Source organism: Eleutherodactylus coqui, chromosome 11 (assembly GCF_035609145.1).
Source record: "Eleutherodactylus coqui strain aEleCoq1 chromosome 11, aEleCoq1.hap1, whole genome shotgun sequence".
Lineage (NCBI taxonomy): Eukaryota > Metazoa > Chordata > Amphibia > Anura > Eleutherodactylidae > Eleutherodactylus > Eleutherodactylus coqui.
The window spans coordinates 118,481,359-118,625,537 of NC_089847.1; the positions used below are offsets into that span (position 1 = coordinate 118,481,359).

The 144,179-nt window shown below is 45.3% G+C and overlaps 4 protein-coding genes across 5 annotated transcripts; 1 reads left to right on the forward strand and 3 right to left on the reverse strand.

The window, feature by feature from the left end:
- Positions 1-22,379: 22,379 nt before the first annotated feature.
- On the reverse strand, positions 22,380-23,488 carry LOC136581681 (protein kinase C delta type-like). The gene is made up of 2 exons (XM_066582307.1): positions 23,214-23,488; positions 22,380-23,114 (listed from the first exon to the last, which is right to left on the reverse strand). Exons 1-2 carry the CDS (start codon positions 23,466-23,468, stop codon positions 23,016-23,018), a joined length of 354 nt encoding a protein of 117 aa, XP_066438404.1. The 5' UTR covers positions 23,469-23,488; the 3' UTR covers positions 22,380-23,015.
- A 518-nt stretch (positions 23,489-24,006) lies between these two features.
- On the reverse strand, positions 24,007-26,826 carry LOC136581780 (uncharacterized). The gene is made up of 6 exons (XM_066582401.1): positions 26,755-26,826; positions 25,303-25,470; positions 25,118-25,222; positions 24,918-25,028; positions 24,330-24,471; positions 24,007-24,236 (listed from the first exon to the last, which is right to left on the reverse strand). Exons 1-6 carry the CDS (start codon positions 26,824-26,826, stop codon positions 24,007-24,009), a joined length of 828 nt encoding a protein of 275 aa, XP_066438498.1.
- A 14,634-nt stretch (positions 26,827-41,460) lies between these two features.
- Positions 41,461-112,317, forward strand: CHRM4 (cholinergic receptor muscarinic 4). The gene is made up of 2 exons (XM_066583396.1): positions 41,461-41,583; positions 109,281-112,317. The coding sequence occupies exons 1-2, from the start codon at positions 41,544-41,546 to the stop codon at positions 110,777-110,779; spliced, it is 1,539 nt and encodes a 512-aa protein (XP_066439493.1). The 5' UTR covers positions 41,461-41,543; the 3' UTR covers positions 110,780-112,317.
- A 14,270-nt stretch (positions 112,318-126,587) lies between these two features.
- On the reverse strand, positions 126,588-142,834 carry MDK (midkine). Of its 2 annotated transcripts, none has more exons than XM_066583398.1 (5): positions 142,651-142,834; positions 131,309-131,388; positions 130,199-130,360; positions 128,455-128,610; positions 126,588-127,022 (listed from the first exon to the last, which is right to left on the reverse strand). In XM_066583398.1, exons 2-5 carry the CDS (start codon positions 131,385-131,387, stop codon positions 126,997-126,999), a joined length of 423 nt encoding a protein of 140 aa, XP_066439495.1. In that variant the 5' UTR covers position 131,388; positions 142,651-142,834; the 3' UTR covers positions 126,588-126,996. The 2 variants fall into 2 exon arrangements, with proteins under 2 accessions (XP_066439495.1, XP_066439494.1); XM_066583397.1 differs by having other exon boundaries at positions 130,199-130,363; positions 142,651-142,832.
- Positions 142,835-144,179: the final 1,345 nt, after the last annotated feature.

Consider the following 144,179-nt stretch of genomic DNA (forward strand, 5'->3'; position numbering starts at 1 on the left):
ATTAGTAGAGTTGAGCGAACGTCCTCTGTCGAGCTTGATGCTCGTTCGAGCATTGACGTACTCGATGGTGCTCGTTACTCGAACGAGCATCAAATCATGTTTGACCCCGCCCCAGCTTTTGGCTCCTCCCCGCTGTGACGTGCTCGTTTTGGGCCCTCCCCACCGCGACGCAGCGAGCGTCATTTGAAAATCTTTTGGTCTGGCAGGAAGGGGAAGGAGAAGAGGGAGAGAGAAAGGGAGAGGGAGAGGGAGAGGGAGAGAGAGAGGGAGAGAGAGAGACGAACCAAGAAAAAAAAAAAAGCTCAGGACCTGGCGTTCCACATACAAAAATGCTCGAGTCTCCCATTGTAGTCAATGGGGTTTGTTACTTGAGTGGAGCTCTCGAATTTTATGAAAAGCTCGACTCGAATAATGCGGACCCAAACATTTGGGTGCTCGCTTATTTCTAATCCTTAGTTCTTTCCTCTTATTTCAGAAGATGTGCTGCTGACATACTTATTTTAGATACAAAGGTGTCTTTAGAGTCGGTGAACAAAATCAAGTTTAATGGATCAGCTCACCGATCACCAGATCAAATCCATGAATGCTACACCCAAGGAGGTGCAAGGAATCTCCCTTAGCCAGAGCATTATAGGGGTATTTCCATTTTCGGAATAGTGCAGCTTCCATTGTTTGTCCTGAAACAGTCCTATCTATCTGATAATCTCGGGGTATTATTGATCAGCAGATGAGATCTTAGGTATTAGAGGAGGTATTAGGCCACATGCTGCTAAGAGGAAGCCAGATTGTTTATCTTGAACACTATCACTGCAGAATTCCTATAAAACTTAACTTTTAATTAATTCAATAAAACTTACTAAGATGAGACAAACACATCAGAGTTTTTTTCTATAACGAAATCCTGAATAGGTATGAGATATACTCACGAAGGGGTTAGTGTTTGTATATTTTCATATCCCATTCAGTATTGACCTCAAATAGGAGAAATAAATCTTTGAACATGGGTGGGAAAAGGGTGTCTGGGATGTTTAGACACTCGAACCCACTAGACAAGTTCAATTTGATCTAGAGGTGCTAAAAAGATGATGTCAACAAAATTATAGTTGGCACTACTTCAACCTAAGGACGGAAATCCCTTAGGTATAGCTCCTTGTTGGCTCATAACTCAAGCTCGGAGGTCTCAAGTCAAACAGTGTCTGAGGTCAGTTGGCACTGCATCAACTCAGAGGCATAAATTACTTGGGTATGGTTCATAATTAGCTCATAGTTCGGGCTCAATACATTTCTGCCGTACACACAGCTCATAAGTAGCACTAGTGAGCAAAAATGATGGTCTATCCCTGCGTAAACTATTGAAGCAGGTTTAGGTTGATGCTGAGTCAGCCAAAGAAAAAATGCTCTAAAATGAAGGCTGAGTATCAACAGACTTATCATATACTCTATGTGTCCACATTGTTCCTGATTTCTCTATAAATAACTGGGAAGATGGGGGAAGAGTACAACGCCTTGGTGAAAAAGCACTGCCCACCGTCCACTAGGGACTATTTTCCCATTATTTTGTAGGGATATTCCTCATAGAATGAACCTAGTAAGGAATCGCCCTCCCCTTACCGTTCATTAAACCACGGTTGTAAGCGATCCTCTAAGGGTCCTAGCTAATGGATTACTCTCTTTTCGATGTATCCGGGAGCAGCAATTACCCAGATATTAGCAACAGCCCCTACCTATCTCCTAATACTCATGCAATAAAATGCCCTGCAGACACCTCCAGTCTACCATCAAGGCTGGAGGCTATACTCTTGTTTCTACTTTTTTATTTTGGTAACTCTTACCATCATTTTCATTACTCTGCAGGTACTCTGATTCCTTACTAGGTTCATACACTCATGATGAGAGAGAGAGAGGAACCGCCAAGCAGCGCTCAGTGCTTTCTTCTTCCAATGTGAGTGTTGACCAGTAGAGTGTAGAGAAAAGTGAGCAGGAACAGAACCCTGCAGATAACTTTGGACTGTGGATTCTTCTGTGATCCTGTTAATTTCTCCCTGTTGCACCACTTTGTGATATGCACCATTCCCTGCTGGCATGTGTATCTACTGTTTTCTTAAGTAAATGAGCACTGCCGACCGTTTCCAGCTTTGCTCCTTAAACGTTTCCCTGTGTGTCGACCACTTATTTCACCATCTGGATTAACCGCGGAGGAAGGAACAGCGGCGTCACGAGTGACAGGACTTCTAAGGTAATCTACGTATTGGGTAACCCCAGTGATGGTTCTCACAGTGGTAACTTGGACGGGTCCCATGTAGTGATGAGCGAGCATACTCGCTAAGGGCAATTGCTCGAGCGAGCATTGCCCTTAGCGAGTACCTGCCCACTCGAGAGAAAAGGTTCGGGTGCCGGCGGTGGGCAGGGAGCTGCGGGGGAGAGCGTGGAGGAACGGAGGGGAGATCTCTCTCTCCCTCTCTCCCCCCTGCTGACTGCTGCAACTCACCGCTCCCCTGCGGAGATCTCCCCTCCGTTCCTCCCCGCTCTCCCCCGCAGCTCCCTGCCCACCGCCGGCACCCGAACCTTTTCTCTCGAGCGGGCAGGTACTCGCTAAGGGCAATGCTCGCTCGAGCAATTGCCCTTAGCGAGTATGCTCGCTCATCTCTAGTCCCATGCTACCCCCAGGGGAGGAGATGGTAGAGCCCCGTGACAAAGCCCAAATCTATCCCGCTATCTCCTCGCTGTGGGCCCGCTCCTCAGACGCTGCAAAAGGATGAGCACTTACTTATCTAATCACCTCTATGCTGTTAAAACTCTCAGATGCTGCGGTCATCAATAAAATATTTTTACAGAAAAAATATCCTGAAAGTTTTTTTTCCCCTTATGCGATGCCTTAACTATTGCAAAAAAATAAAACGAACAAATAAACCTTTATAAAACTGGTATCAACACACCCAATACAATCTGCGCTACAAAATATTACATTATTTATCAAAAAATGATACGTACCTCAAAATGCTGCCAATCAAAACTACAAGTCATCCTGCAAAAACAAAGCTGTCATACAACTCTCTCCATAGAAAAATAAAACTGCCAAGGTCTTGGAATCATTGTTTATATTGTGTAAAAGTAGTAAAAGATAATAAAACCTCTCGGAATTTTAGTGCCATCATAAGACCGGCTTCACACAGCCGTGACGGGCTCCGCCGCGGTGCCCCCCAGAGACCCCAATACTTACCTCCGGATCCGACGTCCTACGTCCCACAAGACGCTTCGGCGCACATGCGCAATAGAGCGCAGGCGGTGAAGCGGTTTCACACTACCTTCTGCTGTGCTACAGCAGAAGATAGCGTGACGGACAGCTTCCATTGACTGCAATGGAAGCCATCCGTGCTTACACCCGCGGCAAATAGAGCATGCCGCGGGTGAGGACGGGAGATTTTACGGTGTGGAATTCCGCGGTGGACTTCCGCACCGTAAGAATTGTGCTATTAGGTTCAATAGAACCTAATAGCTGCGGGCAACGGAGCGGATTTCCGCCGCGTATTACGCGGTGGAAATCCGTCCGTGGGACGGAGCCTTTATTGTAATGACCTGTAGAATAAACATAACATTGTATTCATGCCACATGGTGAATGCCATAAAAAAGAAATCCCCCAAAACAACGGTGAAATAGCTTTTTCTTTATTGTCAACAAGCAAAAAAAAATTAATAAAAATTGTGCGCCATATTTATTCACCTGAGACATAAATTCAAAATCTGCAATTACAAAAAATTACATTTGCAGAAGAGTTTTTCCAATTTCAGTGTGACTGTTGGGGGTGTTAAATCACTAACACAACTATTGGAGAAATGATCCACAGAGTCAACTATTTCCCTACATTTACTCTACCAGCATGCCCTAGCCTTCTCCAATTCGCAGCCGAAAATAGCACATGTACATGTTGGGGCTTCTGAATATCAGGCAGCACACAGACAGGATGTCTATGTGCTGTCTAATGTGTGTGCCCGAGAAGATCAGGCGCAACTTTACATTCATCCATATGCAAGTAGCCTTAAGCTTAATGCATCTTGCTAGCATCCACGGTATTCCTCCATAAGGCCTGCTCAGATGTAGGCAATCATGTGGTTACATCCTCCAGCGATCATTGAGATTCTCTTGCTCTTATTTCGATACTATTTTCTCTGCTTCTCTCCGAGTTCTTCCCTAGTGATAAAAAGTGTCAGGGTTTTGGAGCAAGTCACCACTGCGGGAAGTGATCATCATCTTAAACCACGATACATTAGTATTCCTCCTCTTGTATATATAAAGTCAAAGTTTGTATTGCCAACTCATTCATTTTAGCCAAACCAAGCTGTAGGACTTGAAGAAAGAAGCAGAAGATCTGTCAGTCAACTCGCTGTTTGTTGAAGTCGTTCATGTAGGGAATAAGTGATTATCATATAACAGGATTTATATTTCCTGCACCCTCTGGAAATAAGTTAACCCCATTTCTACATTGCATTATTGAAATGCAAGTCTTCAGATTTTTTTTCCCCTTTTCTCACCATATCCCTTAGCGAGGAAAGCAAAAAAGAGAGAATTGACTTTATACCACAGAGATTTAGAAGGAACCAGGTGGCCCTTTGCACATGGAAACCTTAACATCTTCCCATACCACCCAATGCGTCCTTCTGTGTAGACCCTCCGGATGCAAAGCTAGGTATTTAGTGGGAAGATTAAAGGGATCCTGGACATCCTTCTGCCCAGAGCTTTGCCGCTGCCGGGAAGAGAGAGAGGATGGCTGACGCCCATCATTAGAGGCATGAAGAATGTCAGCAAATTAAAAGGAAAATAAGGCAGGATTTGGGAAACACTGAAATCCCATAGCATACTTCACTGACCTCATTAGTCAAAAACACAAGATTCTTCAATGTAAGATTAGTTTCCCTGGAGAAGGGATGCGATACTCATAGGCTTCCTAATGGTTGATACGGTTAAAACTCACACCACCTTTGACTTGAAATGTGAATTTAGATGAGAAGAAGACCCAATTTCTCCCATAACGCAGGCTTACACAGCGACGGCTCAGGAGACTCTGCACATTGTCATAGGGGCTGGACAATAGAGTCTAACAGCCTCCTTATAGAGCGCACTTTACATGCAAGTCATTGACCTGAATACCCTGCAAGATGTCTGCTGCCGCCGCTGCACTGATTTTTGCACTCAGTCCTGGGTGGCAAATCTACTGTAGAAAAATCAACATTCATCCCTGAAATGTAATGAGATCGGTTATTCTGACCCACTTTTGGAAGGTTCTCCTAGGAGGCTCACACTATTTTGATTCACGATAATAACAATAAGGCCAAGTCGTACAGCATTACATGTTTTTGTCCTACTTACCACCGTGAACAATGAGAATAATTACACACAATGCTCATTTTAAATCTGGAGGAAGATGTGATGAATAATGGATGAGGAGGAGAAATGTGCACTTTTTGGGGATTTCTTTTTTAGTCCATCGCGTGATGTAAAGGGGCGTAACGGTAGGGGGTGTAGAAGTTGCTGTTTCATCTGGGTTCCTCAGACGTATAAAATAACAATTAGTACTAAAAATAACGATTGGTAGGTGGGGGGGCCCCTGTGAAAGATTATGCAGCGGGGCCAGAAGATTTGCGATATGTCTCGTTTGATGTAGGGTTGATCAAAGAGGGAATTGAACAAGAGCCCTTAAGTGGGCCATAGACTTGAGATATTGATCCGCAGATCCGTGGCAGATCCAGCTTATTTTAGTATCATCTGATGTGTATGACCGCTGCAGACACCAGAGTGTTAGCTAAAGTCACCAAATGCTTCCCGATCTGCCAATTGTCTACAGATAAATATCTCATGTCTATGGCCAACTTTAAAATGGATTCTCCAAGACTTAAACGGGTTTCCAGTTGTAAACCATTGATGGCTTATTCTTAGGTTAGACCATCCATAGTAAATCGGTAGGGGTCTACCTCCCAGGAAACTCAACGATCAGCTGCTAGCTGGACTTATGTGATTGTGTACTGAGCTGATTTCTAGAGGAATCAGAATAGCTATGTTCCCACTGCAGTGGCCAAGTTTGGTATTGCAGGTCAAATTTACATTCAGAGAAATAGCAGCTCTGCCTGTAATACCAAGTTTTTCCACTGCAGTGAAAACAGAGCTCTCTACTTCAGCTCAGACCATGAATGCATCAGCCCAGTGATCCCTGGTAACAGACCCCTGCCAATCTATTATTGATGACCTATCGTAAGGGTACACCATTAATAGTTTGCAACTGGACAACCCCTTTAAGTCTTCTGTAAACCTTAGATAACTACCAGCTGGTCAGGCAGGCAAATGTGGAACCACCTTGCCCCATACCAGTTTAACTTTGGGCTATTGTGGAGAAAGCACCTGAGGTACACCCGTTTTTATTCTTGACCCCTCCAAGTGGGATACGGTCTTTGCTGGGGCTCCCCAAACCATTTCACACACAGTCTCGATAAGGTGGCTGCTGACACTGCATCTGGCCAAGGTGTGGTGCCTGAAGATGTGAACAGAAATGTAGTAAAGAAGCAGGCTTAAGTCAGGGCTAACGTCTCAGCTGCAATAACAAGGTCCAAGCTGAAGGACAGAGTTCAGAGTACAGAGCTGAGGTCAGGGAGCACAGAAGTCAGAATAGTCAAAGTCAGGCAAGAGTCAGAACCAAAACAAACACAACCAGGTGCTATATCACAAATGACAGTATAAGACCAATTTGCTTAGGCATCCATCCTTGGATGTAAATGTCTAATATTGCAGATGCTATGTGTCGCGGCTTGTTGGTCGCGACAGCATCGTGGCATGGTGGCCTTAACACAGGCCAAGACCTGTCACCTTGTTATGCAGGACAAGGGTTAATGCACCATGTGCAGAGACTGCTGGTTCTGTCTGTCTTTGCTGCATGGATGCATGATGGTCTAGTCATGCCTGGGAGTAGGGTAGAGGTGTGGTTTTCTATTCACTCTGCCAGTTCCGTGTGCGAAGTGGCTATATATTCTCACCGCTCCCTTTACTCAGTGCTGCTTATTTCATTCCATAGTGGAGAACTTGGAGTTTGGAGCTTTGCTGGGTATGTTGCTACTTGCAGATTAGTTGCTGTGGGTTCTTTTTTTGTTGTATTTCTGCTTTTCATTTCTGTTTTGCTTTGCTGTTTGGTTCATTCCTCCAGGGGTCCCTATAGGGACAATCAGGGCCCAGGATGAAGACCGTGGGTGTGTCTCTATCTAGAGGATTACTCTGCTTCTAGGCAGGGACCCTTCACCTCCCCTGCTAAGTTAGGGCAAGTCTTCCTTCTCCCTGGAGTGGTGCTACTGTTCAGCATAGCATGGTGTGCGGCTGTTTCCTACTGTGTGTCCGTTCCCTGTCGCCGTGCTGAGTGTTGTACTCTGCTTATCACAGAGACGGGAAGTCTATATGTAAATTTTTCTTAAAAGCCCTTCACAGGTATAGACTAAAAGAATATAGTTTATTGTACTCTGGTGTCGCATGGGCCTCACATCTGGGTTACGTACTTAAGTTGTGGTGCGCACTGTTCTTCCGTGCATAAGTCTATCAGCTACTGTAGTGGTGATTCACCCTGCGTCCGTGCTCAGCGAGGTGCTTGTGTGTTGCATGGACGTGACACTGTGACAGGAAAGGAGGGGGACAGGTTTAAGGAGCGCACACGTGGCTTTAAGAAAGTAGGCAGGAGCATGTGTGCGCCATATGGGAGCAAACAGGGGAGAAGGAAGAAGATGGAGGCTGGACCTTATGTACTGGAGAGTGAGAATGGTGGCGACTACCTATGGGTGCAGTGGTGGGTGAGCCATGGCAGAAGCTCACCATGACACAGAGGAACAGACATTCCTTTCAACCACCCTATAGGCATGCATACTCCTGGCAGTGGCTTGTCTCCCGTCAGATCAAAGAATCCGGAATGTTGAAATCTAATATACCTGGTATTTTTTTTACCCGACATCTACCATTGGGGAAAAGTTTAGATGTATAAAAAAAAAGGAAAAACCCCAGCACTCCAGTGAGCAGAGAACTCCCAACAGAAATATGTGGGACTTTACAGGTGTGCCTCAGATGAGTGCACCCCTGGTCCAAGTCAGTGGATAGTGGAAGAAACGGGTGAAAAGTTAGGACACCCCGAAACACATCAGATGACCAGCTGGTCTTATTAATATTAGCAGGTTCAGACAATGTTCATCTAATCTTTATGGGCATCTTGAAGGTTCCATATTCAGATGAAACCACCAATTTTGGTGGGGTCAGCCTACTATTTAAAGTATATGGGGATGTCCCAATCCTACAGCAATGGCAGATGTCAGTGGAAAGAAGAATCAGGCATGGTGGATTTCCTTCACTTCTGTGGAAGACTACCCACTGGCTGGACACCTCTCATTATTGAAAACCCATTGAGGAGAGTTGGTGAAAATTAAGCAGGAACATAAACAAGCATACAGCTGGCAGCTATTATATATGTGTAGGGTGCTTTAAACATCGCTGACCTATCATTAGGACCTTTGTGACCCAAAACCTCTGGCACTCCTCCGACCAGTGGCTGTACCTAGTTCTGCAGCTCAGTCCACTTCAGTTCTATTCAAGTGAATGGATGCACTGCAGTATGAGGTGCAGTTGCCTGTAAGGGCAAACCGCTGTGTGAACAATGAAGAAGACGTCTTATTATTCTGATCAGTGGGTGGTTGCAGAGGTTGTACCCTCACGGATGAAACATTGATGGTGGCTGATAGGCCATCAATGTCTTTAAACATTTAAGGAGTCCATTATGCAAGGAACTGCCTCGGAATAGTAAGATATATTACTAGATTATAATAATTATTTCGCTTGATGATATTGTAATTATCATTTGAAAAAGTAATTACTCTCAATATATAATTAATGCTTCAGTTCGGTTGATCTACATTTGCCTGTACAGTCATTTACAATTTTGATCAGGTTATAATAAGATCAACTAAACTAACACACAAACTTGGGATATAGCAGAGCCACATTTTTAGCAGGGCTGAGTCCGTCATTGGTCGCCACTTATTCGGATATCATTATTGTTAACTATAGGTATAGAGGGGTATTACATACCTCCGGTAGGATTGAAGTGTTCTTATAGTGTGTAAGACAATCCTGTTATAATATGTTGTAACTGTTCCTTTAAGTTTTATTTACCCTTAGGATGTAGGGTTTTGGTGGTGTGAAGTGCAGAGTCAACTCATGCCACACTAGGAGGAGGTAAAAAGAGCACCATACATAGAGCATGTGAGGCCTCTGAGTGTCTGCCTGCGCGGTAAAAATGGGCTGCGACTGTAAAGACGAAGGAAAGAATTTGGCGAATCTGGGCAAGTACTTAGCTGAAAGTTGTATGCTGTATGACAGGGATCCCCAACTCCAGTCCTCGGGGACCACTGACAGGTCATGTTTTCCGGATATCCTATAGGGAGAACACTGCTGAATGGTAAAGGCAAGTACCATGATCACTGTCCGAACCTGCAACCACAGGAAGTGAGAGTTGAGTTCCGCATAAAGACCCTGAACTTCTAATTGCCGAAGAGATCCAGAACGGGGTGACATGAAGCTTGCTGGCCAATAAAGGTTTTGCAGTTAGACCAATATGTTTTGTCGCAGCACATTCCAGGGACCCTTAGAGTGGGAGTTTTATGTTGAAAGAGGGCAGACCCTTGAAGCCACCCCAATGCATGGCCAACCACCGACTGAGTAAAGGCAAGTTTAGGCGGGGTTCCCACAGGGCGTAATCCCACCAGAAATCTCCCGGTTTGGCTGCAGCAGAAAACCGCGAGACTTACGCCTGGAAAGCGCTGCTTCAAAACCCGTGGTACTTAGCCGCAGGTTTTTGAGCGGCTTTTCTGTTGCGGCTGCCACTCCCATAGGGGAAAGCGTGGCCGCAATGGGAAAAAAAAAATTACATGCTGCGGCCGGGGAATCCGCGCCACAGCACCAGATTCTGCTGGCTTTGCCGCAAAGGATTGGTCGTCCTGTGTGGACAAGATTTTTGACAAATCTCGTCCACATGGCTGATTAACCCCGGGATTAGCGGCCTCAGGCGGATTTGCCGCAGCGAAATTCCAGACGGAATTTCCGCGGCAAATCCGCCCTCTGTGAACCCAGCCTTAGAGTGTTTTAGACGCCTTCACATGAGCGTATGCGCATTTGCACATGTCGCAGTGCAACTTTTTTGCATACTGAACAAGGCTTTTTTTGAGTGTGTGTCGGCCTATTTTACTGTGCTTTTTCCGGCGCCAGGCAATTGACGCACCAATTGAAATGGCTAATTTGTCTAACGAGTTCCAGATGTGTTCTTTTTCCAGCGGAATTACGCAACGTATTACACATCTCCTTGCGTACTGCGCGCACATTTGCGCACTCCCCACATTGACTTCCGTGGGGACCTTTGGTGTGCACATGCACATGTGAACAAACTCATTGAAATCAATGGGTTCTATTCTCTTCATATTGCGAGTGCAAATTACGCATGCGCAAATACGCCCGTGTGATGGGGTCCTTATACTAGTATATTCGTTATCCAGGAGAAAAGGACATTCGGTAGCTGCTGTATCTCAGCAATGCTGATTAGCTAAGACTAGCTTATATCCAGGTCTCACAGGGCTCCTCCCAATTGTCTTTTTGAGAAGAATGCAAGGCACTATATAATACCAGACACACTTTCTTGGCCTGTTGTATATTTTTATGTAAGTTGTTACTGGTTTTCTTTTATCTAAACTGTTTGGAAACCAATGTACCAAAACAATCTGTTGCATTAGCTGTTTCTGTTCCGGTTTTAAAATCCTAAATCAGTCTGATTTGATCCTATCGAAATAAATGGATTTTAATAGCAACTGATACCGTTTACATTTTGTAGAAATTAATGCAGTCTGTTAAAAGGCTCTTTCCATTATGTTTGTCCTCATAGATAGACAGTATAAATGAGTGAATCGGTTATAAATTGCTTCACCAGCCTTGAACAAATGGGCAAATTTCCTATTCCAGAGCCATAAATGCCCTATAAAAAGTAATGAGGCTGAAATACAAATCCATATTTCAACAACCATTAACTTAAAGGGGTATTCCCATCTTGGACATAATGACATATCCAAAAGGATATGCCATGAATGTCTGATAGATGTGGGTCTCACCTCTGGGATCTGAACCTATTTCTAGAACGGGGGTCCCCTTATCCAGACCCAAGACACCACTTCAGCCACTGGCAGCTGGGATTACAGCAACAGTTGAAGTGGTTGTTCCACACCGTTTCTGTAAATCCCATAAAAGTTGATGAGAGTTACGGAAACGATGCAGCACGATAAAAGATGCTATTTCTGCAACTTGGGAGTTACTGATTCAGCAAAGTTTGCTGTGCTATGCTGTTTCTGAAAATGCAGTGCACTTTCAAAGCTACCTCTACATGGGACAACATCGTCCAAATAATTGCTCGAAAGAGCGAGTGCAAACAATAGTGGATCCATAATTTGCTCACCAGTAGAGATGGGCGAGTATACTCGCTAAGGCACATTACTCGAGCGAGCAGTGCCTTAGCCGAGTATCTCCCCACTCGTCTCTAAAGATTCGGGGGCCGGCGCGGGTAACAGGTGAGTTGCGGCGGGGAGGAACGGAGAGGAGATTCTATCAGTAGAATTGATTGTGACTTCTTAGCATACCATGTGTCCTAAACCATAGATGCAGACCTTTGGAGGTTTCAGCCATAGCTTGGTTTGCTTTGTTCCACTCAACTTGCCTTGATCCAAGGAACCTACAGAGTTTTCATAGGGTATCATTGTTGGTTGTCACATTAATGGACATCGGTTTGTGAAATTTCCGCTAAAACCCAGGTTGCCAGGTCAACTGTGAGACAACAAGATGGAGAAGAGAGGGACATACCATGCGTAAACCAAGAGTCAGACAACCCAAAATATCAACCAAAAGGGACAAAGGACAACTGAGAGGGATTCGCAGAACTCACTTTTCCACTAACCAGGAACAGTCTGAGGATCTGCAAGCGGATGGAAACCAACTTAGTGTCATCATCGTATGACGGGAACTTCACGCCGTTGGATATACGGCGTATGCTGCAGCACACAAGCCGTCCATAACAAAGTCATCATGATTCTTGCTTAGGGGCCATAAATGGTTGGTAAGACAGTGTAGATGAAAGTCATCCAAAATGGCCAATTTCAACCATTTCAGCACAGCACGGAAATACAGCTTTCAATGTATTGTCGAATGATAGATAGATAGATAGATAGATAGATAGATAGATAGATAGGATTGCTCAAATGTCTTGAGCAATTAGATCCTTGAACCTGTTCTTAGGAAAGAGATGGTTGCACATGCATTGGAGCGGTGGTAACACACAGACGGGTGAACACAGAGATCTGCTTGCTCATGTGGATTTCTGCTGTCTGGGACTTTCTGCCAAGTCTGATTGAAATATTATAAGATGCTATCATGGGAGCCCTTTAAGTAAATGTTGCATTCAAATGCATCCAAAAATCTAATTTCCTTGTCTACGATACTGAAATCCTATAACATTTGAGAAACATATTATAATACTCACCAGGAGGTCTGTAAATGTCACAGAGAACATTTGGCCTGAAACAAAACTCCAAAGGAAGAAGAACAAAGCAATGAGTTACATCATGAACCCTTGCTAAATATGGAGTATAAACAGGACAACCCCCGCCAGACACGACAGCCCGTTATTGCTCTGTCCAAAATATAGTATTTGCCATTTACATCATATGTAGGCAGAGTATTAGGCGGTTTTCACATCGACGTCAGAGGCTCCATTGCAGATTCTGTCGTTTTTTATGAGGATAATAGCGCTGCATGCACTACTATTTTACCCGAGCCAATAGGGTCTGCTGGGTGCCACTTATGTCCATCTTGTGATGGACCCAACACTACAAACCCAAAAGAAAAAAGTCTTAAAGGAGTTGTCCGGTTATCGAACAACATCGCTTCAATAGGGCTGACTGTAGTAAAATAACGAACTGAGCAATACTTACCCATCTGTCACCGATGGGATCCAGCGCTGAAGTCCTGCCGTTGTTTGTTGAGACAACTGATGTCTTTGTAAGTCAGTTCACTGCTGCAGTCAATCAGAGGCTGCAGCGTCACATTCCCAAACTCCTGGCATCATGGTGTTCAGTATGTGAGTGCCGATGCCAGAAGAGGCTGCAGCCATCACATGACATCCATGATGTCAGCTGGCACAACATACACTGGGACTACAACGGGGCTGCAATGTTGGATCCCAAGAGAAGGGTAAGTATTGCTCAGTTTGTTATTTTAGTATAGTGAGCACTATTGAAGGGATGTTGTCACTTTTGTCCTGGACTGCTCACAAAACCATGGGTGATTTAGTACTGGTCAGGACAGGTTTATATGCCTGCTATTTAGATGGCTGGATGCAGGAGCAGACAGTACCAAGGGCTAACGATCAGAGGTGGGCACTCTGAACCCGTCGGACAGAACTTGCCTCGAAGCGCAGCACCCGCCCTGAAAGGGACAACCCCACTAGTTGCACGAAGCCAGGTCCGCAGTCAGAAGGGAACCAGAGTATAAAAACCAGGGTAAAACAGTAACTGACAACAAATAAAAGACGAGAATACACAGAATATCAAACAGGAATATAGGGAACTAACCAGAAGACAGGAGCTAGACAATGGACAGGTAAAATGAGCAAGCTGACTTGACCAGAGAAACTGAAATATAACCAGCACTTCCAGCCAGGAAGAGCAGGATTACATAGGAAAAGGGGAGAAGCTGATTGGCCGTCAGAGCTGTGAATCACCAGCCACTACCTCAGCTAAGAGAAGGACTAATTAACCTTAACCAGTCAGGACAGGAGATATTAACCCTAGCAATTCAGGATAGAAACAACTGTAGTAAAGGTGTGCTGGCAGTGATGTGACAGATGTTGTCCGGTGACCAGAAAACCCCTTTAATAACTATGGCAGGTAAGTGGTTACTAAGATCAAACTGGGCTCCCTTTTATGCTGCCAGGTATTGCCACACAGGATCGAAGGGCCCGATGTTTGTTTCCCCTTCATTTCGTGACCTTTGGGCCAATTTCCCACCATTTACTAACGATGCGGTGTTTCTGGAGAGGGAGGTCATACGCAGGTACTCAGCATTTAATAGCAAATGTGTTGAGACTGAAGACCAACCAGGTTTGGGCCCCTTCTCTACAAAGGCCCATAGCAACCACTTGAGCTGCCTCTATAGTACATACAACGTTGCGGAAGAGGAGTGCAGCTAAATCCAATCTGTTGTCTCCTAGAATTGGTTGGGTACAGGCAGACTAAAAACTGACAGAGACTAGAGACAGACAAACTGGCACACAAGAGTTCCGAATTTTGGCGCAAGCCCGGCTTGTGCAACAAAAAATTGTGAACTTTTTGCAATATACTCCAGCCCGCATCACTTTTCAGAAAAGGGAATGTGGCTGCCCTGCCTGACAGATTTATGTATAATTGATGTCAGAAGATGTCGTAAATAAGAAATCTACTCCAGCTCATAGCCAGTGTAGATTGCCTTTTAGGTGAATGGGCAGCCCCGAGATGTGCCCGAGGCGTATGCCTCTTCAAACATTAGGCACATTATGCCCCGGCAGGTATTATATTAAGATTGGCATACAAAACGCCTAATCTGAAAGGGATTTTCCTGGATTATGATATTTATGACCTATCCTCAGAATCGGTTATCAATATCAGATCGGTGGGTGGTTGCTGCTCAGGATCCCTGCTGATCAGCTGTCTGAAGTGACCACAGTGCTTGGGTTAGTGCTACGGCCACTTCACTCTATACCAGGCATAGCGCTGTACATTTTATAGCAGCTGTGCCAGATAGAACAGCTCAATCCCATACAGTTGAATGGGGTATAGCTGCTCTTAAACCATGTGACAGATGAATATGACATCACAGGCTTAAAAAGAGGCTGCAGCGCTCACCCAATCAGCTGATTTGCAGGTGTATGGGACCAAAGACAGCGGTTTTGGGGATTTCCTGGTTTTCCGGGTGGATGTGAGCCTGATGGATATAGGGCGTAGGAGTCACTATTGCTGAACAAACAACGCTTTATTAACTGTGGAACTTGTGATCCGGTAATCAGGGGGATCTGAGTCTGTCAATAACGTTCAAGAGTCAGTATGAATGGTTGTTAATCAGTCCTAGATTGGTAGACCGGGATCAGCAATAGCCGCTAATTGTCTCAGTAAACAGCCTTTAGGTCCGTGGGATATTTGTAACAACTCTATGACCCAGGGCTGACTCTCTTCCAGGCCCGCTAACGTGGGTTCAGTGTCGTCGGAGGGGAGGAAACAGAGGAACCACTTGGCATTGACTTCACTATTTAGCACTCCTTTCTCTGTTCTCTAAAGGAAAACAGCCCATGGGACAATTGCTACAGTCCTGTAACATAAACTAAGAGAGACATCCTTCTTCCTCTGCATGCTCTGCAAACTTCTCAATGGCTGTATCTCTGGAACCATCCTTAGGACTGTATCTGCAACACTTCAGTTCACCAGGAGAGACTCCTGCTTCAACCTCTATCCTGCACCAAACTCCAGTACTTCCTGTCTCTTCTTCCTGCTCATCTCTGTTCTTGCCCCCTCTTAAAGAGACAGTACTATGACAAGGAAAACAACATCATAATTTCATTAAACAGCAATAAACCAACCCCCCCTTACACAGGAGTCCTGGACAGCGGATGTTCAATAATCTCTTATTGATGAGCTATCCTGAGGAAAGTTCATTATCTTAGCTCCATAAAACCTAATTAAAAATTACCCCCTTTGTTCTTCAACAGGACTGGAGATATCTTCCACTGGACAGTCAGCACAATGAAGGGGCCGTGGCTCCTGGAGGTCAGACTATGGTGTCCCAAAGGGCCACTCATGACGCAAGGCCCACACTGAGGAACTGGGAGAGTAGACTTTCCACTTGTCATGGTGGTTCTTACCACACTTCTTCCCAGAGGGATGCATGCCACCTCAGCCCAAGTACCAGTAGGCCTCTTCCGGACACCCCTGGAACAGGGATAGTGCGGTGAACTGTAGAAATGTAATGGGTGATGCCACCATTCCTTACTCACCGGAATGAACCTCGGCAGAGAAATGAAGGAAGTTCACACACACAGTAACTTTTTAGTACCTCAGTCCCTGGAAATGGTTAGGGGCAGACAAAAATTTACTTGTAGCTTTGACAGTATACAGTGGAAAACACACCAGTGCAGGTAATACAGAAGACTTGAGGTCAGGGAGGAAACTCAGGATATCGGTCATGCAGTGCAAGTTATCTGTCAGGTACCGCTCCTGGAAGAGGAAACTCTCCAGAGGAGGATTGGGGTAGTGTCACTCCACAGAAACTCACTTGATAAGGACTTGAATCTCTGCACAGTGGACTCGTCACTTCTCTCTCTCTCACGTGCCCTCTCTCACAAATGGTTCCTGGAATTGAGGACCTCGGATACCACTCTTTCTCCTCCATCACTCTTCACCACATGATGGTTGAAGGCACCCCCATGTGGGCAGCACTCCACCCCACTCTCTACCATTGATGATAATGAAGACTCTCTGACTCCGACCACACCTTGCTTTCAAACACAAATTTTTATAGTGTCTAACATACCATGTGACAGGACATAAATTGATATTTTTGCAGACATATCCCAGCCACATCCAGACGTTAACCTCTCACACGCTGCAACTGTGCAATACACATAACAAGAGACTAGACAGTTTGCACAGTGCATCTACACAAAAGACATGACATGTATGAGATTTATGGAGGGGCCAGAAATAGGTGTTTAGGGCCACTACAAGACTGCCATGAATCCCAAGGATTGGCCATCAATATTAAAGTCCTGGATAGACCTTTTAATAGAGGTGTCTGACCTTTGACAACACTGTTTCAAGACTGTCAAGAAATTATAGAACACAATTGAATATAATAGAAGAGATAGATAGATAGATAGATAGATATGAGATAGATAGATAGATAGATAGATAGATAGATAGATAGATAGATAGATATGAGAGAGATATGAGAGAGATATTAGATAGATAGATAGATAGATAGATAGATATGAGATAGATAGATAGATAGATAGATAGATAGATAGATAGATAGATAGATATGAGAGAGATATTAGATAGATAGATATGAGAGAGATATTAGATAGATAGATATTAGATAGATAGATATGAGAGAGATATGAGATAGATAGATAGGAGATAGATAGGAGATAGATAGGAGATAGATAGATAGATAGATATGAGATAGATAGATAGATATGAGATAGATAGATATGAGATAGATAGATAGATAGATAGATAGATAGATAGGATATAGATAGGAGATAGATAGGAGATAGATAGATAGATAGATAGATAGATAGATAGATAGATATGAGAGAGATATGAGAGAGATATTAGATAGATAGATAGATAGATAGATAGATAGATATGAGATAGATAGATAGATAGATAGATAGATATGAGAGAGATATTAGATAGATAGATATGAGAGAGATATTAGATAGATAGATATTAGATAGATAGATATGAGAGAGATATGAGATAGATAGATAGGAGATAGATAGGAGATAGATAGGAGATAGATAGATAGATAGATAGGAGATAGATAGATAGATATGAGATAGATAGATATGAGATAGATAGATAGATAGATAGATAGATAGATAGGATATAGATAGGAGATAGATAGGAGATAGATAGATAGATAGATAGATAGATAGATAGATAGATAGATAGATATGAGATAGATAGATAGATAGATAGATATGAGATAGATATGAGATAGATAAATAGATTTCAAAACTTCACACTCTAGAATGTTTACATATTTGCAGCAGGAACAGCCATAAAAACATATAAATGGTAATTTCACATTTTTGCATATGCTAACATCTAGGTGCAACAGTAAAAATTTTCCATGCTAGAATATGAAGACGCCTTGTGCAAGCCTGGCCTTATAGGAAGATATACATTGGGCGGGTGTAAAAACCGGGCATATAAAACATCGGAGAGCACAGCGGTGCACTGTTCTTGGAACACTCGGACAACACACGGACAGATTTATGCCCATGTGATTAAGGCCTAAGGCCAGCTTCACATGAGCGTATACGTATTTTTGCACGCATGAGCGCTGCGTTTTTCGCAGAATGGAGGTTCCTTTTTTGCTCATAAATGGAAATATGATTTAAGCCTTATTCAGTCGCCATTACTCGCCATAAAATCGCATGAATGAATAATTGCTGCGATCGAGTTCTGAAATTAGCCGCGCATTTTCAGCCATACAAATGGGTGGCTGCTGCGTATCGGCAAAGAAATACGCTGCAGCGTGGCGCTCCATTGATCAGCTGAAACCCTCAGAATCACTGCTAATGCTTAAATACAGCCAGCTGTCTTCTCTTCTCAGCGTTGGACGCAGCTAAATCCCCCCCCCACACACACCTTTTTTGCAACTTCCATGGGAGCTCCCTGTGTATTTTGATTACAGATAGGGCAAGACCTATCTTTTGATGCGCGGTATAAAATTGACGATCGAAAACAGTCGCCGATGTGCTATTTTTTCCCGATGCAATTTTTTTACATACCCAAAAATTGGTCATGTGAATGAATATATTGAAATCCAATGCTTCACGTGGTTGCGGTTTTTGGTGGGGTTTTTTTTTACACCGCTAAATAGCAGCGTATATACGGTCGGGTGAATAAAGCTTTAATTTCATCAATCCAATACAGGTCACAGCATCAATAAAGACAAACAGATTGGGGTTGTCCATTGTTGGAGTTGTGTTATCATCAGAGACTCTGTCGCCATCTTTGTTCAGCCCCCACTGAGAGCAGCATAAGGTAGCGCCTGTCACACTGATAGCAGTGATATGTCTGCTGAGTAGATCTCTGCGCTACCTTTTCTGCTATGGCTTTGCTGCAGTATTTCCCCAATGTGTGAACGCACCCTAAATGGGGTTATCTAGGGTTAGAAAAACATGGCTGCTTTCTTCCATACACAGCGCTACCCTTGTCCGTGGGTTGTGTCTGGTATTGCAGCTCGGCTCCCACCTATTGCAATTGAGCTCAATACCTCACACAACACTATGGACAAGAGTGGCTTTGTGTTTAGAAGAAAACAGCCATGTTTTTCTAACTCTAGACAACCCCTTTAAATAAAAACTCTTTGTGACCCTAGAAGTTGTCGCTTTGCTGTATAACCCATCCTGCAGTTCCATCTCAGGCAGATCTGTAAATGATGAGAGCTGTGGTGATTAGATGGACGGTCTTGTCACCTGAGACCCTAAAACTGGTTCCCCCCTTTTGGCCTATAAGAGGCTCTCGGAGGCTCCTTGTGTGTAGTGACCTCTTCTTCCCCTTGTGTAGAGCTTGTTGACCGCTAGATGCCTCTACAACGCAGAGAAGAGATTTCACCCTGTTACCAGAGTCTGAGGGGGAGTATTATTGGGATGTGAGAAGGTGGATGGTCGTATTTATGAATTGTACCCCACCGGTCATTCTGACCAGACTGTTAGGAGGTGTTGGGACCAGTGGATGGGGGGCACACAAGGTGACCGGGCTCAGGACGCCCCCTACAGACCACCAGTAAAGAGGTTCGTCTGACCAGACTGTTAGGAGGTGTTGGAACCAGTGGGTGTGTGAGGGCACACAAGGTGACCGGGCTCAGGATGCCCCCTACAGACCACTAGTAGAGAGGAGTGTCTAACCAGACTGTTAGGAGATGTTGTGACCACTGGATGTGTGAGGGCACACAAGGTGATCGGGCTCAGGACGGCCCTACAGACCACCAGTAGAGAGGAGCATCTGACAAGACTGTTAGGAGGTGTTGGGAGCAGTGGATGTGTGAGGGCACACAAGGTGACCGGGCTCAGGACGCCCCCGACAGACCACCAGTAGAGAGGACCATCTGACCAGACTGTTAAGGGGTGTTGGGACCAGTGGATGTGTGAGGGCACACAAGGTGACCGGGCTCAGGACCCCCTACAGACCACCAGTAGAGAGGAGCGTCTGACCAGACTGTTAGGAGGTGTTGGGACCAGTGGATGTGTGAGGGCACACAAGGTGACCGGGCTCAGGACGCCCCCGACAGAAAACCAGTAGAGAGGAGTGTCTGATTATCTGAAAAGCACCAGCAGCTCCAACTGTTTTGTTGTCTTCCATCCAGAGACAGGTGGCGCCATTATTACACACCTGTGTCTATCAGAACCCTTTCCAGTCGCTTAGCTGAAGGACATTTGGTCTCAAGACACACATTACATATATGGCCTCTGACACTCAGGGTACTAGATCCTCCATGCATGCCCAGATCACATCTTGTATCCAGGCTACTGGCGGTAAAACAGGGTACTAGAGCCTCCATGCCCGCGGCGTCCTCACTTGTCTCTGTATGCGGATGGGATGCAGGATGAAGCGCTTGCGGAGAACATAACTGCCCCTTTAATTACCCTTCTGATATGGTTACATTTTGGTTTATAAAGGGTCCATTAAAATATGATGCCATTAATCAGGGTTGTCGGGCTGCACTGGGTCTACAGAGTTACATCCCAGCAGCATAAATAGTCCTTGTAGACAACCTCCGCACCGTTAATGAGAACTCTAAAATCTCCTCCACATTCATTGTAGTGTAAACACTGCGGAATCCGCTGCGGCGGCTCCACGACACGCCGGATTCACACGATTGTACTTGTACGCACAATACGCAGTGAATAGAACCCACTGATTGCGATGGGTTCGTTCCCATAAGCGTATTTTGCTCATGCATTTTGTTTGCAGAAAACAGTACGCGGCGCGCTCTATTGTCCTGCGCATGCGCTCATGGGAAGAGCGCATATTAAACTAATTCACTAATTGCTCATTTCAATGAATGGGAGCAAAAAGTACAGTAAAATACAGCGATGTGCACAGAAATATGTAATGCGCATTCTGCAAAAACGTGCGCAAATATGCTTACGCTAATATGAATCCAGCCTGAGGGCGCATTCACACGGACATAATTACATGTGTATTTGCTCACTACACATGGCTTCCCACGGTCGTATTTGCGCACAATATGCAGAGTATAGAGCCCATCGATTCCAATGGGTTCGTTCACATTCGCGTATTTTGCATGCAAATTCAGTGTGTAAAACGATACGCAGCACGCTCTATTTTCCAGCGCATTTGAGCAGAGAAAGAGAACATATGAGACTCATTACACCGGGTCCCGTATTAGAATACTCAGCCGCCTCCCTCGCTCTCCGCAGCATCTCAGATCCACTGCTGTTACCAATCTGGCCAGGTTCCTGCGGAACAACGCAGGCGGTGCAATGACATCACTGTGCCGCCTGCATTATGGAAGAGCTGCCAGGCGGGGGAGCAGGAAAGCGTCTTGTAGCACCACTGCCATAGGCCATTAGTATCGGCATCTTAAGGCCTCATTCACACGAGCAATGCGTTCTCGGCCAACCGCACTGCGGCCAAAAAACACATAAATGAGGAAAAGCCTCAACCAAGTCGCAGCTAGATCTCGCCGATTCACATGGCCGGTATGCGGCGTATAGATGCAGCAGCACGGAATTCCTTCGGCCGGCATAAAGACTTCTGATGGCTCAATAGAGCCAGCTGATATGGTGCAGCTCCAATAGAAGCCTGGGGAAGCCGACAGCTGACTGAAAGATAGGACAAGACCTAACTTTACCGGCTGCGTCAAAACATCGGCCGGGGTATTCGGCCGCAATGTTCTATTATCACGGCTGCGATGTTTTGATGCGGCTTAAAAGCGTCCATCTGAATGAATGCGTTGGGATCCGATGCTGCAGACGGTCGCGGGTTTTGGTCAACGTTTTATCGCGGCAATACAGCCGCAATACGTCTGTGTGAAAGAGGTCTAAAGGAAACCCGTCAGGTCCTAGGAGCACCTTATACTAAGAGTCTGGTCTCATAGGAGAGGGGCGCTGAGTCTGCGAGTCTTACATACTTCACTGTCCCCCCATTCCCTCACTGATGCCCCCCTGAGTCTGCTGCTCTGTATTACATGTACTTCTAGTCCAATCACATTCTCAGTATTACATTGCTGAGTACATGCAACGAGACCAGAAAACCCAAATAATACAAGCAGCAGGAGAAGGATACGATGGAAATAAAACCAGACACACAATGATATTGGGGTGAAAACAGAGAATTTTATTGATTTACAATTTTATTAATGAGGATGATTTGCTAAATATTTTAAATAAGTGAAGGATATGTTAGATCCATTGACGTTCACTGATTCAGGGGAAGGCGAAAAAAACCCTGAAAGGGGGAAAACTCCTTCCCGACTCCACTGAGGGCAGTCAGACAAGTTCCCTGGATCAGTGATTGTAAGAACCTAATCCAGGGGAAGGCGAAAAAACCTCATTGAGCGTCTGCTAATTCAGCTTCAGATGAGGAAAAACTCCTTCCCGACTCCGCGCACGGCAGCCAGAACCGTCCCCGAATCAAGGTCTGATTAGTTTGTCCCAAGAAGGTGACCAAATGTTTGGGAAGTGGCCGAATTGAATGGGGCAGGGAGGGGGGTGGCGGGGGGCAGTAGTATTGATCCAGAGGAAGGAAAGAAAAAACCCCTCTAAGACATCTGCCAATTTGTTCTGACATAAGGGGAAAAACATTCCTTCTTGACTCGGAAATTAGTCCCTGGATCAAATGCCCATACAGATACTCACCTCATCTCCATCCGATGGCGCAGTTGGTGAGTTCTTGACTGTAGAATGGACAATCACTGGGGTCTTGGAGAGATTCTGGTCTTGAAGAATCGCCAAGTTCTTGAAGTCGTCCCAAAAGTCCAAAGATTCAGAGCCTAGAGATTAATGTAGTGTTAAGATGATACTCACGGCACTGAGAGACGCTGTCCAGAGCAAGCGGACGTCCGGCTGTACGCAGGCGGTGGGCACAGGAGGCACGGGCTGCAGGGTAGAAGGCGCAGGTTCATCCTACTGTGTCCAACTAGGTGCTAGAAATGTGAAGTCAGACACAGGGTAAAGAGCTGGTGCATCTTCTGGCAAATCCAGATGGTTGATACCTATAGCGTGCTGCAAGAGAAAGAAATAAACAGATATAAAGTATATAATATATTCTCCTCTTCTGGACACTTGACATGGAAATATAACATTCAGTAAGTCTTCACTTACGGGAAAAGGTTTAAATGGTGGTACTATTCTCCTCTGCTCCAGTTCCTCCCAGCGCATGTCTCCAAAAAACGGGTGGCTCCTGATGTTTCCGGTCAGTCCCAGGCGCCTCTCCGGATCCTTCTGTAGCAGCTTCTTGATTAGATGTCTCAGGTCGGGATCCAGCCACGGTGGAAAGCTTGGCTTGTCGGTGGTGATCGAGTCCTGGACCATCTGTACCTGTTGGCCATCAAAAAATGGTGAATGCCCAGTTGCCATTCTGGACACAACGATGCCCATACTCCACCAGTCCATTGCTACGTTGTAGGCTTGCTTCAGGATCATCTCAGGGGCCATGTAGCGGAATGTTCCTTCCCGTCCGCGGATCTTGCTGGATGCGGTCAGACCGTCTTGTGCCAGACCCATGTCGATAATTTGGATGTGCCCATCTCTATCCAGCATGATGTTGTCTGGCTTGATGTCTCTGCAATGAAAAGAAAATCCTTTTTAGAAACAGCGCCTCTCCTGTCCGTGGCTGTATCTGGTATTGCTGCTCAGCCCCATTCAAGTGCATAAAGCTAAGCCGCAGAACCTGACAGCTCATGGAAAACAATGCCAAAATCCATCCTGTTCCTCTTACCGATGCACGATGCCACGCCGGTGGAGAAACTGGAGGCCGCAGATCAGCTCCCCTGTGAGGAACCTGATGAAGAGAGGAAAGTGTTTAGTATCAATGGTGATCATTCTGGATAACTGCTGCACAATGTCCTCTTACCTCTAACAACTGATCCGCCCGCCGAACCCCAGAACTGGTTACTCACTGTGTAGTGGGGCGGTTCAGTTTACCCGACACATTAATCAGGGTCTGCAGGCTGCCGCCGGACAGGTACTCCATGACGAAGTAGACGTGACCCTGTAATACAAAGCACAATACTGTAAGAGCCCCGCACATCACACCGGACACGAAAGGAGCGTCTATTTCCTGTGCGATGGGAGTCGCGTCCAAGAATGTTGGATGCGACTCGCGCTCATCCGTGTGAATCCGCCCTAAGGAACACATTTTCTGATCCGCCACCTATTATGGAATAGGTGACCGGAGCGGGGAGACCCCCGTATATATCTCAGACTGTATTGTGGCACTGAGATGATACAGGAACGGGCAATCTCTGGCCGCCAGGAGAACTCGTCTCTCGTGCTGAAGTTCTTCGGTGTTGTCCTCCTCCTTGTTGAAGATCTTGATGGCCTTGAAGATGCTTCGGCGACGGACAGATGCCAGGACGACCTAAGGGAAAAAATGCAAAATAAGTATGACAATAGGAACGTACTGAATATCTGCACTGTAACACTACGGCTGATGGAGATAAAATAGAGGTGTAACACTTACCTTGCCGAAGCTGCCCTTACCCAGTACCTGATGGAACCTGAACCCGCTGATGGTAAGTATAGTTTACCCCACCAAATTTAGCTTTTATGACTGCAACGATGATGTTTACATATACCCACATGACCGATTCAACCAAGTTACTAGCGTCAGTAGTGTATGGCACAAGATAGCCAGAGTGGCAAGTGCAACCCAATGGCAATCATACTTTTTCCTAATTTAACACATTACCTGCTCTTGAAAGAAAAAAAAAAACATTTCCAACAACCTCTTCTCCTGCAGCTATGCCCAATTTGTTTTGTTGCTATTGTGCACTTGCTATTGGCCAATGACTTAGGGTAGCTTACCTTCTGGAATGCCTCCATGCTTGCCAATCTTTCCTTCCAGTTGTCACTGTCCAGCAGTTGCATGCAAGTTGCAGGAAAAACTGCTGCTGCCTTCTCTTCACAGGCCTCAGGCTACAAGAACAGGGATGACTTAAACAATGCCACAGGACCACCACCACGGCCTCACTTCACTAGTTATATAAAGCCTTCATGATACTTACAGAGAGTTCTTGTTCAAACACCTCTTTCACATCTGCTGCCTTCTTTCCCTTAGCAGCTCCACCTCCAGCTGCGGGAGCTTTACCCTTCTTCACAGGACCTCCACTCTATAAAGAGCAATAAAGTTGTTACAAAGTCATAACCCGTCAGTTATGGAGATCGGTCAGTGCTTTGTGACTTAACATACCTTGGAAGGTGCTGGTTTTTTAGGTGCCATTCCAGGTTTAGCAGCTTCCTTTGAATCCTTCTCATTGGCGGCACTAGGAGCTGCAGTCATTGCTTTAGCTTCTTTCTTCTCTCCAGATCCTACCTTCTTGCCAGTGGCAAGTTCGACCTTGTCAGCACATTCTTTGATCTGTGTATGAGGGAGAGAGATTCCTTAAAAACTCTTAGCCTTTAGATTCCCGGATACCGGGAACTAGGCCATATGGCCTAACAGGAGGCACCTGGCTAACAATCCCCACTGCTGGCATATATAAGGCCCTGTTTCCAGCATATAGGTTAGACTATCATATTCTAGCATGGAAAATTTGGTCTTTGTATTAGTAGAGCGCTGCTGTAGGTGTTTATTTAACATAATAGTAAAAAAACGTGCTAAAACAAACAAGACGCAACGAGAAATAATTAAATGTAGTCACCCGGTAAGTAATATCGTTTGATCTGTTAACTACAAATTAAATACCGTATAACCGTTGTTATCGCCCCCCACTCCTAGATTAACAATTCGGGTCTATAGCCCTATTACTTTACACAAAAATGTCAATCTTTACCTAGTACAACTATGGAGGAAATTACATGTTACATCTGGGACAAATGAGCTCTTACCTCCTCTCTGTTGTCACATTGAGGGATAACGTTTTGTCATAATTAGACAAATTATCCAATATTAAAGCCTTAAAATGTGCACGGGCCCGGCCCCGGAGACCGTACATTACAAGGTGATTAGGGCAGACAGGAACCATATTAGAACCTGAGATGCTTCTTCTCCCCAGGGAAAGCTGAATATAGGTAGGAAAGCTCGATCTGTTAGAGGCTAAAATATGGTGTTAATGTATTACAACGGAGTGTCGAGGCGGGGGCCGCCAAGATGAGGCGGTTACGCTTACTATCTGCGACTTTAAACAAACGTGAATGTTCCATAAATCCACATTAAAAATAAAAGTCGACGAGAGAGGCGCGTACGGCGCCCGTAAAAACATATTAGTGCTGGTTGTTTATTGTCGTCGCCGCTCGCTCCTGTGCTTTGTTTCCCATTTTTAAAATTAAAAAGTGAGTTATTACAGGCAAAAGCAACAAAGTGGAAGAAGCTTCTGAAATGTAAAGCAGAACAATTCGTCCCGGGAGAATGAAATGGCCATAGCACTTGTTGTAGGACGTGCGCTAGTCCTCTCTTACCCTATGAAAACTGTTAGAAAATGATGTGTGTATACAATGTATGTATAGATAGCCGTCATTATAAGACCATACAGGCCAAGTTAATATTGCCATGCCCACATAATACCGCCATATAGTCACCAAATAATGTGCAATATGCCTATAATACTCCCTTAGGGCTCATGCCCACGGCCGTGACGGACTCTGCCAGCTGAATATCGCAGCGGAGTCCGCCACAGTGCCCCCCGAAAACCCCCATACTTACCACTCCGTACGGAGGGCTGGCGCGCATGCGCAGAACAGTCTTGACAAAGACCCATGTAAGGGGTCGAAACATCGCATTCCTATTGTGATATTCAGGGAATAAAGAAACATCCTGATGGATGCGTGAACTTTACCCCATACTCTGCTGTCGTGATTTCATCTTTATTCTATGATGCGCCGGTAGTGTCAGATGACACAGTTGACAGGGCGGCGTATTCACGCGATACTTCCGCTGTGCTACAGCAGAAGTAAAGCACGACGGACGGCTTCTTTTGACTACAATGGAAGCCGGCCGCGAGTATTCCCGCGGCATTTAGAACATGCCGCAGTTTATTTCACGCTGCGGAATTCCACAGCGCAAACATTGAGCTATTAGGTTCAATAGCTGCAGGGCAATGCCGCGGATTTCTGTCGCGTACAACGCGGCAGAAATCCGTCTGTGAGCATTAGCCCTAAAGGTGGCGTCACACGAACGCTACGTATTTGCGCAGAGAATGAGGGTGATGAGATTGACTTGTGCGCATAGTTCTGTGTTTTTTTTTGCACACACAGGGCCAGTTCACACACATGCATGACACCCCTTCCATGGATTAAAAGGCTATTTTGCTAAATGAAGTCAAGTTGTGTTTTTTCTCTGAATTGCGCAGCTTATTGAGTATTTGCGTGCATATTGCATGGGTGATGTCTGCTACAGAACAGTGTCAAATTCTGCAGGGAAATCCACACCAATGGTGCAGATTCTGCTGCAGAAGAGTGTCGAATTCCAGTGTGGTGTGAATTTTCATGTGGTTTTGCTGCTGATTTTCCACACCAATTATGCTACTTTAGTACCGCTACATGGTTCCAAGATAATACTACACTTCAATACCCAAATGATATAACCATACATATACCTTTAAATAAAATGGGATGTCTTCAGTCTGCCATGGAGTTCAACACTTCAGCCCCTCTAGGAAATGGCCACGGCTCTTCAACCTTGTGTCATCTAGTAGGAGACTGTCCTCTGTCTTCTTTTTTAATATGTGTTGCAGAGTCCCTGTGAGATCTTTGGGACTGCTACTTCTTCTGAGATGTGTGCTGGAAGGACACATATCCAGAATTTTGAAGGATGATTTGTAAAGAACAGAAAGAAGAATCTGATTGGTTCACTTTTATAGAAATATTTTTGGCTTCTGCAGTACAGCGCAGTTGATAGCTGTGACAAGTTGTGTTTTATCCAGGATTCTCTGTTCTCATTCCAAATACCTAGTTTTAGTCTAGTCTTGTCTAGTCTGCCCAGTAAGTGTGTCTTGCTCCTTGGTTTTTGATGGACATTCTGCCATTTAATACTTGAAAGACATAGATCGCCTGCACACATCATATAAGAAAACAAGGATGATTCCCCTCATGTGACCATACAGCAGTAATTCATCTTGTGTCTATTCCTGCTGGAGTATTTGCCACCTCTATCTATCTTCTCCATTGGTAAAGGTGCTGCCATTTAAAGGAGCCCCCTCTTGTGAATATAAATAAGCTTATTTGTATATGTCGGCCTTGTAAGTGACAGAGAAAGGAAGGATATTCATAGAATTTCTCAGCAGATGCTTTGGTGCCAGTTTTCCTTCTGAGATGGGGGGAGCGGCACTAACGACGGTGGTCACAGCTTCTGGGATTATACTTGGCAAAAAAAAATAAATTATAATTTTGTCATTTTTCATTTCAGAGGAATGTTGTATTTCTCACATGCTTCTGTGTAATCCTTGGAGGGCTGAGCGTGCTGGAAATGTGTTTAACTCTTTATGTAGTGTTCAATTATAAGAAATCCCTGAGGTAGCTTAAGAAAGTTAATTAGCAGGAGGACGTTTCATGCATTAATAGTCTTGTTACAAATAATGCTGTAGGTTTACTTCAAACCCCTGATAAAGATAATGAGTTTTGCCAAATATGAGTCATGACAAATACAGCTCTGCTACACCCGATAACCTCAGCTTTACTTTAAAACATGAAACTGCTATTGGACCCTGCAAGAGGGTTGCAAAAATAAGGGCTAGTTCACACTAGTGTTTTCCGTTTTCCTGCTCTTTTCGGAACCTCTGTCTCTGATTTCTGCTGTGCTATTCCGTCTTGAAAAATCCTGGTATTTATTACGGTATCTAGATTTCCATCTTGAAGAGTCCTGGACGGCCGAACGGAAACCAAACAGACCCCAGTATAGTTAATGGGGAGCATTCGGTGTTGTTTTGTTCCAAAATCTCCTCTTTTTACCCCTCTTTTTTTATTAAGGGAAAGGTAGGGTAAAGTATTATTAGGCCTCATTCTGTTTAATATATTTATCAACCCCTGATAGAGGGGCTGCACAGCAAAATATCAAGGTTTGCAGACGATATGAAATTATATAAGATAATTAATACAACGGAGGACAATGTACGGCTACAAACGGACCTAGATAAGCTGGGGGCTTGGGTGGAAAAATGGCAAATGAAGTTCCACATCGATAAATGTAAGGTTCTGCACATGGGCAAGAGAAACAGATAACACCAATATACACCAAACGGGGTACTGCTAGGGAAAAGTGATATAGAAAAAGACCTGGGGATACTAGTGGATTGTAGATTTAACTGGAGCAATCAATGCCAGTCAGCTGCTGCAAAAGCAAATAAAGTCTTGGGGTGTATTAAAAGAGGTATAGGGGCGAGAACATTATTCTCCCACTATATAAGGCACTTGTTAGGCCTCACATGGAATACTGTGTACAGTTCTGGTCACCGGTGCTCAGGAAAGATGTTACAGGGCTGGAGGGGGTACAAAGAAAGGCAACTAAATTAATAAATGGAATGGGAGGACTGGAATACCCAGAGAGGCTATCCAAATTGGGATTATTCACCCTGGTGATTAATCAGTAAATTAATAAAACGGCAAAAGGGCAACCAAATAACTATATATAAATACATGAGGGGACAATACAAGGATCTCTCCCATGATCTGTTTATACCCAGGATAACAAGAGGGCATCCTCTACGGTTAGAGGAAAGAAGGTTTCGTCACCAACATAGAAGGGAGTTCTTTACTATAAGAGCAGTGAGATTATGCAACTTTCTGCCTGAGGGCTCTTTCACGTGAGTGTATATCAGCCCACCGTTTTCACGGTTGGGCGATATACACTACGATCTGATGCTTTGGATTCCAATGCCGTATTCCCACAATGTGCAAGCGGCTGGCTGGCCAATATAGCACCAGGCGCTTTTAAGACTGGCCCAAAAGATAGTCCTGGAACTATCTTTCGGGCCGGAATACGTCGGCTGCTGCATGGGCTCCTACGGGAGCCAATGACAGTGAGCAGAGAAGGGAGGTGAAAGGCAGTTTAGCTGCAAGACTGCTAAACTCCCTCCTAGAGATGAGCGAGCACCAAAATGCTCGGGTGCTCGTTACTCGGGATGAAAATTTTGCGATGCTCGAGGGTTCGTTTCGAATAACGAACCCCATTGAAGTCAATGGGCGACCCGAGCATTTTTATATATCGCCGATGCTCGCTAAGGTTTCCATTTGTGAAAATCTGGGCAATTCAAGAAAGTGATGGGAACGACACAGCAACGGATAGGGCAGGCGAGGGGCCACATGTTGGGCTGCATCTCAAGTTCCCAGGTCCCACTATTAAGCCACAGTAGCTGCAAGAGTGGGCCCCCCTCCCTCCCAACAATTTTTACTTCTGAAAAGCCCTCATTAGCAATGCATACCTTAGCTAAGCACCACACTACCTCCAACAAAGCACAATAACTGCCTGCATGACACTCCGCTGCCAGTTCTCCTGGGTTACATGCTGCCCAACCCCCCCCCCCCCCCCCGCACGACCCAGTGTCCACAGCACACACCAAAGTGTCCCTGCGCAGCCTTCAGCTGCCCTCATGCCAGACCACCCTCATGTCTATTTATAAGTGCATATGCCATGAGGAGGAACCGCAGGCACACACTGCAGAGGGTTGGCACGGCTAGGCAGCGACCCTCTTTAAAAGGGGCGGGGCGATAGCCCACAATGCTGTACAGAAGCAATGAGAAATATAATCGTGTGCCACCGCCATCAGGAGCTGCACAAGTGGGCATAGCAATGGGGATCCTATGTGCCACACACTATTCATTCTGTCAAGGTGTCTGCATGCCCCAGTCAGACCGCGTTTTTTTATAAATAGTCACAGGCAGGTACAACTCCGCAATGGGAATTCCGTGTGCACCCACAGCATGGGTGGCTCCCTGGAACCCACCCGCTGTACATAAATGTATCCCATTGCAGTGCCCTGGACAGCAGAGCTAACGTCAGATTAAATGCAGGTGGGCTTCGGCCCACACTGCATGCCCCAACCTGACCGGGGTTTTTAATTCATAGACACAGGCAGGTACAACTCCCTATTGTGAAGTCTCTGTGGACCGACAGCATGGGTGGGTGCCAGGAAGCCACCGGCGGCACATAAATATATCCCATTGCATTGCCCATCACAGCTGAGGTAATGTCATGTTTAATGCAGGTGGGCTCCGGCCCACACTGCATGCCCCAGTCAGACTGGGGTTCTTTGGAAGTGGACACATGCAGTTACAACTCCGTGTGGACTGACAGCATGGGTGGCTTCCTGGAACCCACCGGCGGTACATAAATATATCCCATTGCAGTGCCCATCACAGCTGAGGTAATGTCAGGTTTAATGCAGGTGGGCTTCGGCCCACACTGCATGCCCCAGTCAGACTGGGGTTCTTTAGAAGTGGACACATGCAGTTACAACTCCGTGTGGACCGACAGCATGGGTGGGTACCAGGAAGCCACCGGCGGTACATAAATATATCCCATTGCAGTGCCCAGCACAGCTGATGTAACGTCAGCTTTAATGCAGGTGGGCAAAAAATTTATTGGATTACACTGTAGGCGAGGGCCCCAAAAAATTGGTGTACCAACAGTACTAATGTACCTCAGAAAAATTGCCCATGCCCAACCAAGAGGGCAGGTGAAACCCATTAATCGCTTTGGTTAATGTGGCTTAATTTGTAACTAGGCCTGGAGGCAGCCCAGTTAAAATAAAAATTGGTTCAGGTGCAAGTTTCAACGCTTTCATGAGCATTGAAACGTATAAAAATTGTTTACAAAAATTATATGACTGAGCCTTGTGGCCCTAAGAAAAATTGCCCGTTCGGCGTGATTACGTGAGGTTTCAGGAGGAGGAGCAGGAGGATGAATAGAATACACAGATTGATGAAGCAAAAAGGTCCCCGTTTTTGATAGTGATAGAGAACGATGCTTCCATCCGCGGGTGCAGCCTACCTATTGTTTAGGTATCGCTGCTGTCCGCTGGTGGAGAAGAGAAGTCTGGGGAAATCCAGGCTTTGTTCATCTTGATGAGTGTTAGCCTGTCGGCACTGTCGGTTGACAGGTGGGTACGCTTATCCGTGATGATTCCCCCAGCCGCACTAAACACCCTCTCTGACAAGACGCTAGCCGCAGGACAAGCAAGCACCTCCAGGGCATACAGCGCGAGTTCGGGCCATGTGTCCAGCTTTGACACCCAGTAGTTGTAGGGGGCAGAGGCGTCACCGAGGACGGTCGTGCGATTGGCTACGTACTCCCTCACCATCCTTTTACAGTGCTCCCGCCAACTCAGCCTTGACTGGGGACCGGTGACACAGTCTTGCTGGGGAGCCATAAAGCTGGCAAAGGCCTTGGAGAATGTTCCCCTGCCTGCGCTGTACATGCTGCCTGATCTCTGCGCCTCCCCTGCTACCTGGCCCTCGGAACTGCGCCTTCTGCCACTAGCGCTGTCGGATGGGAATGTTACCATCAGTTTGTCCGCCAGGGTCCTGTGGTATAGCATCACTCTCGAACCCCTTTCCTCTTCGGGTATGAGAGTGGAAAGGTTCTCCTTATACCGTGGGTCGAGCAGTGTGTACACCCAGTAATCCGTAGTGGCCAGAATGAGTGTAACGCGAGGGTCTGGAGAAAGGCATCCTAACATGAAGTCAGCCATGTGTGCCAGGGTACCTGTACGCAACACATGGCTGTCCTCACTAGGAAGATCACTTTCAGGATCCTCCTCCTCCTCCTCCTCCTCAGGCCATACACGCTGAAAGGATGACAGGCAAGCAGCATGGGTACCCTCAGCAGTGGGCCAAGCTGTCTCTTCCCCCTCCTCCTCCTCAATGCGCTGAGATATAGACATGAGGGTGCTCTGACTATCCAGCGACATACTGTCTTCCCCCGCCTCCGTTTCCGAGTGCAAAGCGTCTGCCTTTATGCTTTGCAGGGAACTTCTCAAGAGGCATAGCAGAGGAATGGTGACGCTAATGATTGCAGCATCCCCGCTCACCATCTGGGTAGACTCCTCAAAGTTTCCAAGGACCTGGCAGATGGCTACCAACCAGGCCCACTCTTCTGTAAAGAATTGAGGAGGCTGACTCCCACTACGCCGCCCATGTTGGAGTTGGTATTCCACTATAGCTCTACGCTGCTCATAGAGTCTGGCCAACATGTGGAGCGTAGAGTTCCACCGTGTGGGCACGTCGCACAGCAGTCGGTGCACTGGCAGATTAAACCGATGTTGCAGGGTCCGCAGGGTGGCAGCGTCCGTCTTGGACTTGCGGAAATGTGCGCTGACCCGGCGCACCTTTCTGAGCAGGTATGACAAGCATGGGTAGCTTTTCAGAAAGCGCTGAACCACCAAATTAAAGACATGGGCCAGGCATGGCACGTGCGTGAGGCTGCCGAGCTGCCGAGCCGCCACCAGGTTACGGCCGTTGTCACACACGACCATGCCCGGTTGGAGGCTCAGCGGCGAAAGCCAGCGGTCGGTCTGCTCTGTCAGACCCTGCAGCAGTTCGTGGGCTGTGTGCCTCTTCTCTCCTAAGCTGAGTAGTTTCAGCACGGCCTGCTGACGCTTGCCCACCGCTGTGCTGCCACGCCGCGCGACACCGACTGCTGGCGACGTGCTGCTGCTGCTGACACATCTTGATTGCGAGACAGAGGTTGCGTTGGAGGAGGAGGAGGAGGAGGGTGGTTTAGTGGAGGAAGCATACACCGCCGCAGATACCAGCACCGAGCTGGGGCCCGCAATTCTGGGGGTGGGTAGGACGTGAGCGGTCCCAGGCTCTGACTCGGTCCCAGCCTCCACTAAATTCACCCAATGTGCCGTCAGGGAGATATAGTGGCCCTGCCCGCCTGTGCTTGTCCACGTGTCCGTTGTTAAGTGGACCTTGGCAGTAACCGCGTTGGTGAGGGCGCGTACAATGTTGCGGGAGACGTGGTCGTGCAGGGTTGGGACGGCACATCGGGAAAAGTAGTGGCAACTGGGAACCGAGTAGCGCGGGGCCGCCGCCGCCATCATGCTTTTGAAAGCCTCCGTTTCCACAAGCCTATACGGCAGCATCTCCAGGCTGATCAATTTGGCTATGTGCACGTTTAACGCTTGAGCGTGCGGGTGCGTGGCGGCGTACTTGCGCTTGCGCTCAGTTGCGCTAGCGACGGCTGGACGGTGCGCTGAGAGACATTGCTGGATGGGGCCGAGGACAGCGGAGGTGAGGGTGTGGGTGCAGGCCAGGAGACGGTAGTGCCTGTGTCCTCAGAGGGGGGTTGGATCTCAGTGGCAGGTTGGGGCACAGGGGGAGAGGCAGTGGTGCAAACCGGAGGCGGTGAACGGCCTTCGTCCCACCTTGTGGGGTGCTTGGCCATCATATGTCTGCGCATGCTGGTGGTGGTGAGGCTGGTGGTGGTGGCTCCCCAGCTGATCTTGGCGCGACAAAGGTTGCACACCACTGTTCGTCGGTCGTCAGGCGTCTCTGTGAAAAACTGCCACACCGTAGAGCACCTTGGCCTCTGCAGGGTGGCATGGCGCGAGGGGGCGCTTTGGGAAACAGTTGGTGGATTATTCGGTCTGGCCCTGCCTCTATCCCTGGACACCGCACTGGCTCGGCCTGTGCCCACACCCTGACTTGGGCCTCCGCGTCCTCGCCCGCGTCCACGTCCTCTAGGCCTACCCCTACCCCTCAGCATGCTGTATTACCAGTAGTGCAGAAACAGAACGCTGTAATTAAATGTGCCGCTTATTGGCCTGTGGTTGGAGGCTGACTTCGCTTACGGAACGCACAGCAGAGCCAGGAAAGAATTTTGCGCAAGCCTGCTGTAACACTTAGCTGGCTGCGTATGAATTAGGACAACTACCCCCAGCAGAGACCCAGTACACTGAGGACGGTCACAGGCAGCCCAAATAGATTTTTTTTCCCAAATGTTTTTGGAAAGGCCCACTGCCTATATACACTAAATATGTCTTCTGTCCCTGCCTCACCACTACTGGCCCTGGACTATGTAAAATTACTGCAGGACGCAATGCTCTGCACGGCCGATATACAAAAAAAAAAAAAAAGTGCAACACTGCAAAAAGCAGCCTCCACACTACTGCACACGGTTAGATGTGGCCCTAAGAAGGACCGTTGGGGTTCTTGAAGCCTACAATAACTCCTAACACTCTCCCTATAGCAACTCCAGCAAGACAGCACTTTCCCTGATCTCTGTCAGAACGCATCTGTGGCGAGCCACGGGAGGGGCCGATTTATATACTCGGGTGACACCTGATCTCGCCAGCCACTCACTGCAGGGGGGTGGTATAGGGCTTGAACGTCGCAGGGGGAAGTTGTAATGCCTTCCCTGTCTTTCTATTGGCCAGAAAAGCGCGCTAACGTCTCAGAGATGAAAGTGAAAGTAACTCGAACATCGCGTGGTGCTCGTTACAAATAACGAGCATCTCGAACACGCTAATACTCGAACAAGCATCAAGCTCGGACGAGTACGTTCACTCATCTCTACTCCCTCCCCCTTCTCTCCTCTCCTCTGGCTGATTACAATGGGATGGGGCAGGATGGGTGCAGAGGTTAGTGCCTCCCCCCTATTCCGCCTCCTCTCATTGCTGGCTGCGGACAAGGAACAGGAGCTTAGCTCTGCCCCGCTCCCTCCCATTGCAAACAGCCAGAGGGGAGGAGAGAGGAGGTGAGCCGGTGGGAGGGGGACAGAAGGGGCAATGGCATGGCGGCCTTGGCATATATGCACCGGGGCCCATGCTGTCTGAATGTGTTTAGAGTGCTATTACAGGATATAAACATTAAATAACCAGCGGGGTTGTTGATCCGGGTCTTGGAGTCACTAGGAACTATCAAACGTTGATCCAGGGATTATTCTGACAGCCATTATAGAGTCGGGAAGGAATTTTCCCCCACAATGGGCTAAGTTGGCTTTTGCCTCATTGCGGGTTTTTTTGCCTTCCTATGGATCAAGGGGTGGGGGTGGGGGGTGGAAACAGGCTGAACTGGATGGAAATTGTCTTCTTTCAGCGTAACATACTATGTTACTAAGTAGGGTTAGGTTCCTTTGTGGGGTCGCCCTTTTCGGGGTGGTTACTATGCTTTTCCATCTCTAGGTTAGTGTTTGGGATGGCTTAGGTGCAATTAGGCTTTTTAAAATAATTAATAATAAAAGTTATATATTAATGTAAAAAACAGTACACTTCTCTGAACTCTAGTTGTTTTTGTGGCTGTGGTTGAAATTTTTGACGTAAGGGACTTATATTCCTGGTAATTCTGTGGGACAATTCTCTAGGGTGCAACTTGCATTATGGCTAGTGAACACCTAGCCTAAGGCTAGGCTACATGGCAATTTTGGCTACAATGGGTGTCATGCTACCGAAACCGCTCCAACATCGTATTGCCATTGAATTCAGTAGAGTTGCGCTGCAATCCCCAACCTGCACTGAGACTCCACTGAGTTCAATGACAGTGTGAAGTCACTGTATTACACCATTGTTTTGGTCGCAAAAAAACCCATCGCAGCAAACATTGCAATGTAACCATAGCCTTATAGAGGGGTGATACTATTCCCTCTGCGATGTGCAGCTGGACATGATCAGGAAAGGTTCTCAACCTCTCCATTCACTGACAGCAGAGATCTTGAAATTGTGAGAAACTGAAGCACAAAATATATTAGAAAGTTGCAAAACTCTTTATAGGAGAATACCTACAGAAACCCCCTTAAAGGGATTCTGTCATCAGAATATCCGCTAATATGGTGCCACAAATGTTTCTAATAAAGAGCAGAATATTTGTTTCAGCATAAACTTACCTTCATATTCTCCCACGCTATACGCTAATTAGCCCGCGTCGAGTCACGGAGGCGGGCCACCTGAGCCCTGATTCACAGCTTCCAGTAATTATGCACTCCACTGTCACACCCCTGCTACTGATATCAGTGCAAGCCATGGTGAAATCCCACATTTGCGCCAAGCGGACTCGACTTTAGTGGCGCATGTCCGATTCCAGCTGGGATACAGCGCCACACGGTGCAAGCATGGGATTTCACAATAGCTTGTGCTTAACCCTTTGCAATCCAATTTTGCATTCAGGGTTTCCTAGGGGTTTTTCTCTTTCTGACATTATACAATGGTGCCACCTGCTGGCTAGAGCCAGTAATATGGTATTGGACATGCTGGAGAGGCCCCCGACAACAGAGCGGCCAGTAATATACAGTAAGAATACCCTGCCGGATATCTTCCGACATGGGAAGTTGTACAGCGTTCAATCAGAATGTCTTTAGACGTCAGACAGTGGATTGGAAAGGGTTAAATCAGCAGCAGGGGTACTGTTACGTGTGCTGCTGGGATCTGTAGTGCTAAGCTTCCTAGCAGCACAGCCCTCGCAGGGTTAATTGATTGAGCTGGCTGGGTGTGGTACTTCCTGCTAGCCAATCACCTGGGTCTGTGCTCACATATAAACCCAGCTCCTGGTCAGTCTTTGTCTGGTGTTCAGGGTGAGCAGTCATGAATCCTTGTCTGTTGAAGTTTGCTGTGTGAGCTGTGTCTTGCTGGTTCATGTCTGTTTATTTTCTGTCAGTTTTGTGTTAGCTTGCTGTATGACCTGCTATCTGTGTCCTTTCCTGTTGCGGCGGTCTGTGTGAACGATGTCTGGTTCTGCTGGACTCCTGGTTAGTGTAGGGACTAGCAGTATAACCAGGAGCCGTGAAGTGGCCTGCTAGCTTTCATGTTTTGTACAAAATGTCAACTAATGCCTGGTATTTATATTCAGCTTCCTATCTGTTACTAGTGGTTACATTTTGGCTGTTGTATGCTGTGTATTCTGGCTCTGTGTGTCCTGTTGTTCAGTCCCTGTCATGTGGCATGTGACTGCGTCCTGTTCTGGTGTGTGGCTCCTAGGATCAGCTAGGGCCCAGATCCGAAGACCGCTGGGCTGCCCTTATTGGGGCAATGTCCCCGCTTAGGTAGGGCCATGCCATTCCTCCCCTGTAGCACAGGGTCAGTTTGCCAGAAACCCGTGTGCGTACCCAGTCCGCTTTGGTCACGATCGCAACAGGTACGCGAGGTATTGGAGGGGGAGTGCTTAATTACTGGATGCTGTGAGTTGGGACTCATGCGGTCCGCTGCTGTGATTTGAGTAGTACTTTTCTGCTGAAACACGTTTTTTTTTATTAGAAACATATGTCCAGGTTCGGTTAGAGCTCGTCCACACAAGAGTACTCGCACAGCGTATCACGCATGCAAAATTACCAGTGAATAGAACCCATTGATTTCAATGGGTTCATTCATATGAGCGCATTTTTTCACACCATGTGCGATTGTGTGGAAAAATACGTGACATGCCTTATCTTGTGCCCATTTGGTACGCAATGGGCTTGTGTAAATGTGCAGGACATGCGCAGAAAAACTGCGTATTTGCTGTTCATATACGCACAAAATCAATGAGAGTGTATTTTCTTGTGCACGAAAAAACATGGTGCATTTTCGAAAGCAGGCAAACATGGAAAGTATTTGCACAGCCAAATATGCTTACGCCCGTGTGAGCCCCGGCTTTACATGTGGCAGATAGTGCTATGGTTGCACTTTATTAGCGGACATTCTGATGACCAAATCCCTTTAAACGCACCTGTTGATATCCTGCTCTATATTTGCTTTGCGACTTTTATAGTACCTGGAAGTGAATGAATTGGTCTCTCTATTATAGTTTTTGGAAGTTGTGAAACATTCAGCTGTTTCCTTAACTCTCATAAAATACAATGGAGAGAGCCGCAGCTTTGTATCACCCCTCCCACTCCTCCTCTCTGGAGGAAGGAGCCAGGGACCCCCAGAAGTGGAATCCCCCATATCTGACCCTTATGGCGTATACTGTCTATATGTCTCAGATGGTAATACTCCTTTCAGGTTCCTTCACATTGTTATTCTATGACTTTCTTGCTGAAAAAAACAAAAACATTTCCAATCGCCCGCGTTGTTTTTGTAATCTTTTATGGTATTTCTGACGTCGTTAGTGTTTTTGTGTTACGTTTTTGCTAAATACCTGCTTTTGTACTTGCGTTTTTTATTTTTACAGGCGCCTTTCACATTAAAAAAGATTTATTTTGAACATCATGTATTCTTTTTTGAATCACATGATTTTCAATTTGGAAAAACTCCAGAAAAAAAGTCACCAAAAAAATGCAAAACCTGCAAAACGCATGCAAAAGAAAAAACAATAGATGAAACGCCAGAATCTGGCTGAAAAAAACGGCACGAAAACCGCGCCACTGTGCACTATGTTCAACGGGATATTCCCATCTCAGATGTTAATAGCATATCTGCAGGATATGTCATAAGAGTCTGATAGATGCGAGTCCCACTTATGGGACCGGCACCTGCTTGAGGAACTGACTTTGACTATCCCTGGCCCCGCTGTATGAGGTGGCTGGGAGTTGCGGTAATACCTATGCCCGGCGTTCCAGTGGAAAGGGGAATCCCTGCGCCCTAACGGCTCTGTCTCAGGATGGCGCCGAACTGATCCCACTGACTATAATGGCGTCCGTTCGGCTTCTGCTTAGCTGCCCGGCTTTTTCTTGGTCCGGATTTGCATTGGAACCGGACGGAGGTTCCAGCGCAGATGTAAAACCACCATAAGGCTGGGTTCACATGGGGAGGATTCCCGGCGGAATTCTCGCGGTTTGGCGGCACCAAAGAAAATGCGAGAATTCCACAGGAGAGCCGCAGCTTCAAAACCCACCGTATTTCACCATGGGTTTTGGAGCGGTTTGGCCGCCGGCATTACGCTGCGGCTTTCTCTCCCCATAGAGAGGAGTGAGGCCGCAGCAGCGAAAAAAAAAGAATTGACATGCTGTGGCTGTCAATTCTACACTGCTGGATCCGCCCGGCTTTGCCGCAACGGATTGGCCGTCCCATGTGGACAAGATTTTGGACAAATCTCGTCCACATGGCGGGCTAAACCCGGGATTACCGGTCGCAAAAAAATATGCCGCAGAGAAATTCCGCGGCAAATCCGCCCTGTGTGAACCCAGCCTAAGAGCGGTTTTAGATGGCCGTATGCGCAACTACGCTTGCCGCTATGGAGCATAGTTGCGCATGCACAGGATTTTTTTTCTCCGGCTGTTCAAACTCCGCACCATAGCGCAGGACGTTTTACAAAACATGCGAAGATAGGTCCCACCCGTCGTATTAACGACGTGTGGGAAAGATAGGGCAAGTCCTAGGTTTTTTAGGGGTTAGCGCTCACACTCGAGAAAAGAGCTAGTGAAATCAATGGTTTCGTTTTGCCCCGTTATGCGGACGCGATTTTCACGGGCCTAAAACCCGCTCATCTGTTTAAGCCCTAACTCCTACTGAAGTGAATAGGGATGATGGAAACACCACAGCGGTCTCCATAATCCGAGCCCTCATGGCCACTGCGTACAAAGGGGGCTTATTGCTATATCAGCTCTCATTGGCCAAAATCCCTTATTGACTGAAAGAAAAATGGCCGGGTCCAAACGCCTAAAAATGTGGTGTTTCGACACAAAACGTTATTTATTTATTAGAGTGATGCAATCTTACAATATGGCTCTGGGACCAAACATGAGTTATGGTCTACACCGACGTGCCAAAAGTCATGGGATAGCGGTATGGAAATTTATTATGAAGCGGTGATGGCTTGGGAATGCCAGCGTAGTCATGGCGATGTGAATTATCGAGGCACGATAGTGGGTCCGAAGCTGTGCGATCTTCGTTGATCCACATGTGCCATAGAAGGCATGACCACCCCACAGCACAATAGCCGCCCACGGGTGCTTAATGGTCACGACTGCTGGCTAGAATTGTCAAACACCACAGAGCTGCGGGCGCCATCCAGACGGCTCCACGCCCCTGTGGACATCTTCCCTCCACCAGTTGTGGGGGTCCCACATGATATTAGTTCCGGTCCCATGACTTTTGACATGTTAGTGTAAAACCGTGAGGTAAAATGTGCAGACATGTTGTACATATACAACTATAGGGTGTACTGGGCGTGTGTGAGGGGCTCATTCTTCACATAGAAGTGTTCTGTGTCTTCACAGCAGCCATTGCTCCCCTCATAAAAGTATGCAGGAGCCTCTTGAGCTGCCAACATTCCTCCACAGCCTCTTCCCTCCTCTCTCCTTCCCCCGGGTACTCCCACACCTATATATGATACAGCCTGGCACCGGCTCCTCACTATACACCCCGGTGCTAACAGTCTTATTAACAGTCCGGCAGTGAAAGGGTGTCCCTTCCCGCCAGATGCAGCCAGGTGGATGCTGAGTCGGGGACCGCGCGCTGATTGGTGGGCTGGCCGTGACGTCACGGATGCTTAGCGCCGGCCGGCCGCGGGTGGGGGGCAGTCGGTGAGCGGAGCTCGGGGGGAGCGGGCGGGAACCGTGAGTTCTCCGAGCACGATGTGGGATGTCCGGACTGAGGAAGAGTAAGGAGGGGGGCTGCACTGCGTTCCCACTGAACTAAGAGAGGCACCATGAGCTCCGAGGGAGGGGCCGTCCCCTGGGAGGACACAGGTAAGTGCCTTATTAGCGCTCTATACAGGTAGAGGGGCCCCTGAGGACCCATTAAAAGCTATGCAAAAATTTGGCAGGGACTTTAATATTTTTTTTTTACTTGTTTTTTTCTTTTTTTTTCAATGTTAAATCATTAGAATTGTTGCAAAAAGTCCGAACATTGCAATAATTGCATCCCCCCCTCCCCCCACCCAATGCAAAAATCATTGCATGAGGCTTGTATAAAGTTTGCAAAAAAAAGCAGATATTAGTACAACTGCAAATTAATGATAGCAATATTTATATAATCCATCTGATAACCGCCATCATGTGCAAAAAATCCGACCGGTTTGCAAAAAAAAAAAAATAGAATATATATATATATATATATATATATGTGGGGAAATAAGAAACTCAGACGGGCGTTAAAAAACCCCAAAAAAACGTAATTCTAGTAGGTGAAGAACGGGAATCCCGATCTTATCAGCTGGTCGTCAGCCCTGGCATGGAGGGGTGTTAATAGTTCACCCTGCAAGGTGCCAGGCATGAAATGGTTAATAGTACCCGTCTTCTGGGACATGCTAGAAAGTCATACCTAGAGTCGAAGTCAATGGGCGCCGTGCAGATAGCCCGCTGCCACAGTAGCTGGGGTATTATTCCGCAGGGGAGCTGCGTGCTAAAATTAGCCGTACCCCAGAGCGGAGATTATAATTATACTAATTAATAAGATACCACCGAGGACCGGAATAGACAGACGCCTCGTCTGTACAGCAAGGGAAAAGCTAAGCATGTGCCCTGTGCTTGGCATCCGTGGGTAGCTGCAAGTAGGCATCAACGTCTCCGTTAACCCCGGGCAAATGGAATTAACATTCACCGAATGATAGGATTGCAGTTTACAGGGTGAATGAATGGACTTCCAAGATGTAATTGTTATGGCAAGGGGTCGGGGTGACATTTGCGCCAAGTGTTGGTACCGTGCCAACGTGCCGTGTATTTAGATGCATGGCTAGGGTAGAAAACTGAAGGAATGCCTAGCTACTGTAGGGGTGGGGCAAGTATAAGATATAGCAGAGCTGAGTTTGTCAGTTGGGCAATAGCACGATGATCTGTTCAGGGGACCGTAATGTAAATCTGTAGGACTAACCACAGAGCTGTATTTTTAACATCCATTTTCAGAAACGCAGCTTGCCCCTTTTTTTGCAGGTTTGCCCCCGTTTTTGTATTCTTCTCTATTGAGCAAATACGGATCAGCATTTGCCCGACAGAACATAATGAAAATACGGCTCAGAAATTGCCGATATGCAGATGTCATTTCTTTCGAACGCGTCCAGATCCGTATTACAGACGTGATTTTCTAGCGCTTTGGGTAAAACTGCAGCTTTATTCGGGTTGTCACAATATGGAAATGGTGCAAAGAGTTCATTGACAAAGTCAGCTCTGCTGCGTCAGGTGAGATGCTGGATTAAAGGCTGCACTGCATTCACTTGAAATCTTGAGTTTTGGGGATTTGTAGCATCAGGGGCGGCGGAGGAGCACAGATGTAAGTGAAGAACTTGGGAACATTGATGTGTAGAGGTTAGTAAGGTGAGAAGTCTGCGGGGACTTCAGAATTTAACTCCATGGGGGTCAAATATCAAAAGTTCGGACGGAACTTTCAGCTTCGATACAGTGTGGCCGGAGAATGGAAGCCAAAGGGACGGAAAGTTGCGTGAGATTTAGTGCGTATTCCGCCTTGTTATTTGTAGATATACAAGAAATAAATGTTCCGTGGCAAGTCATGTGACCTACCGATGTAGCAGAGCTGAACATGATGAGCAGCGCTGGGTTTGTCACTTGGTGTGATGTCTATAATCAAACAAAAGACTTTCAGTTATTGCAATGTACAAAAAGGACGACCCCAACGTAGATTAAGGGCTTCTGGCGTTCTCGCATGCGCAAATCACTCGCACACTAGCTTCCTTTACATTCAGCGTTTTTGCGCATGCCTTCCTGTCGACGCTTTGTGAGATGCTCTATTTTCGTGCGCACCCAACGCACCGTAGGAGTCTGTAGCAGTTTGCAAATGTGCAACCTATCTGCATGTAACTGCGTGATTTCGGGGTAGTAATTAATAACATCTGGGATTCATTAGGCTGCCCATACGGTTCAAGAATGGCGCAGTTGCACCCCGCGCCGATGTGAACGGGCCCGGCAGCGCATAAAAGTACAGTAAAAGCTCAATCTCGTCATGCTCTCGCGAGCGTATTTACGCATACGCTCGTGTGCAGGAGCCCTTAAGTAGACATTGAGCTCTGCTCTGTCTGTGCGTCGCAGCGTGAGGGATGTGTCGGTGCGGAGTAACGAGGTGTCCCTGCGAGGGACCGTTTCACACGGGACGGAATTGTCTGCAGGACGCGGTGCAGATGCAAATTTCGTCAATCGGTGCGGATTGTGTTGCGTTTTTAACTGCAGAATGTGTTCTGCGGAACGTCTCGCGGAATTCCTTCCGTTTGCTTCCGCAGACATGGTCATATGTGTGCGCGAAACACCCCTGCCCTGATATAAAAGGCTATTTAAAAGGTCCAGATATGCCCTTTTATGCACAGTTTTGGACAGCGTATTGCTAATTTTCCTGTGCGTTTGCGCAGCTCCCATAGTCTTCCATTGGAGTCTTTGCTGAAAGGAAAGTAGAGCAGGTTCTATTTTTTTTTTTTTGTGCACATGCGGAATGCACGCGTGAAAAACGTTAATAAGAATGAACCCATTGGCATCAGTTCGTTCTATTTTATGCACAAATATGGATGTCTGAAGAAGCCCTCTAATTGCTGAATTATATCTGCTGTATGTTAAAAATCAGCAATAACAATTCCACAAAACGCCCTCAATTCCGTAACAGAAAGCTTTTCCATTGCGGAATTTAATCGTGCGGTTTTGCAGTAAAGATGTGCGGATTTTAACAGATGCAATTTAAGCCCTATATGGATAACCTCGTGACTCAGAAATGTCCGCGTGGACTAATTCTGTCCCTTCTATGAAAGATCCCATACAGAGCAATGTCTATAGATCGGAGCAGGTGAAGCGGGGCAGAGAAATGACACCATACACTGATCATCGGGCACTATTGGAGAGGAAGCAGTAATAGATACATTATGTGTGATGATCACAGCCAGAACAATGCAGAGGAATGTGAGACATGGATAGGAAGATGCCGGAGAATAGTATGTATAGTGAGGATGCTGGAGAATATCTTATGGAGTAGTAAGGTCTTTGTAGCTACTGAAGGATTACATATAAGGTCTGAGAAGAGACTGGGACATTAAATCATATACAATGAGATGGATGATTTTGAAACATTGTATCACACATAGGTCTGAAAAGATGACGTTGGTAGAAAAGCCTTAGATGTTGGAGATCTGTACTATACATTGTAAATAGAGATGAGCGAGCATACTCGCTAAGGACAATTGCTCGCATTGTCCTTAGCGAGTACCTGCCCGCTCGGAAGAAAAGGTTTGGGTGCCGGCAGGGGGCGGGGAGCGGCGGGGGAGAGTGGGGAGGAACAGAGGGGAGATCTCTCTCTCCCTCTCTCCCCCCCACTCCTGCTTGTTCACTCCCGCAACTCACCGCTCCCCCGCGCCGGCACCCGAACCTTTTCTCTCGAGCAGGCAGGTACTCGCTAAGGATAATGCTCGCTCGAGCAATTGTCCTTAGCGAGTATGCTCGCTCATCTCTAATTGTAAAGCCTGAAAAGGTTTAGGAAGATGTAAATGTTATATATAACTAGGTCTGGAAAAATGTTGGAGAACTGTTTCATATATTGTACTGGGTAGATAAAGGAACATTGTCTCATATATAATAAGGTCTGAATACGGGAACATTGTTTCATATATGAAGTGATCAATGAGTGGAACAGGTGTCCATGGGAGGTGGTGAGTTCTCCTTCAATGGAAGTCTTCAAACAGAGACTGGACAGACATCTGTCTGGGATGATTTAGTGATTCTGTATTGAGCAGGGCGTCGGACCCTTCCAACTCTACCTTTCTATGATTCTGTATAGTTAGGTCTGAGAAGATGCTGAGATATTGTATCACATGTTGTAAGGTCTGACTACAGGAACATTGTATCATATATAGTAAGGTCTGACTACAGGAACATTGCATCATATATAGTAAGGTCTGACTACAGGAACATTGTATCATATATAGTAAGGTCTGACTACAGGAACATTGTATCATATATAGTAAGGTCTGACTACAGGAACATTGTATCATATATAGTAAGGTCTGACTACAGGAACATTGTATCATATATAGTAAGGTCTGAGAAGATGTTGGAACATTGTATCACATATACCGTAGTAAGGTTTCAGAGGATGCTGGAGAATTAGGAGTCCTAACGTAGTAGTTAGCTCTTGAGAAGACATTTCAGAATTATATATTTCAAAAGGAACCTGTCGAAATTCGGGTGGTTTCACACCAACACTCGGGGTTCAGTTTTCCTGCTGCATTCAGGGAGCAAGAAAGAGGAATCACCGTGGCCGAATGGTTCTGTCTCAGGACGGAACTGAACAGCGCCGAACAGTCACCATTGACTATAATGGTGTCCATTCGGTTTCCGCTCTAGCTGCCCAGCTTTTGGACAGAAGGAAAAGCTCTGTATGTGGCATTTTAAGCCGGATTTGCAATGGAACCTTCAACCGGAGGTTCCATCGCAGATATGAAACTGGCCCTAATTTATGGTGCTCTTAGGATCAGCACTGGCCAATCAGAGAGCAATGCATTCAGTAGATAGGAAATTGCTGCATGTCCGAAAGCAGGTAATACACCCACCTGTCCCTCCTGTCACTTTTAAGGCCTAAGAAGGTATTGGAGAATTGTGTTGTATAGTAGGGTCTGAAAAGATGCTGAATCATAGTGTCCCGAGATGTTAGGAATTGTAGGAACCTGTCAGTATGCTTGAGCCCCATAAGCTATGTTATGGGGTTCAAAGGTGAGGGTCCGGGGAGTTGTGTCTCCTACTCACCAGGTCTCCCATTCCTGCGCTGTACTGGCAGGTTCCCTTTAAATGTAGTGAGCGCTTAAAAAAGTTTTCGGAATTTCGGTATATATTGTAAGAACTGATAAAGTGTTGGAGAATTGTGTTACATATCAGTGAAAAAGGTGTTAGAGATAGTAAGGTCTAAGAAGACGCCGGGGAATGTTATACCTGTATATGGTGAGATGTTGGGGTGTTAGATATGATAAGTTGTGAGACAATGCTGGAAACTCTTGTTATATAAAGAAAGGTTTTGGATGAATTGCAGAGGAATTGGGTTCTGTCTAGTAAGATGTGAGAAGATTTGGGGGAATTGCATACATATAGTAGATCTGGAGGGGATTGGATTAAACTTGTGCAGGAATGAGAAGATGAAGTAGAATTGGATCATATATGGACACGTCTTAGAAGATGTAGTAGATCTGGGATTTGAGCTTGTTCATATCATGCAGTTTTGGCATGCAATTAATTAACCAACTTCATAACTGCACTCTTTGAAGAAGGACTTATAAGTGAACATTATATAAGGTGTCGTGGAAAAGGAATAAGGATGGCAAAGCGTCTTTGGAGGGTCATGGGTAGAAAGGTAAGTACAGGCATGCAGCGCACCTTTATAGGGGTGTGAGTATAGGTGCTGCCGGCCTAGTTACACTAATCAACCAGACATGGAGAGACTGACTGTAAAAGGCGTGGAACCTGGATCAAGCCGTTGGCAATGGAATGGCGCTTGTGGAGAGACCAGTGGAATAAAAAGAAATCTCTGGTTCTCAACAAAGATTTTTATGTGTTCTACATACTGGTGTCTCCGCTAGCGCCAATAGATCGCACCAGGTTTATAACCTCATACTGCAGGCTGTTATAGGTGGACAGTTCTGAGAAAATGGAGAAGAATTGCATTTATACGGACAAGTCTTGGAAGATGTGCTACAATTACATTACTTATGGAAACATTTAAATGAGATTTTCCTATTACTTTAAACTATTTCGCAGCCACTCTGTACCTCCTGGTTGCTGCTGACCACTGCTGAAGATGTCGTAGAGGTGCATTAAGTATAGACAATCCTGAGAAGATGCAGTAGAGGTGCATTACATATAGACAGTCCTGAGAAGATGTAGTAGAGGTGCATTACGTATAGACAGTCCTGAGAAGATGTAGTAGAGGTGCATTACATATAGACAGTCCTGAGAAGATGTAGTAGAGGTGCATTACGTATAGACAGTCCTGAGAAGATGTAGTAGAGCTGCATTACATATAGACAGTCCTGAGAAGATGTAGTAGAGGTGTATTACATATAGACAGTCCTGAGAAGATGTAGTAGAGGTGCATTACGGATAGACAGTCCTGAGAAGATGTAGTAGAGGTGCATTACGTATAGACAGTCCTGAGAAGATGTAGTAGAGGTGCATTACATATAGACAGTCCTGAGAAGATGTAGTAGAGGTGCATTACGTATAGACAGTCCCGAGAAGATGTAGTAGAGGTGCATTACGTATAGACAGTCCTGAGAAGATGCAGTAGAGGTGTATTACATATAGACAGTCCTGAGAAGATATAGTAGAGGTGTATTACATATAGACAGTCCTGAGAAGATGTAGTAGAGGTGCATTACATATAGACAGTCCTGAGAAGATGCAGTAGAGGTGCATTACATATAGACAGTCCTGAGAAGATGTAGTAGAGGTGCATTACATATAGACAGTCCTGAGAAGATGTAGTAGAGGTGTATTACATATAGACAGTCCTGAGAAGATGTAGTAGAGGTGTATTACATATAGACAGTCCTGAGAAGATGTAGTACAGGTGCATTACATATAGACAGTCCTGAGAAGATGTAGTAGAGGTGCATTACGTATAGACAGTCCCGAGAAGATGCAGTAGAGGTGCATTACGTATAGACAGTCCTGAGAAGATGTAGTAGAGGTGCATTACATATAGACAGTCCTGAGAAGATGTAGTAGAGGTGCATTACATATAGACAGTCCTGAGAAGATGTAGTAGAGGTGCATTACGTATAGACAGTCCTGAGAAGATGTCGTAGAGGTGCATTACATATAGACAGTCCTGAGAAGATGTAGTAGAGGTGCATTACATATAGACAGTCCTGAGAAGATGTAGTAGAGGTGCATTACATATAGACAGTCCTGAGAAGATGTCGTAGAGGTGCATTACATATAGACAGTCCTGAGAAGATGTAGTAGAGGTGCATTACGTATAGACAGTCCTGAGAAGATGCAGTAGAGGTGCATTACGTATAGACAGTCCTGAGAAGATGCAGTAGAGGTGCATTACATATAGACAGTCCTGAGAAGATGTAGTAGAGGTGCATTACATATAGACAGTCCTGAGAAGATGTAGTAGAGGTGCATTACATATAGACAGTCCTGAGAAGATGTAGTAGAGCTGTATTACATATAGACAGTCCTGAGAAGATGTAGTAGAGGTGCATTACGTATAGACAGTCCTGAGAAGATGTAGTAGAGCTGTATTACATATAGACAGTCCTCAGAAGGTGTATTTATATGACAAGGCCTTGGAATATAGCGTAGAATTACATAACCTATGGAAAAGTTTGAAAACGTTTTAAAGGGGTCGTCCCGCGAAAGCAAGTGGGGGTATACACTTCTGTATGGCCATATTAATGCACTTTGTAATGTACATCGTGCATTAAATATTGGCCATACAGAAGTTATACACTTACCCCCTCCGGTGTTGGCGTCCCCGTCTCCATGGTGCCGACTGAAGCCTTCTTCTGCCTGGATTAGACGCGCATGCGCAGAAGACCTCTGCGGCGTGAGGACGCCGGAGCCGGACAGAAGAGGGCAGACTGCGCAAGCGCGTATAATCTAGGCAGAAGAAGGCTTTGGTCGGCACCATGGAGACGAGGACGCCAGCACCAGAGGGGGTAAGTGTATAACTTCTGTATGGCCAATATTTAATGCACGATGTATATTACAAAGTGCATTAATATGGCCATACAGAAGTGTATAACCCCACTTGCTTTCGCGGGACAACCCCTTTAAATATATGACCACTATGTATCGACAGGTTTGAGAAAGATGTAGAGTTGCATTACTTATAGATAGTCCTGAGAAGTTGTCGTAGATATAGTCAGGTCTGACAGGCTGTAGTAGAGGTGTTTGTGGGCAGCCCTGAGAAGAAGGTGTAATATTTCAGTATATTGACATAGCGCCATTAAATGCGGTCAGATGTAATCGTACTGGCAGTAAACAATGCAAGATACCTGTCTTATACATGGGAGACCTTTTTTTATGGGCCGGTCTGAGACCGTGTAGCATAATGTGTTAACGTATGTTAAAAGTTCTGAAATGTCATTATATGTGAACACATCTGAGATGGTGCAACAGAATTGCATTATATGTGGGCTGACTGAGAGAATCCAGAATAATTGCATTACATTTGCACAGACCTTACATGAAGTGCAGGGGAATTGCATTATACGTCTCCCGACAGAGCAGTGTGCATGACAATTGCATTATTTGTGGCAATCTGCAAGTGAAGATGGATTACATTACTATGTGGTCAGTCTGGGAGGGTGCATGCAAAGTCATTTGGATAAGAGAGGCTCGGAGGCTGCTCAGAAAAATTAAGGTAACACTTAAAGGGATTTTCCGAAATTTCATATGAAAATCCAGCTCCCCCTGCCATAAAACAAGAAATAGTCATATGCTGCTCCGCATCTCCCCTCTGACGTTACATTTACAGGCTGCCCCAGCCTGCTTGCGGGACTTCACAGGTGCTGCAGCCAATGACAGAGCTCAACGACTGAGTGCTGATATCTGTCATTGGCTGCAGCACATGAGACATTCCATAAACCAGGTGGGATGGCAGCTTGTACACAAACACTGGGAGCAGGACTGAGCAGTGGCACGGGAGATGCGGGGAGAGGTGCGTATATGACTATCTCTTGTTTTATGGCAGGGAGTACTGGATTATATATAAAGCAAAGATCTCTGAAAACCCTGTAGCGTCCCAACGGCAACCAAGACACGGGGCCCATACTGAGGAGGTGGCATGGTAGGGGTAGCACTTGTCACGGTGGCTCTACCAGATTCCTCCCCGGAAGGGCGCATGGAACCTCGGCCAAGGCAACGTTGAGACAGCAGTTGCCTGTATAAGTGTAGTGGACGTAAAGTTGTCACATGTGACGCCACCGGTCCTTTCTCACCGTAGATTGTCCCGCCGATGAATAAAGAGAGCCCACACACTGACAGCTTGCAAACCTCAGTCACTGGGAAGCGGCGGTGACTGGAAACTTTACTGTATAAGATTCAGGAGAATACAGCTTATTCGCACATGCAGGAAAAGACAACTTGCCTGTGTTAGGTCAGGGAGGGCCTACAGTCTCAGCTATCTATAGTGCTCCACTCCAGGACAGGGAACACTCCGGAGGAGAACGGGGGGAAGGAACAGTCCACTGACACTTACTCTGAATTCTCTACATGGCAGATTCACTTTTTTCTCTGCTCAGAGGTGGTTCCTGGCATAGAAGGCCTCAGGAAACCTTTCCTCCTCTTCCATCACTTCACCACATGAGGTTGAAGGTACCCCCATGTGGCCGGCACTCCACTCTACTCCCAACTGTAGAAGATGATGAAAGACCACGCCTTGCTCTCAAACACTCATACTTATAGAGTACAGACATCATGTGACTAGACAGATATTGATACATTTCCAGACATACCCCAGCCACATCCAGGCATTAACTTCTTGCATGCTGCAGCTGTGCAATACACATAACAAGAGACTAGACACTTTGCACAGTGCATCCACATAGAATACATGACATGTATGACATTTATGGAGGGGCCAGAAATAGGTGTTTCGGGCCACTACAACCCCTTTAAGCATCACAGATTGTGAATCATTTTTAACTGCTTTGGTGCAGCAAGACCCCCCAAAAAGGGAAGGGAAACAATTCCTCTCTCCTCAAGGTATCTTTAAATGAGGTAATTATCATCCAAATATTTGCTAGAAACAGTGAATTTGGGCAATAGTCATCTTGTGTACACGTGGCCGCCGACAGGGCACCTAAAAAATAGTCCTTGGTTTATCAAAAGTCTATGGTGTAAAGTCTTGAACTGGAGACCCCCTCTTTAAACATTATCACAGCAAACAACTACTGAAGAACCATTGCTTTGGGTAAAGCAAGCAGATGATTATCGTTCGTATGCGTTAACGACTGTTTTGAGTGACTATTTGTGCGATAGTCGCCCCATATAAAAGTGCTTTAACCCTTCCTGACTGATTCTACTCTAGTTTTGCGTTTTACTAGTGTAGTTGTCACTACTGCAGCCCCATCAGATTGTACAAGTAGTCCTGCTTCTTCTGGATGATACATCCATACGTGCCGTCACAAGAAGGTTTGCTGGGTCTCCCAGCACAGTCTCAGGAGCATGGAGAGGATACCAGGACATGGCCGTTACACGAGGAGAACTGGACAGGAGTGTAGAAGGGCATCAACCCAACATCAGGACTGGAAGAACAGGAGGAGCCCTGCCAGAGCCCTACAGAATGATCTCCAGATCCAGAATGATCTCCAGATTATACAGAGACTCCATGAGGGTGGCATGAGGACCCGATGTCCTGTAGTGGGACGTGTGCTCACAGTCCAGCACCGTGCAACTTGATTAGCATTTGCCAGAGAACACCAGAATTGGCAGGTCTACCATTGGTGCCCCGTTCTCTTCACATATGAGAGCAGGTTCTCACTGAGCACATGTGACTGACATGGGACATGAAAGAGTCTGGAAATGATGGAGATCCTCAAGAGCCAATGTGTGATTCAAATGTTCCCTAAATTTTGTGTTTAGCAAAGTATTCCCTTAATTTTTTTGAGCAGTGTACATAATAGACAGAAGCCTATGGAGCCGCCGGCAAAGGGAGGGGAAAGGACTTTAGCAGCGGCTAGCGCCGCTAAACTATGTCAGCTTTCTCTTGAGCTAGTTGAAGCACTTATGCTGGCCGAAAGAATTCCGGGCTGCGTGTGAATGGGCGAGAAAACGCGAGACTTGCTAGTGGCTTTTTCTCGTTTGTTGTGATTTTCGTCCGCCGGGAAGGGGGACCACAACGCTCATATGAAAGAGGTCTAATACTAATCGCTAGTGACCCCTTCATAGTAATAATATATCTTTAAATAAGTCAGTTACCAGCTCTTCTTATTGATGTTGATAAAAGTGTAGTTACCTCCAGTGATCACAAGTGGCGTCATCACTGATTAGTGTCGTTCTCTCTCCCTTTTCTTCTCTATCCGAGGCCAGACTTCCACGATGACTCCTCCCAGCCAAAACTTGTCTCTGGAGAATTTGATCCACAGAAATCTATGGGGCTTCCTAATAAAGTGTCATTTATCATTAATATGAAGGTTTTATCTACTCTTAGATCAATTGCATTAGCTCTAGACAACAAGTCAGCAAAGTGTCCATCAGGCTTTTAGGCTCTTGCCTTACTGCAAAGCACATAACTTACTTCCTCCATACTGAATTACATCAGGAGTTGTCTGGTTTGGAGAGCCCCCTCTTGTAAAATAGTTGGTTATTGCTTCTGGGTTCACACCAAGACCCTCTGTTGCCTTACTGTCCCTGTAACATTACATATACCCATGTAAGCATTAGGTCACCTATGTAATTCAAAAACATAGCACAACCTCCAGCGAGTGGGGTATTTTTTTCAGCAGCTGTCTGATGAGACTGCTAGGGGGTCCCAAACGGTCATCAATAGCAAATCAATAGGGATCTGACTAACCCCATGATCAACTGAATGATAGCAACACTGTGTCCTGGAAAAGATAGCACATACGCTGCCAATTCGGCTGTCCAGGGGACATGGCTGCAATGCCGAGCACAGCCACTAGTAAAAGTGCAGAATTACGCAGTACAGAGTGATATAAACAATGAACAGGTCGCAGGCCCTTCAAATAGATGATCACCAGGAGTGCCCAGAGTGCTAATATGAATGACTTATCCTAAACACCTGGATAACCCCTTTAAGGGATTTTAAAGGGAATGTGTCAGATGGTTCCTAATCCCAGTTCTTTGCTTCATATAAATGTCAGAAACGTGATCCCTACAGTAGTACACTCAATGGCCCCTTATTAGAGACCCTGATCCTTTTATGATTGGTGCTTCCCAGTACGGAAATTAGAGCTGTGACTCCAGAGTGCAGCATAAAATCACATGACAAGTTTTCCGTTGATCAGTTTCAATGTGGATCCACATTAGATGGGAAAATCCAGCAATCTGGGTGATTCCAATGAGGCCGGGTCATCGGTGCTAGACTAGCCGGGGCCAGGATTTCACTGCCAACCGCATGGGAATCTCTTGTGTAACGGTGTGTAGAGTATACCAAGAATGGCATGATCGAGGAAAACATCCAGCAAAAGGGGACCCTGTGGATGTAAATAACTAATCATCCAAAGGGGTCAGAGGAGGGTGTCAGGAATTATTCTGTTGAACACACACTGCATAAAAGAGAAGTTGGATAATACATCCTACCGTCCCGCCATCTTTTCTGGAGAGGTGCGCCAATCCACCAGTCTTTCCTTTCTACAGCTCTTCACACAAATGCAGAACTCATCGTTCCTTCACACGGATGACCTTCAACAGCAGACATAATACACGCATTAAAAGAAGGCATGTCTGAATGGCCCAATGTAAATCAATGGGCGTTTAGGACTGCGTATCATTCATGTGAAAGATACATATATAATACAAATCCCCCATACCCTTGTGTGAGTGAACCCTAAAATTAATGAGGCTTTGGAAGAACCAGGTCTCTTCTTGCTTCTCTCCGACGAGGCCTCTCTAAGGCCAACTAGCTTGTCAAAACCTGTTGTTCAACATGAATGACTGAATTAATCCCAGCAACGAGAAAATAACTGGTAAATTGGCCTCAGAATGATGTGCGCTCGTGAAAATGGGTAATTTTGGGAGCTATGGTTCATGAAGTTTGCAGTAGTAGAAAATATAATTACAGATAATGATTAGTTATCAGGCAGCCCTCATTTTATACATTATGTCAACACCATAAATACAAACAAACTGCAGCTACAAATTGAATTCATCCGAGCGTATCCTGATTAGCATCACATTGTGCGGCTTCGGCTTCTTAAAGGGACATTACACCTAAGTGCAAAACATACCCGTCCATGTAACATCTATTTGCATTGCTTGGCAAAACTTAAAGGGGAAGTTTGATTTTAAGAACTCAGGGCCATTAAACGTGTTGAATTTTTTTTGCAATCGTTGCAAGACTTTGCGGTAGGGAAATCTAAAAAATTGCATCTCGATTGCAGACTCACTAGATGGGCCAGGGCATTCTGGACCGGCCGCTGTAACCTGAAGGGGGTACGAATCACCTGGTACAGGCATAGCAAAATCGTACTTATAACGGCTGGTACCTCGTGGGGTGAGATGAAATGGCGCAGGAGAAAGCACATAGTGCTACATGATGCTCAAGCAGTTCCTTTACAAAAGTAAAAATAGCTAATAGTAACATTAAATAGTTGCAGGTCTGTCAGAAACAGCAGTACGGCTTACTGGCTTGGCGTTACTCTGATCATACATGACTTCAGCAATCTTTTCACTCCCCGGGCGTTCGCTCATCCGGCGGACTAGTGGAGCACCCCAGGCAACGGCTCGGCTCTCATCAGGGTAATACTCCACAATGCTGGTTACATCTGTTCACTCGCTCTACTGCTCAACTCTGCTGCTCCGGCCAGCTTCAGCTTCTCCGCGACATGTAGCGCAGCGCAACCGTCCTCGTTTCTCAGTCACATGTCATCAGCCACTCCTCTACATGGGAACCGAGCTTCTATAGCACATCCACCATATGGACCACGCCACTTACCACCATTACAAAGTGCAATATCGTATACATTAAAAATAACTTTGGCCTAAAGAGTCCACGAATGAAACATTTTTTTTTTTTAACTTTGATGATTGCGGAGGGCTCAACACCTTTATCTTATACGGTTATCATGTGATCTCTAACACGTCTGTATTACGGATCCGTATTAAGAAAAAAGTTTGGAAACCAAGTCATCTTGTAGATATGGTAACTTTTAATGGCTAACAAAAATACATGTTGTTATTGCGAGCTGTCGAACCTCTCAGGATTCTTCCTCAGGCATAGCCATTGAAAGGTATCATATCCACAAGATTATTTGGATATGTATTACGAGCGTGTTACAATAAGATCGTCTTTAATCGGGCTGAGTGTGTTGAGCCAACAGGTAAGTACGGCGGAGGTTCCGTTATGATCTGGGGATGTTTTACGTGGCATGGTCTAGGTCCGTTGGTTGTAGTGACAAGAACTATGATCACGGAGGAGTACCATGGCATTCTAGACAATAATGTGTTGCTGACAATGTGGTAAGACTCTGGGAATGGTCGGCCATACTTCCAACACGTGCCTTGTTACACATCCAACGCTGTTTAATGTTGGTTTGAGGATAAAATGGTGATACCCAGAAGTAGAGGAAGGTTTTTGCTGTAGTGAAGAAGTCTTGCATGCTATACCCGAGGTATCCATACATCAACATCCGGAGATCCAGCCCAGTCCTGGGAGAAAGACCCCTGTCTGAGTGAATAAGGGTTTGCTTCAGGCATATTGTGGACGCCTCCGCTGAATCTGAGGCAACGGGGGAGAGAAGTGGGGTAACCCTGCACCTTCCCTGCCAGTTCCCGATGTCGGTGAACCGCAGACCGGTGATGAATGGAGAGATAGCAACCCCAGTGGTCATGATATGTCGACCAGTGGTCTTGTTGGGAAAAACCTTGTCAGTGCCCCATTATAGCCGCTCTTATTGAGTGGCTTCCAGTTCTTGGTCCTAGGAGAATGTCCAAAATGGGTTACCCCACCCTGTGACATTCATATGCCCAATCCAACATACACAGACAGGATTCATATGCCCATACGCATGTGTTCTTGACACAATCCCTTTAATGAATAATTGTAAACCGGTAAGCAATGCCGTATCTGCAGCACCAATTTCTGAGGCCTCATGGAGGAGTGCTGTAATTTCCTTAATCCCTGGACATAACTGAGCGCATTATCAATAAATGTCACATATTATTAAGTCTGCGAATCACACTAATGATGTTGTGGGTTTTCTCACGGCCGATAATGGTGTGCAGAATGTGGAGATCTAATGAGATTTACCTTCTCTTACAAGGAAGAGGACGAATTAAGAAAGCTGACATAGAGGGGATAAGGCTTGACGGAGATACACAGTATGGACATTTAATGGAAACCACAGGTAAAACCCCTGATGGCAAGCTGTAATTCCTTCCCGTGCCCTCCTAGGATCCTTCCATTGCACGCAGTATACTCTGCAGACGCTCTCTGCCAATATAATGACTCTCTTCTGCTAATTAACGCTGTTAGACTTCCCCTGTGCAGTGCAGCATACATTGCATTGGAAAGAAGGCATCTTACTCATAAAGCCGTCTTATCTGTGGTGGCCCGTTGAAAAGACAAGTATGTCAATGATGGAGTCAAAGAAAGCTGGGCTCAGACAGCAATCACACAACAACCCTAATCAGTATACAGGCTGACACCGCTGTGACATATCCTTCTATTAGGCAAATACCAAATTAAACCCAGATGCTTGTCTCCTGGGGTAGGGGAGGAGGGAGGAGAAGGCTTCAGAACAGGATAAATAGACACGTCTTCTTATATGAGGGGGAAAGGAAACTTGATTTATGAAGACAGGAGTAATATGCTCACTCATTCTGACACAGGGAAATGCTGAGGTTGGAACGGTGACAGTGATGGAAAGAGACAGGGACCACTTACTGGAATTACCAAAAAAGGGGGCAGCTAAAGCAGAAACTGCTATTTTGGGATCCTCGTCTGCATGTTGTAGACATTAATCAGCAAAGAACAGATCAGTAGGAGCGATAGGACTCCTTAACTTGTTATCAGTTAGGTAAACAGATCCATAAAAGATATCCACGAGGACGGAAATCTCTGCATAAGAATGAAAATAGTGTTTTTGCCCAGAGATGGACCATTTTTTCCACTCCTCAAAACTTCACTTACATGTGAACTTGTGGAGAGGCTGTCGAGGATAGCAGGGGTCTTTCTACCACAGAACAGTTGCTGCTTAAAGAAATGCTTCCTCGATAGGAGTATTTCTATAAATCAAGAATGGGAGTTCGGGGTCGTTAATGTTTCTCCACGAGAATATAGGGAGTCTTATATGCCTCCGCAAAGTGATAGCTGCCCCCCTTGTAATCATATGCAGCAAACGTTGATCCTACAGTAATAGTGCCCCTATTAGTGCCTTCACAAAGTAGTAGTACCCACTTTGAGCCCCCTGACAAGGTAATAGTGCCAGTTAAAATAATAGTGATTCCTCTCTAAGCTCTTACATAGTAATGGAGGCCCCAAGTGTATTCCCTCCCACACATACACACAAACCAATGGTGGCCCTCTACATTTCTTTCGCCCCTAAATTAATTGTGGTCCTCTGTATGTACCCCTACCAAACACAAGCAAGGCAATGGTGGTCCCCTTTGTATTACTCCCTCCCACAAGGTAATGGTGGTTCTCTATATTTCTCCCCAACACACAGGATAAAAGTGGTCCCCTTTGTATTTATCCCATTTCCCCTGAAGATATTGGAGGTCCCCTGTGCACCCTGTTTGTTTTGTACCTTCAGATATTTACCTTTGTTATTCATACAGTGCGCCTCAGCCGCTGGTGCATGGCATTGCGCACAGCCTGTATCTTCCATCCCTTATTCCTCCTCAGAGATCTACTAGTGTAACGTAAGGGAAGGAGGGTGCAGGCTGCACACAAGGCCATGCTGAGGCGCACTCTATGAAGAATAAGGGTAAACATCTAAAAGGTACCAGGGTTAGTGCAATCGGGCTTAGGGGCCCGGTTGCATTTGCGACTCCTGCATCCCTTATAGCTATGCCACTTCCTATTACTCAATATTTGACCTTTTGGCCTATATAAGACTCCCTACACCCTTGTGATGCTCAATTCCTCAGACTTACAACAAGGGCTTCTCATCATCCAGAAAACTCATGAGGAGCAAGTACCTCAAAACAGCTGTGTGTTAGGTATTCTGGTTTGCTTTACACCCCTAGCCATGTTGCAAGGCCTGTTAACAGGTCACTTTTTGACTCATATCTGAAGAATATAAGAATGAGCCTTTTCATTAAGAAAGGTAAAGAAGTGGTAGACTTCTCCTTATTCAACTGCAACGTTGATTAAGAGTCTGTTGGGCATGATGTGAATTATTGTTACTCTACAGCTCACGGGCGTAACTATAGGGAATACAGAGGTAGCATTATCACCTGGACCATGTTGCCTGAGGACACTCAGTAGCCCCTCTGCCGCATAGTAAAATATTGGAAAGGTAATTTTGCATTGGGGCCTATTGCTATTCAAAGCATTTAACCCCTTGCAATACTGATGACCTATCTTCATCGGTGGGGTCCGCTGCGCGGGATCCCCGGAAATCCCCCAGCTGATCTTTTCGTACTCACTGCAGTGGGCTGGATTTTGTTAGCTCCGTCTGCATTGGTGTCTAAGTGTAGTAGAAGGTATATCTTCTATTGATTTCAATGGGAGCAAAGACTTCTATTACACTTCTAGCTTTGAGCCCAATGCGGCTGTCTGTCCCCACTGCAGTGAGTGTGGGCGCTGAGGTCAGCTGATCGCTGTGAGTCCTATGCGGTGTACCGCCGCCGATGAACTATTGATAAACTATCCTGAGACTAGGTCACCAATACTACAAGTGGCTTAATGCCCGGGATACTCCTTTAAGTTACACATTGAGTTGAAGAGCCACAGGTTGAAGACCACTGACTTGACACATGTAGGATTGTAGACTACCAATGTCTGTGTAGTGATGACTTGGCAAAACTGGCTAACCTATGGATGATAGAAGTTGGCACAGCTTAAGGTACTTTTATAAGGACCGACAGCCACTTGAGTAATTGCTTAAAAGAGCAATTATGGGTGACTGTCATTCCATGTAAACACGGACCCAACAGGACAAGTGAGCGAAAACCACTCACTTTTCACAGTTGCTTAAGCACCCGACAGTCTACCCATGTAAAAGTACCCTTAGACAATAATAGGATAAGAAAACTGCACAAGTTGTCACCAGAAATTCAAGCAAAATACCATACCTTCACAACTGACAGATATTGATCAAGCACAGTCACAATGACTGGGTTAAGTTCCAGTGCAAGAAGAACAGATTTGTCAGTAACCAGGCTTTGTGTGCCTTTACTTAATGGCTAAAGCGCCTGTGAAACTCACAGTTTCAATCTCAGCTTCTTAACACATTTTGCCAGTTAAGTCCTGAAGAAGTCATTACCGCACAAGTTCACTTACTTTTTCTCCCTGCACTGTGGATGTTTACTCGGTGTACTCAAGGGTTCACTTAGTTTTTTGAAAATGTACGTCAACTAGTGACTTTCGTTGCCCATAATAATGGCACTAGTTAAGTGTTTTAATAAAACATTAGCATTTTTGTCATTAGAAGTTAAGCTTTACTTGGTGTGACATTTTCAGTCACATTGGTAAGGGAGTGTGTGCCGATTCATTGCTCTATTAGTAGTCAGTGATAAGTCTTTCTATTAATTCAGAATATCTTAATAGTAAAACCCTTTTAAGTGTAGAAACATAACTTACAAGAGACCCTGGCTGCTTTATTAATGAGCGTACATCTCATCTCTTGTTTTCCCTATTAGCCTGACGAGTTACTGTGTAAATCGCGTATCTCTTGTTATAGGGGTGAGCCCTAGCCGGGATGATGTGGATTCAAAGAAAGTAATTACTGCAATTTAAATACTTCAACAGGTTTATTACACTGTAAAATAAGAATATAAATGTACCATGTACACTTATAAAATATATATATCCAGCCAAGGAGGTTAATGGCTACATTGCTAAAATGTAATGAACATAAGCGGAGAATGGGCTGTTTTCATCTCTGCCCATCAGTGGAGAAATGTAGCGCATGGAAAGTTAAGGGGCTCACACACATTAGATGAATGTCTACTGAGCCTAACGATTTTGGTGGACCAGGTGACCATCTAATGTATATTGGGGACGCGGAGTACATAGAACTAATGGGGCCCCATGGTAAAACAGCATATCTATAACGTGGTGGGCTTAGATACAGAATGTAAATAATGTAGGCATCATATACGGCAGTAGTCAGAAAGCAGCTATAGTAATTACAGTGCTGATTGGTGGTGCCCATTTTTGTTTTTCTTCTTTATCTGGCCCAGACTGCCATAAAGACTTCTTCCAGTTAAAACTTGGCTCTGCATACATTCTGCTGCTACCCTCAATGTTCCTCTAAGAGATCCCCATACCACAAGTGCCCTCTTTGTGCCCCACAAAATAATAGTGCCCTCTCTGTAACCCCATAAAGTTACAGTGCACCATCTGTGGCCCTCAAGATTGTGTCCATTCTGTGTCTCCACGTTCCCGAATATACAACCAGCAGCACAAGTCTTCCTGTAACCCACATGCTGCTACTATACAGAGAGCAGGAGAGCATGAATGGGGTCTGTAAATTACAAAGAGAGTTGTACTGCTGGCTGGCCCTTTGGTGAGGACAGGGACCAGAGCCCCCTGTCCCGGGAGCCCCATAGCAGTCACATGGTCTGCCTCTATTGCCAGCATGCCATTGTATGAAGGTGTCCCTACTTTCTCCCAGATGACAGGGAAAGTAGTATTGGGCATGTTGGATGTTTATACCCTCACTGTAAATAAATTGTTGTCAGTGGTGTCCGACAGTGATTTATTTTCTCTCTCCATTGAAAGCACATGTTGGCTCGCCATCCCGGGAATGCGAGGTGTTTTCATCTGAAAACAGCCTCACATCACTTCGGGAGGCAGGGATCCTCCATCGCCGCTGACACAGTCGCGGTAGAGGGTCGCGGAGTTTCTCCCATTGCTGCCGGCCCCCTTGAAAACAATTGGCGCTGCGATTCGAGTGCACGCAGGATGATAGAACGATTTGTTTCCCACATAGCATCGTTCATGGGGTTCATATTTGTGCACCTTGTAACGCACAAATCTTGCGCAATTTTATCGCCTATGTGAAGCCGGCCTAAGGCTGCTTTCACATCTGTGGTGGCGGGAAAGGGGAATCCTCTGGCTGAACGGGTCCGACGTATGATGGAACCGAACAGTGCCAAAAGGACCCCGGAACTGCATGGACTCTGTGTGCCGGCGTACGAGGTCTGGGCACACAGCTTTGCTGTATATATAAGTCCTCAGTATATACTATAATTGGCATGAAATCAGAACCGACTTTAAAGAAACATAGCTTTGTACGTAGAATTCGTGTTTGGAAGATACGGGTATGTATAGAGGCTATTGTTCCAGAATGAGGACATGGATACAATCCCAACAGGTTATTACAGCACTTTAATTACTGAATGGATCTATTAGCGCAGGTGCCAGTTCTCTCTTCGGACCCCATAAATATAGAACTTCCTCGTCTAGAACCTGACAATAAAATGCTTATAATGTAGACTCGCCTTCAGCAAATGATGAGTTCAGAACCTGGCCTATTTTCTGAAGGTAGGTCATCGCTACATTGTATCTTGTCAAGGTGAAGGTGTTTCATTTCTATGGAGAAAGTAGCAAAAGGAAAATGTGAATTGCAAAATACCCTTGGCTGCACCGATATATTCCTGGGTCCTGTCACTTGGTTGAGAGACAGGTCATTTGCATAAGAACTGTAAAACGAGTTCAATATTCTATGCAAGAACAGGAAGATTACGCTCTTGACCCTTGAATTAAACCCTATTGCAGATTGCTACACAATGAGGAACATTTATAAAAAATTTACGGAAGCAGTTTTTTCGCAGCTGATCTCGGAGCGAAGCCTGTGGAAGGCCCCGAGGAAACGTCTTGTGAGGGCATGACTTTATATTTAGGATGGAAGTAAATAGAAAATAATGCTGGTACAATATTTCACTAATACTGAGGAAATAATACCGCCATATAATGCCAAACAACAATGATTATGTAACTTTGCCATATAATGTAAATGCAGTATAATAGTAGTGCTCTAACAATGATGCTAAGTTAAACAAGTTTGTGCAATGGTATAAGGCAGTGATTCACAACCAGGGCACCGTGTGTGCCGGGAGAACGCGCCAAGGGGGCTGCAGCTCTCAGGCTGGGAATAAATCAGGCACCATTAAGATTTGCCCTCTTCCCCTCCTCCATCTCAACGCCAACGGGCAGACCACGATGGGTGGAAGTTCTGCCCATAGCTGGTTTAGCTCAAATGGCAGCAGAAGATGCCTGCTGCCCTCCAATGATAGCGGAATCTGTGGAAGGCGCCTGGGGGACACATTGAGAAAGGCTGCAGGTTCATATTCCTAGGACCAGCCCCACCAAGTGGCCATGAGGAATATTATGTCGGGAGGTAATTAATTGACTGACTCGTAGTCTGTACAGGAGGTCACAGATATGGATAACCTCCGGTGGCGGCCCTGGGGCGTGCCGGTCTTAGGTTAGATAGCACCGTGTGCAGAATTTTCTCCCCTCCCCCCCCCCATCTCCCTCATCATAAGAAAAAAAAAAAATATATATATATATATATTGTACTATGACTAAGCTTATGACATAAATGCATCACCATAACCAACCTTATAGCATAACTACAGCCCCAGAACCAAGTTCATGTGATAACTACAGCCCCAGAACCAAGCCCAATATATAAATACAGCCCCAGAACCAAGGTCAGTACATAAATGCAGCCCCAGAACCAAGCACATAACAAATACAGTAGCAAAAGAAAGGCCTCCTGTCCACGGGCGATTCTTCATTACGTTATCCGTGGCGATAATCCGCACGCGGGTAACGCATGAAACGCTTTCCATAAGATACCGGTAATTATGGAAAGCACAGACCGATGTACACGATCTTCTGTGATTTTCCGCGATGAACCTATCATAATGATAGGTACATCGCGGAAAATCGCGATGACTTTAAGTGTTCTCCCGCGGCAGAAATCCGCTTGCGTTAAAACGCAACGCTCGTGGACAGGCGGCCTACGTGATCATGTTGCAGGGGCACAGAACATCAGAAGGGAGGAGACAGAGCCAGGAGCAAAATGATTTATGTAATTCTGTAAGACACTGTCACATGGAGGAAGATCACTTGTCGACCTATGGGGGGGGCCAGCACCCCAGCCCACACCCCTTAATATCTAGTGGCCAGCGCCCTGTGCAACTGCATGGGTCGCACTAGCTAAGGCTGGCCATAGCCCTGGGCAGAGATTTGACAAAGAATGCTACCATGACCCTCCTGCACACTGCAGAGCCGGATTCCACATGCGGAACCCAGCAGTAAAATCTGCCCCTGGGAGCAGCGTCGTCCACGCATACCTGGTTGCTTTCGATATCATCTGTACTGCAGATGGTCCGCATGGCGAGCCGTCGGACATGCGCATTACAGATTTTTTTGTAAACTACTGCTTTTCCTGCGTCATCGCTGGGCGATGACGCGGAATCCACGACCTTTCCGCAGTGTCATTGCAGAAGGGCTGCGGATTGGACAGCTTCTATTGACTTCAATGGAAGCCGTCCGCGCGGATTCCGCAAAAATATGGAGCATGATGCGATTTTCCTCCGCTTGCAAAAACTGCAATTGTTTTCCGCAAGTGTGCAGGAAGAATCGATTTCCCATAGTATGCTACCGGCAGTATTTGCTGCGGATCGCACTGTGGACGCCCACCGCGGATTCCGCAGCAAATATCCGCCCGTGGGCAGGAGGCTGTAAACTCAGGTTTCATTATTGAGATTTGCCCGTGTGCTACATGCTACGCTGTATATTTCACATCTACATGATATGCATGTCCAGATGAACAGTCAAGTGATAAACACGATGAATGTCATTTCAGAAATAAAGGACAACTACTTAGAGCCTTGGGCCGTGTCCTAAGTATTGGGCCTCTCCAAATAATGCAAGCCAGCTATAAATGTCTTTTAAATGTGACAGAAATCATATGTTTTTGGAGTCTTTTTCTTTTTTGGTAGCACTCTGAAACAAGCATTGTCTGTCCCAATTCTGCTGCCTTCTTTAAGCATGCAGTCTCAGACACAGAGAAAAAACTGACTGCAGCTGCATCCCCCTCCTCCCCATCCCATGTTTACTGTTCTTAGCAAGGAAATACTAGCTAGCTAGCTCTTGCTGCTGCTTCATTTAAAGACAACCTGTCACCTGTCTGAAGCACCATAAACTAACTTTTCTCATACTCACCCGCTTCATGGTGCCCGCTGATGAACTCTGTGCAGCGGACGAAAATCGGACTCTTCAGAGTCCTCTGCGCATTCTTTCCCATAGACTTGTATAGGAGAGTGTGCGCACGGGACTCTGAAAAGGGTGATTATAAAAAATACCGCACCCGGCTCCCTGTCACCTGACCTAACAGCACCATAAGTTAGTTTATGGTTTAGGCAGGTGACAGGTTCCCTTAAGGATCAGAAGGGGAACCTCCAGATCAGTAAGTTGCAGCATGTTTTATGCCAAAATTCGAATAAGGTTATAAAATCCCTTTAGGAGTTATTACTAGAGATGAGCGAGCATACTCACTAAGGCAAACTACTCGAGCGAGTAGTGCCTTATGCGAGTACCTGCCCGCTCGTCTCTAAAGATTCGGGTGCTGGCGGGGGTGAGCGGTGAGTTGCGGCGGTGAGCAGGGGGGAGAGAGGGAGACAGAGATCTCCCCTCCGTTCCTCCCCGCCGCTCCCCGAATCTTTAGAGACAAGCGGGCAGGTACTCGAATAAGGCACTACTCGCTCGAGTAGTTTGCCTTAGCGAGTATGCTCGCTCATCTCTAGTTATGAACATAAGTGAAAACTGCCCCCCGATACAAATCTCTACTTTTGCTGTAAGGTTTGTGAATTCAGCTCGGCAAACACATTGAACACAAATGTCATTGGAGTGAAAATATTTAATCATAATCAGTATAGAGTCACACTTTCACCATATGTATCCTTCTTTGGCACCAGACTTCTCCTTAATGTATAGAAAACTATTTTGCAGTGTTTCTCCCGCTCGCTTTAATGAGGTTGCATCCATCTGTTTGCCCTGTATATTCTATTACTTGACATTAACCCCGTAGTGAAGGGCCCATTTTATGCCCTAACGGCTGATTTTCAGTTTATTTTAGTTGTCACATTATTTTATTAATTTTTTCCTTTGACGTGTCTGAATGAGGGCTTGGTTTTCGCAAGACAAGAGTTATTTTTAATGGTATTATTTTTGGGTGCATAGAACATATTGTAAAACTTTACAATATATATTAGAGGAAAAAAAAGTTTTCTTAATTCCATTTTTACTGCGTTCAGCATGCAGAATAAATCATGTGATCACATTCTCTAGGTCAGCACAATGCTGGCGATACCAAGTTAATAGAGTTGTTTATGTTTAGCTATTTTTTTACATTTCCTTTTGTGTCGCTGCACTCCAAGAGCCATAACATCTTTATTTTGCCATCGACGGAGCTTTTCGAGGGCTTATTTTTTTAACATACTTTTTATTGAGAATAAAATATTTTAATAGTAAAGTAGTAAAAGCACTCGGTGGAGTCTGGAGTTGTGATACACAAACAACTCAAATGCGGTACGTACGATTTTACAGCAATACAGCAATTGAATGCAAGACTAACAAGGATATATTAAATGCTTTATATCTGAATCAAAGCAAAAAACGCAATTGGAATATTTAAACACAACCTTCTGGGTTCGGTAACACGAGGACAATTACATTTACTGAAATCCAGCGGTGATAGACTTTTAGTTTCGAGAATTTTGGGGGGTTAACGAAAGTAAATATATAGGCTAGTTTGCCTGATAAATCCCCACGCAGGGGGTGCAATATGACAAAAGGAAAGAAAATGGAACCAACATAAGAATACAATTAGATAAGAGAATACAGGCGACCAGAAAACTGTTGTCTCCTGACCACATGTTGAGTTGGCATTGGTGGGAAAAACTGTTGGAAGGTGGTTCTCCCATTGGAGACAAGTCGGCGTCCCCCTAGTATCAAATACTCAGTGAGTAAGCCAACCCTTGGGATGTCCAGATACGTGCACCAAGGTGCCCAAGTCTTAAAGGGGTTTTGTCATTACAAAATAAAAAATTCTATACTCACGTATTCTTTTCCAGGCAGACTCCTTAAGGCATCTTCTCCTCACTGATCTTGTCCATTCACCCGGGTCACCTCACCTTCAGCCGGCCGACTGGCTTGTTATTAAGCCTGCATTCTCCACATTCTTCTTCCTGCAGGTCAGTGAAAGTCACCACGAACGTGACCCGAAAGCACGGGTTTAGGGACAACTGGCCCTATACTGCTGGGAGGATGACATGGCCCTACCTAACAAAGCAGAGCGATCGCCTCTATAAAAGCGGCCCCACGTTGGAACTTCGGCCCTGCTCTGTTACCATGCAGGGCGGCGCTGGGTCCCGCGGCCGGCGCGCGCCGCTTCGAGCTCGGCTTCGGCGTCCCGGAGCTGTGCTGTCAGGGATCTCCCGGCGGCGTGGAGCAGCCAGCGTGCTGCGGCGTGGGCGTGTCCGCCCGTAGGGTGCCGCCCGCTCTCATCCACCTCCCTTATGCAACAGTGGGAGAGTCGGCTCCTCCCACTCTCCGCCCCGGGGCGGAGGCTTTTAGTTAAAAGGCTGGCAGTGACCTGAACTCACTGCCAGTTATTGGTTCTGCTAGCCTCTAGTCAGGTCTATTCTAGTCTGTCCTAGTTGCTTGTCAGTTTCCTTTCGTTTGCCTGTGAGCTACACCTCCAGCCTTGATTCACCCAGTAGTTTTGTTGGTCTGTTACACCTGCCTCTTCTGTCGGCACTCTGTCCCCTGTTGTAGTTCCATCTAGGTAGTCGCCAGGTCCCTAGCCAGCGCAGGGACTGCCGCCCAGTTGTCCGCCTGGGGTTAGCCAGGGCCGAGGCAAGTAGGCAGGGACAGTGGGGTGCAGGAGATCAGGGCACCCCAACTGGCGCTCGGGGGGCAGAGTGCCGTAACATAATAACTGGCCCTTTAAAACCGTTTTGTCATGGAGGCGATCAGTTCCCTCACGAACCAGCTGCAGGCCCTGGTGCCTGTGATCCAGGATTTATCCGCCCGCATGGTGGCCCAGGAGCAGCGGGGGGTGGCGCAGGGGTCGGACGCCTCAACCAGCCCCGAACCCAAGTGCCCTCTCCCCGAGGTGTTTTTTGGGGAGAGGAACAAATTTTTTGTTTTCCGACAGGCGTGTCGCCTGTTTTTTCGCATGCATCCCCGTTCTTCCGGCTCGGAGGCTCAGAGGGTCGGGCTGATAATGTCCCTGCTGCGGGGCTCGGCACAGACATGGGCTTTCTCCATCCCCGAGGGCTCCTCCTGCCTGCAGTCCGTGGACTCCTTTTTTCAGGAACTCGGGGGTATCTTCGACGAACCGGACCGAGCGGGGTTGGCGGTTTCACGGTTGTTGGCGCTGCGGCAGGGGTTGTCGTGTGTGGAGGATTATTGCTCCAACTTCAGACGCTATGCGGGGGATACGACATGGAACGATAGCGCGCTGAAGGACGTTTTTCTGCAGGGCCTCTCGGACGCAGTTAAAGACCTGTTAATTTCCCATCCCATTCCCGGGTCCTTAAGGGAGGCTATGGAGCTAGCGGTGAGGGCAGATAGGAGGCTCAGGTCTAGGAAGCAGGACAGGCAGAACCGTAGAGTCAGGGGGGTCAGTGGCCCTGGTCCCTCCTCCTCCTTACCAGTCTCTGCGCCCGAACCGATGGAGGTGGACCCGCTGGACCCCAAAGAGCGACGCCGGATCCGTTTGTTGCATCGTCTCTGCCTCTACTGCGGGAAAGCTGGACATCGGGTGATAACCTGCCCACTGAGGTCTCAACGCCCGCAGCCGGAACCGGCGGAAAACTCCGAGTCCTAGGCGATTGCAGGGAGGATCGCCTAGGACTTCAGGTACTTCCTAAACTTTTGGTACCGTGTCATGTTAGATTCGGGGATTTTTCCCGATCAGGGCGGGCGTTTATTGATTCCGGAGCAGCCGCTAACTTGATAAGTCTGGGTTTTGTCCGTTCTCTGAGGGCGGAATTTGTGGCGTTGAAGACGCCAATTCATTTTACCAGCATTGATGCTACCCCTCTCTCTACAGGCTTGGTACGATGGAGGACCCCAAGATTACAGTTCACGGTGGGGGTCCTCCACTCGGAAGAACTGTCTTTCTTGGTTATGGAAAAAATGTCGGTTGATGTGGTGCTTGGTATGACCTGGTTGGCACTGCACAACCCCCAATTTGATTGGTCCACCCGGGAATTGACTCATTGGGGGTCATCGTGTCACAATCACCTGTCTACCATAGCTGTGTGCTGCGCAGATACGGTGCTCATTCCGGAGTATTTGTCAGACTTTCAGGATGTATTCTCCAAACGACTGTCTAAGGCTCTGCCTCCTCATAGGGAGTGGGACTGTGGTATCGACCTGATTCCCGACGGTCCCATCCCTAAGGGAGCCATTTTCAATCTGTCAGGTCGTGAGCATGAAGCCCTCAAGTCCTATGTCTCGGAGGCTCTGGCCAACCGACATATCCGGCCGTCCAGGTCCCCTGCCGGGGCAGGTCTCTTCTTTGTAGAGAAGAAGGACGGGACACTAAGGCCTTGTGTGGATTATCGGGCCTTGAATAAAATCACTGTGAAGAACCAGTGCTCCTTGCCCCTAATTCCTGACTTGCTGAATCAGGTGGTAGGGGCTCACTGGTTCTCCAAACTGGACTTAAGGGGGGCTTACAATTTAATTCGCATCAGAGAGGGAGATGAATGGAAGACAGCGTTCAACACCCCGTTAGGACATTTTGAATGTCTGGTCATGCCTTTTGGACTCTGTAATGCCCCCGCTGTGTTTCAGGGTTTTATGAACGCAGTCTTCCACGACTTCCTGGGGGTATTTCTGGTCATCTATCTGGACGACATCCTGGTGTACTCACCTGACTGGGATTCACATGTGCGGCACCTGAGGTTGGTCCTGACCCGTTTGCGCGAGTATCAACTTTTTGTCAAATTAGAGAAATGTACATTTGGCTCTAAACAAGTATCCTTCCTTGGTTATGTAATTTCCCCCACAGAGATTCAGATGGAGTCTGATAAAGTAGCAGCAATCTCCCAATGGGTCAGACCCGACAACCTCAAGGCTCTCCAGCGGTTCTTAGGTTTTGCAAATTTCTACTGCAAATTCATTAGAAATTACTCAGTTATTGCTCAACCTCTGACCGACCTGACTAAGAATGGGGCTGACTTGGGTAAGTGGTCGCCTGCAGCCCTTGAGGCCTTTAGCCGTCTAAAAAAGGCATTCACGACTGCCCCGGTGCTAATACAGCCGGACGCACGACTACCCTTTTTTATTGAGGTAGACGCGTCGGAAGTGGGGACAGGAGCAGTATTGTCGCAGGAAGTCAGTGGGAGGTCTGGCTATAGCCCATGTGCGTTCTTTTCGCGAAAGTTCAATTCAGCAGAGCGCCACTACGACGTGGGTAACCGTGAATTGTTGGCTATCAAATGGGCTCTGGAAGAGTGGCGACACCATCTTGAGGGTGCTAGACACCCAATTACCGTATATACTGATCACAAGAATCTGGTATATCTCGCCAATGCGAAAAGACTCACTGCTCGTCAAGCCAGGTGGGCGTTGTTCTTCGCCAGGTTTAACTTCGTCGTGACATATATCCCCGGAGAGAAGAACGTGAAGGCGGATGCCCTGTCACGGAGTTTCGGGGTACCAGACAGTGGGACCATGACTCCCGAGAATATCTTAGCCCCCGGCGTGGTGGTGGCAGTGTTAGAGTCTAACTTCGTCCCTCAACTACAGGATGCTCAGCAGGACGCTCCGTCAGGGGTGCCGGAGGGCAGATGGTTTGTGCCAGAGACCCTACGCCCTAGAGTCATGGACGAGTCCCACTCGTCGGCTCTCGCCGGGCATCCAGGATTCCAGGGGACCCTGGAGCTTTGCTCCCGATACTTCTGGTGGCCAGGCATGTCTCAGGAGATCCGCAACTTTGTGAGGGGTTGCTCGGTCTGTGCTCGCAATAAGAGTCGGCGACGTCCTCCGGAGGGTCCTCTGAGACCACTACCGGTTCCTTCCAGTCCCTGGTCTCACTTATCAGTAGATTTCATCACTGACCTACCAGAATCCCAGAAGTGCACCTCTATCTTAGTGGTGGTCGACCGGTTCTCAAAGATGGCACATTTTGTGGCGTTAAAAAAGCTACCCTCGGCAAAAGAATTTGCCACGATTTTTGTAAAGGAAATAATTCGCCTACATGGGGTTCCCCAAAATATTGTATCTGATCGCGGGGTTCAGTTTGTGTCGCAGTTTTGGCGTGCCTTCTGCAGAAACCTGGGAACGTCGCTTTCCTTCTCGTCAGCGTTCCACCCGCAGACTAATGGTCAGACTGAGCGGAAGAACCAAGACTTAGTGCAATATTTACGGTTGTTTGCCAGCGAAAAGGCTTACCAGTGGGCAGAGTTCCTGCCGTTGGCAGAGTTTGCACTAAACAACCGCCTTTGTTCTTCTACTGGGGTGTCTCCATTTTTTAGTGTATACGGTCAGCATCCTCGCTTCCTTACAGCAATCCCTACTCCGTCGCTCTGTCCGGCAGCTGATGACGCCACAGATACGCTTCGGGGAGTATGGAAAGAGGTGCAGAGAAACTTGGAGGCAGCGGGGGCCCGTATGCAGTTGCGCAGTGGGAAGAGTTTGTCTGTGTCTGAACCTTACAGGGTGGGACAGAAGGTATACCTGTCTTCTAAAAATCTCAAATTGCGGGTCCCGTCCTTGAAGCTGGCGCCACGTTACGTGGGGCCGTTTGCCATCACACGTGTGGTGAACCCACTCGCCTACGAGCTGGGGTTGCCAGCCACATGGAGGGTTCACAGGGTATTCCATAAGTCGCTGCTGAAACCTTTTGTCCCTTCGGTGATACCCACCTCCGGTCCCCCTCCGCCCACCCTGGTCCGGGATGAAGTCGAATACGAGGTCCAGGAGATACTGGACTCTCGTCGGTGTCGAGGAATCCTACAATACTTGGTGGCCTGGAAGGGTTTTCCACCAGAAGATCATTCCTGGGTGGCCGCATGTGATGTTCATGCTCCCGTGTTGGTACGGCGGTTCCACCGTCGTTTTCCAGATAAGCCTGGTCGAGTTTCCGGGGGCCCGGAGGTCCCCCGTCAGAGGGGGGGTAATGTTACCATGCAGGGCGGCGCTGGGTCCCGCGGCCGGCGCGCGCCGCTTCGAGCTCGGCTTCGGCGTCCCGGAGCTGTGCTGTCAGGGATCTCCCGGCGGCGTGGAGCAGCCAGCGTGCTGCGGCGTGGGCGTGTCCGCCCGTAGGGTGCCGCCCGCTCTCATCCTCCTCCCTTATGCAACAGTGGGAGAGTCGGCTCCTCCCACTCTCCGCCCCGGGGCGGAGGCTTTTAGTTAAAAGGCTGGCAGTGACCTGAACTCACTGCCAGTTATTGGTTCTGCTAGCCTCTAGTCAGGTCTATTCTAGTCTGTCCTAGTTGCTTGTCAGTTTCCTTTCGTTTGCCTGTGAGCTACACCTCCAGCCTTGATTCACCCAGTAGTTTTGTTGGTCTGTTACACCTGCCTCTTCTGTCGGCACTCTGTCCCCTGTTGTAGTTCCATCTAGGTAGTCGCCAGGTCCCTAGCCAGCGCAGGGACTGCCGCCCAGTTGTCCGCCTGGGGTTAGCCAGGGCCGAGGCAAGTAGGCAGGGACAGTGGGGTGCAGGAGATCAGGGCACCCCAACTGGCGCTCGGGGGGCAGAGTGCCGTAACATCCTCTCCCTGAAAGCGTGACACTCAACCAGGCGGAACTGACAAATTGCATAAACTCACCACACCAACCTCGCACACTACAGCAGATGGAAAAGCTGAATAAAAAAGAGAGGAATTAGTTTGTGCATTGGCCAATGAACTTAAGCTGCAAGTCTACGGCAAGGCTCCTTGTGTCTTGCAGTCTCTACCTTAGAAAAACACTTAAACACACATGGACATGACACTGTAGACACACACACTGTACACAGAACAGGACTGCTCACACCACATGTCTAACCACTTGCACAGACATACAAAACAAGTCACTGTTCACACCAGACTACAACAGGTAGTGCATACAACACGGATTTCCCCCCAGAGCTCACATGTACACATGAAACTCCACAGCAAGTCTAAAGTGTTCTCTTACCAGGGGGAAAGACAGTCAGCCACTGTGCTGACATAGGGAACTGAGTCAGACATCACCCGTCTGACACACAAATGAGACATAAGACGTTTGGAGACCGCACCTGACAGGGGAAGGGAAGAGGGGGTCTGCAAATGATATAGACAAGGACTACAGGTGTCCAAACCATCTTTGGGAAGCAGAGAGACACTAACAGACCTACATGCAAACACAGCTTTGAGTGGGCACAAGACAGATGATATCCAAGCAGTACAAAGACCAGCATCAACTACTGAGAGATGCTGGTGTTTATATGCTGCAGAGTAAAGGGAATTGGCTGCTAGAGAATACCACACCCAGCCAGCTCAATTAACCCCTACCAGTGAAGGAGTGCTCCTGGAACCAAGTAGTACAACAGATCCTAGCAGCACAACCTGACACTAGGAAGGAATGCTGATCTATAGCAGAGACAGCACGCATGAGCAGTCTCTGTAATAGCTCGGCACTTCGTACATAGCAGGAAGTAGACTGCCTGTGAATGTACATAATGTCACAGGAAGCTGAAGAATCAGCCAGCTAGAGGTAAGCCGACCCCCCTGGGACTGCAGGAGGAGACAAGAGAAGATCAGCGGGGAGAAATAGGTAAGTAGAGATTTTTTATTTTTTTAATGACAGAACCCCTTTAAGGAGCACCTCCATTTTATCCTCTTTCAAAGCAGAAAGGTTTTTATATATCATCATTCTGGAGACACTTACAATTACCATCTGGATGGAGAGGTTTGGTGAAAGTGACTGGGAAGCTCTTGATTATTTAACCCAAGCGTTTAATCTGCCAGAAGTGTGTTAGAAGTCCTACACAACACACTCGAGACCAAATTGGCAATCGGCCTCCAGAATGATCTGATCTTGTGGCATATCCAGAAAATGTGAAGCATGGTGCTTCTTCTTCCTGATAGCCTCTAAAATTAAAAGGAGATACCTCAGGTGAGAACCTATGAATCCTATCAGGAACCAGATAAGTTCTATGTACAATTCAGATTGAAATTTCGACCAAAGGTTACTTGATGGCTGCCTTTCGAAAGAAAGGTACAACATTGCTACCATCTTGGTATTGAAAGATTGGTGTTCAAGTTATGTTTAAGACTAGTTTTCGGAGTCCCCACCCAACAAAACGGTTGGGGTCAAGACTCGGAGGAAATGCTCTGTTGGGGATCTGGCAGACTTTTAAAGAGAAATACTTTACCCAAGTGATATACTAGACAGAAATACTAAAAAAATAACATATTTATAACAACAGAGAACATAAATGCCTGGCTCTTACACTTGTACAAATAGGGGCACCATTTACAAAACACTGTAGTGAATTAATGGGGATAAGGAGAATCAAGATGCCCAAATCTCACCATCAAACCTGTAGCATGTAGCCCTTTTTAGTTAAATTGCAAAGCAAGATTTCCAAGTTATGGTGTCTCCCCTGCTGAAATGCAACTGCCCCTTCCATAGTACAATTATAATCAATGGTAGGGAGAATCTGTGACCTCCAACCACAACAAATGTATGAAAAATAAAAGTTCTATCAGAGGCTGGTAGTTCCTCTAAAGCCAAGGTTGAGCGGGCAAAGAGCTGGTGACCAAAGCACTCGGTGCTCTAAGAGACTTGTTAGAAAGCACCAAACAGCTTTCCAGAAAAAGCCAATTTAGCATTCAAAGACTCATAACATAGTTTTTTTTTTCATCCACGATGCTGTTTGAGGTTTTTTTTTTGGGGGGGGGGGGGGGGGAAATTGTACTTTTTCTTGGTACCTTTTGGTTATCCATATAACCTTTTGATCACTTTCTATTCCGTTTTTTTGTGAGGTGAGTTACACATATTTAGCTATTTTTGCCATGTTTTGTTATCGTTTTGGTCACAGCATGCATTGTGTGGGTTAAATAATGTACTGACTTTTTCCGTGGGTCATTGCGAATGTGATGATACCAAATTTGTGCTGATTTAAAAAAAAAAAAAAAAAAAAAATATATATATATATTTTTTTTTTTACATTTTTTATATTTGTCCCATCATTGAACGTCAGTGTTACTAAGGGCTTAAACACACGGACGTGATTTCCTCATCGGCTGCAAAACATGACGAAACAAATCCATGGATTTCAATGACTTTGTTTTGACTAGCAGGAGTAGTATAACTGTGCGAGAAAAGATAGGACTTGCCTTATCTTTTTCGCACAGATTTTTTTTTTACCTGCGTGCAATAGATTAAAATTTGAATGGTAAAAAAAAATGAAGAATTTTGACTGGTTCATGTGCTAATACGCTCCATAGCGTCAAGCATTTTAGCCCTAAGTCTAATTGTTGGTATAATACACTGCTATACTTTAGTATAGCAGTGTATTATATTGGTCTGTAAGGCTCATAGGCCACCGTTGATGGCATATCTGGAGGCTATCTTTAAGCCTCCAGGTACTGTAGTAACCCATCGGGACCCTGTGATCACATCATCATTGCACTCGCAAACCTGCAATTAGTTTCTGCAATTGCGATGCGTTTTGTGAGAAAAACACATCGCATCACTGTACTTGCGATTTTCACGTGCCTTTCTCACGCGCGTGAAAACTGCATGTTGTTCCAATTGTAAAAAAAAAGGAAATTGTGCTTGCATGAAAATTGCATTTAAATGCAAATGTGATGCATCTTTTTTTCCCCCCAAAAGAAATAGTCAATTCTGTACAGTCGTCCAAAAATAGGATGAGCTGCGATCTATTGGTATAGGTAAAAAAAGGCTCCTGTAAGTTAACCCATTGAAATGAATGGGTAATTTGCATATTGCAATCGTACGGAACTTGGACAGGAATATCATTAACCCTCTTAGGTCTCATTCACACGAGTGTATGCATTTTCACGCTGGCCGCACGTGCTGTAAGATCGCATCAGTGAAGAATAGCTGCGATTGGGTCCTGAGATTAATTAGCATTTTCACGTCCATTCACACAGGCGTATCGCGTAAAAAACACGCTGCAGCGTGGAATTACGCCTATCGGCAGAATTCCTCAGGATGGCTTTAATGCTTAAATAGAGCCAGCGGTCTTAATTCTCTGGCACGCAGGTAAACTCCCTCCTCCTCCCTTTTTTCAGCTCCCACAGAAGTTTATAGGAACTTCTAGTGTTTTTCGTCAAAAGATAGGTCAAGGTCCTGTTGATTCCGTACATCGGTTCGAGGAGAGCCAAAAACTTTTTTGGAAAACTTAGTTACACTTTAACCCTTCCTCTATATTTTGGAGATGTGCCTGTCTAATGGTCAATGCACTTATAGGGGGTTTATCACCAGGTTCATGCTGCCCGACAATATGCATGCCTGTCTCGGGTTCCCGCTATAATTCAGGCAGCATGAATCTAGTGACGGGTTTCCTTTAAATATAATTCTCCACCGATTTTCTTCAGTACTGTATTTTTTGCACACATTAACTTGTACCTTTTAACAGCCCCTTTTGTTCATACATTTTATGTTCTGTGGAGATTACTCAGGGCCTTCAGAAAACCGTCGAAAATCCAACTCCCACTCGCCTGCCACTCAGCTACTTGTCAATCCGTAATAATTCTTCAATTTATGTCTAGTTTAGTATAGAATTGAATCACTTTGACAGCAAACCTCACTATAGATGCAAATTATGCATCAGAATACACTGAACGTCTCGTTCTTGTATACTTAATTGATGTTATTTCCCCCTAAAATAACATTAAAAAAACCATCAGGTAACGTCTTTGAGTCATCTGCTGTATATCTGTACTGACAAAGCTGTAGGGTCACCACTACAGCTCGGAGAGAGCTGCACTACCAAACTGGGCCACTGCGCTACAGACAACATCTTGACAGTTCCGACCGCCCCAGCATCTTCTAATCAGCTGATCGTCTTGAGTCCGTAGTGGTGGACACCTACTACCAATCTTCTACTGGTCACCTTTCTTGAGGATAGAGAAAGATGTGACAGCATATGCAGTGCAGAAAGTACGAAAAAGTATTTATTGTTTCATACAAAACAGCAACGTTTCGGATAAGCAGCCTTTGTCAATATTGCAGCCACAAATGCATCATTGTGCCCTTTTACAATGACACGCATGGCAGCTGTTCCCTGTCTAGGACCAAAAGCAATGCTCATCCAGTGCTTCCTGGTTCATAACTATAGTACCAGAACTCAGGATTGTGCATAGAGGCAAAGCTGTTCCATTGCAAAGATACATATGTGACCCCACTTTCTGGTGCTGGGTCAGACCATTGTTCCTTTATATACTGTATCCCAGTGCTTGTTTGATCCCATCACCTTCTCTACCTGCAGTCTCCCTGCAGAGAATGAAGCCAAAAAGGGTTCAGTTCCCTCTCAACCACTGTATAGGCTGCCTCAGTGGTACATGGGATCTCAGCAGAACTACATGCCTTTTATTAAGCACATTGACTAAATCTCCAGGTAGAAAAAATGAAGTGGACCTCTGTGTTAATGCTGTCTACATGATCTAATTGGCAAAACATGTTTCAGTTAGGCCTCAGTCAGACTGGCGTTTTTTCACGCAATTTGCGCATGCGACCCGCGCATATATACACCCAATGCTTCGCAATGGGATCAGTCACATGTCCGCTTTTTATGCGGATGTGCGATAAATTATAGGACACAACGATTCGCAGAACGCGCCTATCTGCGTTCTGCGATTCGTTGTGTTCTATATATGCGCTCAATGGGGCCAGCGGCAGCAGCGCTGACCCGATTGAGAGCATATACTATAAAGATCGTTCTCCTCTGCCACAGCTGTAACAGCTGTGGCAGAGAAGAACGATGTTCTTGAATGACAGCTGAGTGCTGCCCTCTGATTGGTCCCTGCGCTCAGCCAATCAGAGGCAGCACTCACTCACCCATTCATGAATTCATGAATGGGTGAGTGAGAGCTGCCTTTGATTGGTGAGGGCTGTGACTAATCAGAGGCAGCCCATTCAGCAGGCCGGGATTTTAAATCCCCGCCTGCTGAATACTACACAGAGCAGTGCAGGAGAACTGCCGGCCGGCCGGCCGCGGCTGAGCTCCGGCTGCGGGAAAAAGGTGAGTATACTTTTTTTTTTTTTACACATTTTAGGATGGTTTATATTTTTAAGCCCTTCCCGAAAATTCATCCAGCGCTCGCCGGCAGCCCATTGCTTTCAATGGATCCGGCTGTATTGCCGGCTCCATTGAATTCAATGGGCGAACATCGTTCTCCTCTGCCACAGCTGTGCTATAGCTGTGGCAGAGGATAGTGGGCAACGCTGGGCCGTTTCACTGAAAACGCTGCTAGCTGCAGATTTTTCGGCGGATCGTCGGCCCCGGTCACGCGATTTGCGGATGCGCATCCGTCATGCGATCCGCAAATCACGCGAAAAAACGCCCGTGTGACCGAGGCCTTAATGAGATCTTGGAAGTGCAGGTGTTACAAATGCTTTGTCCATTAAACAAAGGCAAGCAAAGCCCGGTTACTGACAGATTGAATAGCATGACCTGTTAATCAGGCCCCATTTTGTTAGTAATCCATGCAGGAACCCAGATGATTACAAACGGTTTGCTTACTCTTTCTCGCAGCTTTACCTTCCATGGTCTGTAGAAAGACAGGTGATGGCCCCTATGGGCATTGTAATGGCCGGCATCATTGGTTACAACATTTGGAAATCCAACACCTTTCAGAGCAAGATGAAGCATACACACACACACACATATATATATATATATATATATATATATATATATATATATATATATATATATATATATCATAGGTTTATTTGAATCCACAAAAATTGCCAGCATAGAGTCTTTTTTTCTTACACTCAGCACACTTCCTCCTCTACAATCTGATTAAGCATACTACAGTCCATGCAAATTATCTAAAGGGCTTTTCCCGTTTACGTAAGTAAAGCTTAAAAAAGCACTGCACTTTGAGCAGACTTGTGCTGATATGACGGTCAGTGCGATAACTAGCAAAAGTGCAAATGACTTGCTAACCAAAACTGATGTTTCTGAGCTGAAGTATGACTGTAAAGTCCTGGCCACTAGGCATCTCCCTTTCTTGTAATTTGCTGTCTACTGCCTTTTGTCATGTGAAGCCCATCTGTAGTAACAGACACCGAGATGGTCTTTACCTTCTGCTGTCTCATGCTACCTGTAGAAGTTTACGGAGAGGACAGAGGGGAGGAGTAGTGAGCCATAGGAGGAAGACAGGAGCAAATAGTAAGTGTTTACTGTCTCACAGGTGCTGAAATGACATCTATACTGCTCAATACCACTACCGTGTTTCCCCAAAAATAAGACCTACCCCAATAATACGTCCTACCCTGATTTTCAGGGAGGGCTTGTAATATAAGCCCTACCCCATAAGTAAGCCTTAGCTACACTGCATGTGCAGCGTCTGAGCAGCAGGCCCACAGCCAAGGAGACAGCGGGGTAGAGACAGACCTTGTCAAGGGGCTCTACCATCTCCTTCACTGGGGGTTGCTTGGGACCCAATAAAGTTACTGCTAGAGAGATCAAGGGGGTGGTAACCGAGAATTACCTTAAGTCCAATTGTCACTTGTGACGCCACCATTCTGTCCGCTGCGGTGGATCTTCCAGACAAAATAAAGTAGTCCACACACAGGGCAACTTTCTGGAGAACTGGGAACGGTCGGTTCTGTCCTTTTACTGTAACCTTGGGAAAAACTCCAAGTCAATAAACACTCTTAGTAGAAAAATAGCAGAACTTGAGTTGTGCAACAGGGAGGATCCTTGGAGTCCTCAGAAATTCCACAGTCCCAGTTATCTGTGTGATCCCACTCCCGGCAACTCTCTCTCTCCACAGAAGCCTGCCGGAGCGCCGCAGTTCAGCAGGAGGGACCTGAACGTCGCCTGCTAGGTGAGTATAAGACACCCCCCGAAAATAAGACCCTGTGCCTCTTTTGGGGCAAAAATTAATATAAAACAAGGTCTTATTTTTGCTGAAACACAGTATATGACATTCTCCATGATGCTATTACTCATGAGATGGTGTGCAACAGAGATCTAGAGAAGAAGAGATTCTGCACTTTTGTGTGTGCAGTGCATGGAGACGTCATAGCAGCAGTATATACCCACCAGCTGAGAGAGATAGTGAAGATCCTGCTCTTCTGTGTGTGCATTGTATGGCGGCATCATAATAGTAGTCTATACATACCAGCTCAGAGACATAGAAAATAGATCCCGCTCCCCTCTGTGTGCAGTGTATGGAGACATCATAGCAGCAGTCTACACCCACCAGCTCAGAGTGATAAAGAAGAGATCCTGCCTTTGCTTATGTCCCCCTGGATCACTAGGGTAATGCTGAAGAATTGGGGGAGAGTATGTGGTCCCTGCATTCCCTATCGGAAAAAAACTTTAAAGATACACTGATTAGGTTACTGATGTATCTTTCTATTGGTCAAAGCCTTGTTTTTTAGATACAGAGTTCCAGGTTCCCTGTATAGACATAGGGAGATACTCATATCATATGCTGGTGTTCATCTGAAGCCTGCTGGAGGAATATGCAGCAAATGCATTAAAAGACGCACTCCTTTTAATACATTAGCACATCTTGTGCTATCCATGTGCTACAAACTAAAATCTATGCCAGCTAGAGCTGGCATAGATTTCCGCTGAAACGTACTGCCCTCGGCTTCATACGCAGATGCGCCAATGCCACTGACCTGTAAGTTATAGCTTCTTCTTCTGGCTAATAGGGAAATGGCCAATTTTCACAGAGGTATCTCTAGGAAACCAGACTAGCTACATAATGGCAAGCTAAGTGCCACTATTGTCACCATCACCCATGCCGGGCACTGACCATAGTAAAGTTCTGCTGTATGTCCTGTGCCGCCTCCTGGAGTGTTGTCCTGTGTCAGGATTAAGGGCCACACACAAGAACTGGCCCTCTTATAAGTGTCATCTGTTTAGTGTATTATAGCAGTTTTAACATCTTTGCAGAAGTTCCCTCCACTATAGTAACTCAATGAATGAAGTCCCTTTTCTTCTATTTGTCTTGGCTGTTGTACACTGGTTCTTCTAATTGCCCTGGCAAGTTTCCATCACCAGACAAATAATCTCTTATTTAATATGACAATTGTGTTCATTGTCTTGCATAGGTAGGAACAAGGAAACTGACAATTACCAATTGTCCCTTATGTCCTAGGAAATGTTTATACTTGGAAATACCAATTCCATTAATACCCCGCCGCATGAGAGAATATATGTAGGCGTCATAAAATGCATCACTCATACACACTGAACATACTGTTACAGTATATGCTCCACCAAGCGACTAACAGGCTATCTTCAAATCGCTGCGCACCTCTGAACACCATTTTCTTTATGTTGTGTGATAATTAATTTTTTTAAATACATCTTTAAAGCTTTTTTTTGCTACCGAACTCTCAGTCCCCTATATAGGCAGATCAAAGTTTTTTGGGGGGGGGAATTTACTATTGATGATCTATCCATAGGATAGGTCATCAATAGTTGATTGACGAGGGTCCACTCCACAGCGGAGCAGGGCGTCCGCACTGCGGTTGGAGCCGGAAGTGTAATAGAAGGCATCACTCCCATTAATCCCTGAGGACAGGTCATCAATAGTAAATTCCTGACAAACCTTTTTAAGATATAGTAAGCACATTTGTCACACGCTTTCCTTTACTAGATCCAGGAGGGCACCAAGAAGTCACTTCCTCCTGCCCAGGAGACCAATAAAACCTGTACTCCAGTGGTCTCCAAGAAGTGGCCTCCAACCAGAAGCCACATGTGGATCTGAATTTCCAGCATCGTGGCTCTCCAAAGGATCCCTCTGTTATGGCCTTATGTTTGGGTTACAATACGACATCCACCCTGACAATTTTGCAGATATAATCTAACCCTTAAACAGTACTACTCAAATCTATGAGGCTGACGGAGATAGCCGAGTGCTATATCAAATATCTCAATAGACGGGGAATGGAGCATTGCTCGTACATGTGCACCGCTGCTCCATTCACCTGGCAGACTTGGGATGCATTCCTCTCATGATCTCAGGGGTCTCAGCTGTAACACCCCTTAGAAATCAATCATTTATCAACTATCTGTGGATAGGTGATAAATTATATAAGATAATATGTCCTGAATCTGTTTCTTTTTTAATTGGCTACTAACCACCATTCAAACTACTGTTCTACAGAGTGTCTAAATAGTGCTGGGTGAAGAATAAAGCACCTCTGCACCCCCTACAGCTGCACCCCTTCCCAGATGGCCTGTGATAAAGAATTACATTAATATTTATCACCTGTCCACAGGATAGGTGACAAAAGTCTGATTAGTGGAGGTCTCACCACTGAGACCCCCACCAATCCCAAGAATGGGGGTTCTATGTCTCCCTCTTCTCATCACACCCTTCGCAGTGAGGAGGAGATTCAGTGGAGCGTCGGTCACACATGTGCTGTGCCGCTGCATTCATCTTCAGTGTAACTGCCAGAGATAGGTGGGCACATGTGCTCAACTATTTCTGTCAGCCCTCTTGAAATGAATGGCGTGCCACCAGATGTGAGCGCTGCGCCATTCGATCTCCGTGTCACTGCTCAGTGGGGAGAAAAGGTGGACATGGAACCTCCTTCCTCAAAAATTGTGGAGGTCTTAGCGGTGAGACCCCCACCGATCAGATGTTTATCATCTATTGCAGGGGTGCACAACTTTTTCTGGCCTGAGGGACAAATTGCCATACTGAACCACGTCCAAGGGACGCAAGAGTATTTCTGTCTGAGACATTTAAAGTGTATCCTGAGTATATGCCATTATAAACTGAAGTAAGTTCCACTTCCAGGACTCCCACCTATTGGGCGCATGGGGGTCACCTTCCCCCCCAATCAGCACTCCAGAGAGGAGGAGACAATACTTTCTCCATTGTAGATAATGGATGTCGAGGTAAAGGCCCGGCATTTCATGGAGAGAACTGCATACATATATGATGCCTCTAACTCATATACTCCTCTCTGGAGTGACAGACTGGTCAACAGACTTTATTCTCCTAAAATGGCTACACAGTGCACCCTTAATACTTGTCCTAATATATAGGACCCAGACAGGACTACACAGTGCACCCCTAGTACTTGTCCTAATATATAGGACCCAGACAGGACTACACAGTGCACCCCTAGTACTTGTCCTAATATATAGGACCCAGACAGGACTACACAGTGCACCCTTAATACTTGTCCTAATATATAGGACCCAGACATGGCTACACAGTGCACCCTTAGTACTTGTCCTAATATATAGGACCCAGACATGACTACACAGTGCACCCTTAGTACTTGTCCTAATATATAGGACCCAGACATGACTACACAGTACACCCCTAGTACTTGTCCTAATATATAGGACCCAAACAGGACTGCCCAGTGCACCCTTAATACTTGTCCTAATATATAGGGGACACAGACATGACTACACAGTGCAACCTTAATACTTGTCCTAATATATAGGGACCAAGACATGGCTACACAGTGCACCCTTAGTTCTCATCCTAATATATAGGGACGCAGACATGACTACACAGTGCACCCCTAGTACGTGTCCTAATATATGGGACCCAGACAGGACTACACAGTGCACCCTTAATACTTGTCCTAATATATAGTTGGACCCAGACATGGCTACACAGTGCACCCTTAGTATTTCTCCTAATATATAGGGTACCCAGATACTGATGTGACTCAGTCAGAGACGGAACACACAATGACACTGAGTGACTCACAGGTGACGCCTTTTGGACTCCTTCTTCTTCTCTGTCTGTTCCAAACCTTCATGACGTCTCCAGGCAATCCTTGCTTCTGAAAAGTTTGCGGCCCATACGTTTTTGGTTCCTCTGAAAATAATAGCATCATACACTTGGTCACCTAAAAATAGTGCCACATACTGTGCCCCCAGAAACAAATTTCATTTCTGGGGCACAGTATATTTATATAGTGTCCTCGGTAATGATCTTTTCTTCTCAACCTGGGCCAAGGCTGTTATAAAGACTTCTTTCAGTCACAACTCGTCTCTACACAATGTCGCCATCCTGCTGCCACCTTCATTGCCCCCCACAAAATAAAAATGCCCCCTTTGTCACTCCACACTAATTAGGTCCCCCCTGTCTGCCATGTGGCCCCCCACAATAATGAGGCTTACCCCCAACAGAAACAAGACATCTCCACATTGCCCCCACAGTAATGAAACATCTCTCATGTGGCCCCTACATTAATAAGACATTTCTCATGTGGCCCCACAGTAAAGAAGTGACCCCCCCCCCGTGGCTGACATATTAATTAGATGTCCTCATGCGCCCCCTGAGTAATTACATGTCCCCCATTCAGGCGCCAGTGCAGTAAAATTAAAATAAATTACTGTACTCACCTCTCCGCTCCCCTTCTCGGCCGCTCCCGCCACCATCCCACCAATCTGTGCCATCCTCCCGGCAGCCGGTCATATGGTCAGATCATGTGACTGCAGTTCCAGGATGCAACGGAGAACAGTGGGGGCAGCGACTGAAGACGGAAAGAGATGCGAGTATAGCAATTTATTATTTTTTTGACAAATGACTGGAAGTAGGCTAGGAAACTAGGTGACTGGAGGAGGGTACCAAGGGACCAGGAGAGGGGGCCCTAAATCCGGGTGTCCCCCGGGAAAGCCAAGTGACTTGAGAGCTCTGGTTTTACTGTTCTGAAAAGCTGGATCATTTGTCTCCTTTATGTTAATGGTAAAGTCCCTGGTGGTCCAGGGCAGTAAATCTTTACATTTTCCACTCCCATGTTGCTCCTACGGGGTCCAGTAGGCTGTGGTCAGTTGCCTGATTTACCACCCCCTAAAACCAGCTCTGCCCGAGTCCCATAGCAGCCAAGGGTTTCTTGTAATCCCGGCCACCTCAGGCGGGAGGAGGGGAGCCGAGATGGGGTTGGGGGGGCTTGTTCTTTCAATCGGTGCGGATCTCAGACATTGGACCCACATCTATCAGACATTTACGGCACACCTTGTGGATATGCAATAAATGTCTTGAGATGGGAATAGCGCGGCGATTGCTATCAGCAACAAATATACGAGGCCGGAGTGTCCTGATGTGCTTAGCACTTCTGCAAGACATGCAAATCTTAGTGTGACTTTTCTTATCCCTTTCTCCCCAGACACCAAAAATAGATTTTAAGCTTGGCTGGGCAGCATGCCTCGACAGTCCTATGAACATCGCCGCTTTGTATGAGTATAATGACAATAATAACACCTCACCCTTATCCGAAAAACATTTATGCCAAAGCTGCAAAATCCCGTGAGGAGCAAAGAAAAGTAAACACAAAATGTGTCGCTCGCAAAAGGAATACATTAGTCAAATAGAAGTCATCTTAATAAATACATAAACGGTTTTAAAATAGTGCAGAGTGTTCGCCAAACCCTTGCGGTAATTACCGGTTTTAGCGCATCGCTCCACCCTCCTCTGCTGTGTAATTGTGCATTAAAATATATGCTATATCTGCCTGGATATGACCTTTTAACTAACTCCTTGCCACCTTCGTTGATCAGGCACCTCGTAGAACACCCACACAACGCGTTTCGAATGTTGACTTCACTACTCCATCATTACCGAGTGCCGTTGGTTTACCCATCCATTTCCCCCTGCTGTTACTCGCCGGAGATGGCATTAATCAATGCGGCACCTCCCGGAATCCCCCAGACTCTTGGCAGTCAGGTGGCGTCGTTGCTCATAGCATAAAACTAATTAGGCAGTTTTGTGTTATCTCTTCTTTTTGCAATTTCAATGCTTCCATGGCAACTGCAAGGTTTGATGTGTTGTTCAATCTGTGGTCCTTCTTTTATGAGAACGCTGTCTTCTTGGAATTGACAGGTGTGTTTTTGTGTCTGCCTCCATGAAGAAGAGTACCTATTCAGTTGGCCGGTAATGAGCAAGAGAAGGGACGGCGAGGTCGCTGTGGGATGTGCCGACCTGCCATAATATACTCTTGCTATACTCATTATTAACTGACCTCCTCGGCTTCCTAATGTCTTGTTGGAAAGTGCAGTGCCGGAAGTTTTTTTTCCCCCTGTGACAGCAATGCCAGTCCTAAGTATCACTTATAAAACTAATGCAAAAGGTCCCTATATGATGCGCTATCTTGTAGGGATCTCTTGTAGTGTTCATGGAGTTTTTTTGATTACGAATAGAATGCTACACTAGATGGACCTTGTTCATGTTTTTTGACCCAAAGTTCCAATTTGTCCAAAAGATGTCCAGTAGGGTTCAGGTCGGGACTCTGTCCAGCCAGTCCAATCGTGGGACATCCATATCCTCAAACAAATGTAAAATAGCGTTGGATTTTTGACAAGGCGCGTTGTCTTGTTGGAAGTATGGCCGACCATTCCGAGAGTATTGCCACGTTGTTGGTAGCACATTGTTGTCTAGAATGTCAGGGTTACTGCCGTGTTCATGGTTCTTGTGATTGCAACCAAATGACCAAGACCATGCCACGTAACCCTGCCCCTAGACCATAACGGAACCTCTGCCGTACTTAAATGTTGGCACAATACACTCAGGTAAAAGGTGTTCCCCAGGATCCTCCACACCCAGGTACCTTCATCTGATTTGACAATGGAGTTACGCGATTTCTGACTCCATAGAACATTCTTCCATTGCTCAACTATCCAATTATGACACTTCTTGCACTATTGTAGATGGGCCAATGCATTGCACTTCTTAGTGAATGGCTTGTGTGCAGCTGCATAACCCATATATCCAGTATGCTGTTTTCATTGTAAACTATGGCTGACACCTACAAGGGTCGGCATCATATGTAGCGTGGTTTAGAGCTAATAAGACACAATCCATTCTATTGATAGGGTGGTCCAAATACTTTTGTCATGATAGTGTAGAACTACTGTGAGGACGGACACTGGTACAAGCAGGCCACTGGCGTAACTATAGGGGATGTGGTTGCACCCGGGCCCAGCAGCCTTAGGGGGCCCATAAGCGTCTTCTCCATATAGGGAGCCTAGTTCTATGAATAAAGCATTATAGTTGGAGGCCCTGTTGCAAGTTTTGTATTGGGGCCCAGGAGCTTCAAGTTACGCCTCTGCGTTAAGTGCTTAAGAAAAGTTGGGAGGCTCCAAAATAAACGTTTGCACCCGGGCCCATAGCTAGAGTCTTTAGCTATGCCCTTGCAATAGGCAATGGTGGTGTAAGATTCTTCCGGTCCAACATGATGAAATTTGCGATGAAGTGAAATTTCAATATTTGCAGATGATACTAAGCTCAGGGTAATCAACACAAAGGAGGAGAAATGGGAGGATTTGGGGAAGCCAGAGGCTTGGGCAGAGAAGTGGTAAATAAAGGCCTTCGGCACACTAGTCGTGAGTACAAGTTGCATCCAAGAGGTTTGTGTGCAACATGCATCAGACAGCACATGGAGTTCAGTGTGTGTTGACATGTATTGGCATGTCCTATTACTGTTTGTAAAAAGGACAGGAATAGAATGTGCCACGGGTTTCTTTAACAGGGACCACCGTCAGTGTGCATAGCCTCATAGGCTGTAATGGGGCCGTGTGCTATCCTTGGATTAACAAGGGCAACACACGGTCCAAATATGATAGTATGCAGAAAGCCCAAGTTGATTATAGATGTATGTAAGGTTATGCACTTGGGATGAGATAACAAATGTAATGATACACGCTGAACAGTAAATTGTGTAAGGCTATTTGGGTGGATTGCAGTACCCAAAAGATTCAAAATTACAATTGCTACGCACAAACATGGACAGCTCAGAGATCCATCTAATGATCTTTTCATGCCTAGGCTGGATGAAGAATCACCATCATCATAGGGAGGGATTCTTTACTGTAAGAACAACAAAGACTATGGAGCTGTCTGAGGATTTTGTGATGGCTAATTTAATTGAAAGCGTTTAAAGTCTCCCCAACCGTGTAAAATAAAAAGACGTCATATTGTCACAAAGGAAGAATGGAATGAGTTTGGCAGTAGAGCCCGGTCGATACCCGGCGGGTGTTTTCAACAGCTGACAGCTATCAGCAATGTCGTTGATCAGAGATGCTGCGGTTAGCGCTGATGACGGCATTTAAGCAGTTAGTGGAGGAAGTGCGCCTTTCATCACCCCATCGACCCCCTCTGCAACATGATCGTAGGATGTCAATGGATTGGCATGGACCCAAGTGAAAGCTACCAGGGCTGCGATGCCTGGATGCCTATTAAGCCCTAAAAGTTCAAGTTGCCAACTGGGACTTTAAAAAAATAGTGAAAGAAGGTGTAATAAGATTTTTTTTTAAATTTAAACAATAAAGAAAAAACATAGTTGGTATCGTCTTGTCCGAACTATTAAAACATGCTGTTTAAGGGCTAATGCCCATGGCCGGATTTCTGCTGCGTTATTCATGCTGCTGAATTCTACAGCGTGAAAGAAACCGCGGCGTGCTCTAATTGCAGTGGGAATACGCGCGGCTGGCTTCCATTGTAGTCAATGGAAGCCGGCCGTCACGCTTAATTTCCACTGTAGCACAGCGGAAGTATCGCGTGATTACGCATTCCCGCCCACTGCCGGCTGCGTCATTCTGCACTGCTGGCGTGCCACACACTGTAGTACTGGGGTCTTTGGGGGGAGCCGTGATGGACTCTGCTGCGATATTCCACTGGTGGAGTCCGTCACGACGTGGGCATGAGGCCTATCTCACGAAATTGTGTTTTGAACACCTTGTGTCTTAAAAAAATTGAATTAAAAGTGATCAAAAAAGGTCATATATCCCCCAAAATGGTAGCAATGAAACCAACAGTTTTTCCCCATCAATTTTCCCCGTCTTCATACCAACCATCAATGGACAAAAGCTATTTTTTTTAACAAACATTTTGTATTTGAAAGTAGTATAGCATAAAAAATGTAAATAAATTTGTCATCGAAGTAATCCTACTGACCCGCAGTGAATGTGTCATTTTTGGTGTAAAAACAATCCCCCCAAAATGGCGCAATTTTGGGTTTTATTCTTGCACCCCATTTAAAAATTTTTTTTACGTTTTTCAGTACATTATATGGAACATTCAACGGGGCCATTAAAACAAATACAACTCGCCTGCAAAAAAACAGAACTCATCCAGCTATATTGACTGAAAAGTAAGGTTTTGACTCTTGGAAGGCGGGGATGAAAAAATGAACAGAAAGAAAAACAAAAAAAATCTCTGGACTCAAAAGGGTTAAAGAGAACCTGTCACGCCCCTCAGCACCATAAACTTAGTTATAGCGCTGAGGTATTTTTTTATACTCATCAACTCCCCCAATCCAGCAGTTTCCCCCTCTGAATTCGGCATGCACCTTGATAATTTGACTCTTCCCATAGACTTGTATAGAAGAGCGCCCACTTGGGACTCTGAGAAGAGTTAGATTTTAGAGTTGCGTGCCGACTTTAAAGGGGGACAGCGCTGGATCGCAGGAGCCAGTAAATGTTAAAAAAAATACATTACCCCGCTCTCTATCGTGCCCCCCTAACAGCAACATAACTTAGTGGTGTTTGTCTGGATACCACCTATTTGGAATCGTGAATTATACTTTTTCCTCCTAAAATAAGGGAATGGGCAACTGCTTCCTGAGGGATTTTTGCTTTCCTCTGGATCAACACTGATCCGGATAAACATCTCCGAGTCTTGCATTCAGGGTCATTAATATTTATACTGGAAATGCTGTTTAACTGCAAAGTTATATTTTCAGCTGCATAATTTAACCCCATTTCTGAACTATGCCATCCACTTCGGCACAATGATGAGCATTAAAGGGAACCTATCATCATCTCGAGGCACCATAAACTGAGTCTATAGGTTAGGCGATGCAGAGTCCCAGGAGCCTCTTTTCATACTCTACCAGTCCCATTTCCCTGTGGTGCGGTCCCATTTCCCTGTGGTGTGGTCCCATTTTCCAGTGGTGCGGTCCCATTTTCCAGTGGTGCAGGCGCTCTGGTGAGTATGACCAGAGACTCCCTGGACTCCACATCACTTAAACTATATGCAGCATAAGGGCGGCTTCAGACGAACATGCATGTCTCCCCCTATGCGACCATGATAATCACAGCCGTATAACAGGACAAAAGGAAACCACTGATTTCAATTGATTTCAGTGCTTTCGTTTTTACTAGCTCTTTTCTCGGCCATTAATTGAATGGCCAAGAAAAGATAGGACCTGCCCAATCTTTCCCACGTCTAGCAAATACTACGTGCGGGAAGGATCAGGCAGCACCGATCTTCCTGCGTTTTTTTTAAACTTCTGTGCTATGGCACGGAGTTTGAACGGGCAAAAAAAACCTCATTCAGGTCCAACAACACTCCATACCAGCGAACGTAGTTGGTCCTACAGCCGTCAGAAACTTTCCTAACTTTGTTTATGGTGCTTATAGTTCATCACAGGTTCCATTTAAATAGTCTCACTAACTGCAGCTTCCCCATTCTGAAAACAGGAGCCCCCTCTGCTCAGTCTTTTAAAATAGTTCTCGTTATTTAAAAAGCATATAAACTAGATTTTTCTATTTTTCTTTGGTCCACCCCTGTAGATGCTATGGGGATGATGAGTGAGTGTGGGGCATAGTGTGTAGTTACATAATGCATACACAAGTGCCTTAGACTAATGATTTATTCTAATACACAGTGTATGTCACATAGACCAAGTGCACACGGGCAGATTTTTGCTGTGGAATCCATGGTGAGTGTCTGCCCACGGGTTCCGAAGCCATGTCCGTCCATAGCATGCAATGTAAAAGTGATTCTTCCACGCACACCAGTCAATGGAATGAAAGCCGTTCAACCCGCAGCCTTTCCGGAATGTCAATTCCGGAAAGGTCGCGGGACACACGTCACACGTCAGTGTGAGGAAATCTGTTCTGCGCATGTTCGCCAGCATGACGGCCAGCCCATCCGCAGTACAGTGATAGAAGGGATAGAAGTCTGCAACAAAAGTTTTCCTGAATTTAATCTTGCAGGTTTGAAGTAAAGAATTGCGTATTTTAACAGGTGTGAAAGTCAAGCCCCATAGGGATAACATTGTGGCGCAGAAGTGTCCGCAGGGACTAATTCCGGCCCGTGTGAAAGGTCCGTTAAAATGACAGTGACCCTTTGACCGCGCAACGTTCTCTTTCAATTCCTCATTTTCTGTCAATTCTAATTTTCCATTGAGCATAAACTTCTAACAATACAATAACAGGCATGAAAGGTTTAAATTTGCATCAGTACAAACACTATAGCGGTCCTGTAAACATTAATAAATCATATCAGTCATCTGGAAACTCCATTAAAATGATGTATTATTCATGGGTCTGGTGGTAACATGTAATTCCACATAGTGACATTTTATACCGTATTGACAGACGGACAGATGTTGGACTTAGGAAATGTTAAGTTTGTCATTGCTATTTTATGATCAATTCAAGTTCAGTAATGAATAGATGAAGCCCAACAATGAAGTAATCACACTGGTATAAATGACTAAGGAGGAGAACCAAAACTGGAAGAAGTGTAAAAGGTGCCACCTAGTTGAAGAAGGCTTCGGATGGACCGGAGGTCTGTCAGTCAAAGTATGAAGAGGACTTCCAGAAGATACTCCAAAGGACGGGAAAGTGGAACCATGCGAAACATTGCAGCTCTTGTGTAACTTATCATATACGCTCAAGGCCCCTGTGGTATCTGGGATAATGTCCCAGGCGATACAATCTTCCCAGGTGAGCAGTAAAGGCCCAAATCTTTCTATATTTTGGAGTATGTTCCTCCAATCAGGCGTGGTAGGTTTCACTGGAAAGTAGGACAAAGGGGGCCACATTTTGCAGTTAACAGTCCGCTTTACTTTGGAGTATTCAACATACACTATTGAGGAACAAACAACTAAATTCACTTGGGCCTGGTATAATAGTGTGCCGGGTCACGGGTTAGGTGCCCGAGTAATAGGTTACGTGATGGCGAAGCAGATGACAAATGGTGACAGAGGCTGGATTTTTTTTTCGAACACAATAAACTTTACTAAAACATATTTAGTTTTGCTTCACTCCATCGAAGGGGATGAGCTACTTAAGCGTTACGGGTTTTTAGCCAGAATTCACACTTACAAAAATATATTTAAAAATCAGAATGACAAGACATTTCATATATCGGACTTCACTTGTAACTTACCATCTCCATCACTGGCCTTACTATACTCTCGAAGTACCACAGCATCACACGGCTGGTGAAAACTACATCACATGTCTGCACTTCACCACTTCCTTTTAGGCATAATGCCGATACCAATTGCCTTGTTACCCCCGGACAATATCTACACATAACATACCTTCGCTTTCAAACTCCATTAACCAGCTTACTGACTAAATTTCACATGCCATCATTTACTAACACAGTCACTATAAACATTGCACCAACATCCCTGTATAACTACAAATACTGTCCCAGTCCACATTTGCCCGTCTTTGTCTCTCTTGTGTGCCCACACTAAAACATCGGAGATGGCCCCATGTGCCTAGAAGCTTGATCTGTATTCAGGTCCAAGGCACCATCAGCTTCTTTCAAGACCGTGTCCCATGTGGTGAGGGAGTTTCTCTCTCCTTCTACGAGGTGCAGAGTCATCTTCATTATCTTCGAACCCCTGTTCATCAGGACCCTCCTGGTAGTGGTCACTTGGCCATTTCTTGGCATGGGGCCTGCTGCACTGCCCCTTCAGAACAGACTCCACCACTCCAACAATCTCTGCTATACCACACACAGTTACTTCATAGCTGCTTTGAACTGTGGCACAGCTCCTTTTCTTTATATATGGCCCAAGATGGCTGTCGGCTGCATTACACAGGAGTGTCCAAGGGTGGGACTTAGTGGTCCACGTGCTATGCCCTTTTGAGGAGGCTGATATTCCCAGTGGTGATGCAATAGCTGCATCACCGCTAACATCACCAAGGGAGCGGATCCTCCTTTGTTGCACCTCCGGCACTCTGGGTTTACCATATGCCTGTTTTCTGGCGCATAGCTGGGCTCTACTCATTACACTTTCCCGCCCGGACTTTCTGCTGGAAGGGGTCAGAAATTACTGTGGCCGAAACAGCCACTAGTCAGAGTGGCTATGAGCCGCTGTATTAGAAGGGAGCAGGGCACCACTCTTATAAAGGCAGCTGAAGTCCTGTGGATGACCATACCTCTGCACTCTCTTGCCCGAAGCAATTCCCTGTGGCGAGTCTTCTAGACATCGCTCTCCTGTCATAGGATAAAACCACCATATGCCAGACTTGTCTGAGCACTTCTTCACTCGCTACACACTCACAGACACCTCTTGCTGCCAGCTCTCACACCCGCGGGAACAGGGCATAAATACCCGCTTCTCCATAGGACCCGCCTACCTCCAACGTCACTATAAGTCTGGTCATACTCCACTCGATCGTCTGTTTCGCCATTACAGCGCCATGTAGAAAGTTTTATCAGCAAATAAGAAGAATAAAGTACTGAAAACAGAATGTCAGTGAAACACTTGAACACCTCTACATAGGGATAGCAAGTTGAGGAGGAAATCCATGTTGAGTTTCCTTATACTCTGTCATTTGAAAGAACAAATTCAAATGGCAATCGTTCCATGTTAACATGGCCACCAATGGGGAACAAGCGATAATTCACTCACTGGTCACTAATCATTGAGTTTCAGCTCACCTAAAAAATAATCGCTCATTGATCAAAAGTCGTCTGGTGTAAAGTCACAGTCGTACTTGAATGACTTGCGAATAAATTTGCATGAAGAACCCTCCTACGAATATCTTGGCAAACAACCAATGAACAATAAGCACTCTGTGTAAATGTTTCCAAACATTTGTCGCCCTCATTCTTTCTTGGCTTTTCTGAACAATATTATGTATTATCTGAATGATAATTGCTCAGTGTAAAGGTACCCTTCACGTTCTAGTTCGTTTATGAATTAAGGACCATGCCATGCCCATAGGTCACTGATCTGGCAAACAGTCAGACAACTCCATCTGGACTCCTTCTGAGAGAAGTTCTAGTGACTACTTAACCAGTAAGCTATCCTGTGCCCTCAAGACGCAATTCCACTCTTTTCTCTTTTTTAGATAATTCCCATACCTTCTGGTTCACATCCAGGAAGGAACAGCTAAAATGAATCACAGAGTTCACAGTATCACCAGTATTATGAATAGAGGGGGCAGAACAGGAAGTATGTAAGATGCAACTTCAGCCAGTAGCTGCAGAGCAGGAAGTGATGTCAGAGAAGGTGGCTACCTTTTGGTGGCTTTTTCTGCACAGTACAGTTATACGCTTCTGTTTGATTAGTTTTTAAGGATCTATAGTGTACAGAGCACCTTGGAAACCTGCATTTCAGGAGGTATAGTGCAAAAATACACTATCCTACCAAAGGTAATTGAACACCTGAGCTGAAAATCAAAAGTAGTATTTATTGTCTAGAATGTCATAGTACACCTCCATGTTCATGGTTCTTGTCACCACAACCATCGGACCCAGACCATGCCACGTAAAACATCCCCAGACCTCAGTTCGCAAAACACATTTGGGCAAAAGGCATTCCCCAGGCATCCTCCACACCCAGGTACATCCATCTAATTTCAAGATGGACTACCGTGATTCGTCACTCCATAGAACAATCTTCCATTGCTCAGCTGTCCAATGATGGTGCTCCGTGCACCATTGTAGATAGGCCCATGAGTGGCTCTTAGTGATGGACACTTTGTGTGAAGCTGCATAACTTATATATCCAATAGTGTGCCGCTCCCATTACAACGTATGGCTGACACCTCCAAGGGTCTGCATCTTATGTAGCATGGTTTAGGTCACCTGATATGCTAGTAAGTCCCGATCCATTCTACTGATAGGTGTATCCACATACTTTTGGTAGGATAGTGGCCTGGTATATTACATGACTTGAACAGATTTATTCTACTAATCATGAACCTTTATTAAAATGTTTTTGAAAGAGTTTTTGAAAAGATTTGAACAACTTCTTGCAGCTAGCGGGTTCTGCTAAGACCAGCTGATAACTTCAAAAACATCCTGCTCTTTTTGTTCATAACTAGAACGCCGCAGACAGCACTTTATTGGATCAGGATACAGTTAGCCGGAGAAAAACATCATGGAAATATGACGGCAGATTATGGTTTAGACACGTAATAAATTTCGCAGTTGCCAAAAGAATTAGATCTGGATGGAATAAAAGTTTGTGTTTAAGCTACATTATCCCTCTAAGAAACTTTGCTACCGAGGAATCTTTGCAACTTGCAAATAATTCATGACCCGTGTTAATATTTTTTTCGATTTATTATGGAGATAGAATCTTCCCCGAATGTGTTCCCGGTGTTATTTCAGAGCTTCTAGCGTGTGATTACAGGCTGTTCTGTCTCCGGTTGGTAGAACCTCTATGGTTGATGTCTGTGATGTCCCCAGAGTCTGTCACCAGCTAAAATAACCTCAATGTCACTGACTTAGAATTGGTTTTGGGGCATCAGAGAGGCTGCTTAAAAGCTTTATGCAATCAGCAGATTAAAGTTTTATTTCACTTACATAGACAAAACACTTCAACAAATCTGCATGTATTTTCATCCTCGCCGTATCATTACCGCTTTAATGATGAAGAGCTTCCAGAATCAGAACAGCCCCCCTTTTTAAAAGAGTTTATTTATAACACAGCAACACAATCTTCACATGTCAAGGCGATACCGCAAACAAAGGCACCTGACTTCATAGTTCCAAATAGTACTGCGGCTCATGGAAAGAAAAATGGCGCAAAGCTGACTTTTTTTTATTGTTAGTCGTAGAGGGACATCTGGGATCTTTATAAATAATAATGCCATACAGTTCCCAGTGTAAGTGTAGGAGAAAGCTTCCCTCGGATTTAAAGGGAATGTGTCGGCTCAAACATGTTGTCCAAACTGCAGGCATCACGTTATAGAGAATGAGGAGCCGAGCAGATTGATATATAGTTTTATGGGGAAAGACTCAGTATATGTTGTGTTTTATTAATTTAAACCCCTTCACATTTTGATCTGAAGGGTCCAATGGGCGGAGTGATCAGTGATTGACAGCTGTCGAACACTGATAGGACCGCCCATTGGACTGTACAGATCAGAATGTTCAGAGGGTTAAATGTATAAAATGTAAGTTACACTGAATCTTTCTCCATAGATCTATATATCAATCTGCTCGGCTCCTCCTGCTCTATAACATGATGCGTACGCTTTAGACAGCATGTTCTAGCTGACAGACTCCCTTGAAGGGGACAGCGGCTTCAAGACTGAAGTGTTGTGGTTCTAATGTATATTTGGAACTAATGATCACGTATTGAGTTGCAGGGATTGTGAGTTGAATGGCCCAACGTATTGTCACTTTGTGCCTGAGATCTCTTCCAGGGTGATGGAGCTGAAGAAGAGGAGCATTGTTTGCTTTCATTGATGCAGCTATCTTTTTAAGGGCTCCTATCTCCTATCTCTTTTTGGCTCGCTAAAAAGCTGATACAAAAAAATCCCGTGTAAAGGAGCCCTTACAGGAGAGTAACTGCTCGTTCGTTGTAAGTAGCATTCTGGGAGTCTCCAGATGTGTTGGTCATAACTAGAGATGAGTGAGCCTACTTGGTAAGGCAGTTACTCGAGCGAGCATCTCTCTTCTCGAGTAACTGCTTAGTGATCCGAGCAGGCTCGGGTGACTGCGGGGGTGAGCAGGGGGGAGTGGAGCGGGGGGAAGAGAGAGAGATCTCTCTCACTCTTCCTCCCGCTCTGCTGCCCCCCGCAGCCCACCCGAGCCTGCTTGGATCACTAAGCAGTTACTCGAGAAGAGCGATGCTCGCTCGAGTAACTGCCTTACCGAGTAGGCTCGCTCATCTCTAGTCATAACACCTTGCTGTCGCCTGAGGCCTCTCAACTGTTGTGGTTTATTTATGGGATACAGGATCTTTCGTCCACATATGGTTTAGGGCCCGTTTACACTGGACGATTATCGCTAAAAATTCGCTATTCGGCGATCGTTTTAGCGATAATCGGTGCGTGTAAATGGGCACAGGGCGCCCGCATTTCGGGCTCTTTTAGCTGATCCTTAAAATCAAGCTCACCTAAAAATCATCCCTCACTTTTATCATTACTTCTCCACGGGGAGTGCTGATAGCATTGTTTCCCCGTGGAGCACAAAGGATCTGAACACAGATAATAGCCTGGGGCTATTAGCTGTGTTCTGTGAAGGCTTCATTTGCATACATAATTGGCATTTAGGTAGCTGAGTAGCTACTTAAATACCAATTATTTTTTATGCAAAATAATCGCTCAAAGCTGTCACTCAAACTGTCGTCTGAGCGATCTTTGAGCGGTCATCTGCTGGTGTAAATGGGCCTTTAGTTGTGTATGATTGTATATTTGGGTTACATCTATCTACCTGCTCTTTTTCCTGTGCCATCCAAAAAGAACCTGCGACCTGTTAACCATTCTGGTCCCCGAGGGCCCCCGACCTGCTTTGCATCTATAACAGTACTACTATATATTTGCATGATTGTGCTATAAAATTGTGCTACAAAACAATGCTATGTAGTGCTTACATAATACCACCATACTATGCCATATAATAATACCACCATACAGAGCCTAGAATGACCATGCAATAGTGCCATAAAGTAAGTTATCAAATTTGCACCACAATTTTGGTATTGAAAAGTCACAAAGTTTTGTGTACGCCATATTTATGCAAAAATGTAAGCCTCTCACCACATTTTATGAGGGGCGGGGTTTAGCCGGATGGACAGGGCCTGCAGCGGCCCAACAGATTTACTACAAATTGTGCCCGAAAAATAGAAGAATGCAGTAGATTCCATAAATGGCCACGGGAAATACAGAAATTGGCCCCAAAAAGACTATTTTCATCTCCATTCACCCCTCTCATGTCCACTAAGTCGGAGGGAAACAATCCTCACAGAGAATGGGACCCCCTCCGATCAGCATGATCACGTCAAGAAGCTTTCAAAGTGTTAACATTTTGACAGCGGTGTGAACAGAACCGAAGCGGCTGCTTTTTTCATAAATTCTCATTTTACATCAATGGGAAAAGATGAACGTTTCTAAAAATCACTAGCGATAAATATATTTCTTCGTGTCGGGTTATAACCAGCATCTCCTAGGTGAGATCTGTGCGCCGCACCGAATGTGGATGAGTCACAGACGGTTCTAAGGAGAATCTTCTACCCAACGCTGAACATTCATCTTTATTTTAGATCGTTGTTTAGATCTATGAGCGTGCCTATGTAACAAGAGCCAGATATAACAGCATTCATGGAAAAGCTTCACACAAGTTCGTTTGACCCCTTTAGGACCAGACACTTTTTAGGGATTTTACTAGAGATGAGCGAACACCAAAATGCTCGGGTCCTCGTTATTCGAGTCGAGCTTTTTGTAAAATTCGAGAGCTCTACTCGAGTAACAAACCCCATTGACTTCAATGGGAGACTCGAGCATTTTTGTATGGGACCCGCAGGTTGCCGAGCCATTCTCGCTCTCTCTCTCTCTCTCTCTCTCTCACTCTCTCTCGCCAGCCACAAACTTCCGTTGTCTGTTGTCTTTTTCTTTTAATTGCACATTTTTCCACTGTAACTGGTGCATCAATAGGAGCCGCATCCATTGGAGCCCCAGTTACAGGGGAGAACATCCCCCTTTAGTAACAGTAGTCACTAACAGAGCTGATCTGGGTCTGCTAGGACTCTGTAGCTCTGACGGTGTAGGAGGCACCCAGCAGTCATGTGATCGTTGGGTCAAATAGGGGAAGTGACACTTCCGCTTTCTCTGTTCACTACATAACGCTCACTGAGCACTATGTATCCTGCGAGAGAGAAGGCAGAAGTAGTTGAAAACCGCTTCTGCCTTCTCCTCTGGGTCCTTGGCTGTGACTGACAGCCAAGGATTTGACTTGCTCCTGCTACATTGCAGAAGCAGGATCTTTAAATTTACAGTGCTAGATCCTTACGGGGTTAAATAAGCAAGACTTTACCAGGTATCACATAAATAAAGCTACGGCAGTAACATACAGTAGTATTATTTGGACACAATGTAAGGCTACTAATGATAAATTAACACTATAACTCCGCACCCTATTAATGAGATACAATTAATGCTTTGCCCACACTGTTGGAATGGCAGAAACAGAAAAAGGAAAGGTGGAGAAAAACCTGTGTAAAGAATTGGCATCCATTGGGCAAGAGGGGCCATATAGTAACGGCTATGTATAAGATAAGTGGAGGTGCTACCAACCAGATGGACTCTCCAACACTGGGGGTAAGTTTTATGGAAGTGGAGAGATAGGGACTCTGATTCATGGCGCAACCATCCAAAATACGGAATTTGTAAAATCCAGCTCCACGTTATTTGTGAATTAGGTAAATAACCAGCAATACAAATGTGTTTCGATGTGAGGGACCCCTTCATCAGTTTAGCTGGAAAAATGTAGGTTAGGGACTTACTGAGGATAGGTAATAAAAGTCTGATCGGTGCATGCCTTACCATTGAGACCCTCACCGATCCAGAGAACGGAGGTCCTGTATCCCCCTCACCTTCTTACTGCGGCCTCACTGCACCCACCAAAGTGTGAAGAATGAATGCAGCGGCAGTCATGCATACGCAGCACTGCTGTATTCATATAACTGAGCTCCTGTACTCAGCTATATCTGTGAGCCCCACTGAAAGGAATGGAGCATCGCCGCAGAAGGGCAACTACCACAGTGGTGAGAAAAGGGGGACACAGGACCACAGACGGGGTGATAAAAGTTGTTTTTGTACAACCCATTAAAGATAAGGCTTTATTCATACCCGTATCGGAGCCTCCATTGCAGATCCTTTCCAAAATTGTGGACAACGTTTTACTGTACGCTGTGCTATTTTATCTCATGAAATGCCCGGGGGTTTGATGCAAACCGAACAGACCCCACTATAGTCAGCTAGGTCCGCTGGGCACTTTTGTGATTTTCACTGTTTGGCTCCTATGATGCAGCTGAACAACGGCAATCCAAGCACGGATGTGAACAGGCCTGTCTCCCCATCATACAAAGCAAACCAAAAGTAAATAAAATTCTGCTTTCCTGTAGCTATCACTAGGTGGCGCTCACTGCACACAGATGTATACAGCTCCCGAAAACTTGAAGATGAGTTTTCATGTCCTCACAATAGCAGGGCCGGCAGCATAGCTTTGTAGTTGCAACCCCGCTGACTCAAGTGATGTCTGCCTTTCTTTTTTCATATTACCCCTGTTCCTCTGTATGGGCTTTTCTTAGATTCAGCTCCTGGTACAGTGAATGTGTCAAGTGGGTGGTCCTCAATGCTTACTGTCAATGGAGAACATAAGACTCAACTGACAGTGAGCAGTGTTGACCTCCCGCTTGATACATTCAGAGTATCGAGAGCTGAAACTAAGAAGAGCTCATACAAAGGAACAGGGAGAATCTGGAAAAAGAAAGGCAGCCATCATTAGAGTCAGGGGGGTTGCACCTACAAAGCTATACAGCCGGCCGTGCCGACATGACAGGTCCTCTTTACAGCTGTATAATGGTGGCTGCAGTCAGGGTACCACTAAGGCCGGTGTCACACGGACATTGGCGTATCTTACTGAACGCTTCCCGCGTACAAAGCATGTGCGGCAAAAAAATATGCATCGATTGAAGCGGCTAATTAGTCTAATGAGTTCCAGATGTGTTATTTTTCCTGCACAATTAAGCAGTGTTGCACACATCTCCTAGCGTATTTTGTACGCATTTGCTCACCCCCATTGACTTCTGTGGGCAATTTGGGTGCGCAAATGCGCAGGAAAATAGAGCAACTCGAAATGCGCAGGAATATATACACACATGTGAACGAACCCATTGAAATCAATGGGTTCTTATTCGCTGCATATTGCCACGCATATTTTGCTTCCGCAAATACGCCCATGTGACTTTCGTCTTAATGGGGTTTTCCAGGTAATTATTATTGATGACCTATTCTCAGGATAGCCATGCACGCAGCTGCTGTTAGCAGCAAAACACACAGTGTTTCAGAGCAGAAGCGCATCGCTGCCGACCCCTGTGTAGTGGTCAGTGCTGGTAATTGCAGGCGCAGCTCCCATTAAAATCACTTACAGCTACGCCTGCAATTACCAGCCATTACACAGGGGTCGGAGCGATCTACTTCTACTCCGTATCCTGTATATTGCGGCGCTAAAAGCAGCCGCGGTCCTGAGCCTGAGGATAGGTTATCAATAACAACTGCTTGGAAACCCCCTTTAAGCCTCTGGAGTGAAGCTTTATGCCAGTGAAAGGGCACTCTGACCCTAATAATGATATATCAGCAAATTACCCGGTACATCATTTTCCAGTTGACCAGCTAATATCAGATCAGACTTGGCATACTTTGCAAAAGGGTCTTTTTAAAGTGTACGGCATGATGACATTGTAAAGATTCCACACGCTTGATGTATTTCGCTCTGACAGCTCTGTGTGCCGGAGATGTCGGATTTGCAGGAACATTTATTTGATGCTTTCTCCTTTACTGCTGCCCTGTATTACAATGCCTTCTGGCAGATTTACTGCAAGATGTAGTACTTGCATCAAACTCCCGTACACCCGCTGCATGTCAGAATATAGAAACTCAGCTAATAACTATGTGTGTGCTGTGCCTCTCTAGAAGAATTAGAAGCTAGGTGTTACTGATCCGGGGTCAATAGAGTGTGGGTACAGAATCTAGCACTGCCAGGGCTGATTAGTGTCAGACTGTATAGGAACATATCCCATTGAATAGTAACACCCAGTGATATGATTTATTTCCAGGAGGAATAACAGAGGAATGCAGAGTTTTTGAGCATTATATTATGGTGTCTTTACTAAAACCCATATGTCAGGAGCTTCTTTAATATATGGAGACAGAAGGTGGCACGGCGTGTTGGTGGAAGCTATCAGCCGTCGCTGACATAAAGCACAGCTACACTGACTGCCCCTGAGTGGGATGAACACTATATCTGTGCCTGAGTGTCTTAGAACTGCTGGTTGCCACAATTATCTTTTGAGGTTTCCGAACCATATAATCTTTCTTAAAGTTCACGGAGCGTCATCAAGTATCACAGCAGACAGGCAGGCTGCAGTTACTGGCGCGCGTGGGGGAATTAACTCTTTATCCTCTGCATCGTGTAAACTTTAACGTTGCGATCAAAATTATTCAACCCCCGTTGCAAATTATTTTTGTTTGCTAACTTCGCAAACTTTCAGCTGTTCACCAAAAGAAAAAATAGCCAAACAATGGAAATAGCTCAACACAACTAATAAAACAAATGGGTTCTCTGTGCTGCACACATGCTGTAATGCTATTTTTAATGACTACTGCAGTCTCAGAATTATTCATCCTCCCCACCCTCCTGAATAGAATCCCTCATTAGAGCACATTTGCAGATCAGGTGTTGTCTCAAGCACACCTGATGTAACTAAACAAGGGCTTCATTAGTTGCATCAGGTGTGTTTGTTATAGAACACATCAAATACCTAAACTGACTAGGGCTTTGTTGACTTTGACATTTGATCGCATGTTAGAAATGTGACTAAGTCAAGAGAGTGGTGCAAAAAGTTAGGAGAAGAGATCATTGCCTGGTACAAAGAAGGAGAAGGATATAGAAAGATAGGCACTGGCCGTACATAGAAATACAGTTGGAAGTACTTCACAAGTTCAGAGTTAAAGGAACACTGATTACGCTACCTGGACGTGGCCGAAGGAGGAAGCTGTCACCGGCTGTCGCCAGATTTGCTGGCAGCAGGCACTGAGGCTTCCTTTTGCAGAGTAAGGGCTCTTTAAAACAAGTGTATGTGTTTTTGCATTCTCTCGGCCGCGCCATAAAATTGCATGAATGGCTATTTTTCCGCGATCACGGCCAGTGTTTTCTTGCTCATTCACACGACTGGGAGTGACGTTTTTAGCAAAAAAATACGCTGCACCCCAGAAAATCCTCGCTCTGCAAAAATCCTCGGGATGCCTTCTGATGCCTATGTAGAGACACCTGTAAGGTTTTCGCAGTGTTGGACGCTGCCAAAATACCTCTCCCACCCTTTTATTTTCCAGCCCCCATAGGAGTCTATGAGAGCCACCGTTGTATATCGGTCAAAAGATACAACCAGAACTATCCTTTTAGCCACCGTATGTACGTCGGCCGTATTTTGGTCATGTATGTTCCATTTTTGACAGTCCGAACGTATAGCTTGGTTGCACCTTCCAACAGGACAGCGATCCCAATCATACTTCAAAGCTTGGTATCAGAAGAAGTCCTGGAAGATTCTGGAGCGGCCATCAGTCACCTGACTTGAACCCCATAAGAAAAACTTTGGTGGGATGTGAAGAAGGAGGTTGCAGCAAAGAAACAACATTAATTAACTGGAGGCCATTGCCCATATTGCTTGTGTTGAGCTATTTATATTGTTCTTGTTTTAGGTTTTTTTTGTTTTTTTTTTGACTACTGAAATTTTGTAAATTTAGCAATTTTGGCCGTTGCGAACCCCACCAGAGGGAAAAGAAAAAGGTTAAATAGAAAAATACTAATTTACTGGCCCCACCTGGTATAGCAGCTCAGTCCCATTCACTATAATAGAACTGAGCTTCTCTTAGACCGTGTGACTGATGAACTGCACTGCTCATGCGGTCTCCTCGTCCTCTTCAAACAGCTGATCCATGGAGGACCAGAGCTGCGGACCTCCACCGATCAGGTATTGATGACCTACCCCAAAGTCCTGAAAAAAAGCCCTTTAAAATCATCTTGCTCATGCAGTACCACTTTTGACCACTGCTATTAGCAACTCCTTTTCATAGACAATAATGCAACAGCGCCCCCAAGACTGATCTACAGTAGCTGCCCACTGATTCTAGCAACAATGATTCTTTGAAAATGAGCAATTTAGGTGTAAAATATCTTCCCCACATGTCCAGCCTGTGTCTGTAATCAGCAAAACGATTACCGCTCAGTAGAAATATCTGTTTTTTTAAATGAAGTGCAAAGTTTTATACCCCTGAAAACCCTGAATTGGAATTTTTTCCTCAACTGCCTTTAACTATTATATGTAATTGTAACATAATTCTATTATCCGTCCCACTATGTAATGTGCATATACATAAGAAGCTGCCCAACACAGCGTTGCATCGATTCCAATGCAATGAATGATACCACAATGGGCAGCAACTGACTCCACCGGAGATATGATACCACGTCTACTAGAGAATATGGCTAAAACTTACTTTTTGGCCCCTCATCTATCACCTGGAGTTACCTATATTATACATTATAAACATGCTGGGTCTGATCAAATTTGTCGCTGTCACTTTAAATGCATGTTGCAAAATCTTGAGACATCTGATACATTACAGAGTAAATAGGAGTGGCACACTCCTTGAATCCCTGAAAAAGGAAATGTTACGGTTTCGTCTAACAAGTCTAGTGTTAGAAGCGATGTCACATAGAAAACGGAGTGTTAAATACCGGTGTTGTAGGGATGGTGTTATGCTGCTATCTGCTGGTGAGTTAGTAAACTGCACTTTATATATACTGAACATAGGTGATTGAATTCCATAACTACTAAAACATCGGTGTATTTAAAAATGTCACAAAATGGTTTATGCACAATTGCAAGAACATAAAGGCCATCAAATGGATGTAGATGAAAGGCACAACTTATGCTTTGTAGCATAGAGCTTCCCAGCGGCTTGGTGCTTTCAGAAATATACCCCAACCAGTTGAAGGCCGGTCCCAGGATGATGAGTGAGTGTGAGGCATAGTGTGTAGTTACATAATGCATACACATGGGGGCAGAGTTATTTTGATAACAAACCATATCTCATTAGGCTAGGATATATTAATATATATATATATATATATATACACTAATATACCCGGTTTCACCCAAGTTAATTTGGTACAGGTGTTTACGTGTTGTTCGCACAGAGAGTTTTATGGAGTCGTGGTTACTTCAGAGGAACCACGTATACACATAGAGGAGCGTTAGATTCTCCTCAGACTGCATGTACTGATGCCCCTCTGCAGAATGTGCCACTCCTGCCGCGCTCCTCACTTTTTACCCTTAAAGGTAACACCCCTTTTTATTCAGGGTGTTGCAGCCCCTTCTTAGCCTTAAAGGCATGCTCCATCACTGCAGTCCATGGCTGCTTCCTTATGTACTTTACAGCCTTACAATATATCCACACAGAGATCAGTTGGATTGTCAGAGGTCAGTTATATTCCCTTCAGTATATACCGTGCTTCCCTGATAATAAGACCTACCCCGATTTTTAGGTTAGCTTGAAATATAACCTCCTCCCAAAAATAAGCCCTAGCTAGACTACATGAAAAAGAAGAGCAATACTCACTTAGTAGTTGGCGTTCGGGTTCCTCGCACTGGGCTGTGGTGCTGCTGCAGGCTGCCGTGTTCTCCTGAACGCCAACAGAGCATTTCTTCCTCATAGCGGGGCTTGAATACCCCGCCTCCAGCTAGTGATTGCTTTGATTGGTTAATCGAGCGCCGTCAGCCACTCAGAGACAGCGCTCGATTAACCAATCACAGCAATTCATTAAATGAAATCATTGAATGGCTGTGATTGGTTAATCGAGCGCCGGCTCTGATTGACTTATGCGGCACTCGATTACCCAATCAGAGCATTTGCTTGCTGGAGGCAGAGTATTCAAGCCCAATAACCAGAAAGAATTGCTCTGTTGGCGTTCAGGAGAACACGGCAGCCAGTTTTTCACGCTTAGAATTTTGAAGTTGCGACCCCTTTACTTTTCCCATTAAGGATGTAAAGAATGGTCATGGCAAATTTCACGTGACAACAGCAGTGCTGTATATGGAGGCTCAGTTAGGGCTCATTCACATGTGCGCTAAGAGGTACTGCTTTCCTGCCTCGTTATGTGAGTAAGAGAACAGTACCCAGTGATTGAATGGATCTACCTTGTGATGGAACCGAATGACGCTGAACAGACCCCATTGACTATAATGGGGTGCACTCTGTTTCCACCCAACTGACCTGTATTCTAACAGAATTCAGTGATGGAGGTTCCAACCTGATGTGAACAGAACCTTACTCCGCCGAACATTTCAATAAGGCTATATTAACAGGGGCGATTTTCACGTTTTGTCCAAGTCTGAGATGGGCAGAAGTCACATGAAAAAAAGATCCATTAATTCGAATGGGTTAAATAAGGCCGCCTGCACACGAGCGTTCCGGATTCCACTCGCGGATTTTCACGCGCGTATAGTACCTAAATGTGCTTGCGGATAGGTGCGGATGCGTGAAAAATCACGCGCGGATATACGCGGATGTGTTGCGGAAAAAAACGCGCAGAAAAATCCGGAAGACACCCTTATTGTAAACCCAACCCCTAGAGAACTGCCCATTCCCTGGAAAACAGCTTAAAAACCAACACCCAGACTCCGTTTTGTCCCTCTTGCTTGTGTGAGCACCGTTAAATTATTCTGGCAACATGCTTTCACCCGGTGAGCAGATGTCTTTGTGGGCATGGTTGATCCATGTAACTTTTTTCGGACGTACTGCGGTAACGGAGGAGGAAGAGCCCCCCAGGAAAAAAAGGAGGTACTGGGTGCACCCTGGCTGGTGTCTGCTGGCTGCTCTCTGGTAGATGAGGGGACTGAAAGGACAGATCTGCAGTTGAAATTTGCCTGTGAAGCTCTGTGCTGTGTGTTGGGACGCCTCCTACCATGCCTACTTCCTGTAGTCATAGCAACCAGTGACTCCATCCGCAGCTGCACTCCGGATGTACTGCGTGAAAAAACGCACCCATTCACTTGTATTGGAGGCTTCACGCGCATGATCCGACCAAAATTAGAACAGGTCGCAGATTTTTTCACTCGCGTGAAAAAACGCGATACACATCCGTCCGTCTGGGGACAACTGCGGATCCTCATAGGAGTATATTGGCTGCGGTCTGGGGCAGATAATGTGCCTAAAATCACGCGCTTGAAATTCTGTTCGTGTGCAGGCACCCTAAGGCCTCATGTCCACGGGGAAAATCAGATCCGCTGCAGATTCTACATGTAGAATCTGCAGCGGGTCCCTTCTGCCCCGCGGACATGAGCGCCGAAAATAGCAATTTAAAAGTATTTACCTATCCGGCGCGGGCGGGGAATGTCAGCTGTTCCTCACGGCCGGATCTTCATTTTCGGCCGGCGGATGAATTCCTGACGCCGGCGGCACGTCGCCGGCACGTCGTCGACGTGCCGCGCGCATGCGCCGGGCACATCCGCCGAGCCGAAGCAAGGAAGATGCGGCCGTGAGGAACAGCTGACATTCCGCGCCCGCGCCGGATAGGTAAATACTTTAAATTCCTATTTTAGGTCTCCCGCGGATCCGGACGGCTTCCATAGGCTTCAATAGAAGCCCGCGGGAGCCGTCCCCGCGGGAGACCCGCATGAAAATGGAGCATGGTCCAGATTTTTTCATGCTCCATTTTTTTTTAAATCACTTTAATTGACGATCCGCGGGTATTTATGTACCCGCGGGTGGTCAATGCATCCCTATGGGGTGCGGATCCGCGCGCGGGAGATCCGCTGCGGATTTTAAATGTCATTTTGCCCGTGGACATGAGCCCTAAACAAGTGATTTTTCACGCAGACCAACAGTCCGAGTTTGAAGAATCTCTGCATGTTCTAGTTTTTTTTACAATTCTTTTTATTACTCATTATTTTTGCCCATTATCATCTATGGGGTCGTTCAAGAAACGGATCGCAATCGCATGCCATGCGAGTACAATCTGTTTTTAACGCATGTCATTATGGGGACTATCTGAGAAAAAGTACCAGGAAATGCAGAGCAATTAAAAACAGATGTTAAGTGGATGCAAATCGAGTGTGAAAGTTGCAAAAGCGCATCGCAAATGCATGAAAGTTGCACAGAAAACGTTTTTCCACTGACCAAAAATCGCACTCACCAATGTGAATACAGCCTTAGGCTTTATTCCCACGAGTGTATATCGGCGCCCTTTTTCACGGTGGGCGATATACGCTACGATCTGGGGAGTAAAAACTCTTTTGTGCGCCCGTTCAGACGGCATGGGCCGCAGCGCATATACGCTGAGGCCACCATGCCGTGGCCCCTTCCCTCCCCCTCGCCAGCTCACCTCCTCTCTCCTTACCTGTATCTGCTTGCAATGGGAGGGGGCATGACAGGGGCGGAGCTTAGTGCTGCACTGTCCCGCCTCCTCCCATTGCTGGCTGTGGACAAGGGGCAGGAGCTTAGCTCTGCCCCCGTCCTGCCCCCTCCTATTGCAATCAGCCGGATGAGAGAAGACGGAGGGAGTTTAGCAGTCAGGCTGCTAAACTCCCTCCCACCTCCCATCTCCAGCCACTGTCATTCACTCTCATAGGAGCCCATGCAGCGGCTGACGTATTCCGGACCAAAAGATAGTTCCAGGACTATCTTTTGGGCCCGACATAAAAACGCCCGGCGCTATATTGGTCGTCCGGGCGCTCAGGAATACGGCCAAGTGATCTGATGCATTGGAATCGAGTGCATCAGATCATAGCGTATATCCACCGACCGTGAAAACTGCGGACTGATATACGCTCGTGTGAAAGAGCCCTTAGAAGAGGGAAATGAGCTACTTGCAGGAATCTCTAGCAGCAACTTACCTCCTGCAGGAACAATATATTCGGCATGTTGAAATCTAACATATTGATCCTTCTAACCCAACATTTGCTGTCCATGAACATTTGGGAGTCCCACGACAAAGTTGGGTGATCCCAGACATAACAGCAGGTTGAGCCAACTTTTCTCTAATGTGTATGCTAGGTTAAGACGATACCAGATTAAGTCCTTGCGGTAGCATTGGTTGTTTAGTGTCATCTCACTGTCGCGTCAATTCAGATTCCTCCAGGTGGCGCTATTATGTGCAGATGCAGTTTGGTGCATTCTCATTCAATAGTCTGAGCACATGACTGTAGGCACTATATAAGGCGGCATTGAACCATCACCAAGACATTTGTCTATGTAGCCTTCAGTTTATGATAAGATTCATGACTTAGTGTTAAATAGCTTTTGCTATAAGGAACGATTGTAAGAACGCGTTAAACCGCTAGCGAGTTTAGAAACCTTCATAAGTTTAAAGCCCGTTTGATCGAAGCTTTCCCAGCATTCCCTACTCGCAGCCACTTTGTACAAAAATAGCTCTGCTTCTGCGGTTTGGGACTGAAGTTGCTGTCATGCTCATTAAAAACGACACACTAATTAACTAATAACAATGACCCAAGACGCTCATTCCCAACATCTTTGAAAGCCATTATATAAAGACCATGGTACATGTCGGACCTTCTCAACCACATCCTAATTGAGTTTGCCGACAGTGCGCTCCGTTGTGTCTTTGAGTAGAATTCTCTTGGTAACAATATTTATGACAATTTATTATAACTTTTCTCTTTTTTTCCTTTCTGCAGAGATTTTCTACAACTTATCCACCCCTGGTTGGCCAGTCACAATGGAAAACAACACCTGGGAGAATTCGACAAGCCTTCCCACCCAACCTTCCAATCACACTCAAATGGGCAAGTATCAAACAATGGAGATGGTCTTCATTGCCACAGTGACGGGTTCTCTCAGCCTGGTCACGGTGGTGGGTAACATCTTGGTGATGCTCTCTATCAAGGTCAATCGCCAATTACAGACAGTCAACAATTATTTTCTCTTCAGCCTGGCCTGCGCCGACCTCATCATCGGTGTATTCTCCATGAATCTCTACTCCGTGTACATTATAAAGGGCTACTGGCCACTTGGTCCCATCGTGTGCGACCTATGGCTGGCCTTGGACTATGTGGTCAGTAATGCCTCCGTGATGAACCTTCTGATCATCAGCTTTGATCGATATTTCTGCGTTACCAAACCGTTGACCTATCCAGCTCGAAGAACCACCAAGATGGCAGGGTTGATGATTGCAGCCGCCTGGCTTCTTTCCTTTGCACTCTGGGCACCCGCTATCCTGTTTTGGCAGTTCATTGTGGGTGAGAGGACAGTAGAAGATAGGGAATGCTATATTCAGTTTCTTTCCAACCCCGCAGTTACTTTTGGCACAGCCATTGCTGCCTTCTATCTCCCTGTCATTATCATGACCATCCTCTACATTCATATTTCATTGGCCAGCAGGAGTAGAGTTCGCAGACATTGTCCGGAGACCAAACCAGAGAAGAAGAAGAGTAAGTTTCTAAGCTCTATGAAGAGCCCTCTCATCAAGCAGACAAAGAGCCTTCCTAAATCCGAGACAGTGGAAGTCAAAGTGGAAGGTGAAAACGGGGTGAAAAATGGCAAACTAGAGAAGTCATTGACCAACCTTCAATCGGTGGAAGAAAAAGAGACGTCGAATGAATCTAGTTCAGCTAGTATGACCAACAACGCTCAGGAAAAGCAAGCAAGCGATCCAACGTCTGGTGTCGTCTTGGCTCCCACTCAGAGCATGCAGCAACTGCATCCAAGAGTCAACGCCGCTTCAAAGTGGTCCAAAATTAAAATTGTCACCAAGCAGACGGGCAATGAGTGTGTGACGGCTATTGAGATAGTTCCTGAATGTTCAATACCTCTGCACCAAGGCTCAGACATGCCCAACTCTGGCCCGGCCAATGTGGCAAGGAAATTTGCAAGCATAGCTCGCAATCAAGTGAGGAAAAAAAGGCAGATGGCGGCTAGAGAAAAGAAAGTCACCAAGACCATCTTTGCTATACTACTGGCTTTCATTCTTACCTGGACGCCTTATAACGTGATGGTCCTAATAAACACTTTCTGTGACACTTGTATCCCTGAAACTGTGTGGTACATAGGCTATTGGCTCTGCTATGTGAACAGTACGGTAAACCCAGCTTGTTATGCTTTGTGCAATGCTACCTTCAAAAAGACCTTCAAACATCTCCTCATGTGTCAGTACAAGAACATCGGCATGGCCAGATAGGCTTCTGGAATGAACTACGCCTGGGGTGTGCTTGATGAAAGAATGAAAGCTACAATGTTGAAAGACTTAAGAGTATGGCCCAGGCTGCAAACACATCCGCAGACATTCTTGGAAGCCCTAATTACTTTGGCCAGGAGAGTTGGAAGTATAGGTAGTCAACACTATTTTGAGAAACAAGTCCCGTTTTGAAGGATAAGTGTAAGTAAAGAGTGGAGAAATACTTGTAACATGTCCATCTATGGTGGCCACCGAAGTCCGTGGAGTTCATAGCTTAAAAAACCACACTCATCCTCTGGAGATGTATTAGAAGACTAATCACCGGGTCAACCAGTTACCAGGATTTATTATACAGCTTCTCAAAACTGTCCTTGGTCTTTTGCAAAGATTCCAATGCATATGCTGTCTCCATCCTGCAGAGAGCTGATCTGTTGAGGTGGCTTCTTAATGTCCTCCTAGATATAAGCAAAATATTGATTACTGGTCCCACAAGAACTGTTCTACAGCTGTAGTCTCGTCAAGCATCTCCCTTCTCCCAGTTCCAATTTTATCTGCTATTTTCTGAAGGTCACTACTGCTCAAACCCTTTGGTGTGACATCTAGTAACCTCAACGATCCTTGCTCTGTTTCTGAGATATAATGTTCCTCTCCAGGAGTTACCACCTATAGATAAGTCTTTGGGTTGGTCTGAGCTGGTTGTATGAAAACTGTTGCAGGGAGGACCTGGAGAACTCTGGCCCAATCTTGGGATATCCAGTTGTCTCTTTATATAGGCGATTTCTATATGTACATACGTATGGCTTTCATTCATCAGACCTATATAGTCTTAAGCAAACGGTTAATTTATTAAGGGCGATTACCCATATTGAGTACCAAATAAATGAATCTCTGATATTGAGCCACATTTTTGTAACCCATTAAAATCAAGTCACGACAACCTATACCTTCCTGGCATTTTCCAATGTCTAAGGTTGTGTAGAACTTATATGTCTTAGAATAGCCGGCACGACAGAGGTGTAACTTAAAGTGACCCTCAAGTTTTGGGACAAAATTCTGTCCCAAGATCGGAGGGGCAGCGAGTATTACCTACATTTGTTTTTCTCTGCCGTTCCTATGATCCGACGGTTCCTGGTTGTGCTTTGGACCATCTAAGATGACTGACACAATCTTCAGGCTACCTACAGTGCATTGATAGTGTTAGACTACTAATGCATTATATCTGTTCTCTGATTGGCCAGAGCTGCTCATATGGTTAGCACTGGCCAATGAGAGATCAGTGCAAAGTGCGCATTAGGTAGTTAGAAAATTGCTGCATCGGGCAAAAACAGGGCCTGAAACTGGCGCATCGAAGGTGCGGCAGAGAAGAACAGTTGTGGGTCATATACTCTCCTACCCCGGGACAGCATTGTGCCCCAGAACTGGAGGGTTGCCTTATAGGGTTGTCCAGTTGCTGGATGATTTTTTTAAAGTGTCGCTGCAAATGTGTTAAAATAACAAAAGCAGCAGTATTTACCCCTCCTCTTCCCCAGCAATCCCTCGCTGCAGCCCCGCAGTGCTCCCAGTGTTTGTTTAGGAACGGCTACCACCTGACTGCTGCAGCCAATCAAAGACTGCAGTGCTCTGGTGCTATTCTTGTGGCATTATGGCTCGCAGCATCTGAGTGGTGATGCCAGGAGAACAGCAAGTGACCACTGTGGCCTCTAATTGACTACAGCGGTCACATGGTATCTGTTCCTAAACAAACACTTGGAGGACAACAGGGCTGCAGCACTGGATCGCCGGAGGAGAGGATGGGTAAATACGCCTGCTATTGTTATTTTAACACGTTTTCAGCTATACTTAAAAAATCGTCCCGCTACCGGACAACGCCTTTAAAGCTGCGGCGTCTCAATTCATATCTGTGAAAGCTGCCCCACCTACCAGGTGCCATTTAGAAGACGTCTTATTTCACCGAGCAGAGTTTGGACCCCTTAAGACTCCAGGGCCCCTTAAGAAACTGCTGTCTCCACCTAAGTGGTTCAGCAGTAGACCTTAATGTCTTCTCAAAACACGTGGCCAAGTATACCTTAGAAGAGCCGTAAAGAGAAGACATTGCCATTACTAAATGATGTGGGGGTGAAGTGACGTTCCAGATGGGACCTGTAAGGGTAGGGGCACGCAGAGGGTTTTGCTGCGAACGCCTAGTGTGTGACATGCAGAGTTTGTGTGGATTTGACCACAGATTTCACTCATCTACATTGAAAGGGGTGAAATTCACAGTAGAAATAGACATCCTGCAAGTCTTAAAGTCTGCACCGCTGATCAACGCTTTTATAGCATGGAGCCTACTAGGAAAATTAAAGGGGCTGTCCGGGATTTTTCCTATTGATAACCTATCCTCAGGCCTCATTCACACAGGCGTTAAATGTAATTTTGGTTCTTGAAAATCACTCCGTTTTAACTGTGTGTTTTTGTGCATTTTTGATGCTTATGCGTGTTTTTTACATTCGCGTATCTGTACTTACTGTATTTTTAATAAGCACAAAAAAACACAAAAAATCCCAACTGATGTCACTTTCCCCCCCCCCCCCCATATATCCAAAAACGCAGTGAATACGCATTTAACATCTATTTTCACTGCATTTTTTTACACTGCCATATACTCTCATGAGCGATTTTGCTCCGTGATACAGAGCAAAAACGGAAATGCTGCGCTTTCTTTTTAAGCGCATACAAAACGCACGTCTGAATACACCAATGTAATTCAGTGAGTCTGTTGTCAGTCCGTAAAAAAATACAGACTGAATGCAGACAGAAAATTCACCCTTGTCAATGGGCCCTTAGAATGGGTCCTCAATATTTGATCGGTGGGGGACTATTGCTCGGGATCCCCGCCAGTAGCACTATCTGCTTCCAGCGCTGTCAACAATGACAGTGGGCCCAGGAATCAGCTGAATAGTAGGGATCCGGGGTTGCAGATCCCCGTCGATCAACTGTTGATCCTGGACAATCCCTTTAAGTGTAGTCAGCTGGCAGTGGAAAGGCTAATGACATTGCTGGATGGTAAAATAACTTGTGATCATGAGAAGAAAGGTTACATTGTTACAACTCAATCATCATTGCTCTACAGACCTGTATAAGGGTCAAGCATTGATTTGAAAGAATGTTGCCATCCAATAGGTGGCGCTGCAGAGATATTGTTCCAGCTTCCTTATTTGCATATTACCCAGAGGAGCATGGATGGCCTTATAAGTCTCCTTACTCACCTTCTTGGCCCTCTCTCCCTAAGGAGTGATGTTACCTCTCCCAAACCTATTGTTACAACAATGACAATACAATCACTCTATCCAATCAGTAGTGTCACCACCTTGTGGCAGACCATAGTCATTACAAGCTGCCAAAGGGCCAGTAACGGGAAATCTGTATTTCAAACCTGTTCATGAAGATCTTAAAGGGACACTAAAGCTAAAGTCTATCTATTCTCCATTTGCCTTGCACTTAAAACTAATCATTTGTTCACTGCAAGGCCAGCTTCACATGGGCATATTTGCGCACGCAAAACTTGCATGTGCAATACGCAGACAGTGGAACCTACTGATTTCAATGGGTTTGTTTACATACGTGTATTTTTCCTGCACATTCATATAAAACTCAGCATGCCCTATTTTCTTGCATATTTATGCACCAAAATCCCCATAGACGTCAATGGGGATGCGTACAAAATACGTTAGGAAATGCGTGAAACACTGTGTGCAGGAAAAAAACACATCTGGAACTCCATAATGGCAGTTTTATTGATAAGCTATACTTTTATAAGCTTTGTACTTTAGCTTTAGTGTCCCTTTAAACAACGTGCCGGTCACTTGCACATAGAGGTGAGGTCAATGGGCCGCCACAAATTCTATGAGGTTGCACACTAATGGGGATATGCAAGTTGGCTCCATCCAAAATACGCCGGATGTCGGCTATGTAGCTGCCAGCTTGTGCATAAACAGGGTTTTTCGGATGACTTCGCGTTATGATATATTTGTGTGCATTTTAAACTCCGTCCGGTCCTTTTCCATTCTTTTTCTATCAGGTCGTTGGAGATATTTTTCTGTATCCATGGCTGATCTTTGTATAACTTCTGACAAAGTTTATATTGCTATGTATTAGTACTAAACAGGACGGCGTCTTTTCATGCATGAGACTGCAGCAGAAAAGAAAGACTATTGTATCTGAAAGCACCAAGAAGAGGCCAAACTGTGGACAGGAGGCCTGGACGGCTGGCTGACTGTGGACAGGAGGCCTGGACGGCTGGCTGACTGTGGACAGGAGGCCTGGACGGCTGGCTGACTGTGGACAGGAGGCCTGGATGGGCGGCTGACGTCACGACAAAGAAGAAGGTCATCAAGAGGCAACATTACTGTAGACTTCAGATGTTCCATTAACAGGACGCGGGGAAAAGTGTGGGATGGGTATATGACACTTACCGGACGGGATGGAGAGAACTGTCAGAATGTTCTCTTTAAATTATTTTTTGTTACCCCTAAAAATAAATAAAGATATGTGTTCTATAAGCTACACGCGGCATCGGATCGTGGATTTGTATTTTTTTGTAATTACCTAACATTGCAATGTATGCTGTTGGGTAGAAAACATATAGTATGACAACACTAATGCGTAAATGCATATTAGGTAAGTTATATTGGAGATATATAATGTCCCAAGGTGCAGGCCTCGGCGTCCTTTTCCCCTACCTTCCAGTGTAGATGAAAGCCTGCAGTACCACTTAGAAACACCAGGTGGAAGCATTACAATCCTTGTTAATTACTTGGTATTTATAGTACTAGCAACAGGGGCACATGTAAAACTCAGAATTCACCCCCATTCCCCGTACTTAGGCCAGCGTCACACAGGCGTATTTGCGGGTGCAATATGCAGGGAATAAAAACTATTGATTTTAATGGGTTCATTTACATTTCCGGAATTTGTGCATGTATTTTGGTGGTGCAAAAAAAAAAATTGCAGCATGCTCTACTTTTCTGCGCATCTGCACACCATAGAAGTCAATGGAGGATACGGAAATGCACGTGCAATACACAAAGAGGTGCATAAAAACACTGTGTAATTGAGCAGGAAAAAGAACACATCTGGAACTCATTAGGACTAATTAGCCATTTCAGTCGGTGCGACTTTGATTGCAACGTGCAAATGAATATGGACGGGAAAAGGGCAGTAGCATACACCGGATGGAACATGGACGGAAAAAGGGCAGTAGCATACACTGATACGCTCGCAAAAAAGGCCCTTCGGTGTGCAAAACAGTTGCACTGAGGCAGGGCCATATGCTTGTGTGGCGCCGGTGTTACTGACAGAGGGATCATGGACAAGTATAAACACCAGTTTCCAAAAGGCTGCAGAAATTGTAAAATACTATATGGGGGAGGCAAAACAGGACAAATACAAAAGTTTGAAAAAATCCCTGCGCTCATAGAAAGATTTCATATACAGATAGCCACTTCTTTTTAAAGGGAATAGGAGAAAACTTACTTTGGAGGAGGGGGATATGGATGAAACACAATGAACCCCCTCCTGTTGGTAGACGCCACAGAGATTGGTCTTAGAGTTATTTCAGAAAGACCCAGCCCTTGGTACAAATTTCTTCTTTATTACTTCATCATACAATTTTACATACAAATGGCAACGCGTTTCGGTGCTATTTTCGCACCTTTTTCAAGCCCTTTCTCTGAAACATTAAACAATATAACCTATTTATAACATTAAATGGATAACCTAGAGGCAGCGTGTGTCCTCTCACCGCCGAGTTCTCTGTGAACGCATGGTGGGCGCCCCATGGTGACGTCATTTCGACATTAATGTTATGAATAGGTTATATATTACATTAATAATATGGAGCAGCCCCTACACCTACCATACATGGGGATAGTGGCTGCTCCATATTATTCCTTCAGCAGATAATTAGTGCTTAATAAACTTTTATTTAGTTCAGTTCGGTCCAAATCAGTTTGAACCGAACTGAAACTTTACCAGTACCTGTCCATGGGCGTTCCTGTCCATGGGCGTGATATAAGCCCTAACACCCATAGAAGCCCTGTATAACACTCCTAGGTCACATAGGAGTGCATCTTAAAGGGGTTGTCCCGCGGCAGCAAGTGGGTCTATACACTTCTGTATGGCCATATTAATGCACTTTGTAATGTACATTGTGCATTAATTATGAGCCATACAGAAGTTATAAAAAGTTTTATACTTACCTGCTCCGTTGCTGGCGTCCTCGTCTCCATGGTTGCCGTCTAATTTTCGCCGTCTAAAATGGCCTAATGGCCAAATTAGACGCGCTTGCGCAGTCCAGGTCTTCTCCTGTTCTCTATGGGGCTCCGTGTAGCTCCGCCCCGTCACGTGCCGATTCCAGCCAATCAGGAGGCTGGAATCGGCAATGGACCGCACAGAAGAGCTGCGGTCCACGGAGGAAGAGGATCCCGGCGGCCATCTTCACCGGTAAGTATAGAAGTCACCGGAGCACGGGGATTAAGGTAAGCGCTCCGGTAAGCTTTCTTTAGGTCCCTGCATCGGGGTTGTCTCGCGTCGAACGGGGGGGGGGGGGGGGTTTGAAAAAAAAAAACCCCGTTTCGGCGCGGGACAACCCCTTTAAGTACTTCTGGGTATTTTTGGAGGCAAATTTAAAGGGTTTTTCTGAATTGTAGGTTTTTACTAAAAAGCCTTTTTCTATGCAGTATAATAACTAAAAGGCATATACTCCCCATTCCCGCTGTGTCCCACTCCACTGCTTGGTCCTCTGCTACTATGTTTATTTACAGGCTACAGTCCCACCTGGTTTATGGGACATCACAGGCACTGCAGCCAATGCGTATACTAATAGATCATAGACTGAACATGAGTCAACAATGTGATGCAACAGCCCAAAAGTCAAACACAATTCTGTGATGTATTAAGAGAAGCATAGAGTCTAGATCACGTGAGGTAATTATCCCCCTCTACTCTTCCTTAGTCAGACCTCATCTGGAATACTGTGTCCAGTTCTGGGCACCCCACTTTAAAAAAGACAGACAAACTGGAGCAAGTTCAGAGAAGAGTTACCAAGATGGTGAGCGGTCTGCAAATCATGTCCTATGAGGAACGGTTAAAGGATCTGGGAATGTTTAGCTTGCAGAAGGGAAGGCTGAGAGGAGACTTAATAGCTGTTTACAAATATCTGAAGGGCTGTCACAGTGCAGAGGGATCAGGCCTATTCTCATCTGCACAAGGAAAGACTAGAAGCAATGGGATGAAACTGAAAGGGAGGAGACACAGATTAGATATTAGACAGTGAGAGCGATCAATGAGTGGAACAGGTTGTCACGGGAGGTGGTGAGTTCTCCTTCAATGGAAGTGTTCAAACAAAGGCTGGACAGACATCTGTCTGGGATGATTTAGTGAATCCTGCACTGAGCAGGGGGTCGGACCCGATGACCCTGGAGGTCCCTTCCAACCCTACCATTCTAGGATTCTATGAACAGCTCAGAGATCTAGCACTGAGCTCTGTCATTGGCTGCAGCACCTGTGACATTCTGTAAACAGGCTGGGGCAGCCTGCAAGTGTAACATCAGAGGCAAGACTCGGAGTAGCAGCGCAGGACACAGAGGTGAGTATATGACCGTTAGCTATTTTACTTCATGGAAAGGCTTTTTAGTAAAAACCTACAACTTAGACAACCCTTTAGAGCTCCTTCACACGAGAGTATGCGCATGCATCAGCGTTGCATTTATGCGGAACGAACTATACTTTTTTGCACGCATATCGGTATATTTTACTGTACTTTTTCTGCCTGCAGTGAATGTTCATTTGCGCGTGGCAAACGACGCAGCAAACGATGCACCGCTTGAAATGGCTAATTAGTTACAGATGTGTGCTATTTACCAGCGGAATTACGCAGCGTATCCCACATCTCAGCGTATTGAGCGCACATTTGCACCTCCCTATTGATTTCTATGGGGACCTTTGGTGCCTAAATGCACAGAAAAGTAGAGCACGTCAAAATGCGTGCGGAAATGTCAATGAACCCATTGAAATCCATGGGTTGTATTCTCTGTCTATTGTGCTGCAAAGTCGCCCGTGTGAAGAGAGAAGGAAAGAGAAGACAAAAGAAGAAAAGGAAAGGAAAATTATTTTTCTCCTTCTTTCCTTCTCCTTCACTTTCTTCTTTCCATTTTCTTCTTTTTCCTTCTTCCATCTTTTTCTCAATTTTCGTTCTTCTCCTTTTTCTTTCTTCACACTCATTTTTCTTCTTTATAAAAGCAGGTTCAGCCAAAGCAAACTGCCCAAAATTCAGGTTCATGCCTAATTTTTGCCAAAGTTCGAGCTGAAACGGTTTGCTGTTCCCGCTTCAGTCAACGCTACAGGTAATATTTCTAGGAGGTGTTTTACATGGCGAGATATGAGTATGCAAGCAGCGATCATATTCCACTCTCTTAACGTGCATCTACACTGCGCAATAATTGGGTAGTCTTGATGGATCGTTGAACATAACCGCACCGCTAGTTAACCCTTCTGCCGCTGCTTTCTATTCAGCAAATCGGGCGTCTGTTTACACAACAGGATTTACAAAGGGCAAAGAAGGATTTATAGGAGGGGGCGGGCTAAGTTCTGAGACTTTGCTTGCCCTCATCCCGCCCTCTGCCATTGCAAATAGTGGAGAGGGGGCGGGAGCTCAGTGCACTGCTCCCGGCTCTTCCCGCCTCCTCACCCTACAGAGAGGAACACCGTATATCGGACAGGCGTGAAAACCCAGATGATATACGGTCGTCTGAATAAGCCCTAATACTAAGCAGCCGTCCCCATGAATGGTAGGTGTGTGAGTGGTTGTTCATCAGTATTTTGCACTTGTGCCCCTCCCTCATATAGCATTTCCCTTGCTGCATGCTGCTGTGGATTGGTGTTGTACCTGAACCACAGTGAATAGCAGGACTGCAGCTGAAGATCATTGAACACTCTACAGACTGCCATTGTGAGTGGCGTATATATGTAGGGGGTGCAGAGGACGGGGTCACACCTGAACCCCCTCTCTAGTAGGATTCATGAGCTGGGACTATCCATATGCCTGAATAATGGACAACCACCCAAAAAGTGGACAATCCTTAAAATAATAGTCTAAGTCGGGCTTTGCGCGAGCGTAAGCGCAATTGTGTGTGCCACAGTGCAATGTATTTGTGCACTGAACAAGGCTTTTTGTGGGCGTTATCGTGCGGTACTTTTTCTGCCCGCATGGCATGTTCATGCTCACGCTGCAAACAAACACAATGGCTAATGAGTTCCAGATATGATCTTTTCTCTACATAATTACTCAGCATATCAGGCATCTCCTTGCGTATTTTGCATGTATTTGCACACCCCCATTGACTTCTATGGAGACCTTTGTTGCGCAAATGTGCAGAAAAATTAAACATGTCCTTTTTTCTTTTTCTGTAGGACCAAAATGTCCTCGCAATATATGGATATGGGAATAAATCCATTGAAATCAATGGGTTCAATCACATGCGCATATTTTTCCTGCGCAAAACCCCCCGCATCATGCTGTATTTTACTGCGCTTCTGCGCATCAAAAGTCCCCATAGAAGTCAATGACGATACACAAATGGTCGCGCAATACGCTGGGAGATGCTTGAAACTCTGCGTATTTGCCCAGGAAAAAAGAACACATCTGGAACTCATTAGACTAATTAGCCAGTCCAATTGGCGCATATTTTTTGCTGCATGCAAATGAACATGACTTACAGGTGCAAAGAATACAGTGAAATACCCAGATGCACGCACCTCAGGGCTTATTCACACGCCCGTATATCGGACGCGTTTTCACACCAGCCGATATATGGTGTCCCTTTCTACAGGAGGGGGGAGGCGGGCCAGGCGCGGTGCACTGAGCTCCCGCCCCCTATCCACCCCTCGCCACTGTTTACAATGGGAGGAGAGGGGCAGAGTTAAGTTCCGCCCCCTACCATTGCAAATAGTCGCGAAGGGTGGAGAGGGGGCAGGAGGTCAGTGCACTGCTCCCGGACCACCTCCTCCCCCTGCAGAAAGGGACACCGTATATTGACCGAGCGTGAAAACCCGGCTAATATACGGACGTGTGAATAAGCCCTCAGAGTGTATCCAAAGTGTATGAGACGCACAAAACTTGCACTGAAATAGACCCCAAAAATCGCAGCATGTTCTATTTTTATGCAACTCCGCAGAAATCTCACCCATTGTTTCCAATAGCTGAGAAACAAAAATTGCACTTATTTGAGCGCGATGCGATTTTTAATTTTTCCTTTTGAAAATACATGCGATTTTCACAAAAATCATATGTTCATCTATGCAATGCTATTTCCTTGTAAATCACAACACCCTCGCAGTGAACGCCACAATTTTACAAGCGCTGCGTTGATCTGAGTTTCTCGGACTGATACCACTCTCGCCCCTGTGAATGCAACCTCACTTGCTACCAGGTAAAGTTGCTACGGACATTCCTATTGAGTGTCTTCCTCTTGACGGTAAAGAAAGCCCCATACTGCAGCGTGACTATGAAAGTCACAGAGGACAAGACAGAAGAGAAAAGTTGTACGACAACTTTTAATAGCCTTTAAAATGTCTGACAATGGTTGCCCATAAGATCACAACAGGAATAGCAGCTCTGGAGCATAAATTCTGCTCAGATATGATTCATATGGACGTTTCTACTTGACAGATGCCCTTTAAGTTTCCTCACAACTCTATTTTTATTTAGTCTACAGAATGTGTCCCATGGAGGTTACACGACCGCTTCTGTAACCGGGAAATATTTGTGGCTTTGACATCATTCTGCTCTTTTTGTCTTGTTGCTCCCACAGAACGTCCGCCAAATATGTGTTCGGAAAAGGCTAAATAATCACCAGTATCCTAGAAATATCTTTGTTGGTAATATAGCCAGAGATGAGTCACAAAGACAAATATGCGCTCAGTCCGGCAGATGAAAGGGGTTGTTGGATCTGGTCATCGTGCCCCAGTGGGCGTCTGCTGCTAAAACTTTGGCCCAATGTTCCCAGATTAGAAGATGCTCTTTGGAGAACATTGGCATCAGAATGCTTTTCGTGTGGAGCAACCTTGCAGAGGTCATAGGCAGTCAGTATATGAGGTTTGTTCACGTTCTAAAGCCTCCGAATTTGTTTTCTCGGGAATAGGAGTAGATAGAAACATGGGGCACATTTTAGAAGACGCTGGCATTAGTTGGGTACAAGCGAGGCAGATGGCAGCTTCTTCAGGTGCCCAGAGCCCACGTGACAGTGGCACGAGTTAAAAGAGTTGTCAATACTTAGCCATTTTCCTCACTTGTGTGGAATGACTCCCAACCGACATTCATCATCAGTTGAATCAGACATGTGATGAAGGTGTCATGGACATGAAAAATGTGTGTTCGTGGCTGCAACAAAGTTGAACATCGCGTGAGAACGAACCAAGTGAGCCTTGGCCACGCACCAGCCGGTCCGACCACATCAATGCGCGAGAGGTTATGGAGGAAGAGATTACCTGCAGCGCTGGCATTTCCTGTGTCAAGACCTGAAGATGCTAAAAGTTTCCTCCAGGTGGTGCTGCGAATGCTGACCCACAACTTCAAGGCTGCGCGTATGGCAATGTGTCAGGAGATCTTGACACAGGATCGCGCTAGCCCATTCAAATGCTCCTTCATGCTGTGAGAGAAGAGTTGCACAAAGCCTCTAAAAGAATTAGGGCTTAGTCAGTCGAGTGTTTTTTTGCACAGACCTATGTGTGCAAAGAAAGCGCGTCTTTTAGAACCATTGGTTCGCTATGGCACTGGTCAGATGTCAGTCTTTTACAGGCGCAAAATATGCGCACCTGCAAAAGATAGGACATCCGTGCCTCTCATGCGCAGCACGGACCTAACTGTCGTGCATAAAGAACCCCTGCAGAGAGTCCCCGTCATCACTGAACACTGTGACAGCACTGTTAAAGAATCCACTGCCACAGCTGTCAGCAGCTGTGACAGGGGACTGCAATTTAACCACATTGCTTTTAGTGGGTCCAGTGCTGCAGCTGGCCCTTTGAAAGCAATGGGATGCAGACAGCCCTCGCAGTGATTTTCGGGGAAGGGCTTGAAATATAAGCCCTTCCCTGAAAATAAGCCCAAGCTGACAGAAAAAATAAAAAAATAATAATACATCACCTAGCGCTTCGGCGCGGCTTCTTTCTGCAGCTCCCCGGCAGTTCTTCTTCTGTATTCTGGTGGCCGGGAATTTAAAAATCTCCGCCTCAAGAAAGCACTGCCTCTGATTGGCTGAGCCCTGTGACTACTCACAGGCCGCGCTCAGCCATTGAATGACAGCTGAGAGCTGCCTCTGATTGGTCACAGTGCTCAGCCAATCACAGGCAGTGCTTTCTGAAGGCAGGGATTTTTAAATCCCTGGCCACCAGAATACAGAAGAACTACCGGGGGGCCGCAGAAAGAAACCGTGCCAAAGCGCTAGGTGATGTTTTGGTTTTTTTTTCTGTCAGCTTGGGCTTATTTTTGGGGAAGGGCTTATATTTCAGATGAAAAATACGCTCGTCTGTCTGAGCCCTAAGGGGCATTTACACAGGCGGTAATTATTGAATTTCAAGAAACTCAGAACGATATTGCGCTTGCAAAACTGCAATTTCCTATGTGGTGCGATTTGTGAGAAAATCGCATCGCTGAACATGTGATATTCGTTTGCGTTTTTCCCGTGCGTAAAAATCGCATGTATTTTCAATAGGAAAAATTAAAAATCGCATCGCACTTGCATGAAACTCACACATACATGTGAGCGCAATGCAATTGTTTTTAGTCACCCATTGGAAACAATGGGACAGATTTCTATGGACTTGCAGAAAAATAGAAACGCTGTGATGTTTCCGTATCGCAGCACCGCTGCAAGAGAAACCCCCCCCCCCCCCTGTAAATAAACCCATTGCAAAGAACGGGCTCTATTTTTGTGCATCTCACACGATAAAATGGCCTGTGTAAATGCGTTCTTATAAAGAAAAAAAACGTACATTTACAGAAATGCTTCAAAAAGACCAAAAACACGCAGGTTAACATGCAACATTTCTGACAGCACATCTAATACATATCTACAGCCGTCTAAGGAGGGAGTCCGATTATGTAAAGGACAGTCCTACAACTCATCTGAACTCCCACAATGCACTGCACTTCAACATCAAGAAACCATCAAAATTTTGAGTCTGCGCTTTAGACATGAAAAGAAAACATCAATAAGGCCACTTTCACATCTGCGCAGGAACGACCCTTCGCAGATCCTGCGCAAAATACCGGAAGAAATAGTGTTTCATGCAAAAAACTAATGCACCGCATTATAGTCAATGGGGTCCGTTCGGATTCGTTCAGCCAGGGGATTCCCCTTTCCTGCCCCCCTTAACGGAGCAAGAAAACAGAACCCCCAAAGCAGCCTTACTCAATGTATCGCATGTACTGTACTTGTAAAGACAATGACTGAATCCTCCTTTGATCTGTAACCACGTTCCTTTATGACTATACTGTATGTTAGTTGTATAAATGCCTTTACACTATAAATACATGGATTTTGAGACCATTCATACTTTGGCCCCATGTTTGTTTAATTTCTGCCTTGCCGCCAGCTGTAGATTAGTGGACTAGTATGGACATAAGTTTTGCTTCTGGCCACTTGACCAGAGAAAGATCAAAATTGAATACAGATGTAACAAAGTTTAGCCCAACGCCGATAACTTCCATTGACGATGCAAATAGACGTCCTGTGCCCCAGTTTAACATGTTAAGTATTAACCCTCTGCAATCTAATGTTGAATTCAGAGTTTCCTACGAGGTTTTCTCTTTCTGCCATTATACAATGGCGCCATCTGCTGGATAGAGCCTGTACTGCGGTATGGGACATGCTTGAGAGGCCCCTGACAACAGAGCGGCCAGTAATATACAATAAGAATACCCTGCCGGACGTCTTCCGACATCGGAGCTGTACAGCCTTTAATCAGAATGTGTGAAGCATCAGACAGTAGATTGGAAAGGGTTAAGTTAAACTCTGCTACATCTGTACATGGCACCATAATGTATAGTAAGTCATAAAGTTATGTAGGGTACTATATAAAGATTAAATATATTCTTTAATCATTTTTACAGATTTGTTTTTTCATTTTTGAGGTCACAATCTATAGTTCAAAAAAACTCAACAAACCTGCAGTTCTCACACTGACCACTAAGCCTAATAATAGTCTGACACGTCCTGGTCTGTAGAGAAAACTTTTCAGCAGTCATTTCATTATAATCACAGGCAGGATTATAATGAAAGGTGACACCTATATGTAAATAACATAAGATCCACCATTCACAATAGGTCACAGCTCACCTCCTCACCCTCCCTGCACGGGTCACAAAGTATATTTGCAAGACTCTCCTATAGAATTCAATTCCTGTCCTTTGTGTCTATGAATTCTGCTGTAAAGCATATACTTAAATGTTATTAACTGCAGATCAAGCAAGATGGCCGCCCTCACACTCATGTACAGACAATAGTATGAAAAAAAAAATCTGCAATAAAAAAATAACTATTTTTTTTTTCAACATTGAAGACAAAGAGACTAATAATAATAGAAAACAATAGTTCTCCATAAGCCCGCACCTCAGTAAGACTGCAGTCCTCCCTGAATAACCATTGGAGAGTCAGAACTGAAGGCTATCCATCATGTTCTGCTAACTGGAGTGTATCATCTCCTAGATGCCAAGATTAATGAAAAGGGTTAATAACAGATTAGCAAAACTAAGCAGCGCATTTGCCAGCCTATACAAAGGAATATGTTGCACAAAGCACAAAGATTAGTATGTAGTGAGCCGTTGTATTGATAATGTCTCCAAGTCATGGGTCATCTATCACCATCATCTACGACTCCTTGAACCCTTCCATCAGCTCTGCCTCTGCACCATTCTCAACATCCATTGGTACAACTTGACTACCAACATTGAAGTTCCCAAACAGACGGAAATCACCAGTATTGAAGCCATGCAGTTGAAGACGCAGTTACGTTGGTCAGGACATATTTCCGTGATGGAGAATCACAGTCTGCCCAAGATTGTGTTGTATGGTCACCGAAACAGAGGAGCATCAATGAAGAGCTATAAGGACTTCTCAAGAGGTCCCTTGAAGTCCCTTGATCATAACCAGAGATCTATTCTAGCCTTCGGTCGCAGAGGTGGAAGACACATCACTCACCAAGCTGCCTCTTTTGAGAACACTCACTTGGCCGCTCTCGAGGTCAAGAGGGGACGGAGAAAAAAAACGAGACAGTGCAGCACCAAACTCCCTACTTACATCTTCATTTGTGAAGCCAAGTCATACTATTGGTATGATGGATGTTGGTAATAGCATCAACTCATTTTCCATATCAAAGCAGCACGTAAAACGGATACACTGGGGCAGATTTACTAATGTCTAATATTTGCACAGTGTAAACTTAGAAGATGCTCCAAATTGATCACAGCGGTTGATAAAGTTGGTGCACCATTAGACCCTTTTGTCTAACTGTACACCACCTATTGATTGTTTCATTTAGGGTGGTTTCATGCCTGCATCAGGGGTTCCGGTTTCCTGCTTCATTCGGGGAGCGGGAAAGAGAATCCCCATGGCTGAACGACTCTGTCTTAGGATGGAACCGAACAGCGCCAAACGGACCCCATTGACTATAATGGGGTCCATTCGCTTTGCGCTCCATTCTAAACCACATCCCCTTTTGGCTTGCTTAGCATCATCACCTTCTATCATTTGGCAAGAATGAAGCACCAACACAGATCTACAAATTCAAACTGTACATTTATTTAAAAACAAAAACAAAAAGTAAAAAACAAAAAAGAAATATCCTAAAAAACACAGAAATGTGAAACCACGTACAGTACATATAGGGAGAAGGGGGTTTATATACTTCAGAGGGACAATGTAGGCAGAAGTCGGACAGAACTGTAAGATAGGAGTCTCGGAGGACAGTTTTAAGTTTGTCAGAGATATAGATTCTTGTCTTTTTACACTTTTTTCTTTCTTCCTAAAGACATTAGTGATTAAAAAATAGAAATATTGGGAGGAGAGGAGGGGAGGTCAGGACAGAGTGCATGTTGGAGACAGGTTTTAAGGGGCTTCTGCAGATTCCATTATTCTTGTGGGTGCTGAACCCATGGGACCATTCTTGGGGTGCCAGCTGCTCATGTTCTAGTCCTTTCCTTTACCTTTTTTGCCTGGGGAAAGAAAAGAGAGATTATTTATGCATTTACTTAATGCAGCGCTTCCCCAACTAACGTCCTGCCCCTCACCCACACACAACACACCCATCACCCCATATTCCGCCCGCATCTTCCCCACTGTGATCACATAAAACACATTTATTACACTTTAAAGCTGACTGGTCACCTCTGCTGATATGTCAATTTTTGGGTGAATAATTGTAATTCCCATAATATAATAATTCTAGAGCATGCTTAGACCTTCGTGCTGTGCCGTCCCTCTGTTGTTCCTCCTTGACGTTTAGGAATAAATTTACAACTAGCTGTTACCAGTTGGGGGTGTGTCTCAATTCACTGATACTATCCAATGACTGCTGCCAGTACCAAACCGTAAGGACACACCCCTTCCACAATAGGAATGGTAACACCCAGTTGTCAATTTATTTATTGACAACTGGGTGTTATTTATTCTTCCAGGAGGAATAGCAGAGTGAGAGCTGGCTCTGGGTTTACATGAGCCCTTGGGCAACAGAGTCACAGTGGTCTCTCTTAGTAATTTATAGGCCCCATTGTACTCCTTTAGCAACTTTTTTTTTAAACTTCGTCCTTTAGCACCTTTTAAACGCTTCTGTGTGTTTCCTTAGTAACTTACAGGACTTGCTCTGCCCCCTTAGTGATTTATAGGTCATGTTCTGCCTGCTCAGTAATTTATAGGCACCACTCTGAGCTATTTGTAATTTATAGGCACCACTCTGAGCTATTTGTAATTTATAGGTACCACTCTGAGCTATTTGTAATTTATAGGTACCACTCTGAGCTATTTGTAATTTATAGGTACCACTCTGAGCTATTTGTAATTTATAGGTACCACTGTTCCCCCCGAATCACTTATAGGCCCCACAGTGTCCTAGCAATAAAATAATTTAAACTCATTGAACTTTCATCACGCTCTGCGATGTCCTTTATTCTCTGTCGTGGCCTCTTTTGGCTATGATCTTGTGGAACAACACAGGCAGCGCAATGACATCATCGAGCCGCCTGCATTACAGAGAGGACGCCAGGCTGCAGAACAGGAAACGCTTGGCTTCCTACAGTGCTGCTGTCATAGTCAACTGTAACCATTGTGGATACAATTGACTTCAAAGAATGAGGACCGGATTGATCTGCAGAGTTCTAAGGAAAGATGCTCCAGAATTGTTACTTCTTGGGGAATACTAGTATTTGCTAAAACAGAGAGATCGGGAGAGGTGGCAGGTCCTGTTTAATCAATAATATAGGCAATGGTATATATGAAATGCAACCAAGCTATATGGACTGGCCATAAGGACTTGCTGGACCACAGTCAGCAATAGTATGCCCTTTAGACTTTGGCTACTCGTCTTAGTCTGATCTCTCCTTCCCCTTGATTGGGGTCATCAAGAGCTGTTCCTATGATAATCTGGCTCACCTTTGGTTTTGGTCTTGATGGAACATGGTTTGGTGGCCTGCACAGTTTGCTCACATTCTGCATTGTATAGAGCCTTCTTCAGGGTTCCAGAACGGCTCTTCACACCAGTTTCAGCATTACATTCACCCCAGTTCTCGAATTTGTATTTGCAGTCAGCTGTAGGATACAGAAAGATGGGTTATAATGACCATAAGAATAACTGAATCTGAAAAACGTATACAACAGTTGAAACGCTGCTCTAGGTCACTTCCATGTACACAGCACTAATGAATATTTATGTCTGATCTAAAATCCAAGCTCAGAAGAAGTGAAGAAGAGGGTTCTTCACCTTCAATCCTGCACATGGCCATCCACGGATAAGGTCTATAGATGGCACATTTCTACCTGCGTCAGAGTTTTGCTAGAGTATATAAATATCGGAATTGTCATATCTATAAGACAACTTTTTAAAAGATGACAGGCTTAGGTATAGTAGCTCTGCTCTACGTATTGTAGTATTCCAGTCGCCAATTAATGGTCAAATAAGATAACACTTCTCCATAACGAAATCCAAACACAGACCTTCATGACAACTTCATACAGCTACAACTTCTCTGCTACTGCTAATACCTCTGTCAGTCTCCCATACAATTTAATAGTGCCTCCCTTTGTGCTTCACACAGGATTTGTGCCTCCTTTTGTGCCCCCACACAATAATAGTACCTCCTTTTGTGCCCCCACACAATAATAGTACCTCCTTTTGTGCCTCACAATGTAATACTACCCCATTGCATTCCACAGTAGTGGCTCCCTTCTTAGAGGCTCCACAAAGTGATAATAGCACTTTTGTGCCCCCCCAAATTGTTGTTTCCACACAGTAATTCCCATTTTTTGCCACACTAATAATGCCCTCTTTTGTGCTCTTACACAGTAAGCATGCCCCCTTTCTATCCTACAAAGTATTAATACTCCCTATATACTCCATAGTAGTAATCCCTCTTTTTGCCCCTACAAAATAACAGTGCCCCCTTTGTGCCCAAATAATATCCCCTTTGGGACCCCACAAAGTAATTATGCCCTCTTGGACATGCCATTACTTTGTGAGGAGTACTATCTGCCCTCAAGAAATAGTACTTCCTCTGTACACCCACAAATAGTGCTCCGTGACTTCCAAATAGTACCCCCTTTGTGCCCCACAGCAATAGTCCAGCCATACACATACCTATCCTTTTGTGCCCCCCCCCCCCCCCCCACACACACACACACACAGTAATGGTGCCCTCCTCAAATTCTCATGCAATGGGCTCAGTGCAGGCAGCGCAATGACGTCAGTGCAATCCGTGATAGCCTGTGACTGACCCTGACGTCTTGTAGGTCACATGCCTAAAGTGACTTGCGGCTTACTAGAATGAATTGCGCAACAGGTAGTTGAAGGCCATTGACCGGCATAAAAGAACATGGAGATAGAGAGCTAACTAAAGACTGTGCGGTGACAGCTGTCACACCCAACAGACCCCCTGCCAAGTAAGAAGGCAACAATATTATAAATAACACATGGTAGGTGGGGGGCCCTGGTATAGATTTTTGCATTGGGCACAGGGGCAACTAGTTACTCTTCTGTATTGAGATGCGGAAGCATTGTAATATGGATCCCCATGGTCTCCTTGCAAGTACAGATGTACCATTGATAGAATAGATCCTATGATGACCAAGCATCTCACCCTCTTAAAACGTCGGTTAGAATATGACTAAGCATCTTTCTCACCTCCAAATGGTTTCTTCCAGTTGCAGGGGACCTTGCACTTAAGTTTGCGTGTCTCTTCTTTGCATGTTCCCTCCCGGGTGCCTATACCACAGTCTTTGCTGTTAGGGTTGCATCTACCCCACTTCCATTCTGCACAGTCCGATGCTGCCTTCTTACCTTTGTCTGCTGAGTAAAAAGTAAACGCATAAGTGAGGACCACAAGGACATCTTAAAGGTTAAATCCTCCTTTGGAAGTCTTTGATTGAAGATGCAGAAAAATGTTCATAAAAATATATTTTATTCGCAAATTCGAGATTGATCTGAACGGAGTGCCAAGAGAGGAATTGATATGGAGAACCTTGCTGACTGAATTTACTTAAATGTGTTTTCTTGGACTTTTACTATTGATGACCTATATATTCAGGATAGGTCATCAACAGTTGAGCGGCGGGAGTCCGCCACTTGGGATCCCTGCCGATCAGCTGATCGCTGAGCCCACTGTCAGAGCCTCATGTGGCACAGAGTGCTAAAGCAGCAAAATGCAGTCCTAAGCTCTTGCTCATGGCCTGAAGGTTGCGAGTTCAATCCCTGCATGGTTCAGGGAGCCAGCTCAAGGTTGACTCGGCCATCCATCCTTCCAAGGTCGGTAAAATGAGTACCCAGCTTGGTGGTGGTGGGGGTAATAAATAAATTACCTGAAAGTGCTGCAGAATAAGTTGGTGCCATACAAATAAGATTTTTTTTGTGTAGCCAGCACTGGTAGCAGATAGCCCTGTTAACAATGCAGTGGCCCAGGTTGGTATGACAGGCACAATTCCTATTGAATTCAATGGTAGGTTTGTGTTTGGTATCAAACCACACTACTAAAATACAGACAGCGCTATTTGCTTTCAACACTGTCTGCACTGACAGTGGACCTCAGGATCAACAAGGATCCCGAGTGGTGGACCCCTGGCGGTCAACTTTTGTCCTATCCTAAGGAAAGGTTATCAATGGTGAAAGTCCTGGAAAACACCTTTAATCCAAAGCTTCTGGGGGGAGTTCTCCTATAAGGACAGACAACATTTGAAGACGATGTGTAGAAGTAAGAGAAAGCTAATTAAGGATAGACAGTAATATTAATGGTCATACCTTTTTTGTTTTTAGCAGCCTGAGAACTCACAGCAAGAATTGCCACCAACACAATGACACACAAAGCTCGCAAGTCCATCCTGTGAGGGCAGAAGAAAAAGCTAAAGTTTACAAGAGAACATAAAAATCACAGTTCATGAGTGAGCAGAAAGTGTCAAATTCTTCTCGGTTTTTAGTTATGTAATGCCTTATTGTTAAAACAATTCTCAGAATGGATTTTCTTGCTGTTGGAATCCCCAGAAATCACCAGTGATCTATAAGGGTATTCAGGAGGAAGTGTTACATTTCCCTACAGTGCCACCACAGGAGAAAATAAAGTATTACATGGTACTCATGTAAAGGGAAGCTGTCATCAGAAAATGACCCATTGTAAAAAAAAAATCAAGGTTTTTTTGTTGAACGTATTTGTTACAATTTGTTTTTTAAATTTCATATCACAATCTATTTAAAGAAAAAAAATCCTAAAATCCTGCAGTTCTGACATTGACCACTAAGCCTAATAATAGTCTGACACTTCCTGTTCTGCAGAGAAAACCTTTCATCTCATTATCATCACAGGCAGGATTACAATTAAAGGGGGCACCTATATACAGATAACACAGAATCGACCATACACAATAAGTGATGGTCATATCTCACCTCCTCCCCTCCCTGCACCATGACCTCTGTACAAGTCACAAAGCATGTCCAAAACACTGTCCCATAGAAGTTAATAAGTCAGCTCCTCCTTCCATTTGTATGAACGGCCCATAAAACCAAGTGTCCAGATAAAGTATTTCTAAGGCCTCCTTCCCACGAACGGATTTCCGCCGCGTAATTCGCGGCTAAAATCCGCTGCGTTGCCCGCAGCTATTAGGTTCTATCGAACCTAATAGCTCAGGGCACACGGTGCGGAATTCCGCACCGTGAAATCTCCCGTTCTCACCCGCGGCATACTCTATTTGCCGCGGGTGTACGCGCTGACGGCTTCCATTGCAGTCAATGGAAGCCGTCCGTTCACGCTATCTCCCGCTGTAACACAGCGGAAGATAGCGTGAAAACGCTTTCCCGCCTACCGCCGCCGCGTCATAGGACGCGGCTGGCGCGTCATGTGACGCGGCGGCGGGGAAACATCATGCGGGAGAGAAGAGACCGGATCCGCTGGTAAGTATGGGGGTCTCTGGTGGGCGCCGTGACGGGCTTCGCCGCAGAATATTCCGCGGCGGAGCCCGTCACGCTCGTGTGCAGCCGGTCTAAATGCTATTAACTGCAGCTCAGGCAAGATGGCCGCCCCCATAGTCATGTATAGACAATAGAATAAAAATAGCTACAAACAGACAATAAAAAACAGATTTGTAGAATGGAAAATTTGCAACAGTAGGACATTTGCACATGAAGTATTCTATCCAATAGTTTAGATATCTCATCTCTTGCCCCTTTACATACAACTATTCAGATACTTTGGGTGTATTCACACGGGCAACAATTCTGTGCACGTTCTCTCCGTATCCGAGACGGGAAGAATTTGCACAAAAAAACCCCTGTACAATTGAATGGGTTTTGTCACATGATGAATGGTCCAAGTTTGAAAGGTTGCTGCATGCCCTATTTTGGATGAGTCTCACACGAGAATTGGATGTGTCATATACGATCTTCTGCATAGACTGAACATCCATGTGCTTTGTGATGCGAGTTGAGCCTGAGACTCTTGGGTGCAACTTTTTCTCAGCTGTGTGAATGCGGCCTGAAAAATATTGGCATGCTAGTTGGAGTGGATGCAAATTTCCCAGTCTATGGCCGACTCAATAATCCAACCATCATTGTATTAGATACTAGACACAACTTCTAGTAAAAAATTTGTGAAACCTGATTTATATTCATGATGAACAGGAAAAGTAACCCTAACCCTCCAGCCCAGGCAAAAAGTCAATGCAGACGCTGCTGGTAGGACCTGTGGCTCTCCTGTCGCCCCTTCTGCGGCTTTCCTCCTGGCGCTGCCACTGCCTCTCCTCGACGGGCAATGGCGCTTGGGGGATTACACACGCCCACAGCCGATCAGAAACTGGGGTCGTTACTCAATGTCAAGAGTGCTGTATTATGTCGCCACCCCTAACTTCCGGTGGCGACATAATACAACAGTACCGTCCAGTTGTAAATTACTGATCGCCTTCCCATAGGATAGGCCATCAATAGCAGATTCGTGGGATCTACTGCCCAGGATCTCCACTGATCTGCTGTTTACTGGGCTGGAGTGTTCATACACTGAGCTAATTTCTGCAGGAAGCAGGCAGCTCTGTTCTCACTGCAGTGACCAGGCCTGGTATTACAGGCAAAGTCTCCATTCACATTAATGGAAACTTTGCCTGTAATACCAAACCTGGCCACTGCAGTAGGAATGAAGCTGTCTGCTTCCTGTAGAAATTAGCTCAGGACACAAGCACATGGGCCTGAACAGACGCCCTGCTGATCTACTATTGATGGGCTATCCTAAGGATAGGCTGTCGATAGTTTACAACTGGATAACCTATTTAAAGCTACTACAGCAGGTTGAAGCCTCCTATTATGTATGCTTGGTCTATAAATCTCCATCAGGGCTTACCAACCAAAGAAAACCCCTTCAAGATGTAACGCCAAGAGGCATTCCACCAGTGTCTTTCTTAAGCAGTGACAATCCCTACTTGGTCTTCTTCAATATCTTTTCTTGAGTCCATCTGGTTCCTAACTTCATATCAGTTGCCTTCTTGTATAGGTAATAATGTGTCAATGCATAATGAAAACCTATTAAAGAATATAAATTAGGAGGAAGTTCCAGCACCTCCGAAGTGTTAAAATAACTTTATTAAATGGGCAAAATCAGAGGAAAACTATGCATAGGATATAATGGCCGTTGTGTTTTGAGCAATGCTAGGAGTAATAGCTTTGTGGAAAAAATGTAATCCTCCATGATTATGCATGCAGAATAAGGTTATTTTCACACTTCTGAGGTGCTGAAACGTCTTCCTTGTTCATGGTGCTTAAGCAACAGCTTTCTGGGTCTGTGCAGTGAGATCAGTGGAAGATTAGTGAGGCTGGGTGGTCTGCTGTTCTTTTCTTTCTGTTCCATTCTCTTGAATAGGACTTGGCCTGCAGTACCAACATGGGCCACTGCACAATGTACAGAGCTGTCTTCTTTCTGCAGCAAAGCAGATAAAAGTTGGACAGCCCCTTTAACAGGGTTTTCCATGACATGACACATGTATTGGATATGTCATAATGGTTTGGGTGGTGCAGTTGTGACAGCTGGAGCCCCCAGTGTGCCTATTCCCAGGGAAGAGGTGGCCAGGCATAGCTATTGTCCCTGTCTAGAAGAGACACAGAAATGGCAGCCTAAGCATGACTAATCAATAGCTTTTACCCACCAAAAGGATTTCCATATATTTAACACTGATGTCTAATCCTTAGTGTAAATCAGGTCCCATCTCCAGATTCCCAAATGATCAGCAGGTTAGAGTCACTCACTGGAGCATCACTCCTCCACTGCAGTATTGATACATGGGTCCTAACCACATGTCCAGTACTGCAGCTCAGGCCTGAATAAAGACAACGGCATATGGAGGTCACTGTGTCAGGTACTGTAGTGAAGGGACAGCTGAGAACCAGTGAGTATCCATGCCCTTTCCTTCTGACCGGTGGGGGTCTTAAGTTTGCAACACCACTGAACACACATTGATGTTGTAAGAATGATTGATATAAATTGTTTTATACATTGTTTTTTTTTTTGTTTATTGCAATTTTGCTTGGACTTATGAAAATCAGTCAAAAAGAAAAACAGCCTTTAGAATGAACTATATTTGACCTGTCCCACTTAGTTGCTGAGCAAAAGAAAAATCTCCAGGGTTAAGGCATTACTATATATTATTATAGATATTTGATTGCCCGCATTCTCCACCAAAAAATGTTAGTGTATTCTGTTCAATTTGGACAATACTTAAAGGGCATCAAAGCCTTATCGAGCCTATCCTAAGGATAGGTTACCAAATAAAATCCTAGGAAATCCCTTTAGAGGGATATTCTCAAGCATTTATGGCATAGTCATAAGATATGCCATAAATACATGATAGATGGGGATCCCAGAGGTAGAACCCTCAGCCAACAGGAAAACAAGGTTGCCTGGAAAATGTAAAGCAGCCGCCAGTTGCATCAGTGAAGGTGTCTGCAGTTGCATGTATTTCTCTCCATTAAAATCTATGGGGAGCTAAAGAAAATGTCAAATGTTGCACATGTTAATATGCATATCCATTTATATTAATTATGTGCAGCAATTGTTTAAAACGATGCACCATAATATACTTGATACATAGGTATCGCAAATTAAATAGATGACTCATTAAAGATCAAACTAACCCCCTCCCTTGTTTCCAACTTCATGGTCCACTTCTCACTGACATCTGTTGCTTAAAGACTGCATAGTGTGCCCTATACAATAGTGGGCTAATAGCCTCAAGCACATTCCAGCCACAGGACCCAGCATGGTGCTCTCCCCAGGAGGAAGATTCCCATCTAGGACCTTGACTAGTGTTTAGAGAGTCACAGAACAGCCAGTCATGTGCACACAATTCCTTAATCCTGGTGCTATACAGCAATAAAACAGCACAAAGGGGAATATCATAAACTCAGACATGAAGGACCAGACTAAAATAATCAAGTAAGGTAGGTTTATATTAAATCCCGAGTAAAACCAGTGTAAAAAAAACAAGGCATAGTGGGCAGTTCAAAACAACAAACGCAGCTCTGCTGTATCGGACAAATTCATCTCTTCTACATCTGACAATCTCAACTCGCTGGAAAAATTGTGCACCATCGCTATACCATAATTTAGCATTAAACATAAATGTATCATACAAAGAGTGGATCTAGTAGAGGGGAATTTGTCTGTTTTTGTGCATCATGATAACCAAGTTACCCCGACTCTGCTAGCTTGTCTATAGCCATAAGAAAAGATGGATGTTAATGGCTAGCAGAAAAAACACAATGTTACAGCAAGCTTTCGAGACTCCTTGGCCTCTTAATCAGGCTTATAATAGCAGATATTTGCCTGACGAGGGGCCAAGAAGTCTCAGAAGCTTGCTGTAACATCATTTTTTTTTGTAAGCCATTATATGGTATCCTATCTACAAGATTAATATGGTATCCTATCTACAAGATAATGGGAAACATAATATTTTGTTCTACTGGCTAATATGATACCAACTTTTTTTTCATGGAACACACATAACGTGGCATAGTGTGGCAAATGAAAAACTTAAAGGTGGTGTACCAAAATTCCATGTTATCCTCTATCCATAGGATAGGATGGGGGACTCACGGCTAAGACCTCCGACGATCTCCAGAAGGGCACTGCCTTGTCCTGTTCTTCCTGTCACTGCAAGGGTTGCCTCTTCCCACACAGGGATGTCAGCATGACGGGAGTGCTGGCCAATCATGTACAGTCAGTGCTCCATTCATTTCAATGGGGTTGACAGAAATACCCAAGTGGGTGCTGCTTGAGTATTTCCACAGTCCCATTGAAAATGAATAGAGCGCAAGCCCACTTGTGTGTCCAGGACTCCATGCAGTCTCCTCCTCACTGTGGGAGATGCAGTAAGACATGGGATCCCCGATCTCAAGATTGGTGGAGTTCTCAGGAGTGAAACCCCCACGATCACTAAATTATTCCCTATCCTATGGGTAGGGGATAACTTGCAATCTTGGTACAACCCCTTTAACTCAACTAGATCTGTATGTATGCAGATACATATTCTAAAAGCACACATTGTAGGCTATAAATTCTGATAAAAAGTGCAGAAAACTCCTGGAAAAGTGAAGAACCATCAGTAAGACGCCACAAACGTTAATGGAAATCTGTCACCAGATTATCTAGAATCAGTAGGCACCACAGTGCTCCGTGCCACATGGCACACAGCATAAGCATATATTTGGAAAAAGGACGAGATTTATTAGAAATGTAAAAACTCACTTTTAAACTTTGGCGCTGTGTATGCAAATCAACATGCCTTGAGTCACAGAGGCGGGCCACCGGTGCGCCAAGTCACACCATCCTGCCTTCCTACATGCCTGCTCCTGACGTCAGTGCAAGCAGTGGTGAAATCCTGCACTTGTGCTGTGTGGCTCTCTGCCCCAGCAAGAAATGGACATGCACACTAAAGTCAAATTAGACTTCACTGCTGCTTGCATTGATGTCAAAGGCAAGGGGAGGCATTGAGGCGAAGGAGAGAGCATGAAGAAAGGTGCGACTTGGAGCATGGGCAACCTTCTGCTGTGACTCAAGGTGGATCGATCTGCATAATTGATGCCAAAATTTAAGTTAGTTTTTGCACTTATAATAAACCTTTTCCTTTTTACAAAGATATGCTTATGTTGTGTGCCATGTGGCACCGAACGCTATGGTGCCTGCTTATTATCGATAATCTAAAGGGGTTCTGTTATTAGAAAACAAAAAATTCTATACTCACCTATTCCTCTCCCGACAGTCTTCTTACTGCAACTTCTCCCCGCCGATCTTCTCCTGTCTCCTGCAGTCCCCCGGTTGCACCTCACCTCCAGCCAGCCGATTCTTCTTCCATTGACGAAACGCCCATTCTCTGTAGTCTTCTTCCTGCCGGGCAATGTAAACTACGTCACTAGTGATGTAGCGTTCATAGCCTAGCAGGGAGTGCCGAGCTAGTGCCGAGCTAGTGCCGAGACTGTGCATACGTGCTGCCTCTGTGCTATAGCATATGAATTGTTGTGGCGAGACAGCGCACATGCACAGTCTCAGCAATAGATCTGCATTCCTTCCTAGGCAGTGAATGTTACGTCACTAGTGACCTCACCTACGCTGACCAGCCGGAAGAAGAATGCAGAGAATGAATGCATCATAACAAGAAGAGGAGGATCTGGCCGGCTGGAGGTGAGATGACCTGGAGGACTGGAGAAGATCAGCGAGGTGAAGATGCGGTAAGAAGACTACCTGGAGAGGAGTAAGCAAGTATTGATTTTTTTTTTATGACAAAACCCCTTTAATACAAAATCTGCTGCTTTATTTTTGTTATTCATTTAGAGAAAGTTTTGAAATGGTTTTCTCTACAGATACAGTTGCCAAAATTGGTATGGTCCATTAAAGATCTGTCCTCCTCCATTGTATGGAAGACACCATAAATGTCTGATGGTGCAGACAAATTTCCAAAAACCTAAATTTTGCATGTATTAAAATTAAGGATACATTTTTTAGGACCTCATAAAACATAATGTGCGCCCACATCATTATTTCCTCTCCATATGGATTCTACTAACTCCAACTTGTCAATGAAGTATCCTTAGAGGTCAACATTTTTTTCCAGAAACCTTCACTAGTAACTGGCATCTATGAACGAGTCCAAAGTACCCTCAAGTTAACTATTCCCTCTCATGGAATGCCAACGCGTCCACCAAAGCTTTGCCTTGAAGCTCCTGGGCCCTGGTGCAAAATCAGTAACAGAGACCCACTGACCATGTACCATTTATAATACTGGTGTCCAGTTAAGATGCAGATGGGCTTTTGTGCACCAGGGCCTGAGGGTGTTACTACTTCTGCCCCACTGAAACAAACATTTATTTTTTAAATTAGAATTGTATGGATTTGGCCAATTCTATCACATAATACTTCATTTTTTCAATGTTTTACTGCAGACCAAAGCCAAAAATTAGCCAAGGAAGACTGAATGCTACTTCCATGAAAATTCTACTTATTTTTGTATCCAATCACATTCTTAAGTTAGCCGTAGGAGTTAGATTTTGTCTGCAGATCCCAATGATCTTCGTAGGATCCACCAATAATTTAATCAAAATCAGTTGACAGGTCAACCAAGGATGTGGCGGATTAACTGATAAGGCTTCCTGCTGTACTGGAACTATGTGCATGATCAACTGATCCAAGTCAGCATGGTAATGGTGGATTCGGCAGCCATAGTTATTGGCTGGACTATTGTTCATCTATCGGCTATCTGATGTCATACATCTAACAACCAAATTTAGAATTACGTAAACACAATCACAGCAGTGCCCATCACTAAACTCTACAAAGAGTAGACCATTTTGCAAATGTATCATGCTGGATTGTCTTCAAAGAGTCAACAGACCTGCAAGAACATACCCCCAAGAATAACATTTCACCAGTACATATAAGTTCTTGAGCTTTCCTCCAAACCTAAAAAGGAAAATTTGGTAGAAGAAAACATCTTCCAGGGCCTGCCTAGTTTGGAAAACCCATTTAAAAATACTCTATTAGGGAATTCCAAGTTCAGGTCATCAACTATTACAGACAGTGAGGAAAGGCTACCCTACATAGAGCGTCTCTTGCTGTGGAGGACTCAGCATGTCCATGTATTACACAGACAAACAGTAATTTCAATGTGAAGAGCTTAATGCTTCATTTCACCTGTGGAGGGCACTGCAGGAAAATTGAACACGTACTGCTAAGTTCCTCCACAGATTCTATTGTGGGTCCTAGCACCCTGACGCTCTATGAACATCTTATTTACACGGGATCCTTTTAATAAATAGATTGTTCAAATTGGAGAACACCTTTAATGGGTTTTTTTTTTAGAAAACTGGTAAATTTTGCGTCAGTACAACCAAATACTCCAGTGGTATAAGGCTCCAAGGTAATAATCTCCAACCCATGGCTCTTCAGCTATTGTGGAAACCAGCTGTCAAGCAATACTAGGCATTATAGTTTTACGCCAAGAGAGAAACCACTGATTTAGGTCCAAGTCTACACTGCAATATGAACAAAAGAAACTTTATGGATGGAAAACCACAACCAAACCTAGGCAAGGAAACTTGGAAACTGGTAGGGTTGTACAACCGGCCTAACCTGGAGAAGAGCAGGAAAACCAGCATCGGTCTCCTCAAATGGACCAGCACATTGACCTTTATGTTACGAGGAATGAAGAAGAAACAGGAGGATGTTCGGTGCCACTGGATAAGGACCCAATAATGCGTTTCAGTATCGAATGTCAACTTCATAGGGGCACTCCTGATGAAGGTGTCGATCCAACACCGAAACTCATTGTCCAAATAAAAGCATTTATACTCTATGGGGTCCTTGTCATCTAGCAGCGCCGAACATTCTTCGGTTTCTTCTTAGTCCAAGTTGCCTTTATATATGACTTTTCATAAAATGTTGGTTAACCCAAATGATAAACAAATACGTTACATAATTTTATTAGCTTTGAGCTGTATTTACTCTTGCAGGCTCATTTCCTGCGCCAAGTGGAAATAAAATCTTGAATTGGGTACTAAACCGATTGTGTAGTCCGGATCTCTGGAGTCTATGAATTGCCATGACATCATATAGGTGCAAAGTTTATTAGAAAGTAGCAGATATTGAGGCACCATGCATAACAAGGAAATATCTATAATAATCACCTATCTCATATCTGCAGATGTAGCAAAGGTTAACTTGACATTATAACTTAGCTACAATGTACTACAATGGCGTAAATTGAGTTATCATGATCGGTCAATCATGTTAACAATTGCTACATCTGTATCTCATATCCATCTAGCTAATGTTTAACCTATTACAAATTAAACCACTGCACCCCGAGGCAACAAAGCAGTTAACTTTTTCTATAATTGAACTCTTAAAACGGTCTCAATCCCCGGTCCTCGTTTTTTCTCCTCAAAGTCAATAATCTAATGTTAACATTGGCCGAGAGCCACAACTTCTGTGGATTTAAAACACACACAGGATCAAGCCCAGCATTTCATGTCATGTTCACGTCTCCAAATTCAGGATTACACATTAATTGCCCAATTAACTTTAACTGGATCGCGGTGCTTAAGGAAATAGGGGGTTCTCGCTCGTTAGGGAATCCACAGGTCGAGAGCTTTTGGATGTCGGTCAAATACAGCATATTAAAAGCTGCATAAATATTTGAGAAGCCACATGAGAGAGTTTAATGGAGTGGGGAAGAGCCATTGAGGTTAACAAGAGGGGGATGAATACGTAAGAGGCTAGGGAACTTAGAGAAGGTGAAGATTTGCGTAATGATAGTTCGAAGCCAAATTAATTTAGGGCACTTGTCACTCAATGGAGGGTGTTTATATAATGGAGGGAGCAAAAATTTTATAAACTTACGAAAATTTTCTGTAAAATTATATATATATGACACCTACATATTCTGTGATGCTATACACAGATTGTAAAAAGCCCCAAAAACGATCTTTTTGGTCCCTTAAGACTTGCCCTAAAACTATGAAGAGAAGCAAATACCAATATTGGGCTTTCCTAACCTGCGCCATGTATTTTTCCTGATAAAAAGTGAATTCGAGTCAGGCTGTAAAAGAACGTGAAAACTAAATAAAGTTTCAAAATCAAACTGTAACTTTTTGAAACAATTTCTTAAAAATACATTTACATTGAGTAAGTTGATTCTTTAGGCAACAACCCGGATCATCGTTCTCCTCTAAGACGGTAGGATTGAATATACTCTTATGCTCTCCAGGGAGCACTTTGTAATAAAGTGGGTGGAATTTAAGGGGAGTATTCTTTTGTAGGTACCACAATAAAGAAAGTAATTGTCCCCTAGCCGCTTGCAATCTCCTGCATGGAAAAGATCATATTGATTTATAATTCCTGCAACTGTTTTTGTCATTTAAACAATGCCAAGGGGCCTTCAAAAGGGGCAAGCCAGGTATGGGGGATGGGGGGGGGGGGCATCTAGAACTTGTTTAACTAAAGAAAACATCATTAAATATTCTGAAACTTAAGATATAAAGAACTTAACATAAGTTTTCCATCTCTCAAGAACTAGATCTCCTGCACATCCCTGCAGCATCCTTCATCTCTCCCTCTTTACCTCAATAGTCCTTTATCCTCAGGATAGCACCACTTCCTATAAACTCAACTATTTACTACTCCAGTGATGAATAGAAGGTTATTAAAGGGGGTGTGGGGCTTTAGACATCTCTGAGGTCAAGACCCTTGTGACCTTTAATAAGTGTCTATAAGGATAGGAGGTTGTCCTGGAGGAAGTATCTTGTGCAGGCTAGTTGTATACTCAGATACCTTCATCTCCTGTGCTCATAGAGTCATTGACTCCTTTCGATTTTAAGGTGTAAGGGGCAAAGTCCTTCAGCCTGATTGCTAGTAGATGGTTTAGTCAATGTTAGCAGAACATAGAGACCCTATGTAAATGAAGAACATTGCAACAATTCCAAGGATTTGGTATAAAGATTGTAGGAGAAAAGTTCTTTTCAGCATCTAGAGCCCTGAGCATCTACGGGGCTTCTAAACTTCTCCAAACTTTTTGCACCCTCCCAGAGTTGTTGTCTAGGACAGAAGTACTGGTAGCTCTTACCTGTGCACCGGCACTAGTCTCAGCCTCCTGGTCCTGGTTGTGTGTGGAGTGAAAGTACAAGCAGCAGAGAGCACTGTGTTCTTCTTATCTCCTCCTTTGTGTTTCCCAACTAGTTTCAGCTAGTTGGACAGAAACCTTTCAATTATCTGCTCAGCTGACACCAGTAGGGAGTTTTCCCAAACTCTGCCCAGCTCCAACCCTCCCCCTGAAGTATAAAGAAGAGGGGAGGAGGAGGTGGTGGTGGAAGGGGAGGGGTGGGCTATACTAGCCATTTCACATTAGCCAGCTGTGCCAAATCTGGACTCTGCAAATCTGAGGGTCTGACTCTATACCTAGAAGTCCCTAGCTGCTATGTGCTGGAATGTGTCACACTTGTATGCATCCTCCTCAAAGTCAGAGGACATTGGGGATAGTAAGGTTTAACCTCTTGCTTGCAAGACCAACAATGGTTTGAGACATCCGTAATAAGCCACATTTGTATCATGGCCTTATGACCTGGAGACCAAGCAATTCTGCTGAACTAAAACTTAGATGACCATAGAACTTAATGAAGTTCAGTTCATTGGTACCAGGGTGGTGGGTACTTGGGTAATGTAGACACAAGAACCTGATCATAGTACAGATGCATGTAACCAATCTATCCCTTAACACTACACGACATTGTATAGATCACACATAGTACATGCCGTTATGTCTGATCATTTGTGCTCTGTATCAAGTCATCTATTTTTTTATTGGTTTTCCAACTTTTTGGAAAATTATTTCAACGCATATCTTCTGCTTCAACGGTCATGAAGTGGGCAACATATCAAGCCAAGAACTGGACACGGTGTGAGGAAATTATAGGTTCTAATATTGCACTAAGAATGAAGTTGGAAGCTTGGGAGAAGTCTCATCAAATATGTAGGCTTTGTTAAGGCCATAGGTATGTCTTCATGTATGGTTGGGCTTAAAGGAGTTGCCTGGAGGTGTATCTTTAATCAGGACCCCCTATTTAGACCATGTGCCAGTTATAATTAGTGTTTTCTTATGTAGCAGAGAGGTCTTCAGGTTCCCTCAGGCACCAAAGCTTAGAAGCAACTGCCACCTCTGTACTCTCTATAGTTAAAGGGTTGTCCTGTTGTAAACTATTTGTTGCATATTCTCAGGACAGGTCAATTGAGCGGTTGTTCACTAGGCCATTGCATTTGTGCACTGAGCTCATTTAAGCAGGAAGCAGACAGCTCTGTTCTTATTGCAGTGGCCAGGCTTGGTATTGCAGGCAATAAAGTGAATAGGAACTTGGCCTGTAATACCAAGCCTGGCCACTACAGTGGGAATGGAGCTGTCCGCTTCCTGCAGAAATCAGCACAGTGCACAAGTGTAGTGACTCGGAAAACAGCTGATCAATGGGGGTCCTGGGCGATGGACACCCATCAATCTACTATTGATGACCTATCCTGAGAATATGTCATAAATAGTTTACAACTAGACAACTCCTTAAAACCCTGGGGGGTTTCTAATCAAGACAACAGCCCCTCTCCATATAT

What these genes read in the sequence shown, in the direction of transcription:
- LOC136581780 (XM_066582401.1), bottom strand. Translation starts at nt 26,826, where the DNA reads ATGTTTCGACCCCTTACATGGGTCTTTGTCAAGACTGTTCTGCGCATG. An exon ending in TGTTTGAACAAGAACTCTCT is followed by an intron (nt 25,029 to 25,117) that starts GTAAGTATCATG and finishes CTGTTCTTGTAG; the next exon opens with CCTGAGGCCTGTGAAGAGAA. An exon ending in CCCGTTCCTGTATCATCTCA is followed by an intron (nt 24,237 to 24,329) that starts GTGCCACAATAC and finishes TGTGTTCCTTAG; the next exon opens with GGCGGATTCACACGGATGAG.
- CHRM4 (XM_066583396.1), top strand. Translation starts at nt 41,544, where the DNA reads ATGAGCTCCGAGGGAGGGGCCGTCCCCTGGGAGGACACAG. An exon ending in CGTCCCCTGGGAGGACACAG is followed by an intron (nt 41,584 to 109,280) that starts GTAAGTGCCTTA and finishes TCCTTTCTGCAG; the next exon opens with AGATTTTCTACAACTTATCC.
- MDK (XM_066583397.1), bottom strand. Translation starts at nt 131,387, where the DNA reads ATGGACTTGCGAGCTTTGTGTGTCATTGTGTTGGTGGCAATTCTTGCT. An exon ending in GGCTGCTAAAAACAAAAAAG is followed by an intron (nt 130,364 to 131,308) that starts GTATGACCATTA and finishes CTTTTTACTCAG; the next exon opens with CAGACAAAGGTAAGAAGGCA. An exon ending in CATCAAGACCAAAACCAAAG is followed by an intron (nt 127,023 to 128,454) that starts GTGAGCCAGATT and finishes TTCTTTCCCCAG; the next exon opens with GCAAAAAAGGTAAAGGAAAG.
- LOC136581681 (XM_066582307.1), bottom strand. Translation starts at nt 23,468, where the DNA reads ATGGCAACTGGGCATTCACCATTTTTTGATGGCCAACAGGTACAGATG. An exon ending in CACCATTTAAACCTTTTCCC is followed by an intron (nt 23,115 to 23,213) that starts GTAAGTGAAGAC and finishes TTTCTCTTGCAG; the next exon opens with CACGCTATAGGTATCAACCA.